The 144,179-nt window shown below is 37.2% G+C and overlaps 11 protein-coding genes across 15 annotated transcripts in view; 3 read left to right on the forward strand and 8 right to left on the reverse strand.

Moving 5' to 3' along the window:
- Positions 1-6,406: 6,406 nt before the first annotated feature.
- LOC126689875 (uncharacterized) lies at positions 6,407-7,321 on the reverse strand. The gene has a single exon (XM_050385041.1). The coding sequence runs from the start codon at positions 7,319-7,321 to the stop codon at positions 6,407-6,409; it is 915 nt and encodes a 304-aa protein (XP_050240998.1).
- Positions 7,322-11,212: 3,891 nt separating this feature from the next.
- LOC126732865 (subtilisin-like protease SBT1.7) lies at positions 11,213-14,088 on the reverse strand. Its single transcript, XM_050435911.1, has one exon. It carries the CDS (start codon positions 13,741-13,743, stop codon positions 11,437-11,439), a length of 2,307 nt encoding a protein of 768 aa, XP_050291868.1. The 5' UTR covers positions 13,744-14,088; the 3' UTR covers positions 11,213-11,436.
- An 8,492-nt stretch (positions 14,089-22,580) lies between these two features.
- On the reverse strand, positions 22,581-23,861 carry LOC126689876 (uncharacterized). The gene has a single exon (XM_050385042.1). It carries the CDS (start codon positions 23,859-23,861, stop codon positions 22,581-22,583), a length of 1,281 nt encoding a protein of 426 aa, XP_050240999.1.
- An 8,153-nt stretch (positions 23,862-32,014) lies between these two features.
- Positions 32,015-38,017, forward strand: LOC126732866 (uncharacterized). Its single transcript, XM_050435912.1, has 5 exons — positions 32,015-32,517; positions 33,581-34,480; positions 35,438-35,523; positions 36,296-36,436; positions 37,058-38,017. Exons 1-5 carry the CDS (start codon positions 32,203-32,205, stop codon positions 37,200-37,202), a joined length of 1,587 nt encoding a protein of 528 aa, XP_050291869.1. The 5' UTR covers positions 32,015-32,202; the 3' UTR covers positions 37,203-38,017.
- Positions 37,965-41,710, reverse strand: LOC126732867 (protein CONSERVED IN THE GREEN LINEAGE AND DIATOMS 27, chloroplastic). 3 transcript variants are annotated; one of them, XM_050435914.1, is made up of 7 exons: positions 41,339-41,709; positions 41,005-41,157; positions 40,737-40,814; positions 40,279-40,374; positions 38,863-38,898; positions 38,448-38,599; positions 37,965-38,355 (listed from the first exon to the last, which is right to left on the reverse strand). In XM_050435914.1, the coding sequence occupies exons 1-7, from the start codon at positions 41,561-41,563 to the stop codon at positions 38,193-38,195; spliced, it is 903 nt and encodes a 300-aa protein (XP_050291871.1). In that variant the 5' UTR covers positions 41,564-41,709; the 3' UTR covers positions 37,965-38,192. The 3 variants fall into 3 exon arrangements, with proteins under 3 accessions (XP_050291871.1, XP_050291870.1, XP_050291872.1); XM_050435913.1 differs by having other exon boundaries at positions 38,448-38,629; positions 41,339-41,707; XM_050435915.1 differs by having other exon boundaries at positions 38,240-38,374; positions 38,448-38,629; positions 41,339-41,710.
- Positions 41,711-60,297: 18,587 nt separating this feature from the next.
- Positions 60,298-65,478, forward strand: LOC126732870 (probable prolyl 4-hydroxylase 9). The gene is made up of 7 exons (XM_050435918.1): positions 60,298-60,862; positions 61,067-61,224; positions 61,781-61,877; positions 63,010-63,105; positions 64,005-64,070; positions 64,234-64,353; positions 65,237-65,478. Exons 1-7 carry the CDS (start codon positions 60,590-60,592, stop codon positions 65,321-65,323), a joined length of 897 nt encoding a protein of 298 aa, XP_050291875.1. The 5' UTR covers positions 60,298-60,589; the 3' UTR covers positions 65,324-65,478.
- Positions 65,479-66,173: 695 nt separating this feature from the next.
- Positions 66,174-71,566, reverse strand: LOC126732869 (uncharacterized). 2 transcript variants are annotated; one of them, XR_007659570.1, is made up of 10 exons: positions 71,098-71,566; positions 70,764-70,908; positions 70,059-70,227; positions 69,564-69,822; positions 68,799-68,887; positions 68,402-68,584; positions 68,215-68,300; positions 67,936-68,020; positions 66,656-67,344; positions 66,174-66,534 (listed from the first exon to the last, which is right to left on the reverse strand). XR_007659570.1 is itself a non-coding variant. In XM_050435916.1 (9 exons), the coding sequence occupies exons 1-9, from the start codon at positions 71,303-71,305 to the stop codon at positions 67,210-67,212; spliced, it is 1,359 nt and encodes a 452-aa protein (XP_050291873.1). In that variant the 5' UTR covers positions 71,306-71,566; the 3' UTR covers positions 66,174-67,209. The 2 variants fall into 2 exon arrangements, 1 of the variants encoding a protein (XP_050291873.1); XM_050435916.1 differs by having other exon boundaries at positions 66,174-67,344.
- Positions 71,567-73,581: 2,015 nt separating this feature from the next.
- Positions 73,582-77,066, reverse strand: LOC126732871 (acyl-CoA-binding domain-containing protein 3-like). The gene is made up of 5 exons (XM_050435919.1): positions 76,161-77,066; positions 75,258-75,363; positions 75,068-75,168; positions 74,895-74,966; positions 73,582-73,968 (listed from the first exon to the last, which is right to left on the reverse strand). The coding sequence occupies exons 1-4, from the start codon at positions 76,949-76,951 to the stop codon at positions 74,900-74,902; spliced, it is 1,065 nt and encodes a 354-aa protein (XP_050291876.1). The 5' UTR covers positions 76,952-77,066; the 3' UTR covers positions 73,582-73,968; positions 74,895-74,899.
- Positions 77,067-131,304: 54,238 nt separating this feature from the next.
- LOC126732872 (uncharacterized protein At2g23090) lies at positions 131,305-133,200 on the forward strand. Its single transcript, XM_050435920.1, has 3 exons — positions 131,305-131,472; positions 131,793-131,833; positions 132,795-133,200. The coding sequence occupies exons 1-3, from the start codon at positions 131,397-131,399 to the stop codon at positions 132,912-132,914; spliced, it is 237 nt and encodes a 78-aa protein (XP_050291877.1). The 5' UTR covers positions 131,305-131,396; the 3' UTR covers positions 132,915-133,200.
- Positions 133,201-135,821: 2,621 nt separating this feature from the next.
- LOC126732873 (casein kinase II subunit alpha-2) lies at positions 135,822-140,723 on the reverse strand. Its single transcript, XM_050435921.1, has 10 exons — positions 140,323-140,723; positions 139,524-139,653; positions 139,084-139,278; positions 138,734-138,891; positions 138,127-138,217; positions 137,914-137,979; positions 137,507-137,589; positions 137,263-137,326; positions 137,100-137,168; positions 135,822-136,071 (listed from the first exon to the last, which is right to left on the reverse strand). Exons 1-10 carry the CDS (start codon positions 140,649-140,651, stop codon positions 136,012-136,014), a joined length of 1,245 nt encoding a protein of 414 aa, XP_050291878.1. The 5' UTR covers positions 140,652-140,723; the 3' UTR covers positions 135,822-136,011.
- A 1,912-nt stretch (positions 140,724-142,635) lies between these two features.
- LOC126732874 (ribonuclease III domain-containing protein RNC1, chloroplastic) overlaps positions 142,636-144,179 on the reverse strand; it is a 5,133-nt gene continuing 3,589 nt past the window's right edge. The window contains exons 3-5 of one of the 2 annotated variants that reach the window (XM_050435922.1): positions 143,978-144,178; positions 143,286-143,372; positions 142,636-143,130 (exon numbers count right to left, since the gene is read on the reverse strand). In XM_050435922.1, the coding sequence (XP_050291879.1) occupies positions 142,810-143,130; positions 143,286-143,372; positions 143,978-144,178 (609 nt within the window). In that variant the 3' untranslated portion in view covers positions 142,636-142,809. The remainder of the gene's footprint in view (positions 143,131-143,285; positions 143,373-143,977; position 144,179) is intronic. The other variant, XM_050435923.1, reaches the window with a different exon arrangement.

The following is a 144,179-nucleotide window of genomic DNA, read 5'->3' on the forward strand; positions in this document are numbered from 1 at the left end:
TATTTGTGCACTTCGACGAATAGTTTTGGGCATCGCACCTTATCCTCAACTGCAATCCCGTTTATACTACTTGGTAGCCTTTCGAGCCAGCTTTTTTGGTGGATAGCCCGTTGTTGTCGTACATCGACGTTCGACATGCCAATTTTCTTCCGCTCTCCTTGATAGTTGGTGAAACTCAGGACCTCGGCCCCAGATATACTACAGCAGAAGATCTTGCACCGATGAGATACGAAACGGTTGAACATGTGTCTCAAAGTTGTAGAGTCCGCATACCCGTCAAGGAGCTTGAAGCTCCAACGCAAGTTACCGAGTCGACAACAGTCGAATTCGTACACTCCTTAGGAGCCAAATCCGATCTCGGCGAAAAAGAAATGGTGACAAGACGGACAATGACTATTGACCGATTTGTGCCTGGTGCTTGGTCAGTAGCTCAACAGCAAGAACCCTAGGGTAGGGACCTAACTCCCCCTCCTCCTCCTCCCCCCAGCCGCTCTCGGAAGAGACAACTCACAGCCGAGCAAATTGCTATAGGTTAAGGGAACACACCATCAAGGACTCCCCCCCGAGCATCTAGTGGGATCTCTATCCAAGAGCCTTGTGGTGATGCCAAGCCCACCACATAGGTCGGGTCTCATGTTGCCAACTCTTCGTGGCAGAAGCCAAGCTGGCAGACCACCTTCATGCTCGGTGACAAGCCATTGCCGGTAACAGCCGACATAAGGACATGGGCACAAGGAGAAGGGGGGAAAGTGGCCCAAAGTTTGACCCAAGGACTGCTGCTGCCCGAAGATGTCCATTTCTTCTCAGGCACGAATAATGAATCGTTAACCAAGCGTTTACAGTGGCATACTATAGCGGTAACACATTTTCCTACCCCTTTTCCATTTACTATGAAGCATATGTATTCTCCTTTTTCTTTACACTTGTGGTTTTTATGCAACCAGGCCGCGTAGTTGACCCACTTTATTGACGGGAAGTTGAGGGAGGCTGCCGAGGATGTTGAACGAAAAAAGGCTCTCAAGGATGTAGCGGTGGCCATGGCGAAGGATCAGATCAAAGCTGCTGAGGTTGCTGAGAAAAAGGCCTAAGCATCTGAGAAGGCCCAAGCGTTGGCAGAGAAAAGAAGGATGAAGATGGAGATGAAGCTCGGGGGGACAAAGCTTAAGCTGGCAGAGGTAGAGAGCCTAAACCTCGCATAAGCTAATGAGATTACTGTCCTAAAGGTAGCTCTGGAGGCTTGTGAGAACAAATGGTATAATGAAGGCTTTGCTGATGTGGAAAACTCTACGGAGCCTGTTATTCGCCAAGCTTAGAGGCACGAATTTGAGGAGGGGTGGTTGGCCGCCCTATAAGCTATGGCGGTTCCTAAAGATTCTCCATTAAAGAACCCCGACCAGATCCCTTCTCGAATCCCACTCCCCCTGTCCAGAATCCCCCAAATGCCAATGACGAAGAAGAAACTCCCAGCATGAGGGAGCTGGTGCAAGAAATTGACTCCTACGTGGAGTTAGTTGACCTAGAAGTCACCAGCAACTTTCGTGCTGACAACCAACCTGAGGGTGCTCAAATCCAGCCTTCCACAACAGTTCAGCCAACCAAGGACATAACTGGATAGCAAGCCGAGGACGTAGCCCTTCTCCGACCCACAGATTCTTCTGCTTAATATTTGGATTCAAAATCTGCCTTTTTTACTTTTCCTTAGCTAAATTTCATTGCTTTTGTTTGGTTTGCCCATAGTCGTCGGGATGTGGTGACAAAACAATGGTTTACTTTTATGTTTGTCTTATTTGATTAGTCTTCTGGGTGTGATGACTGAACATTTGTCTTAGCCATTTTATAAATAATTACTACATTGTTACTGCTATGCCTTGCCTTATTTACTTTTGTTTATTATTATTCCGAATGCCTAGGTAGTCTAATCAAGGCCTGCCCCTATTTGGTGGCCGGGATCGGGCCGAAAAAGGTTTTCTAGAGCTTTCCATGCCTAAGGAAAGTTAGTACTAAGACTGTGTCTACTCGGCAATTATGAATGACTTAGGTGTATGCCGGTGTACTTAATGAGAATGAATGCCAAACTTTCACATTTAAAAAGCCCTAGCATTAGGTTCCCAGTTGCTGTATAAAACATGAATAGGCTGGGCCTTCGTCGCTAGGAAAGCTTATTATGTGGTTCCCATCTTCTTGGTAATTAAAATTAAACCAGGTAACAGGTTTTAACCTAAGTAAACTGGTGAAAAGTTTCCACCTGCTTGGTTATTTGGATCAGACCAGGGAACGGGTTTGTATCCGTAAGCTCCTTAGAGTAACTTGATATAAATTTTCACTTGCTCAGTGATTAAGATCGAACTGAGAAGCAAGTTTCCAACCTTAGAGTAATTTGATATAAGGTTTCCGCCTGCCCGATGATTGAGATCGAACCGAGAAGCAGGTTTCTGTCCTTTGAGTAATTGGATATGAGGTTTCCGCCTACCTGGTGATTGAGATCGAACCGAGAATCAGGTTTTCGTCCTTAGAGTAATTTGATATGAAGTTTCCCCTTCCCGGTGATTGAGATCAAACTGAGAACCAGGTTTCCGTCCTTAGAGTAATTTAATATAAGGTTTCCACCTGCCCGGTGATTGAGATCGAGCCGAGAAGTAGGTTTCTGTCCTTAAAGTAATTTGATATGAGGTTTCTACTTGTCCGGTGATTGAGATCGAACCGAGAAGCAAGTTTTCGTCCTTAGAGTAATTTGCCTTAGTTCTCCTCGCGTTTTTTGATCGGGGTTAATGAGTTAACAACGATGGAATTATAAGTGTAAATACACCTACATGGATAAACATCACCTTCATATTAATTAATAATATGCACATATAACATTATACTCAATCTGTACCCCCTGTGTACTGATAATCAGTGGTAAAATTTCTTCAAATTATGGGCATTCCATGGCTAGAGAAGTGGTCATTTGTCCAAATCTTCCAAATAGTACGCTTTTGCGCCTGTAATGGCGGTGACTCTATAGGGCCCCTCCCAAGTCGGCGCTAACTTCCTTGCGTTGACATCTCGCATATTCCCTACTACCTTCCGAAGTACCAGACCTCCCGCTCCAAATTCCCTTCTCCTCACGTCACTATTGTATCTTCGGGCAAGTTTTTGTTGATATTCTACCAGCCGTAAATCGCCGATTCTCGGCGCTCTTTCAACAAGTTCAATTGTTTCAACATTAATTCCGAATTCTTGATGGGGTTGAATCCTGAAACCTGGGCGCTGCACAAGTTTACTTTTGCCGGTATAACTACTTCCACTCCGTATGTTAGAAAGAACGGAGTTTCTCTCGTGGACCTCCTCGGAGTTATTCGATATGCCCATAGAACATTAGGCAACTCCTCTGCCCATCTGCCCTTAGCATCTTCTAATCTCCTCTTCAACTCGTTCACAATGGCTTTGTTGGTAGCCTCGGCTTGGCCATTGCTTTGCAGATATGCTAGGGTAGAATACCAGTTTATGATGCTGAGATTGCCACAAAATTCGTGGAAAGCTCTTCTGTCAAATTGCAACCCGTTATCTAACACTAGGGACTCTGTTACCCCGAACCTCGTCACTATGTTTCTCCATACAAACTTCTTAACATCCACATCCCGGATGTTCGCCAACGCCTTTACCTCCGCCCACTTGATGAAATAATCTACAGCTACTAGAACAAGCCTTCCGTTTCCTGTAGCTCGAGGTAATGGACCGACGATATCTAGTGCCCACTAAGCAAAGGGCCAAGGGCTACTAAAGGGATTTAAACTCCTTGTCGGTTGGTGGATTATCGGGGTGTGCTTTTGACACTGCTCACATTTCCGTGCATATTCGGTAGCATCCCTTTGCATTCACGGCCACCAAAATCTCTGAGTCATTGTTCGGTGAGCTAATGAACGTCCCCCCACGTGACTGCTGCACATTCCCTCATGTAGCTTAGCCTGGAGTTCTTCAATCTTACTGGGGTGCAAACACTACAGGTAGAGCCCATCAAAAGATCTTCGATACAGCTTACGATCAACTAATAACCAATACTGAGTAGCTGTTTGGCGTACTTTTTCTACTTCCTTCTCATTAGTAGGCACTCGATCCTTGGTTAAAAAGTCGATGACCGGATCCATCCAACACAGTTCAATTGTTGTAGATCTAAAACGACCCTCAATTCGGCAAGCAAGGCCTCATACTCGGCTTCGTTATTAGAGGCCTTAAAGCCTAACCTAAAGGAATGCTCCAATTTTATTCCTCTGGGGTGATGAGTATGATTCCAACCCCGGCTCTTAATGCTTTGGATGCACCATCCACAAATACCTTCCACAGGATTACCTTTATAGGGCAAACCATCTCCTTCCCCCCCTCAGGGAAAACTCTGCAACGAAATCGACAAGGACCTGACTTTTCACCGAGCTTCTAGGCCTGTACCTAATGTCAAAAGAGCCAAGCCGAGTTTCCCACTTAACTATTCTTCTCGTGAAATCTGATATCTTCAATAACGACTGTAGAGGATACTCGGTCAATACATAAATAGTATGAGCCTGAAAGTAGTGGGGTAGCTTCCTCATGGCATGAACTAATGCCAACACCAACTTCGCCAAAGACAAATACCTTGTCTCAGCATCGACCAAAGTTTTGCTAATATAGTATATAGGCTGTTGCACACCCTGATCTCTCGAGCAGCACGACACTCACAGCATGTTCGGACATCGGGAGATACATGTATAAGTCCTCTCCAGGCTCTGGGGCTGTCAGCATAGGGGCCCATGTCAAATATTCCTTCAAACCCTGAATAGCCCTTTAACACTCTTCGTTCCATTGGAATCCCTTCCATTTTTTTAGAAGCTGGTAAAATGGACGGCACCAATCGGTAAATTTGGAAATAAACCGGTTAAGGGCAGCTAACATACCGGTCAGTACTTGAACTTCCTTTGGATTGCTCAGTGGTTTGAGGTGTTTTATTGCTTCAATCTGATCGGGGTTGACTTCTATTCCTTGGTTAGTGATTAAATACCCTAGGAACTTGCCAGCCCCCACTCCGAAAGCACAATTATCGGTATTGAGGTGCAACTTGTGTCGTCGAAGTACTTCAAATAGGTTTTTGAGATCGCCAATATGCTGCATCTCATGTTTGCTTTTTACCACCATATCATCAATGTAGACCTTAACTGTGCGCCCAATTTTATCTCTGAACATTCTCGTCATCATCCATTGATATGTAGCCCCAGCATTCTTTTACCCAAATGGCATTACGGTATAATGATAGTTAGCATCAGGGGAAATGAATATCGTCTTCTCTTGATCCTCGGCAGCCAAGGTGATCTGATGATAACCCTAAAAAGCGTCCAGAAAGCTCATCCTCAGGTGTCCATAGGTGGTGTCTACCAGCTAATCAATCTTCGGCGTGGGAAACGGATCCTTTGGACATGCTTGGTTCAGGTCAGTGAAGTCAACACAAACCCTCCACTTGCCATTCTTCTTTTTTACCATCACGGTATTTGCAAGCCACTCCAGAAAAAAATATCTCCTTCATAGCCTCGGTGCCCTTCAATCTCTTAACCTCTTGCCTAACAGCTTTGACGTGCTCCTTAGCTGATCTCCTTGGCTTCTACTTCTTGGAAGGGTACAAAGGGTCCACGTTGAGCTTGTGAACTATGAATTCGGGGTCCATCCCGGGCACCTCATACGGGCTCCAAGTGAACACATCTACATTTCGCATAAGAAACAACAGCATCTCTACCCTCTCTTTGTCCTCCACACTTGCTCTTATAAAAAAAGTCCTGTCATTATCCGGTAATATCCTTACTTTTACTAAGTCCTCGGCACAACTAGCCTCTGCTTCCTCTTAGGGTTCCTGTAATTGCTGTAAGGGAGTCTCCTCGATTGATTCCTTTTACTTGATTCCTCGGTCAACTGCGGCTATCAAACACTGTCTGGCTATTTGTTGATTACCCCTTACTATGCCAATACCTTGCTCGGTGTGGAACTTGACCTTCACATGCAGGATGGACAGTACTACTCTCATTGCATGAATCCACGGCCTTCCGAGGATCGTCGTGTATGGAGAAAATGAAGCGACCACAATGAATATTACCATCACCTCCTTACCCTCCATATTCACGGGAAGCAAAATCTGCCCTTTTGAGGCCACCATCTGGCCATCATACCCCATCAGGGGCGTATCGTACTTGGAGAGATCATCATTCTTCAGGCCAAACCCATGGAACAGGTCGATATACATCATCTCAGCACCACTCCCCTGATCTATCAATACTCTCTTTACTATGAAACAATTTATTCAAGCTGTAACTACCAAAGCATCGTCATGTGGTTGAATCGTGCCTTCCAGATCATCGTCATTGAAGGTAATGGGGTCCGAGTGTACTTCAACTTCTTCTCGGAGGGTTGCTCACTCGCACAGCTTTTCGTTGGTACCACGGCCAACACCCCCCTCCTCTTGGACACGTGAGTGGCCCTTGCAGCTGTGTGGATGACTTCTATTACTCCCAATGGGGGGTAGGAGATGATTCCCACGAGGCCGAGCACCCTGCCCGGCTTCCTGATTCCTAGGGTCTACCACGAACTCTTTCAAATACCCCGCCTTCACTAACTGCTCCAAATGATCTTTTAACACCCTACACTGTTCAGTGATATGCCCCTTATCCCTATGGTAAGTACAGTATAAGTTTTGATTCCTCCTTGAAGGGTCACCCCCCATCTTGTTTGGCGACCGAAAGTACGGCTCGATCTTGATTTGATCCACAATCCTGTGCACCGACCCCTTGAACGTTACATTCACTTCCCCAATTTGTGGCCCTGACTCTTGAATCCTCAAATCCTTCCAGGGCCTTGACTTGAAACCGTTTTGCCGAGGATGATTTATGACCGGGGCCTTACCTTTGCTCTGCAACCGGTCCTCCTCTAACCGTTTATATTCTTCAATACGCCTCATCAACTGCCTTATATCCTCGGGAGGCCTCTTTGTTAACGAGTCTCGCAATTCCAAATCCTCGAGCAATCCCAACCGAAAAGTACTCACTATGATTTTTTCATTGCCTTCGCCAATCTCGTTGTACAGCTCCCAGTATCGGTTAGCATAGCTGTGGAGGGTTTCCCCAGCCCTCATTTTCATTGATAACAATGCATCCACATGTTGTGGAACTCGGCTGCAGGTTATGAACCGGACACCAAACTCTTGAATCAACTCAGAAAAACAATGAATCGAGCCATTCCTTAATCCATTGAACCACCTCAAAGTAGTGGGACCAAGACTTGAAGGAAATACCTTACACATCAGTGCATCATTATGAGTGTACAAAGACATCATTTAAATATAATGGCTTATATGTTCTACTGGGTCCGTCTTTCCATCGTAAGAATTAAACGGCAGGCGTGTAAATCTACTCGGCATAAGGGCCCGTTCAATGTCCCTCGAGAATTGTGATTGGGCAGCTCGGTGTAATGCGCGGCTCATAACGTCCATGGCAGCATTTTGGGGTCGTCGCTCCTTCGGAAAAATCGAGACTTGGTCTGCATATTCCCGCGAGTGATCCAGGTGTCGATGAGATCCAGATTGGTGGGACCCTGCTCCATAGGACCCTTCTCCAACGCCTACCTCTTACTTCCAACTCCAAAACCCTCACCAACCTTCGTAAATGTTCAAGTTCCTCATCCCTTCACTCAAGCTCTTCATCCTTTCGCTCAAGCTCTTCATCCTTTCACTCAAGCTCTTCATCCTTTCTATCAAAACGATTGCGCCCTGAAGCAACGAACATTGTCTGGTATGTTTGAAACGACCCTCCTCCAAGGCCAAACTACCCTTCCTCCTCATACTCTCTATCTTCGCGTCCCTTTTGCCTTCTTTCCTGTGAGGTGGATCCCCGAGAAGACCTTCTAGAGCCACTTTCATCCTAACTCCCCGATTGACCTCCAGACATTTTCCTGTTCACGTCCTGGCAGAACCACAGTTTTGTAGGAGATCCCCATAGACGGCGCCAATTGTGCGTACCCAATGTAGGGTTAACGGGCTTTACCTATAATTGGGCTCACAATCTATTTGTATTGTGGGCTTTGGATTTCCTACTATAGGTGGTCCTTCGCCCTGAGACCCAGTCACTCATTCTTGTTTTTGCAAGCCCCTCTCTCTCCCACAAAGCCACTCCCCTTTATTTTGGAATAGTCCCTCTTCTCTCTGTGTGTTTTCCCCAGAATTGCCAACCCCCACTTATCAATCCATTCTCCTATTTATAGCCCGAAATGAGTGGAGGTGTCATGATTACTCCCTCATTCGTGTGAATGGGGGGTCTAACTCCATCGTTCCTAAGTGGGTGCTTCGTTGGGAAAGGTGGTAATGGCATTGGAACTGATTCCCACCTCCAAAAGCCCGCTCGGCAACGATATTCTCAAGGGCACTACCGGGCAGCGAAGTACAGGGTATCTTCGAGTAATGATACCCCCGACCAAGTTGAAGACGACCGGAAGGGGCTTGCTATGGGTGTTTAAGACAGTGTAATCTCGTCTTGACTCTTGGGCCCAGATTGGTCCCTGAAGTGCCTGGATCTAGGCTATAGGCCTAAAATGGGGATGGGGAGATGGGCTAGGCCACCAGGCCTGGGGCCCTGGTGCCCGTATAATAATCATCTACCATAATTTTGTATTTTAATATAATAAAACTTAAACACTCATATAATCTTGCATCAAACGAATATATATATATATATATATAGTTAATTTAAAATTTCAAGTGACTTACTAATTACTATGATAAATTCAATAATATTTATAATTTTTTTTTTTGTCTTTCACATAAAATTTTAATCAATTTGTGCATCACATGGTTATATTATATACTATTTACTAGTACTATATAATAAAATGTGAGTCCTAAAAGTTGTAATTGTGTTAAGTGACTATTTTCTCTCTACAAGGTAGTAATTAAAAATTTTTCTCAAAAAAAAAGAAAAAATGTAGTAACTAATTAACTCTCATTAATTACTAAGTTAGTTTACCTTAAATTGGACTCTATTGAAGTTTACCTTAAATTGGACTCTATTGAGGCCTGACGTTCTAATGAAAAAGAGAAGGATTTTTATTTTTTATTTTTTGAGGTGAGCAAGGTTGATTATAGTGGCGCCACCATGAAATTCCAACCATTTTCCATATTTTGTGGCTTTGGAATCATTGGAAAGTGAGGTAGAGTACATTGGCACCACCAAGAAATTCCAATATTGGTGCCACAAGAAATTCCAATATACATGAAGGATATGATTCGACTATCAAATTGAACCATATACCTCTTTGTTGGATGTATAGTGCTAATGTGCTATTCTCATGACATTTTTATTTTTATTTTTGTGTTAAGAATCAAAACTTAACTTGATTAAATTGAGATGAAATTGTCACAAACTAAATCTGTAATGATTTATGGAACATCTACCATCCAAACTAGTAAATTAGATGAGGTTAAAGCTCTCCTCGCTAAGGCATGAGCAACCTTAGTTCATTTTCTTCCTGTATATGAGCAACATAATAACACTCTATATGTTTGGTCATTAATTTAATTAGCTTCTTGTAGAATAAATCCAACAGGTGATAGAATCTCTCACAACTTTGATTTCCCAATTTTTCCCACAAACTTGTGTGACAAACTAACAATGTTTGAAAGAATTAAATTATATGGCATTATTTTTCCGGGATTTAATGGGATTACATACTTAGCACTCAAATATAGTTTGTCGTCACTTATGAGTTTAAGAGAAAACCTAAGGCAAAAATGACACAATAAGATAGCATTTATATCACATTCTTACTGGATCTACATTATAACAATAGATGAGGAAGATATAATGCAGATAAAGGGCAATACAATTATGTTATTTTCCCCTCAGTGATTCAATGGCATATTTTCATCAGAACAAGACAACGGTGTGGTATGCTTTTATCACTACTATAAACGTGGACTATAGCCACGTTTTTAAAACGCAGTTGTAGCTCCAAAAAATGCGACTATAGGTCCATTTGGTCTATAGCTATGTTTTTACATACGCGGCTAAAATAACACCTATAGCCGCGTTTGAAAAAACATGGCTATAGACCTGTTAGGCTATAGTCACGGTGTATTGGCGTTTGAAAAAAACGCGGCTATAGACTTGTCAGGCTATAGTCATGGTGTATTGGCTACGCTTAAAAACACGATTATAAACTAAATGGACCTATGACATCGTTTTTTGGAACTATAGCCACATTTTAAAAATGTGGCTGTAGGGGTTACAAGGGCTATGGATGATGCTTGAAATTTTGAGAATTGAGATCCTCGCATAATTTACATAAAATCAATTATTGTTTTAAAGATTATGGGCATTAAAGTGAGAGCCATGAAACACGCTAACAATTAAAGGGAAATAACTCTTACATATGTATACTAACACGCTGTATACATGTGCATGTTTTTAATGAAATTGTGATTTATAGTTACAATTTCAATTTAAAAATAAGTCACGATTTTAGTGTGTAACGGCCGTAGGGACCCTCTTTGTGTAAGTTGGCAACCTTCTTCCGAACCTTAAAGGGCCATTTAAGTATCACAAGATTCAGAACAAGCAATAGCTATTTTATGTTTGGATCACGAAAGCAAGAAATTAAGGTTGGGTTTGGATAGTGGCAGAAGTGCGTCTGCTTTTTTTTGTGTGGGTCTCGTGCATTATTTACAAGACCCGCAAATATAATGCACCCGCAAATACAGATTTCAGCAAAATCAACTTTAAAACTAGGTCCCACGATACTATTCACACATTTAAAAATTATTTTGTTACAGTATTTTCAATTTTCAACAATAAATGATATCCAAACAGATCTTAAGTTACACACTACTAGCTATTATCCATCTAGCATGCAATGAAATCTCACGGATACAATAATAATTACAAATCACAATAATTTGTCATTTTTTTTTTCCTTTTTCTTATTTCGTAGTAAGTGAAAGAAATTCTCAATAACACAGAATCCAAGCTGTTTTAAGTTAGACTTCTGTTACCCAACTGGTAGCAATGAAATCTCACCGATGCACATCACAATAATTTGTTTTCTTATCCTTTTTCTTAGTTCATGGTAAGTGAAAAGAAATTATCCATAACACTAAAAAGAATCCAAAATATGTTCGATAAATCAAATATATAGAATTTACTAATTTAGTGTTCATCAATTCCTTAGACATTCATACATATAAATTATCATAAATTATCATTAAGAACGTACGTACTGTACACCGAGAAAGAAAACATCCCCATTTCATAGGTTGTAATTTTCTCTCGCAGACAACAATATCAAACGCTAAATCGAAACAATAACATTACAATTTTTCAGAAATTTAAAAAGGCAAGCAATAATCACACACCCTTTGAATGTGTAACAAATTCAACCTCCTCCTCTTATACTTCCCCATTAAGTCCAGCTAAAAGCTATAGGACTTCCAACTGTGTGTTTCCCATCTGTCCATTCCAAACGAGCAAAGCTATTCGAATTCGATGGCAGCGAACCCGTTGTAGTGAATGTAACAGTGTAAGACTTCTTCTCATTGATTGCACTGAAACTCAACGATTCAGGCTCAACTCGAATCTTAACCAATGGACTCTCTGATGAGATTGAAACCTTGTACGTCCCAGGTGAACCCACATTAGTAACAGTTCGTGTGTACTTAGGCACACTAGACCCATTACCAACACCACCAGTACCAGTCAAAACCACAGAGAAAGAAGGATAATTAAGGTCAGTAACACTGTACGTTTTACTAGCATCGCACGTGAAATTTCTCCCAGCCAAACTGGTAATCTGTGCAGCACTGTATTTTAACGCGCAAGCGAAGTTTAAGTAATCAACGGCCGTCAAATCGTAGACTAGTCCTGGATCAAGGGCTGCTACGGGGTCCACGTGTCCAGACCCGTAATCCAAGGGTGTGGCTGGTTTCCCAGTAGAAACGTCTTGCAATTTTTGGCCACTCTTGTATACAGTGTACGCCGTGGTCATAAGGGCGGAGCGAATCGCCGCTGGGCTCCAATCTTGGTGCTCAGCCTTGACAAGCGCCGCGAGCCCACTCACGTGTGGGCAAGACATAGATGTTCCCGAAATTATATTAAACCCCACGCGTCTGTCATCAATGGATAACCCTGTAGGACCCACATTCCCTGACCATCCCGCTAAGATGTTGACACCTGGCGCTATAATGTCTGGCTTCAGTATCTCCGCCGTGATTGAATTTGGACCTCTCGAGCTGAACGCTGCGACCACCGGTGAAGGCTGAATCCCAACCTTAGTGCCTTCGAATAAAATCGTCACCGTTGGATTAGGATCAGTGAACAAATAACTCTTTATAATATCATCGTTTTTCTCGCCCACCGCCGTGGCTGGTAAGAGATGAGCATCAGCCACCAACTCTTCGCCGTTTGCGGCGGTGTTAGCCAAAATCATACCCAATGCACCAGCGTCTTTAGCTACAGATCCTTTCTGAACTCTGGAGTTCACGCCACGATCGCACAACACAATTTTTCCTGCAACTTTTTCTGGTATCAAAGTTCCGATCATGCACAAGTTCCCATTCGTGGCATTGCTTGCATTACCTGCATACACAAATGGCAATAACTTTCCGGGCAAAGAGCTTCCTTTGTAGAGTGAAACGCCGGAGAAGTTTTTGCCGTTGCCGAGGCTAACGTACGCTGGGAAATCACGATCTATTGTGCCTGCACCAACGGTAGTGATCCATGGTGCTTGGTTCGATAAACTGTATGAACTGGGACCCGCATTTCCAGCTGAGCACGAAACGAAAATTCCCTTCTCCATCGCCGAGAAAGCTCCAATTGCGACACTGTCTCTATAATAATCAGACATTCCACCGCCAAGGGACATGGAGATGACATCAACGTTGTCCTCAATGGCTTTTTCCATGGCCGCTAAAATATCGGAGCTAAAACAACCACCGAGCCAGCAGACTTTGTAGGCGGCGACACGGGCGCGCGTGGCCATCCCACGCGCCGTCCCTTTGGCGTAGTTGAAAAGGCTCGCGTCTTGCACTACCGATCCAGCTGCTGTGGTTGATGTGTGTGTGCCATGGCCGTCATCGTCTCGAGGCGATCTGGATTCTTTGCTTGTGTCGATTGGGCCTAATGTGCCTTCGTAACCTTTGGAGAAGAACCTAGCACCGATTAACTTGCGGTTGCAGTTTGAGGATGTGAAGTTGGTTCCTGATTCACACGCACCTTTCCAGCTACTGGGTATGGGTCCGAGCCCAGTATCGTCGAAGCTCTTGCTCTCCGGCCAAACTCCGGTGTCTAAAACTCCGACAATGACATCACTTTCCGAGTTAGACGCAGGGAGTAAAGCGGGGTTTTTGTCGAGGCCAAGAAACTGAGGGGTTCGAGTTGTGTGAAGCTCGTATTTCAGTTCAGGTAACACGAACAGAATCCCCGGTTGGCTTTCGAGCAATTGGGCTTGCTTGGCCGTTAATCTTGTGGAGAAGCCGTGGATGACATTCTCGTAGGTGTAAATCATTTCGGCCGAGTCTGACACCGATTTGAGAGACGAGTCGTACCAGTGTAAGTGGTGCTCGAAACTCGCCGGCATTTCGGATTTGGCCATGTGGACTATGTAAGTCCATCTTTGTTGCTCGTTGCTCTTCACCACCGCCGCCGTGGACACGTGGCAGAGACACAGCAGCAAGACATTAATAACCAAAATCTTTGACGTTGTTTTCATCATCTTTAGTGACGTGCTTCGCTCCCTGAGATCAAGGGAGAGAGATCCAGGTAATAGATAAAGAAGTTTTTCCCAATGGTGAACAGCTATGATAGATTTGATAGGTGTGAAAACAATTAGGATTATGCAAGAGAGAGAGAGAGTAAAGGAAGGTGGGTTTGCTTGTCTGATTCTTTGAATGATTAAGTTTAAGACAAAAATGGAAAGTGAAAACAGCTTAGCAAAAGAAAGCAAGAGATGAGAGTGGACTCTGGAGGATTAGCTTTCATCACGTGTGTTTCGGCTTTTTATTGATGTCCCTCTGTTTTTCTATCTTCGTCTGCCATGTTTTGTTAAGCTTTTGCAGACAAATTGATACGAACCTCACACTCTCTTATCAGACCAACAAGCTAATTAAGGCTATTTTTTCTAACTTTTTCGCTTTTTACTGAATCACAAGGCTGTCATATATTCACCTTACATATTTACATCTACACCTAGATCCCACCTCCCCATGGGCCCATGAATCCAAAATGGAGAATTTTTTTTTTTAATTGGTAGATGGAGAAAATGGAGAAATTATTAAATACTCTGAGTTTTTTTTTTTGGGGGACCCAGCCTGTTGTATAAGTGTTTAGATGCATGTAGGGTATAGTTACACGTAAGAATACAATATAACACCTTCTTTCACATGTGGCCTTTGTGTGGGGCTCGGTGTACGTCTGAGAATAATTGAAAACAAATAAATATTTTTGCTTTTTGTCCCAATTTTTTAATAGTAATGATTAGTAATTACCACCTCCTTTCACAAATAATTTTTTTTTATAAAACATAAGAATCATTTTTCTTCCCTGAATGCCTAGTATGCTGACACACGGCAAGAAATAGCCAATAGGTATTAGGTATAAAAAATTGGTAGCTTTTTTACCAAAAAAAAATAAAGAAGAAAATTTGTAGCTTGTAATGTCTGAAAGTATATATTGTAAGAGCAGATTTTGGAGCCCAAGCCCAGCAAGCAGGCTATTTTGGCCCAAAAGATCCTCAACAATGAATTTGTAAAGAGTGGGTCGAAGGATTAGGTCTAGACAGAGTAAACGTAATCGTTAGTAAGCCATGCAACCATTTAAACGTGGGGATACTTCGTTAAATTTTCTGGGATTACAGTTCGTGGGGATGTACCCCTAAGTTTCGTTTACAGAATTCCTTTCTTTCTCTCTCTTCCTTTCCTTACTTTTTTGCTCTCCAGTTTCCGATCCCCTGATCATGGGGGTTTTCTTCTCTTATATAGCATCCTTCGAATGATAGTGACTCTACACTTGTTGATCATCTGGGCCTCTACTTGAGTGCCTGTCTCATAGGACATCCTCCTCCTTTTCTGTGAGTTGCACTGGCCAAGATAATACTGTTCTCTTGTCCTCTCCACATTAATGCGACTGGAAAAGTAGCTTCCCTGCATTTAATGCGGCAGTTGTGGTTGCCCCCTGAACGTCTAGCATTTTCCTTTGATTTTGGATGACCTTTCACCATGTAAAGAGTGTGAATTGGACTCCCGTTTGGTGCATCCGAGGAGGCACTCCTCCTCGGACGCCCCTTAAATAAGCCCGGCCCAACATGGTTGGGCTGGGGGTCCTCTGTCTGTGTTTTCGTTTCCTATTATGATTGGGCTTTGCACGGGTACCATGGCCCACAGTTTATTGGCAAACTTTACCCCCACAATAGCCCCTCAAAATTCTGGCTCTCCCTTCTTGGTCCGAAGAGGAAAGGTGGGATTTTGATGTCCACTGGACAGTTCGTTGTGGATTCCTGCTTTACAAGTGCGGGGGCGTGTCCTTACGTGCCTCATTAATGCTGCAGGCATTTATTGACCAGGGGGGAAGTAATAGCAGCTTTTTGGAGTTTTACGCTCTTTCAATCCAACGGTTGGAGACCGGATCAACGGTGGACAACGTTTCATTTGCTCTAGGCGAGAGTGTGTCTATCCAACTCCCTCTGAGTATATAAGGTTTTGAAGGCGTTCACTCCCTGCTTTTGACGAACACTCCAGTATTCAGAACATCTCAGAACCTTCTCCTTCAAAACGTTCTTTCCTTCGCCGCCGTTCTCTTGAAGATTCCGTCGAGTTTCTTACCCGTAAGTGCGCGCCTCTTCTTCGTTACTCTTCATTAGACAAACTGCCTTCACGTTGTCTAGGATTAGAGGGGATGGGTAGGCTTGAAAAAATGGTAGACTCTCCGGCCGGTATGGCGGGCTTCAGGGCGAAGTATCGTATTCCACCGGAGGTAGGTTTAGAGTATTGCCACCAGGAGGAAATTTTGTTCAAGAGAAGAACGGGGGAAGTCGCAATTCCAATGATGGCCTTCGTGGAAGGAGGAATGACGAATCCAATGGGGAGAATAACTAGGGACTACCTACGTGGTCATAGATTGGCCCCCCACCAGTGCATCGCGAACCTGTTCCGGATCCTGGGGTGCGCCGACGCCTTAAACGACCAGATGAACCTCGGCCTTTCATGGCACGACGTGGTTCATCTTTATGAATGCCATAAGCTCGGCGACTCATACTACTTAAAGTCCAGGACTGACGAAGTGAGGTTGATATCTTGCCTTCCCAAGTCCAGCAAAGGCTTGAAGGACGACCATTTGATCGTCTCCGGACCATGGCATGACGGCATTCACTGTCCGACTAGGGCGGGAACGCCAGGTGGGGTGGCATAGAACTAGATTCCGTGGGGAGGACCTTAGTTTTGAGCTCTCCCCCCCCCCCCCCCTTTTTCTTTCTTTCTTTCTTTTTCTTTTATTTTAAATTTGTTGGTTTGGTTGTATGCCTCCTCGGACTAACATAAACCCTTTAACGGCCTTTGCAGACAAGGAGCGAACATCCCCTCGGCTGAGCTTGGTCAACGTCCCGGCTCTAAATTACCTCCTGAGATCTGAGATTTTCGTAAGCGAGGACGGACAATTACGGTCGGCCCCTTTGATTTTGGACTACGTTCCCCTCACTCGATCCTTGGTAGACCCCGGCCAAGCTATAAGGGCTGGCAGTCCAAGATTGGCACGTATTGACGTATCCATACCGGGGTTCCTTGCTCCAACAGACTTACCTCCTGTTCAGCTGCCTCCCCAACGCGCCTTTCCCGCAGTGGTTATCCTGGAGGAGGAGGCTGGTTCTTCGCATTCATTCTTAGAGGAACAAATAGACCAGTTCCAATTTACTGAGGAAGGAGAGGTGTCGGCCAGGGTAGTAGAGCTCTCGGACTCCGATGCCGATTTAGATCGTGCCTCAGCTGCTCCTGATACTGGTTTAGTGATCGCACGAGTTGATATCAGCGAAGAGACTGAGGAAGAAGGGATGGATTTGAAGCCAAGGACTGGCCTCAGGGGCCTTCTATCTAACAGGAGCAAGGGGCAGTCCTCTAAGGACGTCCCAAAGGAACAAACTGCCCCTAAGGCTCCTGCTCCTCCTCTCCCTCCCTCGTCGGACGCGGCACTGCAGCCTATGCCTAATTTAAGGCGAAAAAAGCCTGTTGAAGAAACGGAGGAGGGAGAGATTGGCCTTGAAAAGGCCAGGCCTCAGAAGAAAGGCAAGGAGACAAAAGAGCCCCGAGAGAAGAGGAATAGGTCCGTCGATAGCCGAGACGAGGCAGCCATTCGTAGGGAACAACGAACATGGTCTCCGCGGATCGAATTAGACGGCGCCCCGATCCCTTGGGATGCGACCCTATGGGAATCCCAACGAGGGCAGGCATCATTCTTGGCCGAAGCACTGCAGCAGCCTCTTCTCTTGCCCCATGACATGGAGGGTCTTAGAAAGACTCGTCAGCCAGACCTTTTCCTGTCATTGAAGAGGGACATGACCATGGTAAGTGGAATCTTCTATCTCATCTCTATATTGTGTACCCTCTTATCGTCATGTTTTAATAGGGTTTTTACTTCCTTTCAAGCACAGGTCACTCAACAAATTTTTGTTGCTGAGGAATGGGCCAAGAAGGCTCGCGAGGACTTGCATAGGGAGGCTCAGTCCTGCTCTGCCGCCGAGAAGGCCGCTGGCGATCTCAAACAGGATTTTGATCGTCAGAATAATGAAATAAAGGAGGTGAAGAAGGCCCATGTGAGTGCGGAGGCTGGCCTCAAGAATGCCGAAAAGCAAGCTGAGGATCTGCGCATATAGCTCCGCCAATCTGAGAAGAAACTTATGGCGGAGCAGCAGGCGGTTTCGACACTCAAGGCTGAGCTTGCAAGGATTAAGGAGGAGGCCCGCTTGGCCAGGGAAGCTGTCGAGAAGGCTGTGGCGGCCTCATATGAACGTGGAGCCCATGATACTGAGGTTAGGCTGGCCGAGGAAGTTGCCACCGTCTGCAGGGAGTACATCACCACGTCCTGGGGTGTAGCCCTGGATCGGGCAACTATCTCAGCAGATTCTAATCTCAGGAAGGCTGAGAACATCTTTTTCCCGGAGGATGTACGCGAGATTTCTGGCGAGGTTGCCTCCGAAGAGCCTTTTCCAACAGACTCCTCTATTCCCGAGGCTGGGGGCACTAAGCAGGCTGTGCAGGATAAGTTACCCGAAGACAGCCTTCGTATTAGCGAGATCGTTGCTCAGGCCAAGGAGGCTGCCTCGGGGAGCCAGGCAGCAAATGATCAGTCCGCTACTGCTCAGGGCTCTTAGGACAGTAGTGTAGTATTTTACTTGTCTTCTTGTTGTTTTTTTCTTTGTTTCGCCTTGTTAGCATTTGTAATCAGAACCGCTTTTGGATTTTAATGATAAAAGTTATTTTCTTTCAAATATTATTGCCTTCTTCTTTTCCCTTTCTTCCTTTTTTTTTTTTTTTTTTTTTTTGTTTCATCATGAATGGATGTCTATTCCGTCACTAACTGTTGATAACCGAGTGTAAGCGAATGAGTACGTGAAAAGAACGATAGTTAATAATTATGTAAACTGGTTGCGAACCTTATTTTTCCTAAGTCCCTGGTCCGAAGAGCCAGACAGGATTTAGGCCCTATTTAACACTCAGGGAGAATAGCTTGATGGTTGATTTCCCCCAAGTCTGTGGTCCAGAGAGCCATGCAGGACTTGGGTTCTGTTCAACACTTAGTGAGAATTGTACCGCGGTTAATTTCCCCCAAGTCTGTGGCCGAGGAGCCATGCAGGACTTGGGTTCTGTTTAACACTTAATAAGAATTGTATCGCGGTTAATTTCCCCCAAGTCTGTGGCCGAGGAGCTATGCAGGACTTGGGTTCTGTTTAACACTTAGTAAGAATTGCATCGCGGTTAATTTCCCCCAAGTTTGTGGCCGAGGAGCCATGCATGACTTGGGTTCTGTTTAACACTTAGTAAGAATTGCATCGCGGTTAATTTCCCCCAAGTCTGTGGCCGAGGAACCATGCATGACTTGGGTTCTGTTTAACACTTAGTAAGAATTGCATCGCGGTTAATTTCCCCCAAGTCTGTGGCCGAGGAGCCATGCAGGACTTGGGTTCTGTTTAACACTTGAATTAAGTAACTGTACAGCAATACGGAATCAAAGATCATATCTTTCATTAATAACAGTACATTTTCAAGTTGTTTACATTCCAAGGGCGTGGCACTACACGTTCATCCAAGTCTTCTAAAAAGTAGGCTCCTATGCCGGCTATGGAAGTGATACGGTACGGTCCCTCCCAGTTTTGTCCGAGCTTTCCCCATGCGGGGTTCCTCGCAGTGCCCAAGACTTTCCTTAGTACTAGATCCCCAAGCGCCAATGGCCTGGACTTCACCTTGGCGTCGTAACCTTGCTTGAGCTTCTGTTGATAGTTAGCTAGGTGGACCATCGCGCCTTCCCTTCTTTCGTCGATGAGGTCCAAGCTCTTTTCTAGAAGTTTGTCATTGGTAGCGGGGAAGAAAGTGGCAGTCCTCTGGGTTGGGAAGTTCACCTCCAGTGGGATGACAGCCTCAGCCCCATAAGTCATTGAAAAAGGGGTTTCCCCCATAGACCTACGAGGCGTGGTACGGTATGTCCACAAGACATGGGCTAACTCCTCAACCCATCTCCCTTTCGCGTCATCTAGTCTCCTTTTCAGTCCGTTCATTATGGTTTTGTTAACGGCTTCTACTTGTCCATTACTCTGGGGGTAAGCCGGCGTGGAGTACCGGTTAACAATTCCCAGCTCACTGCAGTACCTTCTGAAGGTTTTGCTGTCAAACTGGAGCCCGTTGTCCAACACCAGGGTGTGCGGGGTGCCGAACCTGGTGACTATATTTTTCCAAAGAAACTTCTTGACATCGACGTCCCTAATGTTTGCCAGCGCCTCAGCCTCCACCCATTTGGTGAAGTAGTCGGTGCCGACGAGAAGAAATTTCCTGTTCCCTGTTGCCTTGGGGAATGGACCGAGTATATCTAGGCCCCATTGCGCAAATGGCCAGGGACTGGACATTGGGTTTAGCTCACCACCAGGCTGGTGTATGCTTGGAGCGAATCTCTGGCATTGGTCGCACTTCTTCACATAATCTAGGGCATCTTTATGCATGCTCGGCCACCAATAACCCAGCGTTAAGGCTCTGTGAGACAAAGACCTACCCCCCGTGTGACTTCCGCAAATTCCTTCGTGTAACTCTTCCAAGATGAGTTCAGCAGCCCCTGGGTGCACACACAGCAAATATGGCCCCAAGAACGAGCGTCTGTAAAGCTTGGAGTCCTCCGACAACCAGAATCGAGTAGCTTTTCTCCTGATTTTGCCAGCCTCAACCTTATCATCTGGCAAGGTGTCGTGCTTTAAGTACAGAACGATAGGATCCATCCAGCTCGATCCTGCCCTGACGTTATGTATTCCCAACCCATTAGCCTTCTTTGTTAGTGGACGGAGGATCTCCTCTACCAAAATGACTCGAGGTAGGGGTTGAGCCGAGGAGGTAGCCAACGTTGCGAGAGAATCAGCATGAGTGTTCCCACTTCTGGGTACGTGCGTCAAGCGGAAGTGATGAAAATGGGTTTGTAGGTGCTTAACCCGAATTAGATACTCTTGCATTCTCTCTTCCTTTGCCTCCATGTCTCCATTTACCTGCCCCACAATAAGTCTTGAATCCGAGAACATGCCCACAGATTTCCCCCCCATTTTCCGGATCATTCTCATTCCCTCCAATAGCGCCTCATATTCGGCTTCGTTATTCGTGGCTGAAAAACCGAGTCTCAATGACTTTTCTATTGTTATCCCTTCGGGTGAGAGCAGGACAAGTCCTAACCCTGAGCCCCTTTGATTTGCCGCGCCATCGACGTGCACCTTCTACCGAGTGTTTTCATTCTGAGAGATAGTGCTGATCATCTTCTCATCAGCCCCTAGTGATCCCACCATGTTTTGTTCCTCTAGCGTGGGCTCCGCAAACTCTGCTATTAGGTCGGCAAGGACCTGGCCCTTTACAGCGGTACGAGGCATGTACCTAATATCGAAAGCGCCTAGGATCGTTCCCCACTTTGCAATTCTGCTTGTGTAATCGGCGCTGCGTAGGACAGACTTTATGGGGAATTGTGTTAGCACCACCACAGTGTGTGCTTGAAAGTAGTGGGGAAGCTTTCGCGTGGCCTGCACGATGGCCAAAATAGCCTTTTCGAGGGGAAGATAGCAAGTTTCTGCCTCCTGCAGTGATTTACTAACGTAATAGACTGGTCGCTGTGTGCCGTTGTCTTCTCGGATTAGCACCAAGCTTACTGCATGTGGGGCTACCGCGATGTAGGCAAACAAAACCTCGTCGGAATCTGGACTGGACATAATTGGTGGTCGGGCGAGGTACTCCTTTAACTGTTGGAAAGCTACAGCGCAATCTTCATTCCACTCAAATCCCTTCCACTTATGTAATAGGAGAAAAAATGGCCTGCATCTGTCCGCTGAACGTGAGATGAAACGGTTTAAAGCAGCTATCATGCCAGTAAGCTTTTGGACCTCTTTAGGGTTCCGAGGAGGCTGCAAGCTATGGATGGCTCTTATCTGGTCAGGGTTAACCTCTATGCCCCTGTGAGTCACCATATAACCTAGGAATTTTCCTGATCCCACTCCAAACGAACACTTGGCTGCGTTCAGTCGTAGCTTATACTTTCTCAGTATTTGAAAAACATTGCCGAGGTCTTCAAGATGGTCGGGAACTACTTTGCTTTTAACCACCATGTCGTCTATGTACACTTCAACGCTTTTACCCATCTGCTGTTCAAACATCTTGGTCATCATCCTTTGATAGGTTGACCCGGCATTTTTCAGACCAAAGGGCATCACCTTATAATGATAATTTCCAACTGGGGTGACAAAAGCCGTCTTCTCCTGGTCTCTGGCAGCCAAGGGTATCTGGTGGTAGCACTGAAAGGCGTCTAGAAAACTCATCCTTGGGTGTCCGACAGTTGAATCTACCAACCGGTCTATCCTGGGCATTAGGAAGGGATCCTTCGGACACGCCTTGTTTAGGTCTGTGAAGTCCACGCAGACCCGCCATTTCCCGCTTTTCTTCTTGACCACTACCGTGTTGGCTAACCACTCGGGATAGAAGACCTCTTTGATAGCCCCAGCTTTCTTTAATCTTGCGACCTCTTCTCTTATGGCGTCGGTATGTTCTTTCGACGGTCGTCGAGGAGCCTGCCTCTTAGGGGTTATAGCCGGGTTCACATTAAGGTGGTGGTAGATGAAATCTGGGTCAACCCCGGGAGCCTCGTAGGGATCCCAAGCAAACATACATTCTGTCGAAGGAAAGCAATAAGTGCTGACCTCTCCTCGGGCGGTAGTTCTGAACCAATTTGAAAAAACCTTTTAGGGTCTGATCCGACGAGTACTTTATCCAACTCCTCACAGTTCACCTCCATGGCTGGTCCTCCACTGCCCGCAGTTGGGACCGTAGTCATTAATTGCTATAAGCCGTTCTCGGCTGAAGCGGAAGTTATGCAATCCTGCTGCCGCAAGATTGCCGACACCATGCATTGCCTAGCTACTCCCTGGTTCCCTATTATCTCTTTGATCTGACCTCCTGACGGATATTTCACCTTTTGGTGCAAGGTTGACGACACAGCCCCTAGCGCATGAAGCCATGGCCGGGCCACGATGGCTGTGTAAGGGGAGTATGCATCTACGACGATGAAGTTCACTTCTACCACATCTAAGTTTGTTTGCACAGGCAACCTAATCATGCCTCTCGGGATGACGACCTTTCCTTCAAAGCTAACCAGGGGGGAATCGTATGGCGACAGGTTTTCCTGCTTTAAGTTCAGTCCCCTATACAAATCAGGGTACATTATCTCCACTGCGCTACCTTGATCACCTAACACCCTTTTTACGTCATAACCTCCTATTATGAGCGTAACAACTAAGGCATCATCGTGGGGTTGGATAGTTCCTTGTTTGTCTTCTTCCGTGAACCCGATTAATGGCGTGGCACTCATTCTAGCCCTTTTGGATTCCCTGTCGTCTGGCTTAGTCGGGAAACTGCTCACTAACATTACCCTGAAGGGGACAGAGCCTGTCTTTCCAGGTGCGGCGAGAATGACATTAATTGTGCCAATGGGTGGCCTCAACGTACTTTGTCTGGTTTCATTGTTTGATGGTTCTTGCCATCCTTCAGGGCAATGTAGCAGATGTCTCAGCTTCCCTTCTTGGTCGACCCGGTCTAAATAGTTCTTCAGGTTCCTGCAATCATCAGTAGTGTGACCTGGCTCCTGATGGTACACGCAATACAGGTTCTGATTACGCTTCGAAGGGTCGTCAGCCATCTTGTTCGGCCACTGAAAGAAAGGCTCATACTTCACCTTCTCTAGGATTTTGTGAAGAGGTTCTTGGAATACAGCATGGACTACCTGAGCCCCAGTAGATCCGGACTGCTCTATATAGTCCCTTCTCGGCCTGTTACTGTTGTTAAATCGTTTTGACCTGAAGTCTCTCCTCTCCTGAGGGACAACCTTCGCCTTACCCTTCCCCATCTGCTGGTCCTCCTTGACCCTTTTGTACTTGTCAATTCGGTCCATGAGTTGGCGCACGCTGGTGACTGGCTTTCCAGTGAGGGACTTTCTTAAGCCATGTTTTGTCGGCAAGCCCCTTTTGAACGTACTGATGGCGACGTCATCATATTTCCCTTCGATCTCGTTATACATTTCCCAGTATCTATCTGAGTAGGCCTTCAGCGTCTCTCCTTCCCGCATGGACAAGGATAGGAGGGAATCGAGGGGTCGAGGGACTCTAGTACTGGTGATGAAACGGGAACCAAAAGCCTGCGTCAGCTGTTTAAAGGAATCTATGGAATTCGACTGGAGGGAATCGAACCATCTCATCGCCATGGGTCCCAAGCTAGATGGGAATATCTTACACATTAACGCCTCATCCCTGGTGTGGACGGCCATCCTCTGATTGAATTGGCTTACATGCTCCACTGGGTCGGTCCAACCATTGTATATAGCAAACGTTGGTTGATAGAACCGCCGAGGAAGCACTGCCCTCTCTATTCTACGTGTAAACGGCGACTGGGAGATGCGATCCAGGGCCTTACTCATGGCATCGTTGGCTAGGCCTTGGTAAGATGGGCTTTTGTGGCTGCGTCTATGAGGCTTCTCTTCCTCATAGGAAAAGGTCTCGCTCGGAGGGGTTCTTGATCTTCGCCGGTATTCGTTATCTTCGTCACTACTAGAGCCCGAGCCGGGCAAAGGACGTTTCTTTTGTGCTCGGCGCAGCTTTTTCTTCAAATCATCGATCTCTTGTCGTAAAGCCTTTCGATCGTTTTGCTCATGGGATGCATGATCCTTCCCCTTTGAACGGCTTTAACTCGTGTAAGAGGTGTTCACGCTTCCCTCTCGCTGATTATCTTGGTCGTTCCTTCGTTCGACATTTAAAAAATTGTCCCGCCGTTGAGAATCTGCACGTTCAGTTTGGCGTGGGCCTGATCCTTCCATTTCTTACTGTTCACTTGTCGAGACACAAATTCTCCCCATAGACGGCGCCAATTGTAAGAGCGGATTTTGGAGCCCAGGCCCAGCAAGCAGGCTATTCTGGCCCAAAAGACCCTCAACAATGAATTTGTAGAAAGTGGGTCGAAGGATTAGGTCTAGACAGAGTAAACGTAATCGTTAGTAAGCCATGCAACCATTTGAACGTGGGGATACTTCATTAAATTTCCTGGGATTACAGTTCGTGGGGATGTACCCCTAAGTTTCGTTTACAGAATTCCTTTCTTTCTCTCTCTTCCTTTCCTTACTTTTTTGCTCTCCAGTTTCCGATCCCCTGATCATGGGGGTTTTCTTCTCTTATAGAGCATCCTTCGAATGATAGTGACCCTACACTTGTTGATCATCTGGGCCTCTACTTGAGTGCCTGTCCTATAGGACATCCTCCTCCTTTTCTGTGAGTTGCACTGGCCAAGATAATACTGTTCTCCTGTCCTCTCCACATTAATGCGGCTGGAAAAGTAGCTTCTCTGCATTTAATGCGGCAGTTGTGGTTGCCCCCTGAACGTCTAGCATTTTCCTTTGATTTTGGATGACCTTTCACCATGTAAAGAGTGTGAATTGGACTCCCGTTTGGTGCGTCCGAGGAGGCACTCCTTCTCGAACGTCCCTTAAATAAGCCCGACCCAACATGTTTGGGCTGGGGATCCTCTGTCCGTGTTTTCGCTTCCTATTATGATTGGGCTTTGCACGGGTACCATGGCCCACAGATTATTGGCAAACTTTACCCCCACATATATATATATATATATATATATATGGATCGTGTTAACGGATGTCAGTTAAATACACTTTTTTTAAAAAAAATTATGTTTTTTCTCAATTTATGTTAGTTTTTTAGTGCCCGTTAAGTACATCTTTTTTTGAAAAAAATTATGTTTTCTTTCTCAATTTATGTTACATTTTTTAATTTAAAGGTATTATTTTAAGATATTTTTTATTTTTGCTGACAAATATTTTTTGTTTTATACTGCCTTTAACCAACATCAAACGATACTGGTTAATATTCACCTCTATATATATATATATATATATATATATACACACACCAGTGAGAGTATAATAGTGCACTTTAACTTTTTCTTGCAGTCATGAACGTGGTAACTTTATTGTTTATCTACCACAGAAACCACACCGATGCCTTCTAGTCTAATAACCTTGAATTTTTGGTTACCCGACACGAAATCATGATGTCAGGAACAGTTGAATGGTGCAAAGATTGATGAACGTTGTCGAAATTTATGATTTTAATTATAGTTCACGGGTGTCTGTCCTTAGTGATTAAAATTCTAAAATATCGGTAGGTGGGTGAGATGTGGGGGTTCTACCCGCCAACTAACCTACCTGTCTTTATTAATCCCTCCCCAAAATATTGGCTGAAATAGTTGAAAAGTTCAGGTTAATTTATTCATCAGTGGCTGAGTTCCAACGTTAAACCATACAGAGTTCAAAAATTATCTTGCGGTGGGCCAGGGAATCACGTGCTTTCTTTGAACAGAGAGACTGGATTTAACTCTACGGGTATTTGATTACTCTCTTGTATGTATAGTTCTCTTGTCTTATACATGGAAATGGGGTAGGTCCAATGCGTCCAGTGAATTGGATTTAGTTATATGGTGATATTTGTCTAAAAGTAAATATATATCATCATCTTAATGGGTCAAGTACTGCTGAATATTGAACTTAATCCTAACCTCTTATACACTTCAAATTATTGCATGAAATAATTTTTTTTGAATATAATCTTTAAGATGCTAACAAAAATTTTTGAACCCAACATTTTATAGATATCATATTTTAGAAGCTATTACACGCGTTATTTTGCACACAATTATATGTACATAAAAAATAAATATAAAAATATAAAAAAAATTGAAGTTGTGACTTCGATGATGAAATCTTTGCTTCAAATTATAATTTCAGTTACTTTTTTATAGGTGTACGTAATAAACACTACCGGTATAAAACTGTACGTGGCGTTCAAGGATCCTCTAGCACTTCGCTCTCATCAATTGCCAATCTTCTGTTGTAGTAGATTGTGTTTGGTTTGCAGGTGTAATAAGCAAGAAAAAGAAAATGCTTTGCGATGGCGTGGTGGAATGTCCATTAAGAATGAGCATGCATCAATCACAATCTTTTACATCATATGATTTGGACCTCTAGCTACATATATATAAATGCCTGCGTACCTTAAATGAGTTTTGTATACTCTGGTTTTAGAAATTAGAATGATTCAGAAAACTTAACCAGAAAAAGTGACTCATAGAAATAATTAAAAAAAAAATTTTAATATTTTTTATTTAGAAAGAAAACTCAAAAACGTAACTTGCTCTTTGTTTTCAGAGTGGGAGATAGTTTCCACACATGACACGACTATGAGCAGGGACGGAGGGAGACTTGGACTAGGGCAATGCCCCCTTATTTTTTTTAAAATTAATATATTCCTATAAAATTAATTTTGTAATTTTAGCAATTTTATTCTATAAAATCACATTTTATCCTCTTAATATTATCATTGATTTTTTTAGGAATACTACTGTAGCTACAAAATTTTTTATAACATTTTTACAAATTGTTGTGGGAGTAAACTTTTATTAGTTTTCATCTAGACCCATCACTTACATCGCATTTTTAATTACTAATAAACACTTATCACATTAATAATTTGTAAATAAAGTTTGTAATTCTAGCATTTTTCTCCTTTTAAGGATCAGATCTAAAATCTAAAGTAAAATAAACAAGTCCAAAAAAATTATTCAACAACGAAAATTACCAATAGTAAAGTTAAAAACAATTAAACTCAATCAACCAATTTTATTTAAAATAAACAACCTGACCTTTAAAAAAAATTTAAACAAAATAATTTTCTCCATACCTGGATGCGCACATAAAAAAAAAAAATAATAATAATAAAAAAACTTATTAATTGTTAAATAACCAAACCGAAAGCTAGAACCACTTCATGCAACTAACAACAAAACTACCCTAACTTTAAATTCGGGCTCCCGTCCTGACTATGAGAGCACGCTAGTGGGGTGGAGTGGACGGTTCGGCAGTAACCGTTGTAATATCATAATTGAAGTTTGTTTTGATACTCAAGAGTCAAGTCTTGTGACTCTTGACTTGTCAGCCTGATATGTGCGTGATTGCGTGACTCAGAAGTCTTCTTTATAGTTTTAACTTTTAAGTAGCGAAACTATTGACCATTTCTGCCATTTACCTGATAAAACTAAGAACCCCAGGAAAATCAGTATAATGTAACCTGAAAATATGGTTGAAGCTAGTTTCTGAATGGTCCAAGATGGCACTGAATTCGTAATGCGACGAAATAGAGGAATTCTAATACCATTCAAAGAAACATTTGTATTAATAAATAATAAAAAGTCTAATTTTGAAGGGTACAATATAAAGTAATTATATGACAGCTAGCTCGCAAATCCTTTAATCCTACATGGATTAATGTTTGATTTCAACTTATGACTTAGTAAGCACAATAAATTTTATTCAAGTAAAGTTTAGGGTCAAAATTAGTTCGAGTCGTGGAATTAACAACATATATATATTTTAAATATCTTTAAAAAATTTAGTACAATATTGTTTTGACTTTTAAAAGAACTTTGAATTACTAATTATACATGTTTCATAAATTCATTTCGCAAATTAAAAATAAAACGCATGAATTATGATCAAACTAGCTTTCTATTAAATTTCTTAATTGTCTTGGGTAGGCTGAAGCTGAACAGAAAGATCCATGGTAGTCTTGGTTCCAACCTACTACATGTGAATATAATACTTGTCTTCCATTTCCTGCCAACTCCCTACTAGCTTGCCAATGTAGCACAATTTAGTAGAATTGTAACAAAAGAATCATGTCACACAATTATTTATATTAAACAACTTTATAATTAGTTCTCTTTTGTTAAGAATGATCATGCACACATTAGTATACTAGAAGAAACTTGTGAGAAGATTCCTTTCTAGAAGTTAAGAACATGTACCTGCTTGTGCCAAGAATTATTTGCATCTTTCTAGTTGAAATGTTTATTAGTACTTCATAAACTGTTATCGAACCTTAATAGATTAACCCTGGTTTTTGTTTATTTTTCCAGATAGGTACTTATCAGATCTATTAGGTTGTACTTAATTTCTTTTCAAATAGTGAACCAGAACAAATAAATTTTCTTGTCTTTGTCTGTACAAGTTGGCTTGTGTGGTCCATGTATATATAGAGTTGTTCTCCTTATCCTTGAAGTAGACAAATAATTGCAAGTTGGCATCAAAAAGCGTAAATAGGGACTGCCAATTATTGAACTAATAATAGAGACAGCTATACTTAAGTTTCCGTTTGGGATGAGCTGAATTTTTCAGCTTATCTATACTTTCAGTTTATTTTTGCTACTATTCATGAGTCTCACTGCATTTTTTGATATTATTCATAAGTTCCACTGCACTTTTTGATATTATTCATAGATCTTACTATACTATTCAGTTTATTTTTTAACATTTTTTCTACACTTTCAGTAAAAAGGTTTTAGTTTCAGCTAAACAAGTTATTCCAAACGGACACAAGTTTGCGATTAATTTCTTTTGCTGAAGCTACGGATGATAGTGGGACACTTGTCCAAATTAAGAAAACTTTGGAAAACCTATTTGCTACAATAGCTAAACCTTTACGATGCTTAAGTAAGAAATCTCTAAACTCAAATTTTGAAAAAATTATTCAAAAAAAAGAATCCGGAAAAGTAATCAAAATGATAGTGTTTTTCTCCCATACCTTTTCTCTCTTGTTCTTTATATCAAGGTAAGGTAATTTTAAGGCCATACTTCCTAGATTTTCTCCTGTTACTTAAGTGATGGTATGATTAATGGAAGTAATGCTGTTGTTGGAAGACAAAAATCTCAGGATTTGCACTCCTAATTAGGGATCTTCAATTGGTGAGCATAAACTAATAAACTTGTCATATTTGATGTCTTTATTATGGACTTATTGACCTCACATCATGTAACGGTAATGGATAATATCATGTATACCACTAGGGCCTTGATGAGACTATCATCATGGGCACATTACATTTATTAAAATGCAACTACTCGAACTGCTCGACTCCTGTCAAGTATCATATGAAACGATACTAGAACATCTATCACTAAGCCACACTCCGTAGTAATTGACTCCTTTCTGTGTTGAGAAACTTTCACCCTTTCCCTCACATCCATAATTGAACAAGTTGGGGTCATTCGGGCAATTCTACTTTGAGGATTGATACTAATTAACTTTCTATTTCGTTAATTTCCTCCTCTTCCAAAAAAAAAAAAAAGAGAAGGGAGCAGGAGAAGTGTGATTATTTTTATTTTCCACCGACGTTTCTTAAGTTGTATACTTGTAGTAACTAATTGCGCACATATATAACGTTTGTATATGTAGAAAATCGTTGCCTATCTTTAACTTAAGAAAATCCTGCTGTCTCTTTTGAAGTAATCATGAAAGAGTAATGGCCAAATATGCTTAATTATGTCCTCTCTTGATTTTTGAAAGAGCATATGGTTTACCAAATATAAAAGATGGTTCAACATGCATTGCAATTATTGAGAGTCATGTGGTTTTCTGATATTATCCAAATTTAGAATGAAAGGAGAATCTAAATTCGAATTCTTCATCTTCGTTTGTTGTAAGGGAAAATAACTCTAGTTAATCACAAGAAGTCAAGAACTACCAGTCTTTCCAATGGACATGTCACAGTAGGTTTAAGCCAATACAGAATACAGTATAAATTCCAGTTCAAGAACTCCAAGAGCAACTTGCTTTTGCGGGTAGTCTTTAAGCTAGCATAGGATAACTTGTTTCCACTAGTTTCAAAGCTTCTTTCATCCGAAATCTCAATGCGTATGATTAACATACCTACTGACTTATTATGAGTGTAATATTGGGACCCTATATTACTCAATTATTGAAACATTTTCTTGCTTGAAATCATTCCTACGTTAGTTGGTTCTATAATCCGTTTATTCTGTGCATATCATGGCTAATCATGTTTTTGACATGTTGGTCCAGTGAGCACTATTTATTGGCCATTTCTAACCACCTGTAAGTGGTTGATCTAGTGCTCAAAATTAAAAAAACAAGCAATAATAATAATAATAATAATTAATTTAGGCTATATGAAAATAAATAAATACAATTCTAAAGGAGTGGCATGTGGTTGAATCATTAAGCTCCTTTCAAGATCGAGCCCAGAAGCTTGGTGTTAAGATTTAGCCCATGATCAATTGGCGTCATCCTTTGTTGATATTTGGTCCTTCACAACCAGTTGCCATCATCGTCGAGAAGAGAAGCTTGAGATCGAGCTTTTCAGAGTGGTGGCCTCTAGCCAATAGAGAGAGAGAGCAGGACATGTGACAACAACAGGCTTAGTTTTGACAATCTATCAAGAGAGAATTTAGTTTACAAAAATTAATGTCTTGAACTATTATTGAAAATTAATTGTAAATAATGATTTAACATACTTATAAAAAATATAAAAAGAATTAATTTAGAGTTTCAATTTTGGTTGGTTTCTATTGACAAAATTTGTAAAGGCCTTCTTACAGGTGGGGGAAGAATACACAATTTATTAGTTTTTTTTTTTTTTTTTTTTGGGTGAAACTAGTTAGTAATTTAGTTACGTACACTGTCATGGAGGTTTTTTTTTTCCTTTGTAATGGACTAATTGGGGGCCTTAGGCATAGACCTAATTAGGCCCAAAGTTGGCCCAAGAGTTAATTATTTGGTCAGGTTGAGTGGATGGATAAAATTTTCACTAGATCATCTATCCACTTGACAATCTGAGTTTTAAAAAAAAAGATAAGCCCATTAATCACCCATCCAACCCATCAAAAATCACCTGTGACCCCTTGGGTTGACTAGTAAAAATATGAATTTTTTATGTATATATATTAAAAAAAAAGTAAAATATAATATGATTTTAAAAACAAAAAATCCACCTTCCCAACCCAATCCAACTCAATTCATTTTCTAAAAAAACCAACTCAATCCAACTTGACTTACTTAAATTGGGCCGAGTTAGTTTCTAGTTTCTACACGTGTAATTGGTTAGTTGGATAAGGTTGAAAATTTCTCAACACAACAATTTCAGATTGGGTAAATCTGAGGACACAAATTTTTTTACAATTTTGCTATGCTGGCGACTTATGAATAGTAAAATTATAAATTCATATAGGTTCATTATTTTATTTTCACTGCTTACAAATTGCCACATAACAAATTTGTAATAAAATTGTGAAAAAGTTTGTGTGACTCATCCTACTGCTTCATATTGGGTTGTAAAAATCTTTCAAAAGCTAGATTACAGTTCGCAAAAGAATATTAGGAAAAGCGCTGAGTTCCACGTGTCTCTGCTCATGGCGCGAAGCCTCCCAAATTCCGTGCACTCGTCGGTGATCGTACCACGAGCTCAACTCAATTCTTCCCCCACCCAACCTCAATTCTCAGCTCTGCATCATTTCTAAAATTTCCTTTTCCTTCTTTTGTTTTGGAAGATAAAAAGAAATGACTTCTCTTGTTGCACACTATCTCCGGCGGCAAATTTATCAAATTTCAGTTCAAATAAACCACAGCAAAGCTAAAAACTGCTTGTATCCGAGTCGTAGAACTCGGTGGTTCAGTAGCGGCACTGAGTCGGCTGGGACCGAGTTCCTCGGAGACAACGCGTACGACCTCTTAGGAGTTTCACAGACCAGCTCATTCGCCGAAATCAAAGCCTCGTTTCACAAACTCGCTAAACAAACTCACCCGGACCTCTCTGAGTCGAAGAACGATTTCTCTGCTTCTCAGCGATTTGTGGAAATTCTCGCGGCCTATGAGGTGCTGTGCTCACTGCTCTACTATTCTAATCGCATTATTCCTATTTTTAATGCACCGATCATATTTGTTTATTATTTGAGTTTCTCTGTTACATGTAGCTGAATTTGAATTTATCAGAGTAAAATTGAACTATTTGAATTGTTTAATTTCTTGGCTTATGAAGTTGAAAATTGATTGACAAAGAGTAGTGCCTTATAGGTATCAAGGATTTTAGGGGACTGAATGTTCAGCTTGAAATTGGTGAACTCTAACATACATGAATGTTGCAATTTAGATAGCTTGTCTAATACAAATGCACTAGGAAACTAAAGTCAAAATGCATGTTAAGATTATGATTTGTGAGGAAACTCAAGTATCTTAATGTATTACGCACACACGAATACGTAACTCCCAAATTCACTAGAAAACTAAAGTCAAAATGCTGGTCGTAATGCAGTAGTACTAAACGAGGAAAATATTGTTCGAATCAACTATTCTTCAGAAATCAATTATTTTACTTTATTTATCATTAGAGCTTGGCTGGGATTTCAATAAAACATCTAATGTTTGTGTTGTATTCAGTTATGACTTGATGCTAGATTGGTCTGTGAAACTTTGCCTTTTTTAAAATGCATTGTCATAACAGAATCGTGGTCTGGTGATTGATTTACATTACCTGCATCAATACAAGTACCTCAGTTCCAAGGATTCTGATTCTAATTCTTGGTGTGACACTGATATGTATTTATCTATTGTTTCATACAATGTGAGCCGGAATGAGATGCTGGATTTTTATTTTCCAAAGATTTTTATTATGTCTGGTTTTTTGTCCCCTATTGGCTTCTGTATTTTTTTATATAGTTGAATGAATCTTCTTGTGATGGAATTCATTTTCATGTCAGTAAGATGTACATTTCTGTGGGCAACGGTACTGTGCTTATGTAGGTCGATGAACCTCTAAGCTAAAATACCCTTTATGCTGTAATGTGCATTTATAGTGGGTGATGGTAATGTTCAGTTTAGTGATATTCTTTAACATTACAGGGTATTCTGACTTCACAGAATAATCGATAATGGATTGCAGATTCTTTCGGATTCTGAGAAGAGGACCCATTATGACAGGTATCTGTTATCTCAGAGAAGGCCTATGCAGAAACATTCACAACAAGGAACAAGAATATCCACATATAAGCCCCATGATGTGACGACATTTAAGCAAATGGAAGTTGTTGAATGGTTAAGGTGGTATAGATTTGCTATAAATGATATAGTGTCAAATAAGAAGGTGGTTGTTGGAACAGGCTATTTTGATGAGCTTGAAAGGGATTTTTATTCTGCCATAAATGCAGCGTACTATGGCCCTGTAATTGATTCAATGGATCTTCTTCCTGACCGCTTTGAAGCTGAGGAGAGATCTGTTTATGAAACTCCTGAGGTTCTGCACTTGGTTTCAGGGCGTGATCTTTTTGGGATGGTCTGCTTGGTCAATAAACTTCCCAAATTATCTTTTTCCAGCAATGAAAAATTAACTTCATTTGCATCTATGGGTTCAGGCATGCATCCTACATTTGAGGATATGAGCATCCACATGAAATCGGATAATGTGGATGATTTTGGAACTCCCTTGATGGAATCTCAGAATGTTACAGATCACACATCAGATGCATATAAAGATCTAGAATTACATATATTTGGGAGGCTGGTTGCTGTGGCTACTAGACTCCCTCCTAAAAGCTATTGCAATGGGGTACAGAATGAAGATGCTCAAGACCAGATACATGTATTTCTTAGTTCACATGAAGATCCATCCATGCATATTTGTGAAGGGTCCTCTATAGATCAGTTTTCTTGTGGTGCAGTTGGATCAAGGATTCCATTGGGAACCATAACTGGACTAGGGGCTGGCCCAGAAGAAGGGTCTTGCTTTGTCTATGATAGCAGTGGTACAAAAACCCATGTGCTTATGAAACATAGAACATTGCTGGTTTGTAAAACTGGTTCCCTTTGGTTCTTATGCTTTTAACTTTACATGCTTCTCAATTTTTAATTTTTGATTTGATTTTGCAATTTTCTCATTGTTGTTTCATATTTGATAAGAGCAAAGGGGATTTGGTCCCTGCATGAATGCTTTCTTGCATATGCTGTGCAGTGCCTATTGTGAATCATTTGCAGCTGATTGAACATGACTTTTTCTACAACTTTACTGGGTTTTGGCATCGTTGACAATAAGAACTATCTTTCGGTGCTCTGATAGCCTCTAGTGGAGACAAATTCTTGGGTTTCCAATGATCTTTTCTGCAGATAAATAGTGTTGAAAGTATTAATTTCGAGCTAGTTGCTCCTTACCTGTATTGATTCGTATCATTGCAGGATGCAACTTTTTCTTTTTGGGTAAATAGTTAATTGCTTCATGCAAATTGTGAAGAATCATTTGTGAACAATCAAAAAGGATTACTTGTACAAAAGCTTTTGTTATGTATGTGTGATTAAAAAAATTTATTTTTTGTTCATTTACAAGTTTTTGATTGAGAAAAATGCTTTGAACTTTGAGGACCATGCATAACATCTTTTTTGTTACACTTGTTTACAAATTTTTCCTGCAACATTGTTGATTTTGAGTGCCTTTTTCTTTTTCTCATTGACTTCTTTTATTCCAAGAGAATGTTTGGCATGAGTGTACAATTTATCCACCATTATCTTGCTGGCTAGTCTAGTGATCCCTCATACTAGGGACATCTCTTGTTCTCATTATGTTTAGATAAATTCATGCTTTAATAAAATTTTGGACTAACTTAATATCCACATTTGCTTTTATAATTGAAATTTGTAAATATACTGTGCCAGATGAGCACTATGTCAAATGAATTGGCAATCTATTGCCTATTTTATATCGTAATGTATTATTTATTTTGGTCCTCTAAAAAGAAAAAAAAAATTTCAGGTTAAGCACATGCACTGGTTTGGAGTGGGAGAAGAAGTTTCTGTGTGTGAATGTAGATGCAGTAGAGCCCGTTTACCCCCAAGCAAGTAAGCTGACATTTCTTAAATTCCTATCACTGGACACACTACTCAACCAAACTTATTTCTGATCCAATTTTTGGAGCTAGCTAAAAGATATATGCTTTACTCCCATTCCCCTATCATTTTTATGCTTGTGAGATTTTTTTGTCATAGGTTTCACTGAAGGACTTTCATAATCTTTAATAGTTTCTGTCTTCTGTGCAATATCATCTTATGATTTAGTTCATGCATAATTGTTCTTTGTTCCTTATTATTTCTTCATTTTCTTAAGGTTGATGTTACCAGCCAAAACTTACCATGTGTTTTAGTTTTAGTTTTCCAAATTTTATGATAACCAAGCAACATTATTGTTTCTGTTGTGATCATTAGCTCTGAGCGTTGTTAATATTACCTTGCTGTTGACAATGATTTTGGAGGCCAATATGGTGAATTTGGCTTGGACTGTGCTGAGTCTTTGTTTCTTCGTTTGGGCTGGTTTTGTTAGCAGCCACTTTAGATAAATAGTTAGATACACATCAAGTTTAGTTTCATTATACCTTCTTGAAATGGTATAATGCTTCCTTCTTCTGTAATTGAGAGTGCATGACATTAAGGACGAGGCCAAAATAAATCAAACTACTAATTGTTCTCAATTTGAGGTTCATATCTGTATGCTATCAGAAAAATAAATATTTTTGAATATCATGTGTTATTCTGATTCTTGCACTTACCAAATGAAATCTCTTCAAAGAAATCCTAAGTAATATCCTTGATCATTTAAACTTGCTTACTTCAACAGATTTTGGCTGTTCGAGCCTCGCAGTGCCATGCATGACATTGGTGGTTGGTATGTTGAAACATTCGGCAGAGATAAGAAAGGCCACACAGTCCTATCACAAAGGTATTGGGACGGATTTGATGCAGGTGAAGAGTTTGACAAGTAAGTTCATAACATGTAGCCTTAACAAAATCTTGAGTTTTTCTCTGTTTTGCGTGTTTTTGTTAACCATTTAATTGTCCAGGGCAGATGTTTTGCTTCTAAACTTGTTTGGAATCAATTTTGACTTTTATAGGATAACAACCAGACATATAGAGTGAGAATTAAGTATTGAAAAATATGGTAATAAATTTAATTTGGTTGTATTCAAGAGATTGGACCTTGGTGAGATGGCAAGTGCCCTCCGTCCAAGCAGTTGTCCTAGGTTCGAGTCTAACAATCAGCTTCTCTTGGGGTTTGGGGGATATTTCAGTGGTACATTGGGGTTTATACCAAACAAGGCCCCTCCCCATATTTACCTATCCAAAAAAAGAAAAAGAAAAAAGAAAGGAAAAAAGAATAAGCCTCTCAGAAATTGGGGGTAAGGCTATCTACTAACCACCTCTCCTAGACCCCACAGGAGTCTTATGTACTGGATATGATTTTTTTTTTTTTTTTTTGGGGGGGGATTCAATAAAGTTTCCATGGACATAGGCATTTATTGCCCCTGATTTATTATTGCCCTTGTCAAAGATACTTGAAATTTTGAAGTGTACTCACTGTAATTCATTTGTACATGTGCAGGAGGCTCCATCCAGCAATGTATTTGTTTTCTCTTGCATATAGAACTCTAGATCTTGAAGATGCCCAAAGAAGGAAATCAATGGTCAGGGATGCTGTTGAAGGGCAGCTGTATAGAATTCTCAGTTGGTGCAAGAAAATTGTTTAGGATGGATACCACATAGCCTTCTGATGCTATAAATGCTTCATTTCTGATCTGAGATGACTATCTGTTGATTAGCATTCATATTCAATTGCACAAGAGTTTCAGGAAGCAGAGTTGCACTGACTGCTATTTATGCAAAAGGAATAATTTTGTACCCTGCTATTGTTGTTAACAAAGGAGCCTTGGGAGATGAAATATAATTGAAGAACAACTTTCAGAATCTCCTGACATTACTAGAAGCAGCTTTCTGACACTATAAACAGTTCAGCTGTCTGCCATGGGAGAACGGTTCGTTTTGAGGTCAAAGAAAGCTTAAGTTTCACTGGTAGTGATTTCTGCACAGTTTATCATCCAGTATCTTGTGTTAGCACTCATGAAGATGATATTTGGGATATAAACGGGAAATTGTTATCTTTGTTTTTGCTGATAGGATTCCTTGGGTAAGGAATGTACCTGTTCAGGCATTGCAGTTTAGGCATCATAAGAGATCTAATTTCTTGGAAAATCAGCTCGGTTAATGTGGAGAATGAGAAGAGAATCAAACTTTTTTTCCTGGCAGGTCGTTATCTATCTGGTGGAGGCTAATATTTGAAGGATACAGTGATATTTAGCTAGAGCTCTGTTATATCTATTTAGGTTTGCCTAGCTATTTCCATGTCTATTTTGTATTTTTCTTTATCATAATAAGCTGAAATGCTTGTTTGAAAGCCTGGGTTATGTTGTCTTTTCTCCATTCATGAATTAAATGTATAGGCAAGTTGTATATTAGACAAATAACGATCAGTACTATTAATCATAACAGTGCTCATGTTTCAAAATCTTGTCCGCCATTTACTTCTTCAACCCTATGGTTATGCTTCTGATTTTTAAACAATGTAAATGTTTCCTTGAAATAATCGGATAAAATTTTAAAAATTAACATCCAGGAAATTGAAATTACAGGGCACAGTTATAATATGAGACTTTATATGATTTGTGCCTCCTTTCTTCTCATTATTTAAGTAGATCCTCCCATCTGCAGTACTGTCCACCTGCTAATGCACGATAAAACCTATCTCTGCAATAGACTGGTCTTCCATCAGCAGCCTCAGCAGCTGCTGCTGCTAGATCATCGTTAGCCACCACTTCGCCTGGCAATTTAAGCAACTCCTCTTTCCTACAAGATTTACAAGAAACTTTGTAAGGAATAATGGAAGTATGTTACTTCCATAATTAATGCCAATGTTGGAATGCCTATTGTGTTTATACCTTAAGTTGAACTTTGTGCTGATCTTTGAAGCTGGAATGTCTGATGGGTTTTGTTTTGTGCCAAAGGTGGTTTGAAGGAAATCCTCCACAGGTTTGGCGAAGGTGAAAAGCAATGCTGCTGTGACAAGTAATGCCCCTGTTCCGACTAGTGTCTGTTTCAGAAATTTGATGACTGGCTTAACCTAGAGGCATTAATTTTCCATATGAACTTCTTATTCCGTAAAAATAAAATAAAATCATATAACTGTAGTTCACACCACTGTGTTGCCTACCATACTTACATATATGTCCTTGAATTACACTGTGTGTGTGTGAATGTAGTGTTTCACTGCAAGTGGTCTAGTTTTGCACCGTGACTTGTTCAGGAATTATAGCAATAATTGCTTTCCAAAATAAAAATCCCAGGATTTAATACCTTGTAAGAGCCCAGCAGTCTATCACGAGCCAGGATCTGCATGGTAAGAAAAAACAAACTACTAGTTTTCAGTAGCAGGATATGACATATGATTTCTGAACTAGTTCTCTTTATGATTCTACTAAGCAGAATGAAAATGAATCCTATGACCTCTTTACCATACTCATTCCATCTTGCTATCAACCAGACTGCTCAATCAATAGGCATCTCTTGAATGATTATAGTTGAAACTTGAAAGACTTAAAATTGAATAAAAATCCAATTGTTTTTATTTTAGACATGGTTTAAGATTATACACTTGATTTAGACCATCCATTTTGATTCATTCCAGAGCTGTTTGTTGCCATCTGGATTGTACCAATTGAAACAAGTTGGTAAAATGGGATGTTCTAGTGCAAGTAACACCAATAGATGCACATATCTGGGTTTCCATGCATTAAATATTCCCTTTTACCTGGCCCTACATCATATTTCTACTTAAGAACTTTAAATTGCTTAATATGGTCTGTTGACACTTCTGTGGATTCCAACTATGGTTACTTGCTCGGGATGGGGATGTTCTGTAATCTAAATATTTTTGCTGTCTCTAATGATCCTGCTCATTAAGTAGGAAATTCCAGGCGTGCATGCACATAAACTTACATGGAAGAAATCTTATGAAATATTGAACTTTAATGTTAAGCAATGGAAATTCATCTTCAGCAATGCAAAATCAAAATCCTTAGAATTTCTCAATGTAGAAAGATCTTAAACACTTCTGTCACATCCTTGTGTGATTATTTGGCTCTTTTGTAATCATGTATCAAACCTATCTAGATTGTCTTTTGATAGGTCAAAAATGTTTTGACTCCTTGTGATAAATTAATCAATTAATTAGCTAAGTTAATTAATTGATTCAATTAACATGCAACAACGCGCGATAGCACAAACAAATCACCAAATAACTAAATGCAGCGGAAATTAAATTTGACATGGTGATTTGTTTATGAATGGAAAAAACCTCCAAGGCAAAAATCCCACTGGGTGAATTTAAGGTCCCACTGGCTTCGATACTTGAACTTGAACTCTTGTTCTTGAAATATTAAACATATCCTAGATTTACCCAATTACAAGTATAGTGCATTTTGTCAAAGGATTAACCAATTCTAAATAACATATGTTCTTGACATGATCCATATATGTCCTAACATCTTTTAGTCAAAAACTTATTTTTCAGTCAAAGGACTCTTAAGAGGTTGACTAATTCATTTTTTATCGTTTCCTGGCAATTAAATATTCTGTAGCAGAAACTCATCCTTGTTGCAGATGCCCAGAATCAAGGAACAGAAGTGGCATTATAGCATTCTCCTGTTTCTAATGATCTCTCTTTTCTCCTCACAAGAAAGAAAGAAAGAAAGAGACTCAGAAAGTTCTAACCTCGGGTGGCTTTACCCACATTTGTCCATCATACCATCCACTCTCTTCATAAGGTATCACTGCTGATAGAAGTCTGTCACCAACATAACTCCATCCCTGCAATATGCATTAAGAATATTATTGAATGAATTATGATTTATTTTATTTTATTTTAACTTGACAGCTATTAAGAAGTATTGTGAATGCTCAGTGTATGGATGTCTATAATCTGAATTGCCACAAGGTCCTCCTAATTGAGTAGTGCAGAGTACTGAATTCTTAGACTTCCCAGACCTACTTTTTATTGTTCTCAGAAACTCAGAATGCAACAGACAATTCTAATGTATTTATATCATCATTAATACATGGCATTTGTAACTGTCCTCTAAAAATAAGCTCTTTTAAGTGCTTGCTGCTAACTTTCACCCATACACACTAGAAACGAAATGACTGTAACATGAAAAAGAAGAAGAGGATACCAGGTATATTCTTAAGACAATCAATGACACAAGGAAAAGAGTTCCTGTTCCGGCAGCTAACACAAATCTTAGTGGATCCTGCATGGTTGGAATATTTAAATGTAAACATAGATTTTAGCAGAAATCTTTTTTCAACAATTAAAATATCTCTTGCTGGATTGTACAATTATTCCCATGGTGTGAAACTATGCTGTTATTTGTCTTTGTGCTTTCAAAATATAAGGTGCTTGGTTTTTGTGACAGTTTTCTTGTAGATATATAATCTTACTCTTGCAGGATTAAAGCTTGCAGCTGCAATTGGCACTCCTAGAACTGTGAAAGTTACTAACCAGAGGCCTCCAAGACGAAGGAAAAAGGGCCCAGGACCAAGTTCACCCCATGAATATAGGACTCCATCTTTTAGTGATGAGTACTCGTTCACCTATAATGGAAGCAAATTACTTTAAGTATACGAATTGATTATGATATATTGCATACAACTCATGAGGTATGCCTATTTTGTCTGTAACATGCAAGGACCATTGAGGAAATCACTTACTGTAACAGGCATATGCTCTTTTTTTTTCTGGTAACAAGTATGTAGTTTTACAGTGTAAACATACCGGCCTTTGTTCAAAAGGAACCTCGATTTCTGACCCAGGGTCCCAATTCCGACTAGGGAATCCGCTTCTTTCTCCACCTGTTTCATCTTTCAAGGCTTTAACAGAAATTCCCTGACATGGTTTCAATGACCTGTGATACTGAAGGATCAATGAACCATAGCTGCTCCCAAGCTTGACTTGGCTTGAACTGGGAATCAGAGAGCAATACACATTTAGCTTGAGCATTTATGCTCAGAATCTGAACTAAAGATAGGTGCAGCACAAATAATATTCTGAACTAATTTTCAATTCTTGGTTAAATTTGGAGGATGTAGAATCTTAGGCTCAACAGTTAGAGGCTAAGGGGTTGTTTATTTCAGGAACCAAGAATTATTTTACGTGGAGGGGAATAATGGATACAAAATGATTTTTGTTGCTTGATCAAGTGGACCACTCTTTGGGTCACGGTGACAAAACAAGTCACCAATCAGGGGTTGCCATTTCATCGTGGGGTCTATTTAGATGGTTATGTGTACAAGCTTAGAACTGTGCACGTGTTTTTGTTCTATACCATTCACTTGATGGGCTTAGATGATCCAAATGTTGTGGTCGTTGTGCATAATTTTGTGGTTTGAAAAAGAAAGGCGCGGGCTTGCTTTTGCAACGCGTCAGCTGTTCTCTTACACGCAAATTCGGGTATTGTCCTGGTGGTTTGCACGTGCTGGGAGCCTGAGAGTGAGTGACCAATGCCAATGGACTTTTCATTTTTTTTTTTTTGAGAATCCAATGGACTTTTCAAATGGATGGTAATTTTGTTAGTGTGATACCGACTAATATAATGAAATAGGTTTTTCACCAAAAAAAAAAAAAAAAAAAAGAGAAAGGATAAGGTTCTATTATATTTTGTTTAATTTTTTTCAATATTATACTATTTAATATTTTCATTTTGGCTGGTCCAGTGTTTACCTTAGGCACGATAACTACTAGAGAAATCCTTCCCAATCCTCTTGCGCAAAAAAAAAAAAAAAAATATATATATATATATAGATTTATATAGGTTTTTTTAGTTAGAATACAGAAACACTTCATTTGGGATGTTGTACAAGTGCCATATATGGGTCTTTTTTACCGTATTATATTATAATTTTTTAAAAATTACATGTATCAACATATCATACCTATACTCGTATCGGTGACTGTATTCTTATGTGTGCATCCTAGGTTTTTAATGAACTATTCTCAAATATCATTAACTCCTTATCACCATTTTATTTGTAATAAAATATTAAGATGACTAAAAAAAATTGTTTTGGACTAAATTTTTATATCCAACACAAACTTAAGACTAGACGAAACGGTATTGCCTCTCGCAGTCCCCGCTAGCACAAACGGGTGGGATTGTGGGTAAATAATTGGTCATGACCGAAATTAAATGTATAACTAAACAGAAAAGGCCTAATCAAGGCAGCCCGCTAGACTAAAATGAGGGTATATAAGCTTACATCATGTTGTTGATACAAATTCCCAAAGCCCAAAATTATTATTTGGGCTTAAGTCTCTTTCATGAAAACCCAAAGGAAAAATTGTGGAAGTTTTGACTTGGAGGGTATTTGAAGTTTTCATCACCTAGTTTGGCCCTTATGGGAGGTCTTGCAAACTGGCTTGTAGTCCTTATGGCTTATAAGCATGGATTTAGGAGGGACTCACTCCCAAAAACATGTTGCGCAGAGAATTTGAACATACAGGAGGGACTCACTCCCAAAAACTCAAATTCGCATTAATGTTTAATTACAATTAATACACACTAGCTTGTAACTTTATATACATGCATTGATATATTTTTAAAAAAATCATAAATATATGCATATTAAAATACCTGCTTAGGTTGAATGCTACTAATGATTATTTTCGTCTTTTGTCAACTTTTTAGAAAACCTTTGCAAAGATTTTATTTGATAGAATATGTTAATTGTCATCATTGATCATTTTATTTTTGAAAAATATAAAATATTCTTTCACTTCTTAACTTAATTTTTGTTATTGTAGTACAATAAAATTATTTCATGTTTACATATTTCAAATAGGATATGAACAACTAATTTTTTAGAACATAATAAAAGATTTTGTTGAAGTTTATATTTGACCTAATAATAAGTTTTTGTAAGAAAATTTGGATTATATTAAGTGGATCATAAATGGTTTCAAATGAGATTTAAATAGAATGGGCTTGAAGTAATTTTAAGGACTTAAAATAGTTTTAAATATGTTAGAAGTTTTACACATTCAAAGTGTTACATAGATCCCGTCTATACCAAAAAACCGTTTAGTATCTTAGTCTGATGAAAAAGAGGTATTATTAAGAATGGACGTCATAGGTTAAAACTAAAAAAAAAAAAAAAAAAAAAAAGTGTTACATTGATTTATAATAAATTTTAATTGAGCAATTTATAATTTTTTTACTTAAGATTCATGAATCTATATGTAAAGACATTTGACACGTAGTTAGGTATACAATGATTTGGCACAAAATTGAAACTAAATTTAAATCCAAAAACATATGGCATCAAATTAAAGGGAAATTGGAAGGATACTTGGCACAAAATCGGAATAAAATTAGAATTCAATTTGGATGTTTAATTGAACTTTATCTCAATTTTCACTTTAATAAATATAGTATAATATGAAGTGCAAGGGAGTTCTTTTTTATTTCCAAAGATAAGACAAACATATGCAAATTTGTGGAATTAAGATACACAAACTATTATCATTCAACTTAATCTAATTATGTGCTTAGATTGTTTTCTAGCATCATTTTCACAATAGTTGGTACAAGTAGTTATGAAGTTTAAAACTGAGCATTATCATATTCAATGGATGGAAGTATTATTTGCATGGTATGGCTCATTTTGATTAGTATCACCGTATTAGTTTGATTAGTATTCTTTGGTTGGATGGGTGATACATGGTTAATGAGTAAAAATTAAGAGTAATGCTATAGCCACGAACTATTTTATAACATTTTTACAAAATGTTGATGTGACTAACTTCTTATTGGTTTTCATCTAGGCTCACCATTATTATCACTTTTTTTATTTACTAATAATCACTCACCACATCAGCAATTTATAAAATATATTGTACAATAGTTTTGTATCTCTAGTGTAGGGATAAGGGGCCCAAGAATATATGTTGGACCTTGGGCCTTGTCCGAGGACACTTTGTAGTCTGAAGACAGATAAACAGTAATAAGGATGTAAGACTCAGAACTCCCTAAGCAAGCTACAAATGAGAAGTCAGGAGAGAGTAAGTCGAGGAGGAACATCTCCTTAACTAAATGAGGCAGAGGCCAGAAAGTGTGTTTTGTTATTCATTGTGACATTTCAAGAAATTCTATCGATAAAGATATGCATTATGGACGTATAGGACAAATGGGAGTTAGGAAATATCCAAGGGAAAGTTTCTACTACCATATTGAATACTCTGCAGCTAACTCTTTGACCACATTAATGAGGAAGTGATACTTGAACAGTAATTATCAGCCTTACATCTACTCCTGCTGATGTGACAGGAATCAAGACCAGCAATCTAACCTACACATGAAGGGCAGAGATGAAAGGGGAAAGATAGTATAAAATAGAAGGGAGGCACTGAGAGAAAGGAATCGAAAAATTGAGAAAGAAATACTAGAGCAATAAGAACTGTACTTATAATCAACTTCAAGAAATATATATAGAAACTGATCTCCTCGGACTGTACCGATGACTATTTTCTTTAGAGAAAACCAATATGTCTTTACCTTATTGTCATTTGGATCCATTATAATTGCTATCTAACTCATTATAGCCTAGTTTTCCAACCCTCTCTTTACAAATTCATTGTATTGGGTTCTTTGGGTCTAAATCCTTTTAACTTTTGGGCTTAGGACTCAAATCCTATCCATACATCTAGCATTATTCAAAAATTAATAATATGATTCAAAGGCTACATACAATTGCCATAAATAAATGTCTTTCAAAATTAATAAAACTATCAAATACCAAATCAATAGATGAATGAGTTATATTATTGTGGCCCTCGACTTTTGCAATGTGTAGTAAATACTTGAATCAAAATTAAGAAATTGAATTCACAAATGACACAAAATTAAACTGTAATTTGGAATCTAACTGGATTTTTTTTTTTTTTTTTGAGTTTTGGCTTTAAATATAGGGAAACGTTAATGGATACTCCAAGAGCATTGGTTTAAGAAAAATAAGTAGAAACTTTTCAAGAAAAAAATGTTGTGAAATAAGAGATTATATATTAAACTAAGTGAGAAGAAAACAAAAAATATATATTGATAAACTCTTGTATTCAACTCAAGTAGTCATCCACAATCTATCTTTTTTTTTTGGAATTACACTTTACTCACCTATAGTTTGTCCAAAATTTAATTTACCCACCCGTGGTTTCATTTTTGACACTTTACCCACCACTTCATTACCATTCCGTTACCCATCTCATATTTTGCCGTTACTCTAACAAGTTTCTTATCAAAAACACAACCCACGAAAGATCAAACACGCCTCTCTTAAAAAAAACACTCCCACGCCTACAGTGCTCATCAGACGATGATCTAGAGGCTACAGTTGTGCGTATATTATAAGGTCCAATTCAATTTGCTTTAGAGTTCAGATAACGAGGTTGAAGATGTACTTGGCTTAGACCTAAATGTTTTATATTTCTAGCAACCAATTGGGCAAGTATCATGTGGTCCACACAAACCACAACAAAGAAAAAGACAATATTCTTAAAAGCTTTTGTTCTGCTTTTTGGGAGATAAAACCATGGAAAGGGAATGTAGAAAAAGGCACAAAACAAATAATATTAGACAAACCCAAGTGCAGCCCTTTTGAACAAAGTAAAGAAAAAAACACAAAACCCGACACTGCAGAAAAAAAGTTTGTGCGTTACAAAAACTCAGATTCGAACAATTTTTTATTTATTTTAAAAACCCTATATTTCAAAAATCTACCTAGAATCAGATAAATAGAGCATATTAAAGTAAAAGAAAACCAAACTCGAAGCTCTCAAATGTCAGGAACTCACCAGAAATAAGGAGATGGGTCGATACCATCAAAAATACTATTTGATGGAGATGAACCCAGACTCTGCCTTGTTCTTCCTCAATGTAGTTGCATGATCAAACCCCAACTGGGTCTCGGTCTGTAAAGAAACAGAGAAACTAAATAGAATAGAGAGAATTTCATTGATTGAAGAATGAATTACAATGAAATGAATTGAATGAATAAACATCTACACATTACTCTGTTTATATACACAGAGAAATAACTAACTCAACTATTGGCGCCAAAATCAGTTATTTGAATTTTCTGGTGGCTGTACACGTGGCAAGCCTAAGTAACTAACTCCTAGATTTGTGGAACTAACTTCTTCAATGATCCTGGATGAAGAACTCATGATGTGGCATGGACTCAATCATTTCCAAGATTGCTGAGTTGATCTTGTCCTTTGATGCTAGCTTGGTAGTCTGATCAGTGCGTACCTCATCAGCAAATGCTGCACTGACTGCTGGTCTTGTGGCTGAGCTAGTGCTTCCTTCATCAGTCCCAGCTACACTACTAGCTAGCTGTGTGGCTTGAGATATGCAACACTTCTTTGCATTCTTAATACTCCCCCTCAAGAGTACAGCTCTTGCCTGTTGATCTTCCATACCAGTATGAGGATATTCCACATGAGAAGCAAAAATATTTATGACACTTAGTCTTCTAATTAGCCTTAAAAAACTCTCCACTCCCAAGGCCTTGGTAAACACATCTGCCAACTGATTCTTAGTCGAAACATGGAAGGTTTTGAGTGCACCCTCAAGGATCTTATTCCTTACAATATGGCAGTCAGCTTCTATGTGTTTTGACCTCTCATGGAACACTGGATTAGCTGCTATATGGATTGCTGCCTGGTTGTCACAGTACATCAACACAGGCTGATCATGTTTGACATGTAAATCTTGTAGCAGATGCAAAATCCAAGTCAATTCACATGTGGTGTTAGCCATAGCTCTATATTCAGCTTCTGCACTAGACCTAGAGACTATGCTTTGCTTCTTAGACCTCCAAGACACTAAGGCATCACCAAGGAACACACAATAGCCTGTTAGAGACTTTCTTGTGTCAGGACACCCTGCCCAATCAGCATCACAGTATGCTTTTAGGTGTAGATCAGATTTAGTGGGAAAGAAAACACCTTGACCAGGTGTTCCTTTTATGTATTGAAGTATTCTAGAGGCTGCTTTCATGTGTGGTGCTCTAGGCTGTGCTAAGAACTGGCTGAGTCTATGAACTGCATATGTGATATCCGGTCTGCTCAAGGTCAAGTACATAAGCTTCCCAATGAGCCTTCTATACTGTCCTGGATTGGTAAGTAAGTCTCCACTGCCTTTAGACAACTTCAGTTGCTGTTCCATTGGGGTTTGGACTGGTTTACACCCTGTCATACCAGTTTCTTCAAGCACTTCCAAGGCATACTTCCTCTGTGTTAAGCTGATCCCACTCTTGTTCCTTGCAATCTCTAAACCCAAGAAATACTTGAGTGATCCCAAGTCTTTAATACCAAACTTTTGATCAAGAATGGACTTGAGAGAGACAACACAGGCATGATCATTGCCAGTGATCACCATATCATCAACATAGACCAACAGAGCAGTGAACAAGGACCCTTTGCTGTGCACAAATAAGGAATGATCAGCCTGAGATTGAACAAAACCAAGCTCCTTTATTGTTGTTGATAGCTTAGTGTACCATTGCCTTGAAGCTTGTCTCAACCCATAAAGAGATTTAACCAATTTGCACACCTTAGGAGCAGTGGAAGAATCTGAAACACACTCCCCCTTACTGAGAAAACCAGGTGGCAATGACATATAAACCTCTTCATCCAAATCACCATGCAAAAAGGCATTGTTGATGTCCAATTGGTGCAAAGGCCATTGCTTGGCAGCAGCAAGAGCAATCAAGACCCTCACTGAAACTGTTTTAGCAACAGGAGAGAAGGTTTCAAGAAAATCAAGACCTTCCCTTTGAGTATACCCCTTTGCAACCAGCCTAGCTTTGAACCTTTCAACACTTCCATCAGGGTTAAGCTTGACTTTATAAACCCATTTGCAGCCAATGGGAAGCTTACCAGGAGGCAAGGTAGTCACAGTCCAAGTATGATTCTGTTCAAGGGCCTGGATTTCTTTGTCCATGGCAGCCCTCCAAAGTGGATCTTGAACAGCTTGGGAGAAATTTGAAGGCTCTTTAGGACTAGAAGTAACTGCCAGCAAATAAGAATGGTAGCATGGCTCCAAGTGAGAATATGTAAGACATTGATCAAGAGCATAAGGAGCACCAGGTGCAATGGCAGTACAAGCATAGTCCTGCAAATAAGCAGGAGGTCTGATATCCCTAGTGGACTTCCTTAGAGGCACTGGAGGCACTGAAGCAACTGGTGGTGATGAAGAAGGTACTGCATCAGAATGACACATCTGTATAGGACTAGAAGAAGAAATAGGATTAGAAGACAAGACAAGTGGAACATGTTGATGAGAAGAAGAAGGTGGATCAGTAAAATCCATGGAAGAGGGTTCAGAAATGCTGACAGGAGTAACAAAATCAGCAACACCAGCAGAACAAGAAGCTTCCACAGCAGATGATAGGAAAGGATCTGCATTATGAGGTGAAATAGAAGCAAAAGGGAAAGAATTTTCATGGAAAACCACATCTCTAGAAAGGAACACCTTGTTAGTAGACAAATCAAGAACCTTATATCCTTTAACCCCAAAAGGATATCCCAAGAAGACACACCTAACAGCTCTAGGGGCAAATTTAGACCTATGATTTGAAAGAGTGGAAGCAAAGCATAAGCAACCAAACACTTTAAGATGTGCATAGCTAGGTGGATGACCAAATAAAACTTCATAAGGAATCTGATTTGACAAAACAGATGAAGGGGTTCTGTTGATTAAGTACACAGCAGCTAGTATAGCATGACCCCACAAATGCAAAGGTAAATGGGATTGAAACATGAGAGCTCTTGCCACATTTAAGATGTGTTGGTGCTTCCTCTCAACAATAGCATTTTGTTGAGGGGTTTCAACACAACTCAAATGATGTAAGATGCCCCTTTTTGCAAAAAAATCTTTCATGATGAATTCAGTCCCATTGTCAGACCTTAGAGTTTTAATTTTCTTACAAAATTGAGTCTCCACCATAGTGCAAAATTGTTCTAAAACAGATTGTGTTTGAGACTTATGCTTTAACAGATAAACCCAAGTGGTTCTAGAATAGTCATCAACAATGGTTAAAAAATACTTGCAATGATCAATGGTAGAAACCGAGAAGGGTCCCCACAAATCACAATGAATCAACTCAAAGCAAGATTTAGACAAATGAGAGCTTTTATTAAAGGGTAAACGTTTTTGTTTTGCAAGGGGACAAATGTTACAATCAAGGGTCTCAATAGAAATGAAACTAGGTACATCACTAGATTTTATTGAAGCCAATTTGGCATTTGACAGGTGGCCCAATCTGGAGTGCCAGATGTGAACTTGAGGACTATGTACAGAAGCAGCAACAGATGGTGAAGAAATGTAGCTCTTGTCCAGCAAGTAAAGTCCATTGCTTTCTCTACCCAGACCAAGTGTGCTCCAATGAGCAAGGTCCTGGATAAAGCAACAATGTCCAAGGAAAATAAGGCAACAAGCAGTGGACTTAACTAACTGACTGACAGAGATGAGATTGAAACTAAAAGATGGGACACAAAGAACATTGTGAAGTATAAGGTGTTCTGATATCTTCACAATGCCAACATGAGTAACAGAAGCAACTTCACCATTAGGTAAATTGACAAAGGTGTTTAGGGTAGCAGTGATAGTGGTGAAACATGCAATAGAATGGACCATATGATCTGTAGCCCCTGTGTCTATGACCCAATCAGTGGCACAAAAGACATCCCTATCAGCTACTTTAGCAGAAAAGATTGAATGCTTCAAGGAAGGGGAAAAATGAAGCAAAGGATTGATACCTGACATGGTGTCAACAAAGGTAGATTGAGTATAGTCTGAAGATGTCATAGATGTGGAAGGCACACCAGTTGCAGCATGCGAACCAGTAGCTCCAGAAAGCATGCTAGAGACAGCAGCACTTGTACTAACACTTGCAACATGGTGATTAGCACCTTGACCAGTCCCAGAATTGAATAGAGCAAGTAATTGTTCACACTGTGCCTTAGAAATAGGACACTGAACAGATGCATTAGAAGGAACCTCAACAGCTTGACCTTGAGGATATGAAACTTGGTTAGCATTGGAATTAGGCTTCCCTTTGTGCTTGTAACCTGGTGGATACCCGTGGAGCTTGTAACACTTGTCCATAGTATGTCCAAGCATGTTACAATGGGTACACAAAGGTCTTTCCTTCTTGAAACCACCTTTATTGCCTGAATATCCCCTGGTATTGGCATACATTGCCACTGAATCAGGCTTAGGTGTGAAGGTAGAGCCATGGCCAATGCCTTTGTGAGATTCTTCTTGGAGAACCAGAGCATATACCTTGCTCATTGAAGGAAATGGTTCAAGCATGAGAATGTGACTCCTCACTGTCTCGAAATTCTCACTGAGTCCCATCAAGAACCTCATCACATAGGATTTCTCATGTGCAATGCTCAGAGTTTTCATTGCTCCACAAGAGCAGGCTGGTAAAGGTTCATAATGAATCAATTGATCCCAAAGCTTCTTGAATTTAGAATAGTACTCAGTCACTGATAATTGCCCCTGAGTTATCTGTGAAATCTCTTGCTGAAGATTATAAACCTTTGGTCCATTTCCTTGTGAAAACACACGCTGTAACTCCAGCCACATCTCCCTTGCAGTCTCACAGTACATGATGCCACTTGAAACATCATCATGCATAGAGTTGATCAACCAAGAAAGCACCATTGTGTTACAACTTTCCCAATCTTCATACAGAGGAGAATCATCTTCAGGCTTTACAATCTTGCCATTCACGAATCCTATCTTTTTCTTGGCAGTCAATGCTAGAACCATAGCCCTAGACCAAGATTGATAGTTCCTCATCCCCAAGAGTGGTTGAGTGACTAAGATATTTCCAGGATTCTCACTTGCACTAAGGAAAAACCGATTGGGAGAATTGATTTCTGTGTTAGACTGAGGAGCTTGGTGTGTGGATTGATTGTGCGTAGGATCAGAGTCACTTCCTTCAACAGAGGCCATTGATGATTTTCACGAAGCTTGAATGAAACTTCTAATGAAATTGGAAATGGAATCGAAAGACAAGATTCAATATCAACAGAGATGAATTAAGATCTTGCAAAATCAGAATTCAAGGAAAACTCTTGAAGTATTCTCTGTTTGGCAAACAAGAAAAGTTTGTAACAAGAAGCGAAGCTAGCACATGCTAGGGCTCTGATACCATGTAAAGAAACAGAGAAACTAAATAGAATAGAGAGAATTTCATTGATTGAAGAATGAATTACAATGAAATGAATTGAATGAATAAACATCTACACATTACTCTGTTTATATACACAGAGAAATAACTAACTCAACTATTGGCGCCAAAATCAGTTATTTGAATTTTCTGGTGGCTGTACACGTGGCAAGCCTAAGTAACTAACTCCTAGATTTGTGGAACTAACTTCTTCAATGATCCTGGATGAAGAACTCATGATGTGGCATGGACTCAATCATTTCCAAGATTGCTGAGTTGATCTTGTCCTTTGATGCTAGCTTGGTAGTCTGATCAGTGCGTACCTCATCAGCAAATGCTGCACTGACTGCTGGTCTTGTGGCTGAGCTAGTGCTTCCTTCATCAGTCCCAGCTACACTACTAGCTAGCTGTGTGGCTTGAGATATGCAACACTTCTTTGCATTCTTAATACGGTCCAATCTCTCAGGAAAGATACATTGTAGCCTTTAGATCATCGTATAGTGAGCACTGTAAGCATGGGAGTGTATTTTTTTGAGAGAGGCATGTTTGATCTTTAGTGGGTTGTCTTTTTGATAAGAAACTTACTAGAGTAACGGCAGAATACGAGGTGGGCACAGGTGACTAAAGTGTCAAAAATGAAACTACGGGTGAGTAAATTAAATTTGGGATAAACCACAGGTGAGTAAGGTCTAGTTTTCCCCCTTTTTTTTTATACAATCCACAATCTTTTTGATATCTCTCTTAAGCAATTCCCTGTGGGCATGGGAGTGTGTTTTTTTGAGAGAGGCGTGTTTGATCTTTAGTGGGTTGTGTTTTTGATAAGAAACTTATTAGAGTAACGGCATAATATGAGGGGGGCACAGGTGGTTAAAGTGTCAAAAATGAAACTACGGGTGAGTAAATTAAATTTAGGATAAACCACAAGTGAGTAAGGTGTAATTTCCCCTTTTTTTTTTATACAATCCACAATCTTTTTGATATCTCTCTTAAGCAATCCCCCCCCCCCCCCACACACACACACATAAATATTCGCTAAACACGCGTGCACACACACACACACATAAACCTTAGGACGCTTGTAGAGTTTATGTGATATGATTGCAATAATGTGTACAATTATGGGGATATATCCCTTATAGACTTTACATATCTCAAGTAATTATTTCATTGTCCAAACTTTACACATTCCAATCAGATTTTATTTCTAACAAAAAAAAACTTTTTTTTAATAACTTTTTTATATTTCTTATTAAAATGGTATCAAAATATCTTCAAAATGATTTATTAACGAATATCTTAAAGATACCATTGGTTAATTGAAACTTTTAATTATAAGCAATAAAACAAATCATCATCATCATCATCATCATTATTATTATTATTAAAGAAATGCTAACGAGTGCCCTTAGGGCACTAGTTAAGAATCTAGTTAAAAAAAGTTTTAACATCACTTTTATGGAAAATGAAAAAAGCTGTCAAAACATTAATTATTTTTTTTTCTTTTTCCATAAAAACTTTCTTTAACTAGATTCTTAACTAGTGCCCTAATAGAACTCGTTAGCATGACGGCATGACCCTTATTATTATTATTGCATTCATGCATCTTACGTTTATTAGTCTGTAATTATGATTGTGCACGTTCAAATTACACTCCCCCCCCCCACGAGTAATGAAAATAAAGGCAAGCTAAATTGAATCTGATTATATGATTAGGATAACCTGGCCCTCGTCAACGCTTGTCCACCATTCTCTAAGAGTAAATTATATCGGCACCCTACCAGACAAGCTCCTTTTTAAGCTGTGGATATTGCGTGTCCCCCATTAGTCATATGATGACAAATGTATACATTTCTAGCTTCTGGTGCGTGGTCACTAATCTCCCACTCGAGTTTCAACAGCGAAAGTAGCAACTTTTTGGGGATTTAGACCGTGGCTAGATCCGGAAGTAAAATTGAGCTTCTGAGCAAATTTGGCTCTGTTCTTCTTTTTCTGCCTTTTATGGTTTTATTTTATTTTTTCTTTTTTTGGACGAATTTATAGTTTTATTTTGATCATAAAGCCTAGGTGTGTAGGCATACACCCATGGTTTTAAAAACCAGATCGGGGTAAAACCGGAATAGCCTTCGGTTTTGTCTGATTTTGACAGATTTTGGGTATTTTTACCGGACCAGATTGGTATCTGATTCCTGGTTGAATTGGTCGGACCAGGTGGTCCGATTTTAAAACCATGCATATACCATAAGCTGGCATACAAGCTAATTCTATTGATTTATTACTTTGTACAAAGAACGATTGTCAAAGCTTATGTTAGATACATTACTTTGTAGGAAGAAGTTTGGATTTGAGGATTTAAAATCAAGAGATTTGAAAATATAGATTTAACATCACATGATGATGTTAATTTTGAAAATTTTGATCCACAATATTTTAGATTAATTTGAAATGATATCTTACACTTACTCATTTCAAATCCACGTATTAATAAAGCTCAAATCCTTTTACAAGTTTTACAATAACAATAAAAAAAAAATGTCATTTTATATCATTTTTTTTAGAGATGGGTTCAAGTTACACCTGGTTTAGAGTTATATATTTTCTAAACCATTGGATTTAAGTAGATCCAACGGTCAAAAAAATGCACTCATTAATGCTGATATTCTGGTAAGGATCTCATTTATTATCTTTATTTATAACATTTCATACATATCTCTAATCCCAAAAATAGGTATATTTTTCTCTCTGCTCTCTCATTCTCATCTACTACATGTTTTTCTCTCCTCCATTGCTCTTCCACCTCCACAGCCACATAGAATCTGATACAAAAAATCTGAGACAACAAAGTCTAGTGACAACTACTGATTCATTAGAACCGAAGCATGTAGCAATTATTTTGATACATTATCATGTGGAATAGTACGGAGGATATAGAAGCATCACTCCAGGCTATAGACATTTCTGTTATATGGTATTAGCTTAAATCTAGTACTACACTGGACAATCAATAGTCTAGAATGGAGCATCTCACAAAAACTTAAATAGAGAACTTAACACTACCAGCTAATGAAAAAACAGAAAATAACGTTGGGTAACCATAGGCAATCATATTCATGTCATGCCACACTAAATGATAAGCAAGCAACCATAATAATAATGGTAATGATTTGTATCTTCAAATGCACAATGCTTCACACACAATTGACTTTTGTAATTGAATAATTGTAATGTGTTTTTGAATGAACCAAGACAAATTAATATAACTGAATAATTATTCTGAGGCACATCTTTTTACAAGAAAGTTGCAAAAAGGAAAACTTGATAAGCTTTTTGATAACATAATAGAAAGGACTACCTACGGCCTACCACCTTCAAAAACAAGAAAAAAAAAAAAAAAAAAAGATATTCAGTGTGGTATATAGTCCAATAATATTACTATATATATAGTTCAGCAAATTGAGAAACACAAAATCCTAGTTACTAACAGGAAAACAATCAAGCTCATCAACCAAAAAGACAAAGAAAAAGAGCCTTAACAGTTGAATAATAGATTTGATACATCTCGATAAAAATCTGGTAACATTTTAAAATAAAATAAGTGTTACTGATTTCAGTCAAAGTTTATCAGATTATATATTTGTATTTGTATCCAACTTTTAAAGGAAAAATTGTTTATTTCATATTCAGATTCCCTATTTATGTTTGGATACGGTAGTTGTAATGTTAGGAATCAAAGATGTCTATTGTCAAGAACTAAAACCAAGAAGCTTCTAGGATGCTTCTTGTAAAATTATGATATAACCGCTATTATGATAGTGCTTCTTGTTAGGAATCAGAGATGCTTCTATATCCTTCGTACCATTCCACATGATAATGTATCAAAATAATTGCTACATGCTTCGGTTCTAATGAATCAGTAGTTGTCACTAGACTTTGTTGTCTTCTATGTGGCTGTGAAGGTGGAACCTTATGAATATGGAGGTAGAAGAGCAATGGAGGAGAGAGAAATGTGTAGTGGATGAGAAAGAGAGAGCAGAGAGAAAACTATACCTATTTTTGGGATTAGAGATAGGTATGGAATATTATAAATAAGGATAATAAATGAGAGATTCAGATCCTCTAGATTTCCTAGGGTACTCTACCAAATAGATTTCTTTAAATCTTAACCATTCTTTAATGATTTAATGGTTTAGATTCTGCCATGTCAGCATTCCACTAACAATAATCTTAATTGTTTTGTTTGCAATATTATTTTATTATTTTAAGAATATTGTTAGTGGAATGCTGACATGGCAGAATCTAGACTATTAAATCATTTAAAAGTAGTTAGGATTTAAGGAAATCTACTGGTAGAGTTCCCTAAGAAATCTAAAGGATCTGAATCTATAAATGAGATCCTTATCAGAATATCAGTAAAGAGTGCATTTTTTTGACCATTAGATCTACTTAAATCCAATGGTTTAGAAAATGTGTAACCCTAAAAGAATTACACCAGCTGTAACTTAAACCTATCTTTTTTTTTTTTTTTTTTTTTTTTTTTTTTTTTTTTTAAATATAAGATAGAAATTTTGCTCTAACCTAATTTAAGTGTATATGTGTGTAAAACTCCTTTCTAAAGACTTGAACTTCGGCCCTTGCCCCCCCACACCCCACAAATATTTATACTTATGAAGTAACCATCACACGAAGGGTACGTAGTGATATTTTATACCATATTAAAGTCAATTAAAATTTAAAATAAAAGATTGAAATCTAAATTCTTCTTTATAAATTTCTTTTTCTAAACCAATAATAAGTGACTTTTTTTATGGGCATAATAATAATAATGTGACTCTGTGTTGGAGGCTATTGATTTAACGGCATGTCGACATAGTTATAAAAATTGTATCAAAGATAGATCTGGCTGAAGAGTTGGTTCACTAGTTCATTGGTTCAACTAGTGATTCATTGGTTGAATTGTAGGTTTATTTATTAATTAAATAATATATTTTATTATTATAAAAAGAAACTAAAATAAAATAAAATAAAAATACTCCATTTAGATAAATTAATAAATTATAATAATAAATTATTAAATCATATGACATAAGTTAAAGAAAAAAAAACACATCATCCATATAAATCATCCAATAACTAAGTTATATAGTCTAAAAGTCTTGAAACAACATATTTCATAGAAATTCAAAATAAAATTTTAGTTTGATCATTAAATCCTAGAGATTACACATTTGTGAGATGTTGGAGTAGGCAGTAGGATTGCTTTTTAACTTTTAGACCGGAAAATTTTGACTATTTTAGTGTAGAAGTTCTTTCATTTTTTATTTTTTATAAGTTCATCTTTTTATTACTTGCTATAATTTTATCACTATCTCTTTATCTCCTTAGTCTCAACTCTCATCTCATGGCACAACTTTTACTTTATCTCTTTAATCTTTAATCTTTATTGCTTTATGTCTTTATGAGATTAATTTTTTCAATCTTTAGTAGTTTAGTAAATGCACACGGTAGTATTTTTTTTTTTTTTTGTTTTATTATTTATCCGCGAGTTAAAAAGATTAATTTGTGCAATCTGTCAGTTTAACTTGGTTTGATAATGAGTCATTGCATATTCAGTATTTTACATCAAACTATTCTAGAAAATGCTTTGGTTCACAATTTAACAAGTGGTTTGGTACGGTTTTTATAACTATGCTTAATGAGGCTTGTGAAAATATAAATAAATAGTGGGTTCCAATTTACTCAATTAGTAAAGTCTCTAATGATTAAATAAGAGATATGATGTTTAATTCTCACCTACACAAAAAACCGCTTGGTATCTTAATCTATTAATAAATAACATAATTATAAAAAATAGATGTCATAAGTTGAAACTCTATCTAATTTTATTTATTTATTTATTTATATAAGTAAATAAAAAGAACAAATGTACAATAGGAGAAATTATAAGATCCACATGGTGGACAAGTGATTTGGTCTACCATTTCACTAAAAAACTTCCACATGTTTAAAATTGTTAGAAAATTTTTTTAAACAAAAATTAATTACTGACTCAGCAATTTTAAACAAGTGGAAATTTTTTAGTGGAATAGTAGACAAATGACGTGGTCCACCAGAGAACTCTATAATTTCTCGTGCAATGGATAAACTTCGAGTTATTCCAGGTCTTATCCTGTGGGCAAGATTTCTTTGTTATAAATGTGCAAGTCATTAAGGTGACTTGAAATTTCTAAATTTGGTGATCCAACCAAAAGGATGCATCATTGACTCATTATACTCAGGTTACCCTATATATATATATATATATATATATATATTTTTTTTTTTACAAGATAGAATTCTACTCTAACATAATCTAAGTATATATGTATGTGAAATTCTCTCATGGAGACTTAAAACCGGCCCTTACTCCCTACACCCCATACCCCACAAGCACTTATATTTGTAGAGTAACCATCATACCAAGGGTGTGCGGTAGTTACATTATATCTAATATCTATACAACAGATACAAAATAAATAAACTACCAAATACTGCAAGGCCATTTACCAAAAAGAAACATATGCTGCAAGACAAATTATTCAGTGGGCGGGCTATGACTATATGATTCTGAGTGAATGAGCTAATGAGATTGGGTTTTTTCATAAAGAGGAAACTTAAATGTGCTTTCAATTTCATTTTCAAACTGCTTTGGTATTCATAATCTGTATATATTAAGAGGATTCAGAAAGTTAGTTATTGTTTTTTTTCCTGTCAAAAATACCCCTAAATTAATTAACCAACAACTTAAAAATGGAGTAAATTGGCAAAAGAAAGTTAATTATTGCTTTTTTTACTGTAAAAAATACATCTACCTAAAATTTAAAAATGAGGTTAAAATAGTAAATTGACAAAAATAATAAATTTCTATTTCTACGTTGAAACGTCTTCCTGTTTCTAATAAATTTCTACTTTTACGTTGATTTAAATTCCCACTTCTACTCTCTAACTCTTTATAAAATAGGATTACTCTTTTGTTAGTTTTAAAACTCCTCCAATCTACAAAACTCACCTCACATATTCTTTTTTTTTTTTTTTTTTTTGGTGATTAGAAAAAGTAGAAATCTCAAATTATTAATCTTTACCTAAAAAATAGAAGAGTTTCTGAGCATGCGTGTGAGGCTAGTCATACATTATAGCGTTGTGTTCATAATATTTTTATAAGTCTTTTTTAGTTGATGAATAAAAAGATTATGACTCTTATAAAAAAAAATTATATTTAAAATCTTACTTAATTACATAAAAAAAAAAAATCAATTGATATTTTGGATTGATGATAAAAAAATTCTTATAAAATGGAAGTGATAAATTTAAAATCTTATTGTATTTATTTAAAAAAAAAAAAAATTACTAGATCTGTGTCAACTGCCAAGTGAGTAGAACATTCATCTCTTTGATGAAATACAAGTAACTGATTATCTAAGGGAAAGACACATGGCCCGCATGCATGGCATAACCACTTGCATGTTAAGCTGCACTAGTCATTGACAAAATAAAACGCACTTGCATGTTAAGCACTTGTCGTTTATTACAAAATAAAACGGATAGTTCATACACAGAAGCAGCCGTTGGATTCGACTAGGATCGGGTACCTTTTAATGCTTAGTTTAACTGTTCCTAAAAAAAGAAGAAGAAGAAGAAAGGATGATAGAAATTTCTATTTAATTTTATTCAATAAGTAAACTTCCGGGTTACTCCGGTGGTGGCGGTGGACTGACTTATTGGTAAAATTTCTTTGGTAATAAAATGTGAAAGTAACTGGAAATTTCTAAATTTTGTGATCCCAACCAAAGGGACACGCCATTGACTCATTATACTCAGGGTAGACTCAATACAACAGATAAGAAATAAATAAACTACCAAATACTGCAACCCAAATTATTCTGTGGGCGGGCTATGACTATTATATGACTCTGTGAGCGGATGAGCCAATTAGCTTATCCGCGTTTTTTCAAAAAGAGGAGGAAACCAAACGGGTTTTCAATTTCATTTTCAAACTATTGTAGCTAGTAAATTATTATTCGGTTTAATTTAAACCTACTATTTAAATTAGTTTTAGCTCCTTAATAACCGTCAATAACAATTTGTTATTTAAAATTTGTTGTGAAAGTATCGTAAAAATATTATCCCAACAAATTTTAAATAGTAAGTTATTGAGCAAAAAAATAATTTAAATAGTAAGTTCAAATTTAAACCAATAACAACTAACTACCTATGATTTGTTATAAAAGTATTATGAAATGACTTCTCATAATAATACTCTCATGAATACATAAAAAATCTTATATCTACAATATTTTCATAACAAATTTTAAGTAGCAAATTATTTTATGTGATTAGTGAAAAAAAAAAAAGTACAGTTAAATAAAAATGTGCTGCGAAAATACTGTAGACTTATTATACATTTCACTCCTGTTTAAAATGGCAATGAAAATCCAACAAAGTTTGGTAATAGGCATAACTCATAAAAGAACGTTTACCAACAAAAAAAAAAAGTCATTAAAGAAAAGTCATTGAATCCCGTTGTCGAAGAAGATTCCCGCCGTGTTGTACAACAGTTGCCATGATGATCTCTTCTCTTTAATTCACTGTCTCTCTTTCTCTAACACTCAGAGTTGTGACCCACCAACCCCCAACGCCAAAACCAACATATATATATATATATATAAGTTAAAACGGTCTCAAAGAGAAAGAAAACAGAAACCAATACTAAAAATAAACAGAGCTTCGCGTTTTTGAATTAATCGTACTGGATATTAATATGAAAGGGAAAACCGGGAAAGGAAATTGGAACCTGAGCCTGATCCTGAAAGCGAACAAGCTAGGGTTACCGTCTGTCATTCTCTTATGCTCCTTCTTCTTCCTCGCTGGCTTCTACGCCTCCGCTTTCTTCTCTCTGGTCTCTGTGCCGGACATTTCTGGTGCTAGGCCAAGGTCGAGGCTACTCGATTCGGTCAACGAGGAGGAGAGCCACTACAATTTGTTGAACTCTGGAGAGACCGGTGACGATTCTATTACTTCAATTCCCTTTCAGGTACTCGATTTTATGCTCTTTCTATTTTAGTTTTAAAAGTAGTTCAGTTGGATTAGAATTTTTATCTGATTCTTTCTGTGATGCATTTTTATGGTTTTGAATGTGATCATAGAATTAAAATATAAAAAAATAAAACCAAAAATTAATTTGTACTTTTTTGGTTTTTTTATTTTTTTTAAATAATTTATTTGTAACTATGAATAGGTATTGAGCTGGAGACCAAGGGCTCTATATTTTCCAAATTTTGCAACAGCAGAACAGTGTGAAAGCATAATAAAATTGGCCGAGCCGCGACTTAGACCGTCGACAGTGGCTTTAAGACCAGGAGAAACTGCAGATAACACCCAGGGAATTAGAACAAGGTACCTTCTCTGTGTTCGTTTGTGTGCGTGTGAAGTCTGAGGCAGTTTTTTTATTATAATATATACTGTTACCATACTTTTATTTTTACATTAGATTATTAGGCATTTCAAGATGACCATTTTATTGATATTATAATTAAAGGGTGATTGAGATAATAAATATAGTAAATAAGTAGAGTCAGTGGTTTAATTTTATGTTTTTAACTTATCTCTCTTCTTGTTTCTCAAAAAAACTTATCTCTCTTCTTCTCAATGAATAAATTAATGAAATTTAAGTAATTATCTTGAAACTTCTGCTCTTTAATATTGAAGCACTGCTAATTGCAACTTTTTTCTTTTTCTTTTCCTTTTCCTTTTTAGTATTATTATTTATAATAATCATGAGATTATCATCATCATCATCATCGGCTGGTTTACTGTACAATTAAATATAATTTTTGTTGTACTGGTAATTAAATTAGTGTACATGGGCATTAGAAGTTTTATCAATTTTAAGAACACGAGTGATTATGTTGATGAGAAATTCTATTGATAGCTAATGCTTGCTTTCGAACAGTTCTGGCGTGTTTATTAGTGCTTCTGAAGACAAAACCTTGGACTTCATTGAGGGAAAAATTGCGAGGGCAACAATGCTTCCCAGGATCCATGGAGAGGTACTAGTCATTGTATTATCATCGTCATCATCATTACTCTCGTTCCATCTCTCTTGGTTAGAAGATAAAACTATTGTGTGTGGTTTTCAATTTGATTGGCCTGAGGTTTTTATATTTTATGATAACCAATTTTTGTTAATGTTTATCTATAAATTCAAAGTGAAATATTCATTTAATGAAACTTTTACTTATTAAAAAATTCGAAGTAAAAGATATGACAGTTTGTTGCAGGAATATCTTCTGATAATTGTGACTAACGAAGAATTTTTGAAGATGAAGACAAAAATGCTAACACAATGTATCCATGGAAGCATGGACAATGCTTTCTTTTCTTCTTTTCTCTATTCTTTTCCCTATTCTTTTCCTTGCCATGGAGAAGAAGATTTCTTGATGCTACCCTGCACTTTTTGGCAAATTTAGTTGCAGATATTGGTTCCTTATGCATCTCACATTGTACCTTTTAAGTTCTTTTTTTGAACCATCCAATTATATTGATTCTCAGCGAAACTTGCAGATATACAACTCATTACATCACTGTGTTGCCCCAATGATATTGATATCTCTGAGATCTCTCTCTCTCTTTCTTCCTGACCCCACCCCCCCAAACCACCCCTCTTTATTACCTCTCTCCCACTGAATTTATAGTAGAAATGAACTACCCAATTTTATAGTACCTGAAAAGAGTTTCTTATGTTGTCCTCGTATTTTCAGTTTCTACTCTACCCTCTCTCTCTCTCTCTCTCTCTCTCTTTTGGTAGCAAGAAAAAGATATGGCAGGTTTTTATGGTAAATGAAATTGACTTAGTTCATGAATAAGATTGGAACATATCTGAATCATTTAAATGAAAATCTCCTGACTTTCTTTTTTGTTTCCAATTTCATTAGTGTATTCTGATCCAATGCAAGCTATCACTAACTTGTTCAAAATCACCAGGGCTGGAATACTGATATTATCTTCTATGCTTTTGCTATTATCTTCTTTTATCTTATATACAAATGTATGAATGATCTAAATTTCCTTACCTAGGAAATTCTTATATTTAAATTCCGTGTTTCTCTTTTTTCGTTGAAGTAGTTAACCTTTTATTTCAGGGCAATTTTAAAATTGTCTGAGGATATCACCATGTTTCAGGCATTCAACATCTTGCGCTATGAGATTGGGCAGTTGTATAAATCTCATTATGATGCATTCAATCCTGCTGAGTATGGCCCACAGAAGAGCCAAAGGGTACATTCTAAGCAAAAAGCATAGGTTTTTGTTTGTCATTATTTGTTTCTAAAGCAAATTTCCGTGTTAGATTGAAAAAAATTATAAGCAAATTTCCATGTTATACTCTATAATATGTAAGTAGAAGGAAATTGCATTTCAGTTTTGGGCTGACAGCAAAGGTGGTGATGCTGCATCATTTTACATGATTGTCTTCTGAAAGAGAGTTTGAGGGGAAGAAAAAAATTATAGGATTTGCTCCATGTGACCTGCCTGCTGGACAATGAAACATCCATCCTCTAGGATTTACGTAACAAGGAACAGCTCTTCTCATTATTTTTCTAAAATTAACATATTTCTTTCTCAAACAGAATGTATGTTTTGTTTCTTTGGAAAGAAAGAAAATTGCAAGAATAGAATATTTTGCACTTTAATTTCCATAAAAATGGGAGAAACTTAAATTATAAAAATATTCAGATAGAACTTTAAATCACTAGGACGTTAAGTTTAGGTTTTACTGACAACAGAACTTTCATCTCCAATCACATGAATTAGCTGTGAGTTTATAAATCTTGGCTTCATACACTTGACAACCTTAATGATCTGCTTTATCAGTAAATTTTTATTTAATTAATAAAACTGTGTTTTACATGTTTAAACCAAATGAACATCATACACTCACAATTGTGTTTAGTTTCATATATTCAGTGTTTCTTCATTGCTTGTTACATTTGACATGCTTTGTTCCAGTTCTTCTTCTTCTTTTAAATTTACTTACCATAACTACAGAAACGTGTGTTTGGATAAAGTATGGTAAGTGTCGATCACATCTTGATCTTTTGAATATGAATTACTTGATATAAATATTAAGGTGTTTATGATTCTAAAGAATTGTAACATTTATCTTAACCCTCATACAGATGGCTTCTTTCTTGTTGTATTTATCTGATGTTGACAAGGGAGGGGAAACTATGTTCCCATTTGAGGTAAGATCAAGACCTCTGTTGTCTCTTTTTAGTTTTTTTTTTTAGAGTGGGGGTGGGGGGGAGGAATGAAATTTTGACCTTATTGTTAATTATTCTATGCATGATTTTTCGTATTTCTCCCCTTTTGGGGGTTAATGTATATATCCTGTGCTCTGACATGCAGAATGGCTTAAATATGGACGGAAGCTATGATTTCAAGGACTGTATTGGTTTGAAAGTGAAGCCACGGAAAGGGGATGGACTTCTATTTTATTCAATATTTCCAAATGCTACAATTGATCCGGTCAGTAACATCATTATCATTAGCACCATTATCATTAGACAGTCCATAGTTTCTTAATCAGGAAAATCATCCTTATCAATAGAGATTAGCCAAATTTTAAACTACTGAAAGTTTGTAGAATACCTCATTCTGCCAAATTGTGGCTACTTTCAAACTTTTCCTCTTATGTTGCTTTTACATACGTAGATTCTTGCAAATGTCTACAGTTAGAAACCTTCTCCAGATTCCCAAAACCTTTAATTAATTATTGGGTAAATTACATTTTAACTTATATTTTAGGGGTGGTTTCAAATTGAACCCTATAGTTTTAAATGTTTCAAATTAAACCCTAAGGTTTAAGACTATTACAATCTTATGATTTTACTAGTTTCAAATCGAACCCTAGACACTTATATTCATATCAATTTAAACCCTGGACACTTTCGTTTTGATGTGGGGGTTTGATTTTTGAATTTGATTGTGGGTTTAAATTAATACGATTTCAAAAGTGAGTGTTTGATTTGAAACTAAAGTTTGGTGTTTGATTTGAAACTAAGGAAACTATAATTTTGAATTTGTAACAGTTTTAAACCTCAGGATATAATTTATAACTTTTAAAACTATAGGGAGGGTGAGGTTGCGGGTTCAAAACCCACTAGGTGTAGCATCATCATTTGTGGGTTCAAATCTTACTTTTTCTTTTTTATGGTGAAGCATAATCAATTGTTGGACACATAGTAGCTTGATGGATATGAAAACCTTATATTAAAAGCGCTGTTAAATTTTGTAGCTATTAAAACCAATTACTAGGGCCTTAACACTATTGTTTACATTCATAATTGCATGAATTAGACCTGCTGTTTGTTGGCTTCTAGTAGAATTCATAAATTGAAAACTTTGGCAGATGTCACTTCATGGCAGCTGCCCTGTGATCAAAGGCGTAAAATGGGTGGCTACAAAGTGGATCAGGGATGAAGAACAAAATGATTAAATATTTGTACCTACAATCTGCTTGTATTTCTAAATTTTGTTTTGCCTGAGTATTTGGCAGCTCTCTTGTAGTATTATTAGAGGGATTAATTTGAAATTAATAATTTCTCATGTTACAGCAGCCAATTGGCCCTATAAGTAAATGATTATTTTATATAGGTAGTCTTCATTTAGAAGAAGTGCAAGCTTAACCCAAAACTGAGCTAGTTTGGGTTGGGACTTTGGGATTTTGAGCCTCGGTTGGGTCTAGGATCCTAGGTTGAAATTTCAAGCCTGATTTAGGATCGAGTTGGACTTGGTTTAAGTCTACAATTCAAGCCGCAATTGAAACTTGACGCGACCATGTATGTGCTATGCACATACCTATTTACCACCTCCTCCTTTCCTTTTTATTTTTTTGGTGCAGTCTCTTTGGTGTCTAAATTAACAGGCTTGATTGATCAACCGTAAGAATACAACATAAGCACGACGGCAAACACAAAAAAGCGACCGGGCCTATTACCATCTCCCTCTTCTGCTAATCGGATTGAGAATGGAAGGTCAGATATAGAAATAGGGCCCATCTTATTACACCTAAAAGCCCATTGGACTAAGGCTGTTGAATTAGCTTCTCTTAAATAAAGAAACACACCAAGTGGCAACAACTATGGTCTTCAGCATGTTACATTTTCCACAATGGGGAGCTAAGGTCCATTAGGGCTTCACTAAGTTAAGATGAATCCCCCTCCCACACCTAAATCAAGTAATCCATGGCTTGAATTACAGAATCTCTCTCTCTCTCAATTTTGAAAACTCGAGAGAACCCAAACCCTACCTACCACGTCCACCGTCACTTAGCAACACTTGCAAAATTCACTCATAATAAAGTAATAATTGATTCTCTCAATATATATACACACAATCGATCAATCCTACGAGAAGTAAACAAGAAGAGACTTTAAATAATCAATTTGGAACAGTAAAAAGGTATTATTATATCTATGATCTCAAAAACAGTTAACCTCATCATGACTTCCTTGCAAATCATTATTCATAAGCAATCACCTGTTTCAATAAATGCCCCCCAAAATGACACAAGCTCGTCTAGCAGTGAAAAATGAACTGCATTACGAAATTCTGGTCCAGTAATTGAAGAGATTTCTGGCCTATTGGCTGTGGCAGGTACCTCTTAATGCAAAAATATCATCCTTCTTGCAACTTCAACTCCATTTACTACGCAATGAGGGCAATATAAGTTCTCTCAGGACCATTATAGGAATTAAGTTCAACTCATTCATACACAGTAACCCAAAAAAATAAATAAATAAATAAATCACCAAAACAAAGCCTCCACCTCCTGAGTCACTCAAGGTCCACTGCCGGAGAATTGGAATAAATGCATGATGCAAATCTTCATATTGCTTGAGGCAGTGATAGTATGATTTTTACCATATAAGCAATTAGAACTGAAGGGGCAATGAGTCTCCCTCTAAGACCTGTACGGCGACGAGTCTCCTTCCAGAACAATACTGACCTAGTAATCACCATGTTAGTCTTTTTGTATACTCCTGACTAACCAGCTGGGGTAATGGCACTGCCTGGAAAATAGAATCTTAGAATTAAATTTTGAAAACGTTCAGGCTCAAAGAGACTTCAAATTGGTGCCAGTAGACAAGTAGCAATTTCCTTTTCAGACTCCTTTAGAGTTGAATGTTGGTTTTGTTTTTTATTTTTTTCTTCTCCTTTTTGTTTCCTTCTATATCGGTATACACCTCACTGAAGCATCAGCGGAATCCTGAACCCAAAAAATCTCTTTTCTTTTTACTTCTTCCTTGATATCTGGGACTGATGAAGACATACAGAACTCATCAACCATGCAGACAAGCCTGAGCTTCACTGGGTATGAAATCATGATTTGTGCCAGTTTTGATATGGTTGCTTCCCTAATCGCTTCAATACATGCATGCTACCAGCTGCTGAGAGTAGCCCCAGTGCAGCAAAAGCCATTACTGCTGCATTCCCAATGTTATGATAGTAGCCTCCCTGCAAAAATACCAAGTAGCAACTAAAGTAAATGACAATATCTAGGAATGAAAACAGATGTGAATTTCCTGAAAGCAAGTATTCCCAAGTCAGAATCCTCTATATGTTATTCTTTAAGAGGATAGCTTTGGGTATAATGTACACAGTTGTTCAGTAAAATTAATTTATATGTTATCCTTCAAGCATGCAATACTTCCCCCTCTCCCCAGCCCAAAAAATAAAATTAGAATAAGAGGAGCATTTTACATATGCCGCACTTCTAACATTCTCAGGTGGAAAACAATTATAGATAAGTAAGAAATTGAGTTTGGATCTTCTATTTCTACATATGCTATAAAGTTTCAGCCTAGTATAATTATATTGCCATCACTGTTGGGTAATGAGAAAAAGGTCACAAAGTTAAAAACCACCAGTTAACATAATTTGCCCTTCAAAATTGCTATCAGTCTACCAATGGTTTGCCACACCAATCAACCAGCAGAATACAAGATCCTGAGATTTTTAATGCCGTTCCCAAAGTTAGCAACGCCTTAAATAGAGAGATACACTTTAGGTTTTCAATTATTGAGAGAGAGAGAGAGAGGAACACACTTGGATCAGAAAAATCAGAATTGCTGCATTTGCAGGGGCTAGAGAAAGGCTTATCATTCCTCCACGCAGCTCATTTGGCACATACCTGTAAACACAATTAATAGCAGAGAACTTAAAAAACAGATCCACATAACTCTTTTTTTTTTTTTTTCTCTTTTTTTTTTCATAGGTAAAATAGTGGGGTTCAAACCACAGATAAAAGACACCACAAAGAATGCATAACAAAATTTACAGCCGACTCTTCTAAAGTTATGAGATAGAACACTTAGTTTAGCATACATGGTCCTCAATTTGGCAAGTGAAGGTAAAATCAGGCCAACGCAAGCATGGAACAAGCAAAATAGTGTGACCAAAACTCCAATTTCCTGCAGATCAGAAATGAACAGTGTAAATGTCCCAACATCTAACACCAGAGCCCCAACAGAAAAATATATTTCTCATAATTCCATAAATATAAGATGTGTACCTGATAATCATAAGCTACTATAGACAACACAAGTCCCATTATAATAAAGGAATATACTAGGAAATCCTCAGTGCGAAGTGATGATGGTCCACTAATAAGCCATGGGAATACTGTGCTTCCTAGCATTCTCGCACCTAGCAAACAAGGATATATCAACCCTAGATGCAGTTCTCGTCCATCAGCCTAAATTTACACAAGTTTCAAAGAGTTTCACAATTTAGTAGATAATTCGCTAGTCAGTATTCATGATCTAGTCAATGTTGAGAGATTAGAGTATAGAATCATTGAATTGAAAATAACCTAAAGAAGGTTAAAAAGAATAATAAAATAAAAGACCCATCCTGCAAAATAGTGTTTCGGATGTGATGATTTTGCATCAAAATTTTTTACACCATACCACTAATGTTGGGGCCCACAGAATCCAAAACACTGCAATGGAGAAGTGAAGGCAAGCTTGTGCCCATGCCAAAAGCCAAATTCTTTTATCTGCCAATCATAAAGAGTTCGTCAATAATAACCTCATGCAAAAGAGTGATTGGAAATCAGATGTTTAATTATTAAATATTAGTATAGCCAAGGAGACAATTAATCCTAAACTGCAAGGGAATGTCCACGTTGTGTAGGACTCATAATGCAGATCCACAAATATGAGAGATGCTACAAGTACTCATCTCCTCTCAGTAACACAGGAAAAATTCAAGGTAGATTAGTTCATATACACAATTTATTAAAGTGAAGAAAAAGACTTCATGAATCAAGGAATAGATGAATTGTGTGGACCTGGAAAATAACAAAGCAGAGCAGCTAAGTGATGAAGAAGAGCAAAAGGAGGAAGACAATGATGACAAGTAAAAAACTGGATCAAGTCCAAAGCAAATAAAAATAGACCATGACAAGTATCATTTGAAGGCAGCAAAGAATCTGTCAACAAGATGATAGCCGCATGAAACATTAAAAAAAAATTATAAAAGAATTTGAACAATTAGTTCAGTTATTTTTCTAACTTGAATGACTTCTAAGTGTCATGACACCTGTATCATTCCAGTCCCAATAGCGCTTAGTTAATAATAGATTTGACTGCCATTTTGAAATTGCCCAGAAATAGTTTGCTTAAGTAAAAGAAAAGACAAGATAGATTTAATTAAAAAGATGGGACTCTTACCACCAAAAATATATGCATTGAAAGACATTCTATACTCCGTAAATGCGGGTGTTTGTATAGTTCCTTTCAATCCTCTAGTAAAACAAATAATGCTTATCATTGCCAAGAAGATAGCTGCAGTGGAAGGAGATACTATGTTCTTTTCCAAATTATCACCAACCAGCCAATTTGCAAACACCTGGCTTCCAATGAAAGATGCAGACTCAAAATAAGTCATTAACCAAAATGTATCACTCATTGAATCTTGCCTGTGCCCTTGCTGCAAAGAAAGAGACACAAAAACCATAATCACTAGCAATTCAGCTATTCAACATATGCCTATGATGTCACACAGGAATTCAGTCCCAAAACATGAGACCAAATGAAACAGGAACTAATCACTTAATCAGGTAAACATACTTAGGCTAGGACTGGGTCACTTCCATGAGGGAAAATTATGGCACCTACATCAAGTACTGAAAAATAAAAAGTGAAGAATGATCTCTCTTAACAAACCTTTTCATGTTGAACAACCATCCACGTCTCAAAACTGAATGAAAATATTGAAGAGGTGAGAGACAAACAGATGCTTGCCACCAGAACACTTGGATGAGAAGTAACCCTCTTCCATATGCCAACAAAGAAGTGAAGGATGCAAAAAAACAGACAAAATTTTGCTTGACCTCTACACACAGGAATATAAACAATTTCGTAAGAGTTTACTACATATTCCATTCCACAAACTTGAAAAATTAATGCTCCAAAGATGTCACAGCATTGAAAAAGAAGACTCGGTTCTATCAAGTTCACACGTTATGTTTAAAAGCCTTACATAAAAAACATGAAAGCTAAACACCAGAAGTCCAATATCTAGGTCTGTATTCTGCACCGATATACAAAAACCTGGCAATGATTCCATATCAACTAAGATTACTGAAAATGAGAGCCTTTATCACCTGCAAACTCTTTCTTCTTCTATTTTTTTAGGTAAGTTCTCGACTTCAAATTTGTTCAAAAATTATTTCCAAAGTACCTATTTTTTCCCCAACTCCAAAATTTCAAACTATTCATCTGTTCAAGAATTCAGAATACATTAATTTATCACTATTCAATCTTATTTCATAACGAACATAAATTTATTTTTTCCTTTTTCTTCTTCAAATTAAATTATGAATAATCTAGACAAATAGCATCTAAATAAATGGCAAAAGGCGCACTTACATTAAATCGGAAAGCACGCCTAAGAAAGTGCCAACGAAAAGAGCAGCTGCAGAACCAACACAGAGATACAAAACCATTTGCTCTCTGCTAACACCATAATAAGCTAGCTCGAACTCTCCAAACACTGACCACAGTCCTTCCATTGCTGTGAGATTTGCAAAAAAACAACGAAAAATCAGATAACCGATCCGAAATCTAATCGGACAATAATTCACCAAATAGAAATCACTCAGTTTGTTTGTCGAGAAAATGCAAGAAAATCAAAATTGAAATTGGATTCCACATTGTAAAAGAAGAGTATGATTGAAGTGTTAATTATGATTTTGAGATTGACCTGAAGCGAGGGAATAGAGGAAGAGAAATTTCCGCTGGAAGCGAAGGAAGGAAGAGGGGATTCCATGGTCGAAGAGAGTGGAGGTTTTGTTGGAGCTGCTGTTAGAGGCATAAGGGAAGAGGAATATGGAGAAGAGGCAGGAGATGAAGATGAATATGAAGAGCGCGGGATTTGGTTCCCAAATGGAGCTCTCGATCACCACCCCCATTATGTGTTGCTGGAAATGAGTTTTTGAGTGTGATTTGTAATTGGTTCGGATCTCAGAGAAAACCTAGATCGTGAGCCATTGATAAAGTGAATGAAAGCAAGCGAGAGAAAGAGAGAGAGAGAGGGACAGGCTTGGTTGGGTTTAGATCTGAAAAGTGGACCGGAAAAGAGAGTGACTCGTTTGAAGCTGATGACGAGGGAGCGAATTTTGGCTCTCCAACTGCAAATGAAAACGCGCCGTTTTTAGCAACTTCCAGACTTCCAGTTGGCCGCAACGCACCGTTTCCTTTTATTTCTTTGATTGATTTATTTATTTTAAAGGGTCTATTCTTTTTCTTTCTTTTTTTTATTTTTATTTTTATTTTTCATGAATGAAGAATTTTATTCAAGAAGAAAAGAACTACAAAACAATAGGGCACCCAGCCTCCCTCCTGATAACATCAACAAAACTGGAGGGACTATTCTTTTATAAGTTATAAGTTATAACTAATAATTTTTTTTTTTAAAAATAGAAAAGTTAACTGATGCTCTAAAGACATTGTTTTAGAGAATTTTTTTTATATTTCTCATAAAGTGGTATCAAAATTTTTCTATAAAAAAAAAAAGAAAGAAAGATTGAGGGATAAGATAAACTTGCCAAAACTCAAAAGAGTAGTGGACCTTTAAAAATAGTTAAGGAACAATTATGAACCTATGTACATAGTTGCACCACATAAAGAAAAGATGTATATATCTATAGTAAAAAAGTCATATAGTATTTCTTCTTAAAAAAAAAAAAGTCATAATATTATGTGGTCACCTATTTAATAAAAATTTGTAAATAGTCATTTATTAGGGGAAACACATATTGTCCTATTGGTATAAAAATTGTAAGTATTATATGGTGGCTTATTCCTAACAGCCATGAGCCTGTTGGATCAAAATCCCCAATTAATTTGTATTCTGCTTTGGGCTTGGCCCACAATGGAAGGTCCCAGAAGAGGTTGGGCTAGTAGGTGATGGTTTGAAGCAGTGGCGTGGTGTTTATTCGTTTGAAAAGCAGTTGTCCAAAGTGAGTACTGACTAGCCAAGGTCCCCTTTTTGGGTGTCTGAACTAGATCACCTAACCCTAGTATCAAACTATAATTCCTCACTTTTCATTCATCTTTCTCTCCTCGTTTTTCTTCCAACCCCATCTTTGATTTTCCTTTCCCCTTTAATACCATTTTCTTAGTGGACCCATCATAATGAGGGAATATTCCACACGTGTGTGAGCTCCTCCACTTGTGAGGTCTAAATGGGTTCTTGAGTCTATGTCACTGTTTCTACGTATTTCATCGTGTACTAGAAGTGGACCCTACTACCCTGCTATTGAAATGATTTTCTGGTAACTTGTGTCTAATGCTGAATCTTACGTTCGGCAAGTGGATTTCCCAAAGGCACTGCTTTATGTTCTCGGCTGCAATGGATGTTTCTTGGAATGCAACTGCCGAGGAGGGTCCCTTGCTTAAAACACCTCAGCATTCATCTAGTTGGTGCGGGCCTATCTTGGGCCGAACTAACCCTGGATGAGCCTAGATTGGTCTGGGAATAGGCCAGCCTTTTTGCCCACTTAGATATTCGTTTATGATTTATTTTGTGATTTGTACCTATTGCATCCTCTTTTTCTGTAAAAGGGATGCAAGCCATCTGTATATTACAAATAATCGAAGAAGCTCTCTTTCATATTTCCATAATCTTCCATACTCTCTTTCTTTATGCCCCATGGGCAAGGGCACTGAACTTGGGCTTGGGATGACAAATCGAGTATTAATATTGATAATGATGGGTTGTGTTGTTAACTAACGTGAGTTTACTATCCTGAGTCACGACAATTCGTTAACATAGTTTTTGAGTTTGGCCCCCCAAAAAGGAGAAATCTTTAGTATGATGGGAGAGTTGTACCAAAAATTGGCCTAAGTAGGTCATCCTAATTTCAAACTTTAGTAGTTCTTTTTTTTTTCTTTTTCCTTCAAAACAAAGCATAGCAATTACAAGTTTCACACGTATTTATGAAAAGATATCTCATTGGAAGTAATGATTACAACTCATCTAATCAGGCTATTTCGATGCATCATTCGTCAACACAGGTGCATGCTTACGCATGCGGTTGGTAAAAAGTAGCATCAACTTAAGTTAAGCTTTAGTGCTTAATTTTCGCAGCATCTTTAAATACATGTTGGTTGAATGTAAATTTGAGGATCTGCTGTGTTCCTTATGCTGTAGAAAACGTGAAGAAGATTAGAAAGTCTCAAGCACTTAAAAAATTAAACAATGCAATGGAAATCTTATTGGCTTAGCTACCTGTACAAAATGAGTTTCCTAATTTAATGGAGGATTGAAAGATTCTAAATTTCCCTTTTCCTCATAATCAAGGAAACAGATCTACTAAAAGAATTCCTAGGCCTAAAATCATATATACTTTTACTGTAAACTCATTGAAACAGGCTGAAGCAGGAACTGAAAATACGTTATGCCATAAATACAAGTTCAGTTTTTTTATTGCCACAGAACATTGCAATATCTACTAGGTAAAAACCAGCCTAATGACTCCAATCCTCAAAGCGAACTCCTCATCCTTGCTGTGAGAATGTAGGAGACGCCACTCTGCTGATGAAGAGCAACTGGCAAGTGCATGTCCTTGTCCTGAAGAAGAAAACAAGCCTAGTTAGTGAAAAGCAATACATTTTATGTTGGAGCACTTAACTTGAAAACTATCCCTCAAATTGAATCATATCAACTACATAGCTTAACAAATGCTGACCATAAAGTAAAGGATTAAGGAAGGAGAAAAATGCCAGATGTGTCATTACCTTAATCTTTGAATCTGACACATTGTAGTTGTGCTTTGGTAGATACTAGATTTTACTATCCCACTAGTGGTTTCTTGATTCAATATATGTATACAGTCTCAAAATAGTTTTGGTAATGATATAATCATAATCTAATGCAAAAATATACATACACATATTGACATACATATATGTCGTTGTACATTTTAAGTGTGTGTGTGTCCCTTGCCAAAACTAAATTTATAGGTGAAAGCTGCAATACACTTTAATAGGGCATACAGAAAAGGAAAAATCACCAATTGATCCAATGGAATATTGAACGGCAGATATTTATGATAGACATGTATCTTCTTTCATACAAGTACTATGTTGTTAACCAGATCCCTGAAAAGCTCATAAGTGTTGCAATTTTAATTGAAATGCTATAGTTGCAAACTATTACTTATAGTGGAATATATATATATATATATATATATATTTCTCAATCCATTTTATTCCGCATTTTCAAAAGATGTTACAGCCAATCTCAGCCTTACAGACATCTCCTAAGTATTTTTCATCTGGAAAATGTTAATTTGCATGGACAATAAAGTTTTCCTTTTCTGATGTACATCATTGAAAATTGTAATACTCAATTTGCCTATGATTTGCAAGACATAATAATAGAAACATTCCATTTATGTTTGCCAAGTTTCTCCATTACACCATACACTGTCTGGCATGCAAGTCTATAAAAAAATTAAAGCAAGGAATATCCTAACCAAATGAGCATGTGCATACCAAAATTAAGTAGTTTGGACCCCAAATGCATTTACATCCAATCCCTCAAAACAAGGCTTTATCTCCATTTTCCTGCCAATAAAGAAAACAGTGAGAATAAAGTCGGCTCTTGCGGGAGAAGTGATAACTGACGAGACAAAAATACCATCCAATGATCCACTAATATCAAATACCTTTCATCTACAGCACCTGGTTTGATTGGTAGCAAACTCTTTAAATCAGAAGCTAGCTTCTTAAATACTTCAACCTCTGCTAAAACATGTTCATGATCTCCCTGTACCAATAAATACATGCCAGGACTATGAACCCCATTCCCCATCAAAGAAAATCACTAATAGGAAAAATCCAAAAGCAAAGCCTTACAACAAAATCATCTTGCATCCACCCAGGAATGCTTCCCGAGAGAAGGGAGATGTACAGCTCCATTGCCATTTCCGGACTCATGTTCCCAAGCTGTTGCCAAGCATTCCTGCATAACCTTCATCAATTAAATCACCCAATGAAGTATAGCCAAAAACCTATTAGGATGACTACTAATCAAGCTATACACTAGAAGGAAAGGTCTTAATTTGTTTACACATTAAGTCCATCTGTGTTGATACTTGTAGCTAAACTAGATTTCTGATCTATTTCAACATTGGCTGTCATAAATATACCAAACACAGGTATCATTTCAACATTTCAGTCCATCAGCCACAACCGACCACATTCTTTGATGTTGTTTTTTACTCAATTTTTGATTATCAGTATGCTTTTTTCCGAGACTCTTTATCTGCTATGCTTTTATGCCTAATGTTCAAGAGTAATTCTAGTATCACATAAAAAGTCACAACTTTTGCTACAACTTTCCTACATTGAAAATCTGTCACTTTCATATAGACCCACCACTCATAGTTTACCATGTGGACAATTACGGCAAAGGTTGTGGATTTTTTTTTTTTTTTTTTTGGTGGTCTTAAAATGTTTGTATGTTCACTCACCACAACACTATCTTTTGCATATGTAATCATGATTATAAATTGTACTATGAGCTTGGTAAATTAGATTTTTCTCAACCAACCCAATGCAGGTTACACACACCTCCATGCATTCGATTTGAGACAATTTTATCAATTTACACCAAAGATCTTGCTTCACCTATTAATTAAAGGCATCTCAAAAGTGGCAATCACATATAAGAAAACCAATACTACAAGACAAATTCGCAACCACAATATTTAAACAACCTAGCACTTGCTATAAAAAAATTATTGACTAGCTATTTACCATTTTGCGCGAGCAGAGAGCTTCAATGCCATTGGTTGGGGTTCATGGCAAGGCCCTTGTGTAGCAATCTTGTGAAGCCCATATAACTGCATCTTCAAATTGCTTCCAAGACTCGAAACTCGATCAGCATTTTCAACAGAACCGACAAACGCCACCGCGGCACCGAAAACCTTTTCCAATTCAGTCCTCTCGATCCCTTCCCATTCCCAATCATCCTCTAACTCAATTAACTTATCACCTCCATTCTTGTCAAACTCAATCTCACGAAGCTTTTCCTTTCTGGGACTTTTATCAAATACCGTGTCTCCTACGACAGGTCTCTCTCCCACTTCAACGATCTTAACTACCTCCCTACCGTTATCGTCCTCCTTCGGTGACTCACAGTCACACCCTTCAGATTCTTGAATTCCCAACTTTTCCTGAACCAGCACTTCGGTTTCGCTTAAGCTTTTATTGTCATCAATTTTCTCAACAAGCCCAACTCGAATTTTGGGTTCAACTTCGAGTTTAGGCACCGATTTTACGGAAACGTCATGAAGCTTGCGAAGGTCATTATTAACCCAGGTTATAATAACAGAAACGACAATGATCGTGAGGGTCAAGAGAGTAAAAAGAATTTCCATGGTTATTATCATTGTGTGTTTGCGTGTGAGAGAGAGAGAGAGAGAGAGAGGGGTGAAGAGGAGGAGAGATTGATATAGATTAAGAGACGGAAAAAGAGGAGAGGATTTTTTTTTTTTGTGCAGAACAGAGCAAAGTATATTCTGCTTATTGGCATCTGCAACTACCATGTAGGTGTCGGTCCCAATTGGATGGCATGCGTCTCTCAACTCAAAGAGACCCAATTTGAAAAGGACTGTTTCACTAATTTGTGTGTGACAGATAGAGACAGACAGGAGGCGGTGGTTATGGACCAATATGGGTGTTCTAGTAGAAGACCACTGGAGTAGTTAGTAGATTGATAATATCCCATTAAAAGAGGACCTCTAATTAAGCTTAACTGATTTTTTCTATAAAAAAATAAAACTTAACTGATAATTATTCCTTTTTCCATTGAAGTTCTAATTGGATATGAACACCAAAAAAAAAAAAAAAATCAATAACTGATGATAATAAAGCGTAATCATTATCAACCTGTAACTATAATTCAAACGATTTTTTTTTTTCTTCAGGAAGTTAACCCATAAGAATTATAAGCTCACTTCACCTGGTATGAAATAAAAAAATAAAAAATAAAAATCTTACCTTATATGTTTGAAATTTTTAAGGGCTTCTTTATATATAAAAAATATGCTTTAAGTATTGATGATTTTTCTGCTTAAGTTGAAGAGAATCGAAATCTTTACTTCTTTGAACAAACTCTTTCTCTAAGATATAATTATTGATTTTCAATCTGAATAAAATTCGTGGTGCTTTCATTAAAACTAATATATATATATATATATATATGTTCAAATCGTATTCTACCTTACTAACTATAGGGGGTAAAATCTCAGGCTTAACTCATTTAAAATGGGCTAAGATTGGAACCCAATACAATTAATTTGTAGAGATAGATATGCAGGTCAACACTTAGATTCCTCGGAAGTGTGGCTTAGTGATTAAAGAAGTAAGGTTGGCCACAGGAATGGCTTAACAATGACAGAAATTTAACAAGGAAGAGTGAAATTCTTATTTATCTCTCCTCTAACTGAGAATCTATTGTACTTGAAGAGAATTACAGTTTATAGTCTGGTTCCTATCTCTCTCTCTCTCTCATTTTTCGATCTCGTTCATGTAGGATCTTCCTTCCTTTTATAGCCACTTGAATCACATCTCAACCTTCCACTTTGAGGACTGCTAATCTTTCCCTTGATACTTGTCCCATCATTGTTTTGCTAACGGTGGTAGAGTAGGATATAGGCTATGAGTGCACTATTCAGAGATCATTTTGCCATAAAAACGGCCAATGGATTGTTGTAGTGCATTCAACGCGGAGATGATGGTTAATTTATAGGAAAATTTCTTTCTATCTTCACTTATATCTGTTATCTTTGCCCTCTTCGGCTGCCCAATTCTCAGTTGGGGTGGCTTCAACCTTGTTTGCCATGTGGCTACCCTGATGATACTTCCTCAAGTATTGGATGCCCCTCAAGGACATTTGCTCGTCGGATGTTTCAGCCATCTCAACTAGATTAGAATTGATTTGAAGGTAGGTTGCTCCCAATTGCTCCTCGAGTCCAATTTAACAAGAGTGCCACTCATAAACCTTCCCTCCCACACTAACCTTTTCTTAATTTTTTTTCCTTTTATAAAAAATATAAAATAAAATAAAAAATCTTATTCTACCTTTAAAAAAAAGTAGACCCAATAATTGGCTAGTGCTAAGCAAGATTAAATATTAAAGTAACCAAATTCCAAACCGATAGAAAACTTAGGTTGATGATAATAAAGAAAGATAACACACAGTATTAGGAGATAATTTGATGTGCAAGCAACATGGTGTCAATTCAAAGATGTCTATTTCATTTTTTAATAGGACGATAAAAACAAAAGCCCAACAGTAGCAAGCCAAAAATACTCACGAGAGTGGGATGTGTAAAGGTGAAAGGATGTCCATGTCAAAGGAAGGGCCTTTTATGGTCTATAATAATAGTCGGCGGTACTGTGCCAGGTGTGGTTCATGTTTTTCTTGTGGTTTTAATTGTCTTTATCACTCATTAACTTAAGGCCATGTCCACGTTTGGAAGTAAAAAAACAACAGTTACAAGAATTATATTAGATTAGATGTCTTATTATATTTTGTTTAGAGTCATAGAGTGCATCACTTGGACCGATAATCTCTATAGGATTCGTAGTGATTAATTAATTAATATGATGTGCTTGCTCTAAAGTCTAAAGTCTAAACTAAAAGCAATGACTAAAAATATACAATGAAATTGGATGAGCAACCAAGCATAAGAAAATTGCAGGTATGTGGTCCATTCGTGAACTAATGATAAAAGCTTCATACTTTTAGCTATGATCTGTAATTGCTTGCAATTGGGGTACATTCATGGAGCAAACATTGGGCATGGTGAATTTAATATAAGTTTGATGTCTCCTAGATCCAACGATTTTTATTATTATTTTGGACTGAATTCTTAGATGCAACAATTAAGAAACTAGTAATTTAGCAAATGATAAAACAATTAACAAACTAGTATTACTGAATTTTAATGGGTTGCAATTAGTTCAATTGATAAAGTCTTTAAGGGTTGAATAAGAGATTTAAGGTTCAATCCTTACTTATACCAAAAATCGATTGGTATTTTCGTCTAATAATTAAAAAAGTATAATCATTAAAAGCAGATGTTATAGGTTGAAATTAAAAAAAAAAAAAAATTTATATATATATATATATATATAAAATACTATCGCAAATGTCACATGCAATAGTTTAGTTGTTTTTGTAAAATATTTTTGCTTTGCATAAAAAAGTTGTCGGTTGGTGAACCACGATTGAGGAGGTTTTGCCGTATACAGGAATCGCAATTACATTTCCCACCTGATAAAAGTAAAACCATCCCAAATGAGACTCATTGGGTTTTTCAACTGAAATTCTCTTTAGATTCAACCTGGGATGGTGGGATATAAATAAACTCTCCTCTATATTTGATGACCCACAGTCAAATGTAGATTGTAGAATCAAAATTCCCCTCCTAGCCAATCCCTCACCTGATAGGCTCAGTTGGACACCAAACAAGCTTGGAAATTTCACTGTTAAATATGCTTACCTTTGGACCAATCACCTAGATTCCAGGATACAGGTCCATTAGACAAAATGGAATAGAAAGTAGAAACACCAATAAAAACTAAACATCCTCCTTAGTAAAACTGCTTTGATTCCTTTGAATAGCAGATGGCCCCAGCAAGACACAGCCCATGTTCCATGCGACAACCACAATCTCTAGAGCATATTCTCCTCGATTTCCCTTTCTCTGTGGTTTGCTGCTCTCACTCTTATTGGCCAATTAATCTGAGCAGGTTGGGAATTCTCTCTACTAGTGAACTAGTCAAGAAAGTAATTTTCCCCTCCAAATACCTTAGATTAAAGTGTGCTTTGGCATGAATTATTTTTACTAACTTATTTTACTATTTAGTTTATTTTTGTTACTATTTATGGGTCTCATTGTATTTTTTGGTACTATTCATGGGTCTTACTGTATTATTTCAATTAACTTTTACCTTTATTTACAGTACTTTCAGTAAAAAGTTTTCAGTTTTAGTAAAATAAGCAGATCTCAAACGGACACTAAGTAAGGATGATGGAGCACAATTCACTTTATTTACTGCAATGTCACCCGACAAGATATGATGGGTTAGAAATCTAGTTTTTTAAAGAGAAGAGCTTGTGTCTAGTGGTGGTTGAACCAAGAATTCACCATTCATACTTATCAAAATTTTTCTAACCCTCACTATAAAACACCAAGTCCTTGGATCCCTTCTTACTAGTTGAGATATTCTTATAGGATTTGATATCTTTCACCAGATAACCAACCTTAGATGGTCATCAAAAGGACTTTCACATAAACAACACCTCCTTACCTAGACGCAAGTTCCTCACTTATTTGTTGTTGATCCCTATGACTGCTTGAGATTCCAGATCATCAATGATTGTTTGGGGGGCCACACATAAAATTAGACAATGTATATATAAATTAAATCTATTTTTTTTTATATGGTCTCTTGATAAAATCAAGAAACAAAGATAAACATTAGGCACTGTCAAATTAATTACATCCATATTCCATACTATATATAAAATATGAATTAGTAATGCATATAATTTTAATAATCAATGTTTAGCAAAAAAAAAAAAAAAATTAATAATCAGTGATAAATAGTATTTCAGCAAAAAAAAAAAAAATGATAACAGTATTATATTTTATAGGTACAAATGTTATATGATACTAGCTTGTAACCCCATACATATGCATGGATACACTTAAAAATATACAATAAAATGCATAATATATATATATAATTTAAATACTATTGATAGTCATTTTTATATTTTGTTAACTCTTTAAAAAATTTTGTAAGGATATTATTAGGTATAAAATGTAAATTGTCCATTTAAAAAAAAAAATTTATTGTGAAGAACTTTTTTTTTTTTTTTTTACGATTCATTTATTCTAAACTCTTTGGTTTTTGTATTTATTAATTCACTTGGAGGAATATTTATGATATGACATCACATTTGATTCTAAAATTAAGAAATAAAACTCTTTAAGAATAAATAATTTATAATACATGGCACAAAATTAGAACTCTAATTGAGAGTTCTAATTTAAGTTTATCCCATGTTTACCTGTTAATATATATATATATATATATATATATAGATATAGATATATGGGTTATTTTAACTAGCCTCTGAGCACGCGCTCACGCGCGTGCTCAGAAGCTCTTCTATTTTTTGGGTAAGGATTAAATTAGAGCATTTATTATAATTTGGAATTATTATATTTTTCAATCACAAAAAAAACCTAGGGGTGTGATGAGTGTCATGTATGGAGAAATAATTTTTCAATCACACTCCTAGATTTTTTTGTGATGAAAATGCATAATTAGTATACATTGACATACAATTAACATGCCAGAGATTACGGATTTTATCAAAATAATAAGATTCCAATCAATGAAGAATGTTTAAACAGCTTAAACTATAATCTCACCACTGACTTCTTGCATAGCCCTATGCTCAACTGGCATATTGCGTGCCAAGTTACGGATATGGGTAAGCCGACGACTTCGTCCATCCTCGTGATTAGGTGGCATTAGTGATGGGTTTGTTGATGTTGAATTAGAATGTACAACATCTTCTTCATTTAAATTTGTTGGGCCTCCCACTAAAATGTGATCACCACCTAAAGTTTGTTGCCTTTGTCTTGAGTAATTAGCACGACGTCTTGCCAATCGAATATTTCTGCTTTCATTGTCTTCTCGTTGTCTTCTCAAGCGAGCATAATATCTCCATTGTTCTCGATGACGTTCTATGTCATCGGTATTCACCGCCGATGTATTTTGTGAACTCATTTCTACATAAAATTAAATTAAATTTATGGTGGTCGTTGCGCATACATACACAATAATCAATAGATTTTTCCTTGTCACAAACAGGGTGTTTTAAAACCTCATTAAAGTGAACTAATTTTGAACAAATTAATCACATGTAAGAATTGTAATAATATGTGTGATTGTAATAAATTTTTAGTAAAATAGGAGAAATAAGTTACACTTCTTAAAATTATTAAATTATTATTTTAGGTTATGATTTGTTAGATCAATATGATGAAAATATAATTCAGAAAATGTTTAATTTATTTCAAAAAATCATTTATTTATAGTTAAAATTAGATTAAATTTTTCGTACTCATTTCACACACTTTAAAAAAAAAATCATGCCATTTTGGTTAATTTGGATGAGAAAATAATGTCTGTTTGTAACTTTATGTGTCTGTGTGTAAGTGTAAGAGAGAGAAGAAGTGGCTTAGTGAATTTAGAAGTTGAGAGTTGTGGAGGTGATGATTTAAAGGATTTGAATGTACATTTAATTTCTTACTTTACCGGATATAAATATAATATCAAACAAATATACAAAGAGGCGTTGAAGTCTGAAAAGAAAAATATTGTTGTTTTACGTTAAAACTTTTTTAATCTCTTCTTTACTAAAGTTCCCTTAATTATCCGTAAAAAAAATACCCTTAATTACGTGGGACATACTGATAGATGGCTAACGTGTAAGAGTTAATTTAGAACATTTATTATAATTTTGGATTATTACATTTTCTAATCACAAAAAAAAAAAAAAAAAAAAAGTCTAGGGGTGTGATGAAAAATTATTTCACTACACATAATACTCATCAATGGCCTACATGTTCAATATTGCTTGATCATGCACTCCATTATTTAAATAGTACCTTTTCCATGTACTATTTAAAAAAATCGCACTTTAAATTTAGACCAAAGCATTAAACTAAGTATATTCTCCTCTCTTAACTTAATCTTTAATTTACTTTTTGAAGTAAATAATATGTTATTTGGTAATGAAAAATATAATCATTTTTACTGTTTTATCTTTTTGGAAAATTCAAAGTATTTACATCTTGTACTTTGTTTTTTTTTTTTTTTAATATATATATATATATATATATACATCTATCCATGAACTATTTTAAAAATCCTACTTTTTAGCATCTCACGTTTTCCTTTTTTTTTTTTTTTTTTTTTAATCTCTTCCATATTTTGGAAAAAAAAAGACTCCTACAATAAAACTACTACTATAATTTCGCCTTCCATATCCTTATATTTAGGCACTAACATAATTGATTTTGAAAGAAAATAAAATGCTAAATTTTAGGGAAAAAAATTTTAAATCTAATATTCCATTCTTGTAAAGTCTCTCACGTTCTCTCTCTCTATCTATGTACTACTTAAAAAATTTCCACTTTCTATCCTACGTTAAACATATGAAGTTTTCCTTTTTTTTTTAATACCTTTTTGGTGTTGTTGATGTTGTTTTTTTTTTTTTTTTTTTTTTTTTTTCAAATTTTATATATGACAGTTATCATTTTTTGTCATGTACTATTGCTCAAAATCGCACTTTAAATTTAGACCAAAGCATTAAACTAAGTATATACTCCTCTCTTAATTTAATCTTTAATTTACTTTTTGAAATAAATAATACATTTTTTTTAATGAAAAATGAAATCATTTTTATTGTTTTCTCATTTTCGAAAATTCAAAGTATTTACATCTTGTACTTTGTCTTTTTTTTTTTAATATATATAAACACACATCTATCCATTTACTATTTTAAAAATCCTACTTTTTAGCATCTCACGTTTTCCTTTTTTATTTTTTTAATCTCTTCCATATTTTGGAAAAAAAAAAAAAACTCCTACAATAAAACTACTACTATAATTTCTCCTTCCATATCCTTATATTTAGGCACTAACATAATTGATTTTGAAAGAAAATAAAATGCTAAATTTTAGGGAAAAAAATTTTAAATCTAATATTCCATTCTTGTAAAGTCTCTCACGTTCTCTCTCTCTCTCTATCTATGTACTATTTAAAAAATTTCCACTTTCTATCCCACGTTAAACATCTCAAGTTTTCATTTTTTTTTTTTTTTTTTTTCAAATTTTATGTATGACAGTTATCATTTTTTGTCTTTTCCTAAAATGTAGTTTTTTTAATCCTAAAATTTAGTCATTTACTACACATCCATAACATAAGTAAATAAAACTTAAATTGGAAATTTTATGTGAAGAGATACATGTTAATTGTATACAAAATAAATCTCACGTTTTCCTCTTTTTTTTTTTAATGTCGTCCATATTTTGGAAAAGAAAGACTCCTACAATAAAACTACTACTATAATTTCTCCATCCATATCCTTATATTTAGGCACTAACATATCTGATTTTGAAAAAAAATAAAATGCTAAATTTTAGGGAAAAAAAAAATTAAAAGTCTAATATTTCATTCTTGTAAAGTCTCTCACGTTCTTGGTGTTGTTGATGTGGGTTTTTTTTTTTTTTTTTTTTTTTTTCAAATTTTATGTATGACAGTTATCATTTTTTGTTTATTCGTAAAATGTAGTATTTTTAATCCTAAAATTTGGTCATTTACTACACATCCATAACATAAGTAAATAAAAGCTTAATTTGAAAATTTTATGGCAAGAGATACACGTTAATTGTATACAAAAGAAATATAGTTTCTATTACAAAAGAAATTTTTTTACAACAGTTTCTTAGATAACAACCACTTTATGTGAGGTTTAACACATATAATAATTCTTGTAAAGTCTCTCATCCAAACTTATCTAATATTCCATTCCAATGACTCCTCAATGCAATCCAAAAAGTTTGTGCATACGTGAACCTGAGAGTGTAAGGTTGAACTTATTCAACCATCTAATTGGCTTTATTCCGTGCCAAATTTGCTTGTAATTCAGCATTTAGTAACCCTGTATTTAGGTGGGTTTGTTGTAAGGGTAGTGAGTGAGATAGAGTGAAGTTTGCTCAAGAGTGTGCAAGAAAACAGAGACTCGCGGCTGGGACTCGCGGGTGGACTCGCGGCTGCAAGCCGCCAGAAGCTGCACACGTGCCAAGCATGCTGGAAGATGACCAATCATGCTAGCTGGAGCACTACAGGACAAAACAGGACAACTGGCCATACGATTAACTCGCGACTGGATCTCGCGACTTGGTCAAGTCGCGAGCCACCCCTGTTTTGTAAAACCTGACGTTTCACATTCCTCTCCCACTCCAGTATAAATACCCCTTTAACCCACGATTGAAAGAGAGCTTCCAGAGAGAATTTTGAGAGAGAAACCCTAAAGAAAAACCAGATTGCTACACCCACAATCTCTACCTTAGAGTCTCTTCAAATTCCTCAACTCTCTTCCTCTCCATTGTCAAATCCTTGAGAGGCATTGTACCAAACCTGGTTCTCACCATTATCATCGTTGTGAGACAGTTGTTTGGATTTCTGGGAAGCAGTTAGGAAGGAACCAATCTTCATTGGTTGATGCTATGGTCTAGTAGCGGAATCCGAGAAGCTAGAAAAGAAAAAGGTTCGACGCAACCTCGTTGGAGCAAGAAGCTTGGAGGGCTTAGATGCACTGGGTAGATTAGGCTTGGAGGGTCTATTGCTGTCCTTGTATCCCAACTGTATTTTCTAGTGGATTGATTACCGCTTGGAGGGCGGCGGAGAGGTTTTACGCCGAGGGCTTCGGTTTCGTCTTCGATAACACATCGTGTGTTGTCCTTGTGTTTGCATCTCTCTTCCCTTTATCTTTGCCTTTTATTTTCTGCTGTGGATGTGATTTATAATTGGCTTAGATTGATTTCCAATTCTGTTTATAGCTTATGTTCATTTTCCGCACACTAGTTGTTTGTCATAAAGCTTGAATTGGTTATTTTGTTTTTGGGGGTCTAAACGTTCAAGGGTGTTTATACACGTTTTTGAACTTTCATTTGGTATCAGAGCGGGTACACTTGTTGTGGTTTAAATACCTAAGTGTGATCCTTGACCCCTTGTGTTTATTTGCCATGGATTGTGCTTTGTATGACTCTTTGCATGATTTGGTTGGTAATGAATGTAACATGCCACGTGTTTGTGAAATTGCCTCTATGAGTGTTAATCCTCATAAATGTGATGACATGTTATTTGAATCTATGGGTGGTGTTGACAAACTCTTAAAGAAAAATGCTAAGAAGTTTCAAAAGAATTTGAGCAAGTTATTTTGTGAAAAGGATGATTTGATTGCTAAGCTTAATGAATCCAACAAATTGGTTGAGAAATATAAAAAACTTGCTGAAATTTCTCATGAAAAGCTGAAAGAGTTTGAATGTTTGAATATGGACTTGGATGCTAAACTTGTTTTGTCTAACAAACTTGTTGATGATCTTAAATGTGAAAATGAATCTCTTAAAATGCATGCCAAGTGTTTGATTGTTGAACCTATTGTTAAAAAGGATGAAAATATTTGTTGCAATCGTGTTATAGTACCCGATTTTGTGCCTAGTGTGTGTTCAACCTTAAAGGACAAATCGGTGTACATTCCTCCACATAAGAGAAATCAAAATGTGGAGAGAAAGGCTGTTAAGTCAAAGCCTCCGTTTAGGTCTCAACCTAAGGTTTTGAATGGATCTAAGTTTGTTCCAACTTGCCACCATTGCGGTGTGATCGGTCATATAAGACCTCAATGCTCCAAGTTGAAAAGGGAACAAAACAATGTTGCTAGATCTCTTTCTAAAAAGCCTAGTAGACCTAAACGCATTGTTTGCCACCATTGTGGTGCCTTTGGTCATCTAAGACCTCAATGCTCTAAGTTTCATGCTTTTAAAAGAATCAAAAGAAAAGAGAAACTTGAGCTTTTTGGAAGTGCTAAAAAGAGTAAACCGGTTTTGAGTGAAATAGCATGTTGTTAAAGAAAATGTTTAATGCTCGTAACTCCTTGACTATGTGCATCTCCGGTTCTCATTCTTCCAACCCTCGTCTCGCTTCTCTTGAGACACTCATTCCAAACAATCGTTCCTTTTGGATGAGGAAGGGTTCATATGGTTGAGCTTGTGCTCTTTTTGGTCCTTGATCTAATTCTTTCGATCTTTGTAGGACCCTTCTTGCATTAAATGTCATATCATCATGCATTTTGTACATGTTGCATTTATTTGTATGCATTGTTTTGTTTTTGATTTTACTTTTATATTTCAGTTTTGTGTGAGTAAAAAATCCAAAACCACATAAAAAGTGAAAAATTCAAAAAGTTTGATCATATATGTTTGAGCACATATCACATGTGAGTTTGGCCTTGTACCTTTGTACAAATGGCTTTGTGCATTTACGAGCTTAGCTTGTTAGTTTTTGCACTTATATCTTTGTGGGAAAAATCTTGACATCTTTGTGTGATTGTTGTAAATCGATCTTCAAGCTTGTCATGAATGATTTGTCAATAGTCATGTTGGTTTTGATACATGCGTAAACTTGTGCTTATATCTCTTCCCACTCTTTTATTTTTATTGCTTAAAGAGCTCAATAAATGTAAATCTCAAAATGAAAAGAGATAATGAGCTGCAAAAGCCGTCGCACATACTAGTATTCGACTAGCAAAAAGGGAAAGCGACTTAAATAAAATTGTATAATGCCCAAAAAGCCAAAGGCTTGTTCATCAAATTGAAATATCACAAATTTCAGGCATCGATCTCAAAATGAGATGTTTTGATTCAAAATGATCAAATGTTATGAATTGTAAAGAAGCCAAATGAAAAGCTTCATCATATGTAATCATTTTCTTGTGGGAGGTCATATATGCTCATTTCTATAATTGAGATAGACCACTTGACTTAGCACTTGTTGTGTATGACTTGATTGAATTGATCATTGAAGCTTCACTCTAGACTAAGGACTATTCCACATTTGATACACACACACAACACACATGCCTAATGTTCAATGAATGTCTTATTCATTTGTTAGATTGTACTTGTCTAAATGTGATGTGTGTGTGCTCAATCTTATATGGTTTAATCCAAAAAGATTTTTGATCATTTTATATATTTTTGGAAGTGATTTTTATCACTTTTTGTGTTTGTGTTTAGTGCTTACTTTGTTTTTCAATGTTTAAACATGTTCTGAATTGAAAAACAGGTGTCAGAGTTTTTCGCGGCTCAGCTGGCGACTCGCCAGTCGCGAAACCCCAGTCGCGAGTTCATCCAGAAGCTTTTGGCGGCTCACTCGCGACTCGCGAAAATTTTCGCGACTGAAACTCGCGGCTCGCGGCTGAAACTCGCGGCTCGCGGCTTGCTCGCAACTGAACCTCGCGACTCGCCCAGTCGCGAATTGCCCAGAAACAGCTTTTTAATGGGCTTTTTGTGGGAAACTTGTTTTAAACCTCTCCCATCCTCTCTAAAACCCCTCTTTCAATATTTTTACATCAAAATCCAACCAATTTGAATGGTTTTTCATTCCATTAACATTTCTAAGGTAATTATAAATTCTTTTCATTATTTTTGATCCTTGGATTATGTTTTGGAGAGTTTTGTGCTCTTGGTTGGGATTTTTATCATTGGGGTTGCGAAAACTTAATTTTTGTCAAATTTCTTTATGGGATTGGTTTCTTTTGTTGATATGCATTGGTTGTTGGCCCCTTGTGGCAGAAAGAACATGTATTAAGGGTGGATTTCATGATGTTCATGCATTGTTTCACATTAGTGTTTGTTGAGGTCTAAAAAATCACAGCAAAATAAGCCCAAGAAAGAATAAGCTAAGCCCAAGAAAGAGTGAGTTAAGCCCAGAAGAAAAAAAAAAGAGACCAAGTCCAAAGGGATTATACAAAAGGCCCTGAGGATCCCGAAGCCCAGAAAAGGAAAAGCAACCAAAAAAGAAAAAGAGAGAACATCATAGCAAAGTATAAGACGCAAGGATCCTCGGGCACCGTCAATGAGCGCAAAGAAAAAAGAAGACCAGAACAGATCGATAGAAAGAAAAACAAGGAAAAAACAAAAGGACGCAAGCGACCCTTCATGGCACAGACAGAAAAGGCGTCGGGGAACCAAAACAAGGAAGAAGAATGTTAACAAAACGATTTCAAAAGAGCAGAACAGGATTCCGCCCAAATAGGAAAGAAACGGAGAAGTAAAAGACACCAGAAGTGAGGATGCCGAGAAGGGCATACCTCAGCACATCCCAAAGAGGATGGCCAACCAGAAGCTTTCGAAGGAATCAGAACCAAGAGAAGGAAAGAATGAGAGAAAACGGAAAAGGGGACTTACCGAGATGATGAAGACAGAACGTACTCTGTTTGCAAAAGACCAAAACAGGGGAACCAACGGTTCCCCAAGACGCCCAGAAAACTCCACTATAAAAGGAGAGGATGGGTTGTGAAGAAAGCAGCGAGAAAAAAAGGAAAGAAACACAATAGAAAGGAGAGATTCTCTAAGAAAATCATCAGAAAGTTTAGGCAGAAAGAAAATACCAAGGGAAAACAAACATTGCTTCCCGACATCCTGTAAAAGCAACTATGGCACATACTCGGATCCAACGAGAATCAAACTTCGCAAGTTTTGAAGGCTGAAATAGCCATTCAAGGCTGCAATTTTTGAGCTTGATTGGACCTTGTATCACGTCCTAGTAAGCTTGCTGTGATCAAATAGATAATGCTTTAATAAAATATTGTTCCCAGGATCCCCACAGTATTTTTTTTTTTATTATTGTCTTGCTAATCCTGCTTAATCTTTCCTTCTGAACTTGCGTTGTTAATTTTGGCACTCCTCGATATCCTTGTTTGTCATCCTTTTGTATGATGTCAGGAACACTCTCTGCATTCACTTGATTCTTAAACAGCCATTTAGCTGCGGTGAGTCAAGGCCCAGTCCACCAAATCCCCTTTTTCTTTTTCACTCAGGCTCGGGATCCTTGGGCCTGAGTATCCCGAAAAAGACACTCTCACAGTGTTCATAGTGTGTATGCTAGGTGTTTGATAAAATGCCTCTTAGACATTTTCTCGCTTGTTTGGACTCCGATGAGTACCAAACTTTAGGGTTTCTCATGTTTCCTTATTAGGAACATGTTTGGTTCATTAGTTGTGTATTTTGCACACTTTACCCCACATGTGCATTTTTCATGCATTGGTCATGCATTGCACTTAGCCACCTCTTGCACACACCTTTGCTACCCTTGTCATGCATTGGTCTTTACTTTATTTCTTCATCCTAGCATGTCATGGTTACCTTATGCTTTGTAGCATGTTATTTTGTCTTAGGTTTGAGTTTCATTTTCTCATTCATCTTGTTCCCCTCATGCATCATTAGCATTGTTCATACCTTCATCTCTTGCCCTCATTTCTTCTTGACCCTTTGTCTATTTCTGACAAAAAGGGGGAGAGTATACTCTAGAAAGTATACCGGAGTTTTTTTTTTTTGTCATTTCTATATGACTCTTGTGCACATCCTTAGGGGGAGAAATTCTATTTCTCATGCACATGTGTAGGGGGAGAGATATTCCATAGGGGAGATGCATATACCAAGGGGGAGAAGACATTGTGTTAACTTGAAAACTTTGTTCTGTTTGTTTTCTTGTTGGCTTTATGGTGCTTTGAGTTATGCTTTGTTGTTCTCATTGCATCATGTTTGTGCTTTGGACATGCATATATCCCTATGCTATTATGCTTCATTGAATGCATGTTCGGATGATCAATTGCTTTGCTATGTGATCATTGTAGTCATTTCTATATGACTGTTTTGGTGTTTGATCAAGTTGCTCATATGTTTTACATCATGTTTACTTGATCGCAATTTGCTTGTTACATTATACTTGTCCTTTTATTACTTGTTTTACCTTGAGGGTCTAATGTGTTTTGTGCAAGTGTTTCAGGTTACAAGTATATATGTTCTAAGTGCATCACAACTTCTCATCATTTTGAAGGGAAGAAACTTTAAGCACTTTTAGTTTATATTGTTTAAGTTTTTATTCAATATAATGTGTTTTGTACCCATGTGCTTTTGTAAGCTTTTAGGGTTATTGTTTTGTGCATAGTTTGTAGGCTTTATGGTATGTACCTTGCTTAGTGCAGCCTTTATGCTATGTTGAAATCAGTACTTTAATCTAAATGTTCTGCATTTTGGTTTATGTACTGTCACTCTTGTGCCCTTGTAGGATTGTTCCTAGATGCATATGCCTTGTGTGTTATGCATTGGTTGAGTGTTGAGCATACAAGTGTCTTGCCTTGTGCTTGTTAACTTGTATGTCCTTGTGTTCATTCCAAGTGTGAATGAGCACTGTGATCACTACCTTGTGGTGTTCACTTGGTTGATCAAGCCATGGTTTGTTTATTAACTCCATCTTTGCTTGATCACATATTGTCTGTTTCATATGCATTTATAATTTTCTGCTTACAATGATCATGGTGTATTGTTGTGTTTCAGGAGTATTATGTTCATATGATTTAAGTGCTTCACAGCTTCTAGAGTTAGGTGTGAGTGAGTTTTGTTCAACTGTTCCCAACTCACATGTTAAGTCTAGAGTCTGTTTTAGGGTTTTGTCACGGAATAGCCAAAGGGGGAGATTGTAAGGTTGAACTTATTCAACCATCTAATTGGCTTTATTCCGTGCCAAATTTGCTTGTAATTCAGCATTTAGTAACTCTGTATTTAGGTGGGTTTGTTGTAAGGGTAGTGAGTGAGATAGAGTGAAGTTTGCTCAAGAGTGTGCAAGAAAACAGAGACTCGCGGCTGGGACTCGCGGGTGGACTCGCGGCTGCAAGCCGCCAGAAGCTGCACACGTGCCAAGCATGCTGGAAGATGAACAGTCATGCTAGCTGGAGCACTACAGGACAAAACAGGACAACTGGCCATACGGTTAACTCGCGACTGGATCTCGCGACTTGGTCAAGCCGCGAGCCACCCCTGTTTTGTAAAACCTGACGTTTCACATTCCTCTCCCACTCCAGTATAAATACCCCTTTAACCCACGATTGAAAGAGAGCTTCCAGAGAGAATTTTGAGAGAGAAACCCTAAAGAAAAACCAGATTGCTTCACCCACAATCTCTACCTTAGAGTCTCTTCAAATTCCTCAACTCTCTTCCTCTCCATTGTCAAATCCTTGAGAGGCATTGTACCAAACCTGGTTCTCACCATTATCATCGCTGTGAGACAGTTGTTTGGATTTCTGGGAAGCAGTTAGGAAGGAACCAATCTTCATTGGTTGATGCTATGGTCTAGTAGCGGAATCCGGGAAGCTAGAAAAGAAAAAGGTTCGGTGCAACCTCGTTGGAGCAAGAAGCTTGGAGGGCTTAGGTGCACTGGGTAGATTAGGCTTGGAGGGTCTATTGCTGTCCTTGTATCCCAACTGTATTTTCTAGTGGATTGATTACCGCTTGGAGGGCGGCGGAGAGGTTTTACGCCGAGGGCTTCGGTTTCGTCTTCGATAACACATCGTGTGTTGTCCTTGTGTTTGCATCTCTCTTCCCTTTATCTTTGCCTTTTATTTTCTGCTGTGGATGTGATTTATAATTGGCTTAGATTGATTTCCAATTCTGTTTATAGCTTATGTTCATTTTCCGCACACTAGTTGTTTGTCATAAAGCTTGAATTGGTTATTTTGTTTTTGGGGGTCTAAACGTTCAAGGGTGTTTATACACGTTTTTGAACTTTCAGAGAGAGATAAAAGAATTAGGGTTAAACCAAGTATTTGTTTTTTTTTTTTTAAAAAAAACTTTAATTAACCAACCAACGTTTGAAGGTATCTGTTGTTAAAGATAATAGCTTAAGTTTGTTAGAGTTTGTGTTTGAAATATTTGAATTTAAATAGAAATAGAAAATTCTTCTCCCAAAAAAAAAAAAAAAAAAGAATAAAGCAAACATTTGAATAAAATAGTAGTTAGCCGAAAATGTTGGTAATGATAATCATCAATACCACGTATGAGTCAATAATCATAAACGTTTTTTTTTTTTTTTATGGTTATAATTTTTTTTAAACAAAAAATTATCTACCACGCTTTTATTTTGAAAAAAAAAAAATCCCACTTTTGTAAAAAAAAAAAAAAAAAAAAAAAAAAAAAAAAAAAACTCTGGCCGACCCTTTTTTTTTCCAAATTAAAAAAAAAAAAAAATCCTTAACACGTTTGAATTCCACTCCCACATTTTACTCCTAACAAATTGTTTGCATTCCACTCTCCCATGTTTTACTCCTAAGAAACTGCTTTACTATCAAATTTAAAATTTTCAACTTCTCTTTAATAACATGCACGTTGGTATTGACGATTTTTTCTTTTTTCTTGAACCCACCTGATGACCAAATGCATGTGGGCCCATAAATTTGAGATGGATAACCCTTTTTTTTTTTTTTTTTTTGTTGAGATGTAGACAACTTTAATTGGATAATTTAGATATACATAAAAGTTACACAAATTAAAAAAAAAAATTCATTCTAAATAAAAAAATTTAGTAGCTGTTTAGTAGTGATAGACGTGTAGATGATTGTGATTAACGTTTTGATAAAGTTGGATGTATTTAGTGCAAATGTAGTTAGAAATAGATAATTGTGGTTAACCTTTTGATAAAATGAAAAACCTTTTTTTTTTTTTAAAGAAATAATAAAATTAAAAACCTAATAAGAGAGTGATGGACATTGTTGACCTTATTTTTTTTTAAAAAAACTCACTATCTATTCATGAGGTGATCATGGTTATAATTTCTTAAAATGTAAACAAAGGCTATTAAAAGAGGTAAGGGAAGTCATACTGTTTAACTGTTGGAGAATGATTTTGAATACTTCTTTTGTAGCATAAGACAGCCCTGTCTTTGGATCACAATACCTACAACATGAAATGACAATTCATTAAGAAGTACAATGGTGGAGTATATGAAGGAACCATTTATTTCAAAATTACATTTTAAAATAAAGAAGAAGGGGGAAAAAAAAAAAAGAGTTAACGTGATACATATAAGAAAAAAAAAAGTAGAACTTAAAGAAAGTGAATCATAAACAAAAGAAAAGAAAACAAAGAGGAACTTGCAAAAGATAGAACCTGAAAATTTGTTGAAGCCTCTGACAGTAAATATCTTTAATATGAAGAAAAAAAGAAGATGATGTAGAGCTAAACTAAATGTCTTTAATTTGAAGAAGAATGAGAGAGAGAAAGTGAGATAGAAACTGTAAAACGTACGTGAGTTTGTGGTTTTAAAGTGTAGGAGTTTTAATTTACATATCTATCCTCGGTGGTTGAAAACTTGTAAGTGGGTATGATGAGGGTATCTTAGGCATGAAAAATGTGGAATCCAAACAGGGGAAGCCCCTTAAATAGTAGTATAGATAAAAAGATGAAAGGAAAAGTTCCTGGGAAAATGGGATTGTGGGAATTCTACACAAGCTATACGGCTCCAAATTACAATCTACCCACTTGCTTTTGTAGATATTCTAGAGAAGGTTTTAACCACACACTGATAAACGTGGTTGTCTAGTCAACTGTCTATAATTACTAATTTACTATTCACACAAAAGCTTTGTTACATTGTAAACGACGGAAATTAGAGGCTAGAGGAAAGGAAAAGTGAAAAACAAAACATAAAAAAGAAAGGAGAGAGAGAGAGAGAGAGAGAGAGAGAGAGAGAGAGAGAGAGAGTCATCGGTGTCCAGTCCTGTGATGAGAAAAATATTTGCAACTATGTGCTGGTGCGGCAAATCAAAGCTTCCAATCTTCAATCTTTTTGCTATGTGTTGGTGTAAGTAAGTCCTAAAAGTGTCAGGATGAAAATTAGAATTTTTTTTTTCCCTTTATTATTTGGTGAGATATTTGTTAAAATAACTATGTGTTCATTTTAAGATGTTGAAAATATTGGAAAAACACAGGGAATAACAAATTTGTATCTCATACAAATACATGCAATGGAATATGAACAAATCTACTTCATTCATAATTAATAACATGCACTATGTAAATTTCAGAATTTAAGAACAAGAAAGCATACTTTGGTGTGGTGAAATTCAAAACAAAATATTAGAAGTACTTGGGAACACTTTTAATTTTCACTCCAATTTCACTTTATGCCCAAGAAGTGTGGCCTCTTAATCAGTTTTTAAGGGATAATAATCGAGTGGCTTCTACTCACACATACACACCATTTCACAATAATGTATCTTATTAAAATTCTGTATGTTTCTCCCTTTGTATCTAACTGATTATCTAATTGGGCTGATCTTTTGAGCTTTTCCAATTGGGTTTTAGTATGTGGCTTGGAATGGGACCAAAATGGAACAAATAAGACTCTAGCTTCAATGGGCCTTGGACTTTTCTATCAACTCTTGATAAGTCCAAAGTTACCATTAATTATATTTAATACCACTATATAAATATAATTACACTCTAGGCCTTATTAATAAATTATATCCCAAGACTTTATTATACATACAACCCCTTCATAAAATATTCGTAGTAATACAAAGACATGAATTGTAGACTGCCATTTTGAAGATTACTACATCTTAATCCTTGAGTACCCGGTTTAATCCATTAAGTTATTTATCATATATTTATAAAATCCAATTTCATAAATATATACTTTAGTAACTCCTTACTAAAGTGGTTAGGCCTAAAACTCTGAATAACCAAATCCATTAAACTTATCTCAAAGGAATATTTTATATCTCCATTAAGAGATTATGAATTCTATCTTGAGAATATATGTTCCATCAACACTAAATGTGACTACCCAACATACTGAAGTTTTGATTGTGACTTTAGATCTCACTCCTGATATATCAAAGCAACGTACACCTCATGATCAAGTCTATTATTCTCTCAGGATTAAGAGTTAATGCAAATAAAAGTCGTGAGATTTATTATTCATTTGACAGTCGTTAGAAGAATAATAAATCTCACAGCGGTCCAGTTCAATATGTCTTAACTCTAAAAAACATATCAACATATCAACTAGAAGTCTCCACTTCTATTATCAAGACAAATCATCTTAGTTGATATGTTATAGTCTTCGTAGATGAAATGCCAAATTTCATCACCGACTACAAACCAAAATTCTGAGTTTACAAAGAACTTGTGATCTATATCTTCTGTGACTAAATCACATAAATCACATACTATGCATCTCATGAACTATATGATAATGTCCAAATATTCATGTTACCATTATTTTAGATAATAAAACAACTTTATTAATCATAACATTAAATCATACATAATGTCATACATAGCATCATACAATAGAATTTAAGGGCACTAATCCTAACAGAAAAATGTTTGATTATTGTATTTTTTTTTCTCACTAATAATTAGCATTTTGTAAAAAATATTGTAAAAAAATTGGTTACTCTAGCATTTTTCCAATATTATCTAGGTAAGGGGGGGCCAAATGATAAGCTTTCTTTAAAAATTTTCAAATTGGCTAGGATAACTCCAGAATATATATATATACTAATTTTTTGCCAAAATTTTGGGGGGAAGGGGGGGGGGGGGCTAAGACCCTCTTGGGCCTTGGATATGTGTCCGTGTCCGAACATGTCTAGTGAAATTGGATATTGGACACAAGCCTTGTCCTTTTTGAAAAGTGTATACACTGGACCCTTTGAAAACAGCAATGGAAGTACACAAAAAAACTAGTAGAATCATTAAGGGCTTGTTTGGATCATTTTTTTTATTACTCAATTTTCATCACTCAATTTCCGTTACTCATCACTCATCACTTTAAACACCCCACCCCGTTTGGCACCATCACTCACTTCTTATCACTCAATATTTTTCACACTATTTGTGGGCCCCATACCTATCACTTAGTCAGAGCAAAACTATTTTGTAGGCCCTACCATTTTCTCTTTTCTCATTTCCCCTCCTTCACCCCTATTACTCTCCCAAAACACAAACCCGAACCCAGCTTCAACCACAATAACAAAAACAGCAACAACAACAACAACAAAATGCGGCCAATCAGACGGCTAATTCCACCTCCACCTCAGCCGGTGACGACGACAACGACGAGCCAAAACAAAACCGATATGACGATGGTCTTCGTCCACGGTCCACGGTCTTCGTCCACAGTCTTCATCCATCAACCGATACAAAACCGATGCGAGATCTTCGTCCACGGTCTCGATTGGGACACCACGCCGAAACCCCAATTGCCGTGTTCAAGGAATGGGTATTTTGAAACCCATTCATGTGGGTATTTTGAAACCCCAAATCCAAATCCAAACCCATCCTTACCCGGTCATGGAGTGCAGCTTCAGACCAAAAAATTTTGTGATGAAGAACAAAAAAAAAAAAAAAAAAAACCCAGAAACCTGAACCCAGTGAAAGAAGAAGGAAAAAAAAAAGGAAGAACAATGGAGACCGAACCCAGGAGAAGAAAGAAAGAGAAAAAGCAGGAGACAGTGTCAGGAGTTGAGTTGACAATACAATGTAATGGGTCTCACCATGTGTGTTTAATTACAAAAATGCCATTAAGTTATGAGTTATGGAAACTGAAAACAGCCAAAATGTGTTTCAGTTTCTATAACTCATAACTCAAAAATCAGAGAATTGAGTGATGGAAACAGAGTTATGGAAACAAAGTTATCGTGTAGCCAAACAGATATTGAGTTATGAGTCACACCATTTTTGAGTTATGAGTTATGGAAACTGAGAACTGAGTTACGGAAATAGGCCATCCAAACAGCCTCTAATCTGCTTGGCAATCTTTGCATTCCACTGAAGGCTTCAAAGAATCAAAGCTGGATTCCTCATCAGTCAGGTTGGTACAAGGCAAACTTTGATCATGTAGCCATTCGTCCTTAAAATTCCCTAGTTGTGGCAGTTTGCATAAATGACAAGGGGGATATCACTCTAAAGTGCTTCCTCCTTTAGAACCCCAATTACCTAATAGTAAGTGCTGCTTGTTTGGCTATTTCTATGGCAATAGAACACACAAGCTCAACTATGTTTGCTTTGAAGGAGATTCCAAGATGGTTATTGATGTACTTGTCAATCTTTCAGCTTCCACTCCAAATCTTAAGGAATTCATTGCAGAGATTAAGCCTTATTGAATTCGTTTTTGTGTTCGGAGTCTATCAATCAAACATATAGGCATGTAAACTTTTCAACTCATTTTCTATCTTGCCGTTGGGTCATTTTGTGTAATTGGGATGTCCCGTTTTCATCTCCTCTCTTTTTCTTTTCTCTATAATAAAATATCTTACTTATAAAAATAAAATAAAAAATTACATTTCCCACTAAGTTCTACTTTTAATTAAACTAGGTTGTAAGTTGTAAACTATGCTTATGTACGAAAAACATTCAACGATAAGTTTGTCTTATCTAGATGAGTGAAGTAATCATATCAATTTTTATGGTGAGTATTACGAATAGGTTATTTGGCACCAATATTATGAAAATTAGTCACAAACCCACGCGATGCGTGGGAATAGATAATCATTTTGTAATTGTAATATAATTTATAATTTGTTATCTAAAATTTGTTGAAGATAATTTTGTTCTCCCTAAAAATTGAAAAATTTGTAAAATTATTTTTCATCTTTTTATCTCTACTAATATATCATTCTATTATTTTGAGTATGTTTGATTGATATTATTCCTGTATAACAAATAAACATTTCAAGTTTCAAATAAATTATTCAAATTCTTCATTCTCTTAAAGGAGATTATCATGATAATAAAAAATCATAACAAACTTATACTAAATATGTATAATTTATTCTCTAAATTTTATTATAGATAATTCTTTCTAAAAATTAAACAATTTCAAACAGTAATTTCCATCACTCTATATTATTATTATACTATATTTTCCTAATTTCATTTGCAAACTAAAATTTTTAAGTTTTACTTTTATTATTCAAATTCTCATTATCTTAAGGAGGTTATTATAATAATCAAAACTTATCCTATAACTACAATTGATATTACTCAAATAATTGATAGTACTTATAAGGTCACAATTTGGGGCCCAAGCCCAAAATGTATGGAGCCTTGGTCCAATGAGCCCGATATAATGAATTTGTAGAGAATGGGTTGGAAAATCGGGCCTTAGCGAATCAGATGAGCGACCAACATGTCAAAATGATAAAGAAAGAAAGATAACATCAATTTACTAGGGAGAGTCATCCTCGGATTTTATCCGAGGAGGAGGTTGATTCTTAATATGTTGTTCGTCCTCCTTTGTTACCAGTCCGGTTTTTTTCTCCACTTGTTTTCGCCCTCTCCTCTATTTTATACTATCTTCCTCTCATCTCCACCGTTCATGTGTAGATTTAGATTTACGGTGCTGATACTTGTCCCATCAGCCCCTCCCCGAAGTCGTTGGGAATGATTGTAAAGGCTGAAAAGCAGGGTTTAGTTAGTTACAGAACACTTAACGCATTGGCAGCAGCTTTCTCTTAGATATTTCCATGCCTCTCTTTGTCCTATTCTTTCTTAATACTTATCCTTTTTCGTGGAGTGGTTCAATGCGTCACTTTCAGATGGTTGACCGTCCCCTTTTTCCTCGGCTTGGCCTGTCTGAGGAGGAGTTCTTCCTTGGGTTGGGCCCCTAACCTAACATATACATTAGTATGGGCTTCCCGGTTTATCACCCCCACATTAGCCCCTCGGGATTCCTCTTTTCTTCTTCCTGGGAGGAAATGAGGATCTCGATGTGATAAAAACTCCTTTGTGCCCATTTTACCCCATTTCTGATAACAAGATTATTTCTTAATTTACCCAGGTCACATTCTTGATGTTTCGGTACACGAGGCGCGCCTCCATTAAGGTCCTTATGAAGTGACGCAGATCCAACGATTTAAAGACTTCTTTGGAAATTGTGCAGGATTCATTTTCACCCATAACTTTCTCTTTGAAACTTGGCCGAATTAATTTCTACTAGATTTCGCCTTTTATATAAGCCACTTTTGGGGAAATCATTCTTCCTCATTCACAGATCCTTGAGTTCTACAGGAACCTTAAGTTCTTATTCCTTTAGGCACTTCCAGGGACCCCACCATGATGGTGATCAAAGTCTAGGGAATGAGGTGGCTAAGGATAAAGGTGGGGGCAAGGAAAACAAGCCCTTCTCGGAAATCAAGGATGCCGCCAAGATCCAGGATAACGTGGTTAGGGCAAGGGAAGCAGAGGCCAAGGGCGTTCCTTCCTCTCAACCAAGCAAGAAGGAAATCACTCCTCCTTCAGTTAAGACTCAAAGCAGGTGTAAATCGCATCAGATTTTTGGTGCGACAAGGTTTGAGTCCCACTCGTTTCTCAGCCTTAATAGTAGAACATCCTGTAACTAGGAGAAGAGGGGTCCATCAAGCATTCCCACCTCTTCTTCTTTCTCATCGTCGGTACCATCTACGCTTCCTCTTCTTTCTCATCGCCGGTACCATCCATGCTGGCTCGATTGCTGCTAGAACAAGATTGTGGATCTAGCGTCTCCGCTACTTCTTCTTTCACATCGCCGGTACCATCCATACTGGCTCGATTTCTGCTAGAACAAGATTGTGGACCTACCATTCCTATGAGCTTTTTTTTTTTTTTTTTTTTAGTTAGCTTTTGAAATAGGCTTGCCTAAGCCATTTTGTGTATGATGTACTTTCCCTTTATTTAATAAATGAGAACTGCATTTTTACTTTATGAGTCTTTCCTTTTTTGCAATAATCGTTTCTGATAGTTCCTTGGATATCAGTAGGTTGACGAGTCTCGAACGATGATGATCTTTGGGTTATATCCTGTAAAACAAGAACACTGAATCAGAGGAGACCGGTGGGGACCGGCCAAAAGTCCTTCGATGATGAAGTTAGTGACTTTGGAACTCTCTGTAAGGAAGGAGTATTTTCTTTAATAAAATTGTCTGAATGCCTTACCCTTCATCGAAGAATCCTTATATAGTATTTGTGGAACGGTTATCTGTTTAATAACCGTTCCTAATGTCGAGGAGTCTAGAGAATTGGGGGTAACTTCCATAACCGCTATGGAAGTTACCTAGGTTGGACGGCCCGTTCCATGGTGACCTCGTCCATCTTTTATTAAAGACGGACGAGACCATCTAGGACGGCTCGCCCACTGTCTAGGTGATGATGGGTAAGATTCCCACGGGATCTCGTCCATCCACAGACGGACGAGATTAGTGTGGACGGACGAGATTAGCTAGGACGCTTGGGAGATCATTTAGCTTGTTTGGTTTGTCCTAGCTTGTCTTTCGTTGGACGATACATATGGACGAGTTCAGGAGTTGATGTTTTTGTGACACCATCAGTTGCCCATTCGTCCATGTGGGTCGTCCAATGAGTGGGGTGAGCTGCCGACACGTCCTTGGATGCATATAATTGGTTAATAAATCATTGCGCCACGTGTCATTTTTTATTGGCGATTGGTCCCGTCAATTTAGTTTTCCGAGGTAGATACCACATGTCATTTTCGTATTGGTAGAGTCGTTTCAAATGCCCAGGTCAGCATCTTATAAACAGTGGAATGCCTCCCTTAACCCTTCTCATTTCAGAGATTTTCTTCCTTGACATCCATCGTCTAGAGCCTCGTCTAGGAGTTCCTCTACGTCTAGAGTCTTCTTCCATCTAGAGCCAGGTATTCTTCTTCTCTCCGTCTTTAGGTTCTAAGTTTCTTGTCAAAAATGTCTGTTGCTTCTTCGTCCACTAATAGCCTTGATAAGGCTATAGACGAGTATTATGAGGACAGTAGTGATAGATCTAGTTCTAGCAGTGCTAGTGACGATAGTGGAGGAAGTACAGACGAGAATTATTCTTCTGGGGCCCCTGGGCTCCCTATTGAAGTCGTCCAAGAACAACTTAGAAGAGCTTCTGGCTCTCAAGCTGGCTCTCCGTCCAGCGTGCCTCCGTCCAATCCGACGGACGAGGAAGAGACCGTCTTTAGTTGCACAGTAGGCGTCCATTCTAAGATGGATGAACAAAGATTAAATTGTCTTAAATCTTGGTATCAAATTCCGGATGAGTTTAACCCTAGGCTACCCGTCCGTGGAGAGTGGTGTTGTGACCCACGTTTTGGAATAGACGTCTATGAATCTTACTTCCTGGGTGGCCTTAGGTTTCCCTTAAATGCCTTTGCTAGAGAGTTGTTAGTCAAGTTAGGTTTAGGTGTCTGTCAATTTAATCCTAACGCGTGGAGATTAGTTAACTCCATGCAAATTTTGTGGAGGGAAGTTTTTGGTGGGGACCGTCCTCTTACTGTGGACAAGTTTCTTTATTGTTATAAACCTTCTGCAATAAGTCAGTTTGAGGGTTTTTACCAGTTCGCTGCTAGGGGGAATGATTGTAGGTTAATCAAGTCCCTAGCTTCGTCTGATAAAAAGTGGAAGACGGAATTCATCTTTGTCTCAGGCTTCTGGGCAGGGAACCCTGTGGACATTGGCAGGGATCCCTTTCCTCCTTACACTGGGGACTTAGGGAACCTTCGTCTAGAAGGTACGTCCCTTCCCCTTGTTTATTTTTATCCTTCTTTCTATTTGATCCATTTACAATTTCTAACCTTTATTTACTCATTGTGTTGTAGCTGCCAAACGTCCGTCTTTGAGCAAATTTCATCGTGACCGCGTCCACAGGGCTCGTCTTCATACAGACAGGAGCTTTTGTTCTCTTGTCACTCTTAGACGTCTAGCCAAGTGGGGTTTAGGTCCTGAGCCGTCAGACGAAGCTATTGCACACGAGGTTACTGTGTGCAAAAGTAAGTTTTCAGCTAAGTTTTTTTTTTTTTTTTTTAATTTTTTTATATATATATATATATATGTATACATTCCTGATCTGTTTATTATCTCGTTTTAGGAATGTCAACAATGAAAGAGAACGAAGGGAAAGAAGTTGCAGGTGAGGGGAAACGTCCTAAGGCTTAGACCCAGGATCGTCCTGAGGTTCAGGTACGTCCAACGGCTGGGGACAAAAGGAAGTTCTTGCCAAAGAACATTGATTTAGAAGGGCTCCCCAGTCGTTGAGACAAAAGAGTGAAGCAGGGCTCGTCCAAGGTGGTTAAGTCCAAACCTCCACAGTCTTAGCCTTCCATCCAGGTAGTTGATGTGGACTCGTCCACTCTGGTTGAGTCCACTCTGTCCAAGACTCCTCCGCCCAGAACTCCTTTGTCCAAGTCAATTGCGCCTGGCTCGTCCCAGCCTTCTACGAACATCATTGAAAATGAGGATCTGGCTTGGGAACGTTTTCAGTTGGCTGTCTTGGACGAGGACATAAACATGTGTTATAACATGGGCTTGAAGGATTTGAGCATTCTGGCGTCCATGACCTCTTTAAGGTATGTTAATATTCATTTCTTGTCCTTGTTCAGCTAACAACCTTTCTTCATTTAACCATCCTATGTTGTTTTATCTATTCATAGGCCATGTCAAAGCTAATGGCAGCGTCCAGACAGGCAACAGAACTGGACAAGACGAGGGTTTTGTTGGAGACGAGGATTCAACAGGTTAATGCTGACTGCAAAAAATGGGCTAGGGCTGCTACAAAAGCTAAGGAGGAAATCAATGAGCATAACAAGCTGATCGAGGAGCTAAAGACTGATGCACTAGAGAAGGATACCCGCATTGATCACTTGCAAATGATGAACGACGAGCTGAATGCTTGTCTCTCCAAGGTAAAAGAGGACGCTATGGCTGAATTCAAGTCGTCCAAAGTGTATATGGACACCCTAGATCCCAATTATGCAGCTGGTTTTGAGGATTTCAGATTGGATGCTATTGAGAACTTCCCTGAAGTTGACTTTAGCTCAATCAAACTTAACCTTGCTGCTGCCACAAGCTCTCTTATTCAGACCGGCTCTGAGGATGTCAATGTGGAAGACGATGCCAGCACTCAGCCACCCTAAGACGAGCCCAATGTCAGTGCTCCCTCTGCTTAAGGACGAGACCTTTACACTTAGAGCAATCTTTGTTTGTTTTCCTTTTGTTTGGTTTTTGTTTGGTCCTCTGTTTTAGGACCTCTTTATGTAACCAGAATACACTAACCTCGTCCATGGTTTTAGGACGAGGTTTTTAAACAATCATTTCAGTTTTTTTGAACTAAACAAGGGTTTTTTTTGGACGTAGAACGTCCACCCTTTGAATGAATGAAGTCTTATTTTCTTTGCATGGACGAGTGCTCTCATTTTCTTTACATGGACGAATGTTGTTATGCTATTTTAATTCAACTCCAGCTTTAGCTTGTCCATGGCGACAATATATGTTCTTCATATTGTTAGTCTAACTTGTCTTTGCAGGTAGTATTTTTATCCAGCTTGATTCGTCTTAAGACTTACAAGCTGATTTTACATACCATCCAATTTATTTTGCCCAACTTTTCTCTCGTCCAGAGTTTGGATTGTTTCAGTTGGCTTTTGATTCTCACCCTTAACTTAGACGAAGATGTTATGGCTTTTCCTCGTCCATGAGTCGGACGAGTGTATTTATGGTTTTTTCCTTGTTTTACTCAGGAAAATTTAGACGTTACATATCTGCGTCCAGAGATTTTATTCGTCTTGAATCTTTCAATCCTCTTGTGGATTGGCTTGGACGAAAATATCATGGAGATGTAAAATTCACACAACATTTTGTACATAACATAGATATTGTTTACAGATAATAAGACACATGCACACTGATGCCTTTTTATTTAATAAGTACATACTTCATAACTTCGTCCATAAACATGACACAACCATAATAAGTAATAAAGTAGTAGTTTCAAACTTCAAACACAAATAGCATCAAACATAAGTAGTATCAAACACAAACAGTATCAAACATAAGTAAAACGTAAGTAGGCAGACAAGGTCCAAGCTCGTCCATAGGTTCACTTTTACTGATAGTACCTCCTCAGGTGCTCCACATTCCAAGGATGTTCCAACTTTCTCCCGTCTAGGGCCTCCAAGTAGTAGGATCCTTGCCTTTTACAGTTGATAACTCTATAGGGTCCTTCCCAATTTGGGCCCAACTTCCCATGTGCTGGGTTTTTGGTTGACAAAGAGACCTTTTTCAGGACGAGATCTCCTATGTTGAAACGTCTTGGCTTCACCATCGCATCATACTGCCTAGCCATGAGGTTCTTGTACTTTGCTGCCCTGTGTTTTGCATTTGCCCTTACCTTGTCTACTAGATCGAGGTTCAGACGGAGTTGCTCCTCATTATCCTTGTTATGATACATCATCACCCTGTGATTGGCCATATGTACTTCTGCAGGTATGACTGCGTCGCTTCCATAGGCTAGCTTGAAAGGAGTCTCCCCTGTAGGGGTTCTCACTGTGGTCCTGTACGCTCATAAAACTCCTGGTAATTCATCTGGCCATATTCCCTTTGCCCCTCAAGCCGAGTCTTGATGATTTTCAACAAGGATCGGTTTGCAACTTCAGCTTGGCCATTGGCTTGGGGATGTGCAAGCGAGGAATAATGGTTTTGAATTCCAAAGTGTAAGCAAAAGTCCTTGAAGAGTGCATTGTCAAATTGTCATCCGTTGTTAGACACCAATACCTTCGGCACTCCAAATCTGCATACAATGTTCTTCCACACGAAATTTTTCACATTCTGTTGTGTGATATTTGCCAACGGTTCAGCTTCCACCCATTTGGTGAAATAATCGATGCCCACCACCAGAAACTTCATTTGCCTTGTGCTCAGAGGGAAGGGACCCAAAATGTTTAGTCCCCATTGTGCAAAGGGCCACGGTGCCACCATCGGGGTGAGGTATTCTGACGGTTGTTTGGGGACGTTACTAAACCGTTGGCATTGGTCGCAGACTTTAACGTATGCTTTAGCATCAGCTTGCATGTTTGGCCAGTAATACCCTGCACGGACGACCTTGTGGACAAGTGATCTGGCTCCTGAGTGATTGCCACATGCTCCTTCATGAACTTCTCTTAGTACATAGTTTGCTTCGTCCGGAGCTAAGCACCTAAGGTAAGGTTGAGAAAAGCCTCTCTTGTATAGCACTTCATTCATAAGGACGTATCTAGCCAATCTCACCCTCAACTTCCTGGCTTCGTCCTTCTCTTCTGGTAGTCGTCCGTCTTTCAAGTATGATATAATCGGGGTCATCCAATTTCCTTTGCTATCCACCTGTTGTACTTTCGGGACATCTATACTTGGCATATACTGAACTTCATCTGATTCATCCATTGATTCATTTGCTGAGGCTTCTTTTGCTATAGTATCAGCTTCCACGTTCTCCTCCCTTAGGATTTGAACGAAGTCAGCTTTTTCAAATCTTTTCACAAGGCGCATCACCCTACTAAGGTATTTCTTCATCCGTTTTTCCTTTGCTTCATACATCCCATTTACTTGCTCCATGATCAGTTGAGAATCCCCCAGGACACATATGGACTTGGCTTTCACAGACTTAGCCAATTCTAGCCCTTTGAGAAGGGCTTCATATTCGACTTCATTGTTAGTTGCTTGGTACTGTAGACGGACTTTATATTTCAGTTTATCTCCTTCTGGGAATTGTAGGACCACACCAATTCCACCTGCATGCCGTGTAGACGAACCATCCACGTGGACGACCCATCTCTTACTGTCTTCTGTCTCATCATGACTTGGGGTAAACTCCGCAATGAAATCTGCTAGTGCTTGAGCTTTTATGGCATGCCTTGGTTGATACCTAATGTCAAACTCACTGAGCTCTACAGCCCACTGGATTAATCGTCCTGCAATTTCCAGTCTATTCATTGCCTTTTTGAGCGGATGATCTGTCATGACATTAATGACATGTGCTTGGAAATAATGCCTTAGCTTCCTAGAAGCGGTGATCAGTGCGAAGGCTAATTTCTCCATTTGTGGATACCGTCCTTCCGCTCCCCTCAATGCCTTGCTTGTATAGTACACAGGTCTTTGCACTTTATCTTCTTCTCTTATCAATATTGAGCTCACGGCATGCGGGATTACCGCTAGGTATAAATATAACTCCTCTCCCACCACTGATAGACTCAGCAGCGGTGCCATGGTAAGGTATGCCTTCAAATCTTCGAAAGCTCTCTGACACTCGTCAGTCCATTCGAATGCTTTTTTGAGAACCTTAAAAAATGGCAAACATTTGTCAGTAGCTTTAGAGACAAACCTGTTAAGTGCGGCAACTCGTCTAGTAAGGGATTGGATTTCCTTGGTATTTTACGATGGCTTCATGTCCAATATTGCTTGAATTTTATCAGGATTTGCTTCAATTCCTCTGTGGGAGACCATAAAGCCAAGGAATTTCCCTGATGATACTCCAAAAGCACATTTGCTAGGATTCAACTTCATGTGATACTGTCTCAGTGTGTCAAATGTCTCCTGCAGGTCGTCTAGATGCCTTCCCTCGTCCTGACTCTTCACCAGCATGTCATCTACATAGACTTCCACATTCTGCCCAATCTGCGAACGAAACATGTGGTTGACCAACCTCTGATATGTCGCGCCTGCGTTCTTTAAGCCAAATGGCATCACCTTATAACAGAATAAGCCTTGACTGGTGACAAAGGATGTCTTCTCTTGGTCAGCCTTGTCCATCCTTATCTGATTGTATCCAGAAAAGGCATCCATGAAGCTAAGTAACTTATGGCCCGCAGTTGAGTCTACCAATTGGTCAATGCGTGGCAGCGGATAACTATCCTTGGGATAAGCCTTGTTCAGGTCAGTGAAATCTACGCACATTCTTCACTTGCCATTTGCCTTTTAGACCATTACTACATTGGCCAACCAATTCGGGTAGTACACTTCCCGAATAAACTTCGCCACCATCAGCTTTTGAACCTCGTCTTTGATAGCACCATCTCTCTCAGGGGCAAACACCCTCTTCTTTTACCGCACAGGCTTGGAGGAAGGACATACATTCAAACGGTGGGTAATGACACTAGGGTCTATACCCGGCATGTCCTCATGACTCCACGTAAACACATCAATATTTTTCTTCAAAAACTGGACGAGGTTCGTTTTAATCTTCTCTTCTAGATCTGCTCCAACCCTGGTACACCTCTCAGGGTTATCTTCATCCAAGGAAATATCTTCCAATGCTTCGGTAGGCTCTGCTACAACCTTCTTTTCTTCAATATTCATGGCTTGAACTTGTTCATCCATGGCCAACATGGCCAGGTAACATTCTCTTGCTGCTAGTTGGTCCCCTTGTACCTGCCCTACTCCGTGTTCTGTTGGAAACTTGACCGATAAGTGGTAAGTAGAGGTAACAGCTTTCCAACTATTTAAAGTTGGTCTTCCAATTATAGCGTTGTAGGAGGATGGACAATCTACCACAAGGAAGTTCACATCCTTGGTGATTTGTCGTGGGTATGCCCCCACTACCACGGATAAGGAAATAGTACCCACTGGTTGCACCTTCATCCCACCAAAGCCTACTAGGGGGGAGTTTACTGGACGGAGCTGGTCTCGTCCTAATCTCATCTGCTGAAAGACTGGATAATATAAAATGTCTATCGAGCTTCCATTGTCCACAAGCACTCTTCTAGTTGTGTAGTCAGCAATTAATAAGGAGATGACGAGAGCATCATCATGGGGGTGATGAATTCTCTCAACGTCTTCGTCCGTGAAGGTGATTGCTTGCTCGTCCATGGACCTTGCTCTCGGTGATCGTCCAGAAAGTTGGACGCTCTGTACTACCTTCAGGTATGCTTTCTTGGACTTGGACGACTGGCCAGTTGAACTTCCCCCTATAATGACTCTTATTTCTCCGAGTGGTGGTCGTGATAATTCTTCCATCTTCCCTTTCTGTTTCTTGTCCCTGTGGTCTCGTCCAAGGAAACTCCTCAACTTCCCTTGCCTTATAAGATTTTCAATTTGTTGCTTTAAATCGAAACACTCGTCTGTATCATGACCATGATCCCTATGGAAGCGACAATACTTGTTCCTATTGCGCTTGTTGGGATCCCCCTTCATTTTCTCCGGCCATTTCAAGGAAAGATCATCCTTGATTTGCATAAGGACCTGCTCAAGTGGGACGTTCAAAGGGGTATATTGCTGGTTCTGTGCTAAAGGGCCTGGCTTTTTACTATCTCGGTCTCTCCTTTCTTCCGTCCGTCCCTTCTTTGGACGAGTACCTTGCTCGGGATGGCGACTGGGATTTACGTCCACTTTTTCAGACCTCTTCCTCTTCTTAGCAATGATCGCGTCTTCTGCATTCATAAAATTTTGAGCCGAATGGACGAGTTCGGCCATGGACTGAGGCTCTTTTTCATAGAGTTTATGTATAAACAGATCCGAATTCACCCTATTATGGAAGGCCGTCAATAGGAGCTTATCATCTGCTTCATCCACACTTAGGGCTTCTCTGTTGAAACGGGTGATGAATGACCGAAGGCTCTCGTTCTCCCCCTGCTCTATTGTCAACAAACTGGACGAGGAACGCTTGTGCCTTTGTCCCCCAATGAAATTGTTAACAAACAACTTGCTCAACTCTTCAAAAGAACTTACCGAATTTGGGGGTATTTTGCTGAACCAAACTCGCGCCGGACCCTTAAGGGTGGTAGGGAAGGCTCTACACATTATCTCGTCAGACACCCCTTGAAGATGCATGGTGGTCTTGAAAGTGGCTATGTGATCAAACGGGTCACGTGTTCCATCATACGAATCCAGAGAAGGCAACTTGAACTTTGATGGTAGAGGGTGACCTTTGATGGAAGTCGTAAAGGGGGAATCAGTTCTGTGAACCAAATCTTCTATCGGATTTGCCCTCCTCATATTCTCTTTCATTTCCTCCATAACTCTCTTCATTTGGTCCATTTCTTCCTTCAAGTGTGGTACCGTTCGTGAAGTGGTGCCTCTGAACTGACTTCCAATTTCGGTATTCTCTCTACCGCCATGACTCTGTGTTTGTCCTCCTTCTTCACGTTCTTCACGTGTCTGCCTCCTCATATTAATCTCCATTCTTAACTTTTGGTTTTAGTGAGTCAACTCCGCCATAGCGTTCGCCATAGATTGCGCATGTTGGACAGATGATGTCTGCATGATCGGTGCAGACTGGCGATCGCGATGAGGGTTGCTGCTTCCCTGATGACCTGGGCTAGTAGCCCTCGATCTAGTCCGAACCATCAACCCTTTGTCACGGAGAAGTAAACTGTAAAACAATCTCTTCCCACAGACGACGCCAACTGATAGTTCCTTGGATATCAGTAGGTTGACGAGTCTCGAACGATGATGATCTTTGGGCTATATCCTGTAAAACAAGAACACTGAATCAGAGGAGACCGGTGGGGACCGGCCAAAAGTCCTCCTTCGATGAAGTTAGTGACTTTGGAACTCTCTGTAAGGAAGGAGTATTTTCTTTAATAAAATTGTCTGAATGCCTTACCCTTCATCGAAGAATCCTTATATAGTATTTGTGGAACGGTTATCTGTTTAATAACCGTTCCTAATGTCGAGGAGTTCGGAGAATTGGGGGTAACTTTCATAACCGCTATGGAAGTTACCTAGGTTGGACGGCCCGTTCCATGGTGACCTCGTCCATCTTTTATTAAAGACGGACGAGACCATCTAGGATGGCTCGCCCACTGTCTAGGTGATGATGGGTAAGATTCCCATGGGATCTCGTCCATCCACAGACGGACGAGATTAGCCAGGACGCTTGGGAGATCATTTAGCCTATTTGGTTTGTCCTAGCTTGTCTTTCGTTGGACGATACATATGGACGAGTTCAGGAGTTGATGTTTTTGTGACACCATCAGTTTCATGAATGGGTGTGTTGGTATTTTTCTTTCAAATAGGGCTTAGAATTGATGTTGTTGATTGTAATGAAAAGTTGTCACCCTGACTCTATCAAAATTGACAGTGGCACCCGACTGCTAACTTTGAATAAGTTAACTATGTAGGATTAATCAGGAAAATAATTGGGTGCTCTATACTGTGAACAGTGCAACCATTAAAGAGTGTAGAATTTGAAGTAAGTGATCTGAGGGGACCATCGTGTACTAGTTTCCCCTAAACCTGTGGTCCGAGGAGTCATCCGGGATTTAGGTTCTGTTTAAGCACTTTATAGATATGTCATAGTGTTAATTTCCTCTAAGCATCTGGTCCGAGGACTCAGGCATGCATTAGGTTCTGTTTAAGCACTTCATAGAGATGTCATAGTGTTAATTTCCCCCAAGCATCTGGTCTGAGGACTCAGGCATGCATTAGGTTCTGTTTAAGTACTTCATAGAGATGTCACAATGTTAATTTCCCCCAAGCATCTGGTCCAAGGACTCAAGCATGCGTTAGGTTCTGTTTAAGCATTTCATAGAGATGTCATAGTGTTAATTTCCCCCAAGCATCTGGTCCGAGGACTCAGGCATGCGTTAGGTTCTACTTAAGCACTTCATAGAGATGTCATAGTGTTAATTTCCCCCAAGCATCTGGTCCGAGGACTCAGGCATGCGTTAGGTTCTGTTTAAGGTGTTAGGCTCTGTTTAAGCACTTCATAGAGATGTCATAATGTTAATTTCCCCCAAGCATTTGGTCCGAGGACTCAGGCATGCGTTAGGTTCTGTTTAAGCACTTCATAGAGATGTCATAGCCAGCCCCACTTCGGATCATCTTTGATTTGTAGTGCCATCAATATGCACTATTCTGGACAAAGGACTCCATGCAACGGGACCGTACTAACTAATTTCCATATACATCTTGTGCTTCTGTCATTTCATCTGGCAAGGGTTTAGTGGTCTTAGCCGCCAGGTCCGTGAGAAATTGGCCCTTAACGGAGGCAAAGGACATGTATTTAATGTTGAAAGCCCCCAATATTGTTCTGCATGGAGCAATTCTCTGCGTAGCATGCACCACGGCCAAAATGGTCTCTTCCACCAATGGTCGATACATCGTTGCATTGCCTCGGTATGTTGAGCGTTCAACTCGCTAAAACACCGAGTTTCCCACAGACTTATCCTATAACTTATCCTATAACTACAATTGATATTACTCAAATAATTGATAGTACTTGTAAGGTCACAATTTGGGGCCCAAGCCCAAAATGTATGAAGTCTTAGTCCAATGTGCTCGATATAATGAATTTGTAGAGAATGGGTTAGAAACTCGGGCCTTAGCGAATTAGACGAGCGACCAACATGTCAAAATGATAAAGAAAGAAAGATAACATCATTTTACTAGGGAGAGTCATCCTCGGATTTTATCCGAGGAGGAGGTTGATTCTTAATATGTTGTTCGTCCTCCTTTGTTACCAGTCCAATTTTTTTCTCCACTTGTTTTCGCCATCTCCTCTATTTTATACTATCTTCCTTTTATCTCCACCGTTCACGTGTAGATTTAGATTTATGGTGCTGATACTTGTCCCATCAGCCCCTCCCCGAAGTCGTTGGGAGTGGTTGTAAAGGCTGGAAAGCATGGTTCAGTTAGTTGCAGAACACTTAATGCATTGGCAGCAGCTTTCTCTTAGATATTTCCATGCCTCTCTTTGTCCTTTTCTTTCTTAATACTTATCCTCTTCCATGGAGTGGTCCAATGCGTCACTTTCAGATGGCTGACCGTCCCCTTTCTCCTCGGCCTGGCCTGTTTGAGGAGGAGTTCTTCCTTGGGTTGGGCCAAGCCCCTGGCCCAACATATACATTGGTATGGGCTTCCCGGTTTATCACCCCCACAGTACTCTCAACCAAAACTTTTCTTTTTTCCATTCTTAAGTACACCAAATTGGATCAAAGTGAACTGAAATAGATTGAATTAGACCAAATGGACCGAAGTGGACAGAATGGACCAAATTGGACAGATGTGTACCAAATAGACCGAATAGACCAAAGTGGACCGAATTGAACCAGAATAGACCAAATTGCCCCATCATGGACCAAATAGGACCGAATTGAACAAAGTAGATCAGTGGACCAAATTGGACTGAATTAGACTGATGTAGACCATATGGACTGAAGTGGACCAAAGTGGACAGAATGGACCAAATTGGACGGAATAGACCGAATTGGACAAATGTGTACTAAATAGACCGAATAGATCAAAGTGGATCGAATTGGACTAAATTGGACTGAATTTGATAGATGTGGAGCAAATGGACCTAATAGACCAAAGTGGACTGACATGGACCAAATAGGACAGAATTGAATGAAGAAGATCGAATGGACCAAATTGGACTGAATTGGACCGAAGTAGACCGTATGGACTGAAGTGGACCGAATAGGACTGATAATAATCAAAACTCATTACAAAATTACACTTGATATTACTCAAATGATTGATAGGCACATTCAAATACATAGTCAAGATTGTGTTTTGATATATATTCAAATTCTCACTTCCAAAATGTCTAAGTATTAACTCAAACAAAAATTAAAGAAAACCTATAATAGGGAGAGAGAGGAGTTGTGATAGGGAACTCAAGATGCACAACACAAAAAAGTATTAACCCAAAATAGAATTATAAGAAACACAATAATTTGTCAACCTAAAGTTGGGTTGTAAGAAAGAATGAAAATATATATATATATATATATATATATTAATCAAGAACTTAAAAGGTGAAGCATGAAAATATGATTTCCTATATAATATTTATTGACAAAATTTTGTACATAAGCTATGCTAGAAATTTGACAAACTTTCTCAATATCCAAACTCTTTTCCTAATATTAAAAGCATAGAAAACATATATAAAAAATGAACAAGTCAAAGAAAAAAAGAAACAACTACTTTCAGAACCTAAAATACAACAAAGCCATATTTCGAGAAAAATAAAAAGGTTACCTTTAATACATTAAACATTTTCTAAAACTATTTCCTCTTTCTATCTTTACTAATATATCATGCTATTATTTTGGGAATCTTTGATTGATATTATTGCTTTATGAGGTGGTACATATTCTCAAAATTATGTTATTATATTTAAGTTTCAAATAAATTATTCAAATTCATCATCCTCTCAAAGGAGACTAACATGATAATAAAAGAAATCATCCCAAAATTGCACTTAGTATTACACAAATATAGGCACACTCAAATGCATAATCAATATTGTGTTTTGATATAAATTCAATTATTACTTCCAAATAAATCTAAAAAAAAAAAAAAATCAAACCAAAGCTATAAGAGAGAGAGAGAGAGACAGTACTTGTGATGGGGAACTCAAAAATACAACACCAATACCTTTTTCTTTTTTTTTTCTTTTTTTTGTTGATAACTACAACACCTTATTAACCCAAAATAGAGTTTTAAAAAATATAATGATTCATAACCTAAAGTAGAGTTGCAAGGAAGAATATAAAATCAAGAGAGAGAGAGAGTAGTCACTTTTTCAAGAGAGAATAACAAATTTATAGAAAATAAGATATGAAGAAAAATAGTAAAAATAAAAAGATATAGTAATAAACACCAAATTATCCAATTCATGCTATGTAATAGAATAACATTATATTTCTTATATACTATCTTTATAATTCAATAATATAACATCTATGAAATCAAAGGAAAAAAAAAAGATAACAACTTAAAAATACAAAACTAAATCATGTCAACCTAAAGTAGAGTTATAAAGAACACAAAAATTCATCAACCGAGAGTAGAGATGCAAGAAAAATAATAAAATCCACCAAAAAATGAGAGAAAGAGGGAGAGAAAAATAACATTTTGTTTGTGAGAAAACTATGCATAGAATGTGAGAGTGAATTGCATATTTATAGTAAGAGAATAGAAATAAAAATAGCCAAAACTAAAAGGAAGATAAAGGGATAGAGGAAGAGTGGTATTAAGGTAGTAGTAGTGGGGATATGAAAAGGTAAAATGGAGGGGAAAGGTTGAAGAATGTGTAAAAATAAGTTGGATAATTAATGATGAAAAGAAGATGAGTTGAGAGAGAGAAAAGATGATTGATTATAGAGAATGTGTGAAGTGGAAACCAAAATAATAATAAAAAAAAATTTGTGACATGACAATGATGTAGCTCAACTGGAGAGCGTAAAAACAATAAATTATGATTAGAAGCTAATTTGAATTATGATTGTGTTTCAAGTTTCAAATTTAACTCTTATCACAAGCAAGTTTTAGTTATGTCAAGGAGTGGGTTTGGAGGAAGTTGCGGGGTTGGGAAGGTAAACTCTTATCACAAGCGAGTTAGGAAGTGCTCATCAAAGCAATTATCCAAGCGATTCCAGCTTTTGCAATAGGGTGCTTTAAACTGCCTTTGGGTTTGTGCCATGAAGTAGAAGTGGTAATAAAAAAATTTTGGTGGGGTCAACGTGGAGAAAAAAGGAAAATTCATTGGTTAAATTGGGATAAGATGACCAAGAATAAGGCAGAGGGAGGAATGGGTTTTTGTGATCTTGCCTTATACAGTGATTCTCTCTTAGCCAAGCAAGCATGGCACCTAATGCAAGATAAAAGTTCCTTATTTTACAAAGTTTTCAAGGTGTGTTTCTTCCCAAATAGCTCATACGCTTGGAAAAGTATTCTTCATGGGCGTGATGTGCTTCATAGAGGAACTTGTTGGAGAATAGGTAATGGGCATTCAATTAAAATCTGGCAACACTCATGGCTCCCTATCAAACACCCAACCCGTGTACCATCCCATGCGGTTATTGGCTTGGAGGATGCTAAAGTGGAGCTACTAATTCATGCTGAACAACGTACCTAGAATACAAAATTGATTGATGGAATGTTTGCCCCACACGAAGTAGAGGTGATAAAGGCAATCCCACTAGCCCGAACCACCAGTGAGGACACCTTGTATTAGCCATGGACACAGAGTGGGAAATACTCCTGCAAGTCTGGTTATAGGTTCTTGAAGCATGAATATGGTCAAGTTGAAGAGGCTGAATCAACCACAGGTGAAAGGAGTTTTTGAAAGAAGGTTTGGGCACTACGAATTCCTCCCAAAACTAGGAATTTCATATGGAGAGCATGCCATAACTCGATCCCAACAAAGGAAAATTTTTTGCGTCACTGTGTCTTCGACAACGCATTCTGTGACCGATGCTCATGCAATGTGGAGTCCATGACCCATGCACTATGGACATGTAATGAACTCTCTTTAATTTGGTCTTCGGAGGAATGGAGTTTTCGCTCCAACACCAGCTTTATTTCTTTCAAAGAATTGCTGTCTAGGGTACATACGAACCATGAGAATCCCGAGCTCTTTACGATGACGGTGTGGGAAATTGGCATCAAAGGAACCAGGTGCGCCTTCACATCCAGTGGCGATGCCACATATAGGTCAGGGTGTTCCCAGGAACACCCTGACTTGAAAAAAAATTAAAAAAAAAATTATATTTAAGCTGTATTAGGAACACCCTCAATCAAAAAATTAGGAACACCCTAAAATTAAAAAAAAAAAAAAAAAATTATCTATTCAACTTTCAAGCAAAAAAAAAAAAAAAAAAAAAGCCCAAAAAAAAAAATTGAACGAAAATCTTTAAAAAAAAAAAAAATTGTAACAGAGCCAAGCTAAAATTTATCTGTTCAACTTTCAAGCAAAAAAAAAAAAAAAATTGTTACAGAGCCAAGCCCACGACGAGCCCAACAGAGCAAACCCACCCACAGATTCTCAAAAAAAAAAAAAAAAAAAAAAACCCAACACAAAGAATCAGAAATCAAACCCACCGTACCCATGGTCACATCGCTAGCAGAGAAAGCAGAGAAAACCAAACCCCAATACACTGATACAGTCTATACAGAGCAAAAGCAAAACAAACCAAAACCAATACTGTGTTTATCAAAAAAAAAAAAAACCCAATATAGAGCCTCTGTACCAAAACCAAACCAAAAAAACCCCAATACTCGCTCTTTGTCGCTGTAGCTCGCTCCTCGTCGTCGTCGCTCGCTCGCTCGCCCCTCATCGCAGATTGTAGACGGTAGATCGTAGATCGCTTTGCTCAGCTCTGGTGCTCAATGCTTGGTGCTTGCAGATCGCAGATCCCTCCCTGACCTCCCTCAAGGTATTTCTAATTTCTCTCTCTTTTTCACTCTGACTCTCTCTCAATCTCTCCCTCTTTATCTCATTGAAGTTTGAAATGAAAACTAAAATAATGAATGTCTCTCTCTCTTTAGTCTTTATTCTTTAAGACTAAATTAACTCAGTAACTCTCTCTCTCTCTCTCTCTCTCTCTCTTTCTCTCTCTCTCTCTCTCTGTGATTGGCTGGCCGAATGAATGGGGCTTTATTTATATTTTGCTTTTTCCTGTTTTTTTTTTCTTTTTGTATTTGGCTTTAGTGTTTATCTTATCCGTTGGTGTTGGTCAGTGTGTGTTCACTGTGTTGGTGAGATATTAATTGTCTTTTAGTGTGTATTGTGATTTGTGAATCTGTAATTGTAAAATTTTATGATTGGCAGGCTATTGTGATTGGGGCATCAGGCATGTGCTTGTGCTTATCCATTGAGTGGGGTGGGGGTAGATGGGCTGATGGGCACATGGGGACAGGAGGACAATAATTAAAGCAGTGTAATGTGCTGCACATTACACTGCTTTAATTATTGTGCTGCACATGGGATGTGTAATGTCAGGTTGTTTTAGTGTAATGTGTACAAGGGGCTAAACAATATAACAAATTAAAGCAGCATAATTAATGACAAACAAATTAAAACAATATAGTTTATTGTTACGCTAAACAACAATAATTAAAACTGTATAATTAACCAATACATTATAAAAGACAAATAAATTAAATTATGTTAGGCTAAATAATAATTAATAATTTTATAATTAATGAAATAACAATATAACAAATTATAGTTTATAAAAGACAAACAAATTAATGAAACAACTAAACAACAATAATTAATAATTTTATTAATATTTCAAATGAACTTATAGTTTATTGTTTATTCTTTTGCTAGAATTATGGACAAATATTTGATAAGAAAACCACGTACCCAAGATTCATCTCCTGTGCAAGATTCATCTCCTATGCAAGATTCATCTTCATCTTCTAAGCAAATTCGTGTTGACTTTAACTTAGAAAATCTTCCTTCAGATCCTGGGCTACGACAAAAGATATCATCTTATCATCCTAATAATCATGATGAAATAAAAAGACATTATTTAACAAAAGGCCCTTGTCAACCTGTTCTTCATGATTTCCCTGTATCATATTTTTCTGAAAAGCCCCGTCGATTTAGATCTGAATGGTATGTGGGTAGAAAGTGGTTGGAATATAGTATAGACAAGGATGCGGCATTTTGTTTTTATTGCTAGCTATTTGGGCGGCAGGATGTTGGTAAGCAAGAAGGAGGTGAGACTTTTGTAACGAAGGGATTTAAACTTTGGAATCAGCTTGTGAAGTTAGATTCCCATGTTGGAGGAGTTAATAGTGCTCATAACCAAGCTGTCAAGAAGAATGAAGATCTACTGAAGGAAAAGCAACACATTCAAAGTGTTTTGGTTAAGCAATCAAATAAAGATAAACATGATTATCGGGTTCAATTAAATGCAATAGTTTATTGCATAAGATTCCTTTTATGCTAGGGATTAGCTTTTTGTGGTCATGATGAATCTCAAGGTCTAAGTGATAAATGAAATTTTCTTGAGCTTGTACAATTTTTTGGGGATCACAATGAATCTATCAATGAAGTGTTGCAAACAACTCCGAAAAATTGCAAGCTTACCCACTCATATATTCAAAAAGACATTGTGAATGCAATTGCACGTGAAACATCCAAAGCCATCATCAAGGATCTTGACAATGGGTTCTTTTCAATATTAGCTGATGAGTCACGTGATATGTCAGTGAAAGAACAAATGTCCCTCGTTCTTCGTTATGTGAACAAAAAGGAATTATTATAGAGCGGTTCCTTGGTATTGTACATGTTGCAAATACCACCGCTTTGTCACTCAAATGTGCTATTGAATGTTTACTTTGTGAACATAATTTGAGTTTGTCAAACCTACGTGGGCAAGGTTATGACGGGGCTAGTAATATGCAAGGTGATATCAATGGTCTCAAAACTTTAATTTTGAAAGAGAATAAGTCAGCATTTTATGTCCATTGTTTTGCTCATCAACTTCAATTGACACTTGTTGTCATTGCTAAAAATCACATTAACATTACTAAATTTTTTTATGTGGTTAGTGATTTAGTAACTGTTGTTGGAGACTCTTGTAAGAGACGAGATGCTCTTCGAGATGCACAATTTGCCAAAATTAAAAAAAAAAAAAAATTTAGAGAATGGTGTATGTAGAAGTGGGCAAGGTTTGAATGAAGAGAAAAATCTTAAACGCCCTGGTGATACACGTTGGGGATCATATTATGGAACTATTCTCAACTTGATTTTGATGTTCTTTGCTGTTGTTAATGTACTTGAGATTATTGAAGAAGATGGCCTCTCCGACCAAAAAAGTTGAAGCTCGATCTATTATGAGGTCAATTCTATCTTTTGAATTTGTCTTTGCTCTACACTTGATGAAAAACATTTTAGGGATCACAAATGAGTTGTCGATAGCATTGCAAAAAAAAAAAAATCAGGATATAGTAAATGCTATGGATCTTGTTAAAGTGTCTAAGCAACGATTTTAAGTGATGAGAGAAGATGAATGGAAATCTTTATTGACTGAAGTATCTTCATTTTGTACCATGCATAATATGCAACTTCAAAAGCTTAACAACCGTTTTTCTGAGGCGAATACCAATTTGCTACTTTTGATGGCTTGCTTGAATCCAAGTAATTCATTTGTGGCTTTCGATAAGGAAAAGTTGATACGTCTAGCTAAGTTCTATCCCTCTGATTTTCTTGGGACATATATTTTGGCACTTGACTCTCAACTGCAAAATTACATTTTTGATATGCGCAACGACGACTTCTTTTTAGAGCTTCAAGGAATTAGTGAACTTGCTAAAAAGTTAGTGAGCACAAGGAAACATAAGATTTATCCCTTAGTCTATTTGCTCGTGAAGTTAGTTTTGATCTTTCCAGTTGCTACTGCAACAGTAGAAAGAAGTTTTTCAGCAATGAAATATATAAAGAATAAACTGTGGAATCGAATGGGAGATCAGTGGATGAACGATTGCTTGATTGTGTATATTGAAAAAGATGTAGCTTGTAGCATTGATAATGAGATTATCATGTAACAATTTCAAAATATGAAAGTTTGTAGAAAACAATTGTAAATTTTATGTATTTGCATGTTTTTTTATTGTTGTTGTTATCAATATATAAAATTGTCTTTTTATTAAATTGTGTAATTTATGCTTGTTGAGAAATACCCTAACAAAATTTCCTGGAGTCACCACTGTTCGCATCCCTTGCTACAACTCTGATCAGGTAGCCCCACAAGCCAAAGAAAAACTGGCCAAGTTCAACTTTGCTCTCCCACAGAAACCACCAAGGTTGCCGAGTCAAAAAGTAGCATGGAAGCCGCCGTCGGATCCAAGCATGTTTAAGATCAACTTCAATGGAGTTGTTTTCATAGAGGAAAAGAAGAGTGGAATTGGGGTAGTTATCCATGACTACCAAGGTCAGGTAATTGCCTCTCTAGCACAACAACTATCCTAGGCGTACTTGCCACTTGAAGTTGAAATACTTGCTGCCGCACATGCCCTCGAGTTTGGTTGGGAAATAGGTATTGGTGAAGCAGTGCTTGAAGGAGACTCAAAGCTAACTATATCAACGTTGAAGGAACATGGTCACTCTATAGCTGTGGTGGACCCTCTCATTCAGGGACGGAGCCAGAGCTTTGAATTAATAGAGGCAACTTTATTGTTGGCTTTGTGTAGCGGTTTCGACCTTTAACTTTGCTACTACTTAGAGGAATTTTTTTTTTTTTTTTTTTTTGTTGGTAAGAACAAAATTATTTTTGTTTATAATTTTTTAAATGACAGAGTTGTTTATTTTAAATAAAATTGGTTAATTGAGCTTAATTTTTTTAAAGTTTTACTATTGGTAATTTTTGTTGTTGAACTATTTTTTTTGAGCTTGTATATTTTGTTTTAGATTTTAAATCTATAAATTTTTTTATAGTCACTAAAATGAGGAAAATACTTGTGCTACAAACTTTTTTTTATAAATTATTGATGTAATAGGTGGTTACTAGTAAGTAAAAAAATGATATAAGTGGTGGGTTCATGTGCGAACCAATAAGAATTTGCTACTAAAATGATTTGTAAAAATGTTGTAAAAAAGTTTGTGAGTATAGCATTACTCTTAAAAGAATCAATGATATTGTTTAAAGGAAAAAAAATGTAATTTTATAGAACAAAATTGCTAAAATTAGTACACATATATATAATAATATTTTTTAAAAAAAATTTAGGGGGGGCTACATCCCTGCTCTCATTCAAGATGCTCTCACTTGGTCCGATAGGTATTCTAAATTGCTTTACTTTCATTGCAGAAGAGAAGGCAATAAACTAGCACATAGCTTAGCTAGACATTCCATTAATGTCTTAGACTATAGAGTGTGAATGAAGGATGTTCCTCCACTTTTGTTTTCGGTTTTCCAGTATGATGTAGCCAATCTGGCATTTCCAATTTAATAATATTTCATCTCCTTCTCAAAAAAAAAAAAAAAAAAAGTTTCAAATTTAACATATTATATATTACTCCTTGAATTATTTTATTACTTTTTTTTATTTTTTTATATAAGATAGAAATTATATTCTAACCTAATCTAAGTGTATATGTGTGAAGCTTACTCTTGGAAACTCGAACTCCGATCCTTGCCACCCATACTCCACAAGCACTTATATTTTTGAAGTTACCATCACGTCAAGATGGTGATTATCTCGTTACCTGATAAAACCAAAAATATGCCTCTTTAAATATGGGCACACATTTCCAAAACAGTGCCCGATTTTCGCCCAAGCGTGCTCATCCACAATCTCAATCACAGGATATGACAACCATCATGGGACAACGGACAAGTAATAATATATATTCCGTCATCCATGTACATGCCAAGGTATGAGGAATTCCTAATATACTGTTCATAAAGAATATCCATTATCCACCACTGTGAATGCTAACTTAAGCATTGGAGAAATTTTAATATGGCATCATATGATGCAAAAGTTCGATGTTTAAGAGTTGTGGAGGTGAATGGGCATTAATTTGACGTGTTTCTAAGGCTTTGGGAGCATAAAATTCCGTGGCTATTGAGATGAGAGGTTGTGGACTAGTGGTGACTTACAAATGGATCAATAACCACCTAATGTCTCTCTTTAAGAGCTCTTAGTGCTCTGCTTCGCTTTGGAATTGTGAACGACCTTTAATGGGGAAGAGCTTTTGTTGTCGTCTTTGGATTAAGTTATAGTTATATTTATGTCATATACTAATCAGGGAAAAAAAAAAAGAAAAGAAAAAACAAAAGAAGATTGAAGTTGAAAATATCAACAAAGTGTTGTTTTTGTGCAGAGTGCCGGACGACATTTAGTTACATGGTCCAAGTGTCTACACTTTGACTCAAAGACTCTAAACTTTTCCATTTGTTTCCCCCTTTCTTTCTTTCTTTTTTTTTTTTTTTTTTTTGAGTTTTGAGGTAAATCTAATTTTTGGGACATACTTTTTTTTTCTCTGTTTTAGGACAAGTTATGCTAGTGTCACATAACGTGGAACAACTTATGCCACAACTTGCCCACGTGGCGAGTTGTAAGTGGTAGAGAGGTGTCCTCATGTGGACCCACCATTATCCTTCTACCACTCACAACTCGCCACGTGGGTGAATTGTGACACAATTTGTACCACTTTTAGGGCTACTAGTGGATATTTAGCAAATTTTTTAATTTAATTAAAACTCTTATATATAAGATTATCAATTAAAAAAAAGTCCCCATTATCCAATATAATTAAACTATTTATATGCATACATCACTCTTGTCTGAAGCCTAAACCAATGGGATTATGGTATAAATCAACCACAACTAGAGAACTAATCACAATTAATTAATTATAATTAATCATGTTTAGCATCAATCACAAGAATATGTATTAACTATTAAATTTCGATAAGGCTATATCTTGTAATTTAGTGGTTTGATTTAAGCACATGATGTATTGTTTTTATTCTTATGACTTCTAGATCATCAATAGTCAAAAATACAATTTTGCTCTTAGGATGAGGTTAACCTAAGATTGTAAAACAAGCATATGTAACTATTAGTACTTTAATTTATGTTATTATGAAACAAAATTTTTGTTCAATTAATTTGTTTGTAATTATAATAATCTATTTATTTATAAAATATATATATAAAAAAAGTATTTTTGGACATGCCCTTTACGTGTGTTGAAATGAGTCATGTCTTCGTTAGTCTGGTACATCGATTGTGTTATGTGTGTGCCAACCCAACAAGAACAATTTAATAAGTATGTTACGTGCATTATGTCATATCATTCTATTTAATAAACAAGTAGTGTTAAAGTCAAGAATTTTTTATACGGTTATCAAATGGGTTAGCTTAGAGTTGATCCATATAATATAATACAAAATACTCATTAAATCAACACGATATGAAACAGACTTGTTAACACAAAATAAAAAGTGATACATGTACAATATTTTCATAACAAATTCATGAGGGTAAGTTGTTACTAATTTTAATTTGAATTCATCATTAAAATTACTTTTTTACTCACCAATAACATTCACTAATAATATGCCACTTAGAATTTGCTCCCAGGATCAAGCATACAATTTTGGTTAAGTGCACAAAGGGAATCTAGGAGTTTTGAAACACTTGGTAACTCTGTTCAAAATGATGATAAGGGCGAAGACCCTGTTGAAGCAAGCATGGAGCTTGAGGGACATAGGGGATAGATCTTCCCCTATTTGTTTTTATTCCACCACCGATCCTTTTGTTATAATGAATGTTCTTATTTGGAATTGTAGAGGTGCGCTTAAGCCCTCCTTCAAACAGAATGTTTTGGACCTTGTGAACTGGTATCACCCTATTATCATGGTAATTACGGAAACTCGCTTGAGTGGAGATAGAGCTAAAGGTATTATGGCCTCTCTTCCTTTTGATGGAGCCATGTGCTCTGATACCATTGGCTTCGCTGGAGGCATTTGGCTGCTTTGGTGGTCTGACCTAGTTTAAGCGGAAGTGTTGTCCTCCATCAAGAAAGAAATTCATGCTCTTATTTGGGTAAGTTCTCATTCTTTTTCTTGGATTCTTAGTGCTATCTATACTAGTCCTAGACTTTGTGAGAGACTTGTTTTATGGGATAATTTGAAACTCCTTGCGGGCCTACATAGCCTTCCATGAGCCTTAATGGGAGATTTTAACGAAGTAGTGAATGAACAGGAGAAGTATAAGGGTAATCCTGTTAGCCAAAGAAGAATTAGGCCATATGTGGTTTGTATGAATTTTTGTGGTATGCTTTATTTGGGGTTTTCTGGGCCCAGGTATACTTGGACTAATAAGAGAGGCTTGGCTGACTTAATCCAGCTTAGATTAGACAGATGTTGGGCTAAACCTAGTTGGAAATCTCTTTTCCCGAAGGCCAATGTTACTCACTTAGCTCGGGTAAACTCTGATCATTGTCCTCTTCTTTTGAATCTATCTCCTCCTCCTACCTTCAAGCTCTAATAGACCTTTCCGTTTCCAACCCATGTGGATGAGTCACCATGATTTTCCCCGAGTGGTAAATGAAGCTTGGGAGGGTAGGGATCACAATCTCTTGGTGGCAGTTGATGATTTTACTATTAAAGCTAAGGCTTGGAATAAGGAGATTTTTGGTCATGTCTTTACTAATAAGAGACGTACTCTTGCTCGAATTTTGGGTGTCCAGCGAGCTATTGTTAATCATCCTAATCCTTTTCTTTTAAATCTCCAAGCCCAAATTTCGGATGAGTTCAATCAAATCCTCCAATGGGAAAAGGATCTTTGGGCTATGAAGACAAGGTCTAATTGGATTGTTCAAGGGGAGAAAAATACTTCCTTTTTCCATCTGACTACTCTGATTAGAAGAAGTTTCAACAAGATCACGTGTATCGAAAATGAAAATGGTATCTTAACCCATGACATGGAGGAAGTTAAAAGTTTGTTTTTGGATGGGTTTAAGTCCTTATACCAAACTGAGATGGTTTCAAGCAATATGTCCTATCAAGTTGACATGGGGTGGTGTGTTCAAATAGCCCAGGAAAATGTTGAAGCTCTAAGTCTTCTTCCCTCTGACTTGGAAATATCTAATGCCCTGTTTGCCATGAAACCCTTCAAAGCTCCAAGGCCTGATGGTATTCATGTTGCCTTCTTCCAAAGGTTCTAGGGGAATGTTGGTGATTCTATTAAGCATGAAATCAAGCAGATTTTTCTTGAAAGGAAAATCCCCCCTTATCTTAATCAAACCTCGATAGCTCTCATCCCTAAGCAGGATGGCCTGACCTCTATTGGCCATTTTAGGCCTATTAGTCTTTGTAACTCTGTCTACAAGATTCTATCTAAAATTCTTGTTCATAGACTCAGACACCTTATTCCTACTCTTGTTTCCCCACTTCAATTTGCCTTTGTGGCAGGAAGAAGAAGTTTTGACAATGTCATTATAGCTCAAGAACTCATACATTCTCTAAAAAGGAGAAAAGAAAGGGAAGGATTTATGGTGATTAAAATTGACCTTGAGAAAGCTTATGATAGATTAGAGTGGAGCTTTGTTAGGATAGTCTTGGATCATAGTGGTTTTCCTAAGAATTTCTCAGAGCTTATTCTTAGTTGCATTTCTACAACCTCTACGTCCCTTCTGTTTAATGGTAGTAAACTAGAAGCTTTCACACCTTCAAGAGGTATTAGACAAGGAGACCCTATATCTCCTTATTTCTTCCTTCTTTGTAGGAAATACTTGAGCTCTCTTATCACCAAGAGCTATGATAGTAGAGATTAGACTATTGTTAAGGCTTCTCAGAGTGGCCCTAGGTTCTCTTATATATATATATATATATATATATATATATATTTTTTTTTTTTTTTTTTTTGCGGATGACTTGCTTTTACTTGCTAAGGCAAATACTAGAAATAGTGAGGCTATTTTAGGGGTCCTTGATAGTTTTTGTGGGATTTTTGGACAGAAAATCAGCAAAGGCAAGTTTCGTATTGTTTTTTCCCCTAATGTGGATGCCCAATCAAAAATTTCCATTTGTAACAAGTTGGGAATTCGAGCCACTTGCGAGATTGGGAGATATCTTGGGTTTCCTATTTTCCATAAGGGTCATAATTGTAACGCTTTCAACTTTGTTATTGATAAAGTCTAGTCTAAGTTGGCCAGGTGGAAGGCCAAAGTATTATCCCCTGCAAGTAGACTAGTGCTCATTAAATCTGCATCCACCCCTATAGTAGACTACTATATGCAATGCCATGCTCTCCCTATTAAGACTTGTTCTGCTATTGATAAGCTCAATAGAGATTTTCTTTGGGGCTCTATCCAAGAGAAGAGAAAGTTGCATCTTGTCAACTGGAATACTGTCACTCTCCCCAAACAGTATGGTGGCCTTGGTATGTTCCAAATGAGAACTAGAAATGAAGGTTTGCTTGCCAAGCTTTGTTGGAGAATTGCTAATAATCCTGAAGCTTTGTGGGCAAAAATCCTCATTAAGAAATACTTGTCAGGTTCTTTTGTTGGTAGGAAAAAGAATAGTTCGATTATTTGGGTAGCATGTAAGAAAGGAGGCCTAATTTTTTTGCAATGCCTTAAATGGATCATTTATAAATGACATTCTGTTAATTTTTGGAAAGACTTTTGGCTACCTTTGGGGCTTATTAGTAATTTGGTTGAAGGACCTTTGTCCCTTCAAGAGGAAGCTCTCTTTGTTTGGGATGTTAAAGAAAATGGGGTGGCTATCTTTCATTGCAACTTCCAGATTTTATCATTCAAGCCATATTTGCCACTCCTTTTGTGAATAATGCTGAGTTTCAAGATTCATCAACCTGGGCTTTTTCTAATAATGGTTCCTTCTCTCTTAATGCTGTATACATTTTGGCTAAAAGGTTAAATCCCTTGAACCTTTGTACTTCTCCAATATCTTGGGTCTAGAAAATCAAGTCGAATCCTTGAATTAGCTTCTTCTTTTGGCTGGTCGGCCACAACAGTATTCCCACTTGTGAAATCTTAGGTTCAAGAGGTTTCATTCTTGACACTTTTTGCCCGCTATGTATGGAGTGTTTTGAATCCATCATCCATATGTTACATGATTGTAAATATGCCAGGCTGTTTTGGACAAAGCTTGGTGTTCCCCATCCTCTTCTCAATTCCTTTTCTTTACCTCTTCTAGATTGGCTTAAGGCCAATGCTGTTAATACTTTTCCCTCCAATCACTGGGGTATACCTTGGGAGGTTCTTTTCCCTATGGGAATTTGGCATCTATGGCTGCAAAGAAATGCTTTTATTTTCAGATTAGGTGTGGTGGAGCCAAATTTAGTTGGTTCTTATGTGAAGAAAGGTGCTGAATTTTTTGCTATTGGTCTAGGCAGTAGATCAAACCCCTGTAAAGCTGTCATTCACGTGGCTTGGAAGAGACCTTCAGTGGGGTAGACTACCCTTAATACTGATGGGTCAGCAATGGGAAATCTTGGCAAAGCTGGTTGTGACGGCCTTCTCCATAACTGTGAAGGAAAATGGCTAGGGGGTTTTGCGAGGGGTGTGGGGTTCACTACTAGTTGTGTTGTGGAGCTTTGGGCACTCCGTGATGGATTGAATCTTGCCTTCTCTTTAGGAATTGAGAACCTCATTGTTGAATTAGATGCTTTAGCTATTGTGCATCTGTTGAGAAACTCTGCTGCTAACTTTGCTTTGGAACCACTTTTACCTGATTGTAGGAACCTATTGAGGACCTTTCCCAGGACTTGGATTGAGCATGTGTCACGACCCAAATCCATGGAACATGAATTTAGATGCATGACTAACTTGCTGAACTTATATAACTCAATAAACATAATTAATCCAAAATAAATTAACACTCCAAAGAAACGATACTCTTAAAAAGACTTCTTACAAAAACTTAAACTCCACAAATTGGAAATAATCTCCACTATGGGTCCGTTTGGATTGAACTTATTTTTGCTGAAACTGAAAATTGAAAACTGAAAATACTGTAGCAAAATAATTTTTAAATGTGTGAATAGTGTCATGGGACCCGTGAATAGTGCGCGAACAGTGTTTTTTGTCCCTTGCACAATAAAATCATGTGATATTACTGTTCACGCACAGGGGAAAAAAAAATCTGAAAACGCAAAACATAAACGCCACATTCAGTTGAATCCAAACAGGTACTATATAGAACATGAATTACAAAATAAAGGTAACTAAAATTCTATAAGTCTTCAAGTAATACTGAAATCACCTACAACTTCCACACTCTACCTTACACTTTACAAAGTGATTCAACTACACTTTAATTTGAAAATAGTAATTGATGGGGTGAGCCACACATCTAGTAAATAATTATACAGAATACACAACGGAATAGAGTCAAGCATAGCACGAGTATTTTGATTTTTCACAAATTCATTCAATGATATCAAAAATAATTATTCCAAAACATATAATGAATCACTTAATACATATGTAATCACATCTTAAAATCATTAGAAAACACATACATATAATTGATCAAAGCACAATGTCACATATACACATCACATATTCACACATACAATCCTGTGAGCGGATACCAACTTCTAACCCTTGCTGGTGAGGGATCAACACATATTCTCACATACAATCCTGTGAGCGGATTTACACATATCTGATCAATTCTAAAAACACTTATTTTGAGTCACATATCACAAAAGTAAAGTTTATACAAAATAGAATACTTTCTTAATATTAACAATTATTCCAAATAATAAAGGCATATTGAATATCTCAATATTAAATTGATACATAAATCAAAGGATGCTTGACTCTCTTAGGGAATGAATAAGAACTGAAGAGTTTATATAAATATTTTTACAATTCTTGAGTAAGTCTAAAAATTCAATTTGCTAAAAGAAACATTTTAAATGCAATTTGAAAAATAAGAATATAACTTTGAAATCACTTGGTTTTAAACAAACTTAAAGAAAAAGAACCTTTTTAGAAAACTTACTTTGAAACTCAATTATTTTCTAAAAATAGTTTAGTTTAGAAATCATCTTTTAAAGGAGATTTAGATGTTCAAAACTTTATTTAAAATCCAAAGTTTCTTTTTAAAACATTATTTAAAAGTCGAAATTTCTCTTTCAATAGTGTAAAAATGCTTTTTGATAAACTTTTAAAACGTAAGCTTAAAAATATAACTTTTGACAACCTTTGACTTCTAAGAACCTAAATAACAAAACTTGTGCATATTATGTATAATTACTTACAGCACTAGAATCACTCTGAAAGTCCAGCCGAAACAACCTCCAAAAAGTCTCAAAACACTCTTGAATAGGACCTATAATCAATCATAGAAATTACTTAATATCCTCCACAAAATATAAAACTTATCGAATTATAAAACTGACTCACTAGGAAAAATACTTTGCTAAACTAATAAAACTTTTAACACTAAATTAAAGTTTCTCTACTCAATGATATTCTAACCAATAATATTCCCTTGCATTAATCGAAACTCATCTTGCTATGAGGAAGGTAGTAGCCAAAATATCATCGACCTAGGATTTAATATAAAACCTCAAAGAAAACATTAAACCATCCTAATATATATAACCAAACAAAACGTGGCAAAACTAAAAGGACCTAATTGGTCCGTTTGGATTGAACTTATTGTTGTTGAAACTAAAAACTGAAAACACTGTAACAAAATAATTTTTAAATATGTGAATAGTGCTGTGGGACCCATTTTTAATATTTTTTAATGTATAAATAGTGCTGCTACAGTGATGAACAATATGTGAACAGTGATAGAATAGTGCGTGAACAGTGACATTTGTCTCATGAACAGTGAATTTTTTCTCTCCCTTAAAAGCGTGAAAGCCAAAAAAAAAAAAAAAAAAAAAAAAAAAAAAAAGAAAAAGAAAAAGAAAAAGAGAAAGAGGAAAACGTGACGCGGAATTCAGCGTTTCTGCTGAATCCAAACCCACACAATATATACAAATCCGAAAGAAGACCTGATGGCCAACTTTCACTTGTTCTAGGAACCCACAGAGGACAACGTGAGAGCCATACCCACAGAAGCCAATTCCAAGATTTAACGTATATTAATCTCAATGGGTTTAACAGCATAACCTCAATGAAAACGGTGGCAAAATCATTGACTTATTTTATATATATATATATATATATATATATATATTTATGTACATATTTGAAGGAAGATGTAAGCCATAATCATAGATTCTTGAAATTCCGTGGCTCCAATCTAGGATTATATATATGTATATATCCCAATGAAAATGTAACAGGCACACGAGTTCAGATTTGATCCATGACTTTGTTCATGGATACACATAGTGGGCAAATCATATCATAAAAGTATAATTAAAATTTTAGGACTAAATCTAACCTTTTGAACAATCTAACATTATCACAAACTGATTCCATGATAAAATTATGAACTTTTAATTCTATGTTTTTAATGGTGAGAAATCATACCTTGAACAATTTGATCGCCTCTTTAATTGAATGTACTCTAAACTCTAAGAGAAAAACACCTCTTAGCCTCTTTAGTGATGAAACCCTTCTTAATAAAACCCTAATTTATCTTCTCCTCCACCTTATATTTTAATGCATCAAAGATGTGGAAGTAGGCTGGAATTTAAAACTCACTTGAGCTTATCTCTTTAGTCTCCAAGAAGCCTATAAAACATCTTCCTCTTTTATTTATTTATTTATTATTTTAATTGCCACACTAAATTATATGCACTAAAACTTTAATTTTCTCACCTATTTGTAGCACCACAAAATTGTGTACTCCCCCATTTTACTGCGTACACACATATAGTACCTCAACTCTATATTAAAAAAATGACAAAATAGGGTGATAATCATACAAACAAAATTGGGGTATTACAGCATGTGTTCGGATAGGCCAATCAATGTGATGCACTAGCAAAATTAGGAGCTAAGTTTTCTGCTAGGTATGTTTTCTTTTGTTATCCCACTGGCTATGGTGGTGAATCTGCTGGCTCTTGATACAGCAGCAACATCTTGTAATAGACTGATTTGTGTTGTCGCTTAGTCAACAGTTTTATTTATTTTTGATAAACTTTAGTCAACAGTTTTATAAATGAAAAATAACCGTTCAATTTTATTGGTCGGTGACTTTCACATGGGTGAGTGAATCACTGTCCCTTTACCTATATAGTAATATAGTACTATATATACAGTTCCGCGGCGTATTACCACCGCTATTTCTCACAAATCTACTCTTTGCGAAAACTAGGGTTTTGAGGTTCTGATCCCCCTGATTTCCAGCCATGGGAGGAGGCAACGCCCAAAAGTCGAAGATGGCACGCGAGAAGAACTTGGAGAAGGCAAAGGCCGCTGGCAAGGGTAAATCTTCCTCCTCGCTTTTTCTCAAATTTCCGTTTGTGGTCTTAGAATATGATTCGGAAAATCAAAGAAAATTAGACTTCTTTTATGTCTGAATTCTCATCTTTTGAAACAAGTACCTTAAGTTTTCAGATCATAAACGAACCACACGGTTTTAATTGAGGTGGGTTTTTTCTGGGTAATCGAGATAATATCAAAAATTAGATAATCCGCAGCCAAACGGAGCTTTAACCAAAAAAAAAAAAAAATCTACTTGGGGTCTTTAAAAATTACATGTATCTTGTTGTGCTTAATTTGGATTATCTTACTGATTTTCTCAGGAAGCCAGCTAGAATCAAACAAGAAGGCGATGACAATCCAGGTATTCTTGAATTTTTCATACATTTGATATATCAAAATTTTGGTTGGTAACTGTGATGAGTTTGCTTTATTGTGTGCAAGTGTAACTATAGAAATTGAGATTTGTTGAAGTATTATTTTGAGAGAAGGGAATATGATTAGGAATAGGGTATCAGGGATTTTAAGATCGGTGTCTGCCAATATAGTTAGCTAATTTAGAACCCCATATAGTAGATGAGGGCTACATGATCCAGTACCGGATGGATGGCTGAGGCTCAGGTTGCTAATATGTATATGTTTGAATGAGAGGTTAACTCAAAGTCTTTTCGTTTATCTTTGCCTAAGTCCGAATAACAAACTGTCATGGATATGGTAGCTTGAATTTTATGACAAGATGGCCCAAGTTCCTTTGATGGAGGAGGGATTTCACTCTACTGCTATTGATATTGCAGTATCATTCAAACCATTTATAAATAGTAAATTATTTGTTTTATTTATTTTTTATGATCAATAAATAAGTATTAGCAGGATGTTAGGTTGTTTGCTTGAAAATTGAAGACTCATCTGGAATATGTAGTCAAAGCCAGAATCTTCTCTGATTAAATCCATACTATATTTGGAATGAGTGTTTCCTCGACTCAGAAGGCAGTTTTACTTTATGTAGGAATTAGGTCAATGCATTATTCGGTTTACATTTTAAATATCCAAACATTCTTTGTATCCAAATTCCAATGTTGGTCTCTGACATCTAGGGACTCTTCCTGGTTGCGTGTGTTACTCATGCTGATTTTGTTAAGCTAATGATTATTATGTAAGTGTTTAGGGTAGGGTATGTATTTCCTAAGAAACTGGGGGTCTCAGACCAATCAATCCAATTTTAGATCAAGATTTGTATCTTGGTTCATTTGAGTTAAGTTCTGCTTATTGTACTAATTTTTAATAGTTTGTTAGTTATAATATATTTTGGTGAATCTTGAATGCAGTGCAAGGTGTGCATGCAGACATTTATGTGCACTACATCAGAGGTGAAGTGCAGGGAACATGCAGGAGCAAAGCACCCCAAATCTGATGTTACTGCTTGCTTCCCCCATCTCAAAAATTGAATAAATTGATCAGAGAGAACATCCTAGAGACATGTCAAGAAAATCATCATCTCATATTAAAGCTTTCTACTTTAATTCCAATGAGTCCTAACAATCATGGTTGCTTTCTGCGTATTGTATAATTTGTGTGCTTGAGGTAGTGAGAATGGTTGATACTTGTTTCCTTTTGTTAAAGCGAAACTCAATGTTTTATTATATTATGAAGTATCAATGCCATTGGTCATGAAAGCTTGTTTAGTTATAATGCCCTTGATTATGAATATAAATGCCCTTGCTTATGTTGAAAGAGTTGTCTTACTTGGCCCATTGATCAAGTGCTTGCACTGGATCCAGATATTTTCCAATTGTGAATCTTACTTTGGAAGGTCTGTAGGAGTAAATGGGGTGATGTTATCGTAATGGCACATTTCCTGCCATTTCGATGGCTGCAGTAGTACATGAAGTAGTTTTCTCATGGGTCCTTGCTTCCCTTTGGATACAGCTTGAAACAATTGGGTATTCAGTTTTCTTTTCTCTAGCGTCTATCATGATCATGGATAATTGATTTTCTCCAGTCATCACTATAAGAAAATTGAAACCATTGCTTTCTAGTGTTCAATTATGATTCAAATTGTAACGGTTGTCAGGATATGACCTCAATTCACCAAGTCTTAGGCCATGTTTGGCTCAATTTTCATATCTCAACACTCAAATCTCATTCCTATTTATCCAATTCTCATATTTGTAACACAATTTTCCCATAACTCTACTTGCAATGTGTTTGGATGGAAGTTCTCAATGGATTTTTTAAATCAAAAACTCAACTTTAGGCAAAGTTGTGAGACCCACGAAAATTAGCACTTTGCAAAATGCACATAACATCTAAATAGACTAAATTGAGTACATGCATAGACATTGTCTCTCCACTTTACACCTATTCGCATATCTTTTTATGTTTTAGCAAAACCTACTATTTTCTTTTTCTCTGCCTCTCTTTCTTTGCCCCTCTCTACACTTCCTCTCACTTTGCCTTTGTGTCTCCTCTTTCTCTTATTATTTTTGAATCCGTTATCTAGTAGTGCACTGAAGGAGTTCTCCTCCATTTTCCTTTTGTCTTTGTGTTTGAAATCGAGAGTACAAACCCTCAAGAAGCTCGAGCCCAAATTCGAATACAACCCAGTATCTAGAACATGTATCCCTCCCTCTCTCTCTCTCTCTCTCTCCTTGTTTTTCTCAAAGCTGGCTAATAATGGATGATTTTTATATCATTCTTGGGTTTTGTAATTATGGGTTAGGTGATTTTTATTCTCCCATTGATCCGAATTGTAGATGAGGACCCATGGCTTCTTGCAACCAAAGGAGATGGGATACCACTACAAACTTCATAACACACACGGACACCCAAGAGCAGAGACTGAAGCTACAAATTTTGCAAGAGCTTTCAGAGATGTTGAACTTACTTTTTCGGAATCACAACAACTTACTTTTTCGGAATCACAACAAAATTGAAACCAAAACAAATGTTAAGGGAAAGTGAAAGTAAAGGAAAAGTAAGAGAAAAACAAAAGGTTGGTACATGCACGGTGAAAGAGTCGTTAGTCATCAATTAGTGCTCCGTACTTGATGGTGACAATACATATGGGTGGGATCCATTCATTTGAGCAAAAAATTACAAAATTGTCATAATAACTCTATTTTCATAATTCAGAAACAATAAAAAGATGTTCTCAGTTTCCACTTTCCACAATCCTAACTCAATTTTTTGAGTTATGAGTTATGAAAATTGAGAATGAAAATCAAGCCATACAGATGGAATGAATATGGGCCTCACAAAAAGTGAGTTTTGCTTTATGCAAATTGAGTGAAGAGGGATGAAAATCACTCTAAATTGACTCCTACTATACTGCCTTCAAGAAGCTACACTAGAACCAGTTGTGAATACCCCACCCAGCATGCCTGTGTATGTTACTTGTTAAGCATTTAGTCGTGGAAGATACAAGGTTGCCCATAAGGCCATAACCCTCTCTCTTGGATACTAGAAATAAACAAATTCACAAAAAGCTTGCAAGAATTTCTCAAGTATTATTACCTGCGTAAAGGCATCTGTTTGGTTAAGTGGTGGAGTGATTGCTTCATAAGGATTTAAATTTTCTCATACCTGTCTCTTCCTCTTTATGTTGTTTTTTTTTAATTACTTTACGGTGAGTGCAGATATGATTAACTGAATCAACTTGACACAGGTGGATTAACTGATTTAACTTCATGAATAAATGATATTTTTTAAACAAGAAGCAAACAAAATAAAAATGATCCTAATTATAGGTTGATAATGTATAATTATCCCTTCATTAAATTATAATTTATTAGAAACGATTCCTTATCTAAGTTATCTTATTTCTTAACGTCAACGATATTATCACCATTATTTTATTTTATTTTTTTTGGGTTGGGGGGGGTGGGGGGAATGGCTAGGAGGGATGTATATCCACTAAAAAATATGTTTATACGCAAGTGCACTCCATAGACCATAGTCCCTGCAATGCGATTGAAGATTTTTATTTTATTTTCTTTTTCTTTCTTAGGAACTGCAATGCGATTGATTTGGACCAACCAAAGATCACAATTTTAGTTAGAATAAAAGGTCAATTAATTCTGCTCCAACTCAGTAAAACAAAAATTATTCAAGAATTTCTCTGCTTGCTGCCCCAATGCATGAAGGTAATAAAGAAGGCCTCTCCTCTCCTTCCAAGCCAAGCTTGAAAACATACAGGGAAAGAAAAGGCTAGAATGAGGTCAGTAATGCTTAGTTTACCGCCGGCACCACGTACATACCTAGCAGTATTCACCGACTGAGGGGGGCTGCAAGTGTAGCACTGAAAGTGCTTCAAGAAAGACAGTAATAAAATTCTAAAATATCTGATGCAAAACTAGAAGTTTCAAAACATTATGTTTTATTCAAACGAAACAGGAGACTTAAATCATTTTAGTAACGAGCTCATAGCCAAACTTGGCTGCCTACATCCCGTGCGAGGTGGCCATAAAAGTTTTAAGGGTTTATATAATACAAATTCCAAATAACATGGACTCTAGTTTATACACAAGACTCCATTCAATCAGGCTATTGTGTCCGTATCCTGCTACTTTCTGCTGCCCTCACCTGTGAGAAATATGGATGTGCCTGCGGTACCAACACCAGTACAGCTACATGTTAGTATACCCAATGATGACAATTAGATTACCTACGTTATCAATCAATAACTTCTTTAATAATTAAACATAGAGATGAAGTTGAAGATGTGACTTCCATCAAGTGGAGAGAGAAACAAAGTTGAAGATGTGACTCCTATGAAGTCTACGGTTTTGTCTTGCAGAGAGATCTGCATGTCAGGCAAAGCTCAACTAAAGAGACAAATCTCATGAAAGCTTTATAAATTCCCTCCGACTCGTATCCCTATGCCTGAGTTGAAAGCTTTAAGTGCTCAACCAATGCTCTTGGATGATTGTCAGACAGTGTTGGCCAAACTAAGTTGAGTAGCTAATTAAAATCTAAGTACTAGAATACATTAATGCAACAACTGTTGAATCACCATACCATGAATTGCACCAAGTACTATCACACCCTCTAACCATCCATGCTGCACTAATCTCATAATATGTACTACCACTGAGTACCCTCTACCACCCAACCACTAGAAAGTTCCCAAGGCCTGTTTGGAGTGCAGAGTTCAGAACCATAGCTGGTTTGAATTTGGGGGGTGAATGATTATTATGATATGTAAAGCCCAAAAAAAAAAATGCTGCCCACCAGATATTGAGGCAAAACACTTCAAATATGGTTAAAATATTTGTAGCATGTAATGCAGCACTAAAATTAATTCGAAAAAGAACAATGTTTTGTGTTGATGGAAGGTTGGAGAGGGAAAGAGCGCCAGGGGGAGAGGGGGGGGCTTGACACATCAGAGGGAGAAGTTACAAAAAAATAACTACTCCTTTCTCACCCTAAGCAACACTCCTGCAAACATGTATACTTTCCTCTTGCATGGGGTTCAATGTTAAACATGAATAAATCCATGGGAGGCATAAGTTATGTAATCAATTTATATCAACAAAGAAAAATAAATTGAGAAAGAATGAGCATTGCCAAAGCCATTTTTTGGTTGAACTATAAGACAGATACAATTAGTGAATCAGCTCAATTAGGATTACCATGGCTTCCCTAGCAGTTAGCCTGTCCTGATGATCATACCGTAGGAGCTTATCAAGAAAATCAATCGCCTGCATCAAATACAAGTTAAAAAAACCAACCAATTACAGTACTACTAGTGATGAGCTAAAATTTAATACACCTAAAAGAACAGAAGATAAAAACCTCAGGAGAAACCAGATGCTGATTATCTGCATTAATAAATTTGGACCACGGCTTCCTGCTGTGCCTGCAGAAGAAGGTACCAACAGATTAAAAAGTGGGTGGTGTAACTACTTTAAGGTTGCATGAATTGATTAACTTAATAAAGGGACTTTTTTTGATAATTGGTAACTTATACATGCACCAATGGGACTTTTACACAATAACAGAGAATTGACTCCAGAAAGGTGAAATCATTCAAGCTTACCTCCCAACAAGTGCATCAAGTTGAGGATCAAGCTCTAAATGATACTTATTCAGATACGCATTTAACTCATCAGTCCCAAGTACCTGGAAAGCAAGCCACTAAAATTCATGCAGAAATTCTTCGGGGAAAGAAAAGTATTATACTAGAAAATATATTTTCTCATCAGTCCCAAGTACTGTAGGAGCTTTTCACAATAATTCTAATATATCCACAGAAAAGATAGTGAACAGTAGTAATAAACACAGTAGTTACTAATTTTTCTTATTAAAAATACATGTTATGTTTCCCATGTGACACAAATCTCTCTCTCTCAATGCGAGTGTGTAACAGAGATATCGCAGAATAATAAATTATTGTCTATATATATGATAAATTTAAGATTCCTGCCAAATTAGAATAAGCGCTACCTTTGCAATTTTGACAAGTTGATCATGGTTGTCATGACCATAAAAGAATGGCTCCTTGCGGAATATCTGCATAAGCAGAAAGAATAGTAAGCAAGCAACTATATAATCCTCTTCTCTAACAGCTATTGCACAAGCACCTAAACAACCACATGCAGTTTATATTGCATTTTACATGACTTAATACCAGAGGTATTCTAGATAAAATATTCTTACCATTCCAGCAAACATGCAGCCAAGGCTCCACATGTCTAAAGAATAGTCATAGTCTTGCAAATCAACAAGTAGTTCGGGCCCCTTAAAGTATCTGAAAAACAAGGAAAGTAAATGCTCAAATCCTTTCAGACAGATGAATTTTCAAAATTTGAAGGAAAACAGCTTAAAATGTAATATGCCTTAAAACAATTTTTTTTTTTTTTTTAAAGCATGTAAACCACCCTCTGATCTGTAGATGCAAACACAGCATCATGAACTGATGCTATTGTTGGTTATGGACAGTCAAACTTACACACTACAATTCTGTTTATGTGTGTCCACATAAGTAGGCTTTATAAAAGGATGTATGTTCAAGCATTTGTAAGTAACATCTACTAAATTCCAAAACTTTTGAAGTGGTTTGTAATAAGCATTCTATTCAAGATATTCTCCACATGTTCACGAGTAAAAAATAGGTTTGGACACAAGCAGACACCATATCCTGCAGCAAAATGTTATACAAAGCAATTTCTAATGAAAAATTATCACACATATCAGTAGATGTAACTTTTAGCAGACACATGTTTCGATTTATAAGACTTAGGTCCACATGTCTTCGGAGCATTACCTTGAAGCCACACGAACATTATATTCCTTGCCAGGATGGTAAAACTCAGCGAGACCCCAGTCTATCAAGCGAAGTTTCCGCAACTCATGGTCTATCATAACATTATGAGGCTTGACATCTCTGTGCATTATTCCTTGTGAATGGCAGTAATCTAATGCCTGCAGTTTAAAGTAAAGAGAACTAATTTGGCATTAAAAAAATGCATTTAAAACACCACATTACCTCAAGTAAACAATGGATTTACCAGCAAGAATCATAACTAAGATTTAAGTATAAAAAAGCATAATTGCATTGAAGGGAGAAAGATACAGCAGATATGAAATTTCTAATAGATTCAATGCATAAATCACCTTGAGAAGCTCATATATGTAGTAACGTATGTCATAATCAGTCAATGTGGGGTACAGAACTTTGAAATCTGTACTGTTCACATACTCAAATATCAAGCTAGGCGTTTTTGAGTGCTGATCTCTGACAATATCAAGAAGCTTGACAATATTTGGACCCCCACAAAGGTTCTGAAGTATTTTTATCTCTCTCTTTATCTGCACAAAGATCAATAGAAAGCTCACACTTAACCCTTAAATTATTATCCGATTAAATTACAGCAAAGACCCAAATGAACGACCAAAAAGACGGAGCAACTGAACAGAATATCAGAAGTAATAAAATTGATATTGTAAATCCAACATCATAACCAACTCAAACAGAGCACCACATATTGTCAAAGTAGTCCTCTGGAAAACAGCCAAGCTAACTCATCAAAAATAGAGTAACAATTAAAATCCACCTTCTTTTTCTTAACAGGCTTGAGGATCTTGATTATGCACCGCTCACTGCTATTGACATTTATGCCCTCGAAAACCTCACTGTATTTTCCCCTTCCAACTTTCCGAACAACCTCATAATCATCTTGATCACTGAAAAATACACAGAAAAATTTTCTCAAAAACCAGGAAATCACTAATCTCACAATACACACATCAAAAAATTAAAGCTGCTTCGGCATTAGCTCAAAGCCCCAAAAAACAAGTGAACAACGTTAAGTCAATAATCACTCCCTTCTCGAACCGAAAGACACTAATCCTACAACTAAAAACTTACTCTACTGCCAAAATTTTTAAATGGCTTTATTTTTATGAAAACAAAGCCAAAGTTTTGGTACTAAGGCTCAGTTGTATTATTAAAACAAGCACCAGTCTTTGAATTTTATCAACAAAAAATAATTGTATCCATTCCATACATATTCAATGTGATCCTTGATCAGGTATTCTCACTTTATATCACTAAAATCAAGGAATCCAATCGAGCTAAGTGACGCTACTTAATCAAAGAAACTAAAAACCTTACTTTCTGTTTGGTAGCTAAGAAAAGGGATGGAGATTAAAGAACAATAAAAAAGGGATCTTTACTACATAACTAATAAAAAATTAGATGCTGAACCTTACTAAAGCTAAAAAGCCATAAGATTTTTAAAATCTCAATATTTTTGGTCCCAAAATTATTCTCAGCTAACAAAATAAAGCAGCATGGGACAAATAATCCCCAATCAAATAAAATTTTAGGGTTAAGAAAATAAATTTAAATACCCCCATTGAACGGTGAGAGACTCGTAATCCCAGTACTCTTTGGGGCGAACGACATTGATATCGGCGTAAACCCGGGCTTTCGACATGGGTCGGCGATTCGAACCGGAGATCTCGATGAGTTTTGTGGTATTGGAGGTGAGAATGATGATGTGGCTGTGGCTGTGAGGGAGGAGGTGGGAGTGAGGGGTGCGCAGGATAGGAGGGTGCACGACCGGCGCACGGAAGGCAAGGAGGGCGCACAGTAATAGCAGGAGGCGAGAAAGGAGGAGCAGTAGTGCTGGATTGTTGGTGTTGGTGTTGGTGTTGGGGTGCTGCAGCGTATCTAGCATGTGACACTACACCACTCCATTTACTTACCACGTTGCGCAATGAGCTGCGTTCTTTTTATGTGCGAGTCTGGTTTTGTTTGTTTTGCTAATGGTAAGGGTAAAAAGTTGCTAATTACTCCAAAGTTGGAAAAAATGCATCATGTTTTGTGTTTTGGGTGTATGGTTCCTCCTGCTCACAGCTAGTGGATTTCACGGAAGGTCCCACCAGCTGTGAGTAGGAAGCAAGCATACACTCAAAACAGAATAAACTTTCTCCTAAAGTTGGTGAGTTTTTAGATTTTATATTATGAAATTTTAAAATTTGGATTTTATCTTTTAAAATTTATGTTTCAGAATTTAAATTTTATCCTATAAAATTTGAAAGTGTTTAGATTTTACATTTCAAAATTTGAAAATTTAGAGTGTAAAATCCAAATACTCCTAAAATTTATGAGATAAAATTCAAATTCTGAAATTTTATGATGTAAAATCCAAATACTCCTAAAATTTATGGGGTAAAATTCAAATTCTGAAACGTTAAGTTATAAAATCTAAACATTTCCAAATTTCATGAGGTAAAATCTAAATTTTAAAATTTTAATTTGTAAAATTCAAACTGCCTATACTTTATGGGTATAATTGCAATTTATCCACAGAGTAAATAGGGTTAAGTAATAACAATATTTATACGGGGTTGGGAATTCTTGGGGTATGGTGTTTGGTTCTAATGAGATTGAGAATCTGATGGCGTGGCAATTGGTTATTGGTTCAAAGAGTAGCTTTAGATACTCCAGATTGAAGGCAGGTCACTGTGAATATTCTTTTCATCACTCTCTTTCTTTCTTTCTTTCACTTAAGTCTTTAGCTGCTTTCAATTAAAAATGGTAGGCTAGTAGATAATTTTGTTTGGGCAAGCACTGAAAAGGGAAGACCCTAAGATATCGGTACTATTTTCATAACCATTTTGGATAATATTTATTTTACCCGTCAAAATGGGAATTATTTTTATTTTGAGAGGAAAAATTCCCAGTCAAAAGTCTTTCGGTCAATGAAGTCAGGTAGTGGATGAAACCGAGTAGCGTTAAGCACCTTAAATAAATTTCAAACAGGTCTGACTAATGCCATTAGTTAGTAGTTACTTCTTCTTCTTCTTCTTTTTATTTATTTATTTTTGTTAAGGTACCTTTAGAGTTTGAAAAATGCCACTGCTTCATCGCAACGATAGTTTTGGACGTTTCTAAAAAAAAAAAATTATGGACCGTTTGATTAAGAAAAAATCTAAGAAAATTACATTTTACCCTCCTAAATTATACTCTATAATACACTTTGTAACTCTAAATTTTTCAAATTCATTTTTTACACCCTAAACTATAATCTTTGTTACACTTTGCACTATAATATTAAGTTTTACGTTACCTTGGACGGAAATTCAAAGTCTAGAATGTAAAATATAATCAAGAGTATCATTTAGAGTGATAAAAAATAATTCTCTTTTGTTTTTAAGAGATTGAGGAGAATAGCAATTAAGTCTTTTTACATAAGGCTATATTTTTCCATCCAAGTTAATAACAAACTTGATGTCGAGGTGCAAAGTGTAACAAGGATCAAAGTTTAGGGGGTAAAAAATGTATTAAAAAAGTTTAAGCGGTGTTTGGTTAAAGAAAAAAAGTAGGTGTATTATGTATTCATTTTCAATTTTTTGTGACACCCACTCTTGAAATACTTGTTTGGTTTAAGGATTTGTATTCAATTTTCAGATTCAGTATCCTAAAATTTGGATTTTAATCCAAAAAATGAAAATACATTTGGTACAAAGTGTAATTGATGGTATTATTTAGAGTGGTAAAATGTAATTTTCCCAAAAAAAAAAAAAAAAAAAATCATAAGTTAACTTCATTTGTAAGTTAGAATGCAGATCAACCTTTTGACTTGATGCATTGGTTTATCAACAGCTTCACAGCCAGAAAAATTCCATTTCCCATAAGAAACAATCCTGGAAGTTCAATGAATGAAACCTTATCAACTAACATTATCAAAAAACTATAATTATATCACCCCGTTGAGATATATTCGAACTGGATCTTCTACAAAGTTGGTGGCAAGTCTATCTCTAATTTGTAAATAGGGTAAAGGCTGAAGAGAATTATTAAATTACTTTCACCCTTATGTTACATTGGATTCATACTACAGCTTTAGGTTGGATTTGCTCAAAATCAAATACCTCAAACATGAGGCGTCTTACATCAGGCTTCCCATAAACAGCATATGAAAGCCCATGAAGGGATTGTTGAACTGCAGTTGTAGCTGGATTCCTCATTTTTCGATTGTGTTCGTATTTCTCTTGAACGTCTTCAGCGTAGATGACAAAGCGATGGAGATGCTTGTCCCTCAAATACCTCCCGCAGAACTTGTTCATAAGAGTACGCCGGTGCCTCTCCTGTAGCCATAATCCAGGAGCATCTAAATGCTTCATCAACAGCCTCTCAGCCATCACAAGATCCTAAAGAAAGCAAAAACAGACAGTTATCAAAATGTCCTATTTCCACGCTAAGGGGAAATCAAAATTTGGATTGTGCTTTTAAATTGAGAAATAATGCATTTGTCTCTATCAAGAGGCCAGAGAACAGCTGCACCAATGCAGTAAAATTTTATTACCTGGATCTTTTGCCCAAGATATTCTAGGCGCTCATAGCAAAAGCGAGGATGCTCAAACTTGTGTTTTGATGGATGAAGAAAACAAAGCTGTTTTCCAGAGAGAAATTAAATGACATGTCAAGAGACAAGGGCTAGGCAAAATTTCACATATATCAGACAATTAATAAATATACATTTTATATAAGGATGTATATGAAAATTAAATGAAGGAGACTTCAAAACTGTATATATCAAAAGATACCAAGTAGCAATTCCAATTCATAAACAAATCTTGATAATTTGGGGTTCATGGTGTCTGGGAGCAGGTTGGTTAACTAAATGCTGCACCAAGTGTACCCTAGTGAACTTTACATGTGTAATAAAAAGTATGGTAATAATCATAAAAGAAGAAAACCAACATATAAGACACCAATCAAGTCAATTTCATCTACGAGCATGCTGGCTTACAAAATACTTTTTTCTTAATATGTGAATTTTGATCCTAAGAAGAGGGATAAGGGGAGATTCAAACTAATGACCTCCAGTTCATGAGATATGATCCCTATCCAATTGTGCTACCCCTTAGAGTTTACATAATTTTCTTTTCTAACTTTTCTTGATACTACAACATATGCTACAATCAATAGGTGATAACAATACGTGGTTTTGAGGAGGAAAAGGAAAAGTAGAATGATAGGCAGCAAAAGAGCTACCTGTAGCCCAAGTCCAAGTTCAATGTTCCTTGCTTTAGTAATGTCTGGGATTCTATCTTCCATTTTTAAGGGGTATCCCAATGCTCGCATGACTTGAGGTCTGCTCTCATAATCCCATATATTGCCTCTAAACCGATGCATGCCTGGTGGAACGCAAGCCCTGAAGAGCCTTGGGTGTGCAAAAAGAGCATCTTCTGGAGGC

This window comes from Quercus robur, chromosome 6 (assembly GCF_932294415.1).
Source record: "Quercus robur chromosome 6, dhQueRobu3.1, whole genome shotgun sequence".
NCBI classification, from domain to species: Eukaryota; Viridiplantae; Streptophyta; class Magnoliopsida; order Fagales; family Fagaceae; genus Quercus; species Quercus robur.

Coding starts and splice junctions, on each gene's coding strand:
- LOC126689875 (XM_050385041.1), bottom strand. CDS start 7,321: ATGTCTTTGTACACTCATAATGATGCACTGATGTGTAAGGTATTTCCT.
- LOC126732865 (XM_050435911.1), bottom strand. CDS start 13,743: ATGATGAAAACAACGTCAAAGATTTTGGTTATTAATGTCTTGCTGCTG.
- LOC126689876 (XM_050385042.1), bottom strand. CDS start 23,861: ATGCGGGAAGGAGAGACGCTGAAGGCCTACTCAGATAGATACTGGGAA.
- LOC126732866 (XM_050435912.1), top strand. CDS start 32,203: ATGACTTCTCTTGTTGCACACTATCTCCGGCGGCAAATTTATCAAATT. Junction 34,481..35,437: donor TGAAACATAGAACATTGCTG/GTTTGTAAAACT, acceptor AAAAAATTTCAG/GTTAAGCACATGCACTGGTT. Junction 36,437..37,057: donor GCAGGTGAAGAGTTTGACAA/GTAAGTTCATAA, acceptor GTACATGTGCAG/GAGGCTCCATCCAGCAATGT.
- LOC126732867 (XM_050435913.1), bottom strand. CDS start 41,563: ATGCTCAAGCTAAATGTGTATTGCTCTCTGATTCCCAGTTCAAGCCAA. Junction 41,158..41,338: donor TTCCTTTTGAACAAAGGCCG/GTATGTTTACAC, acceptor CTTCCATTATAG/GTGAACGAGTACTCATCACT. Junction 38,899..40,278: donor TGTGGGTAAAGCCACCCGAG/GTTAGAACTTTC, acceptor CTTACCATGCAG/ATCCTGGCTCGTGATAGACT.
- LOC126732870 (XM_050435918.1), top strand. CDS start 60,590: ATGAAAGGGAAAACCGGGAAAGGAAATTGGAACCTGAGCCTGATCCTG. Junction 60,863..61,066: donor TTACTTCAATTCCCTTTCAG/GTACTCGATTTT, acceptor AACTATGAATAG/GTATTGAGCTGGAGACCAAG. Junction 64,071..64,233: donor AAACTATGTTCCCATTTGAG/GTAAGATCAAGA, acceptor TCTGACATGCAG/AATGGCTTAAATATGGACGG.
- LOC126732869 (XM_050435916.1), bottom strand. CDS start 71,305: ATGGGGGTGGTGATCGAGAGCTCCATTTGGGAACCAAATCCCGCGCTC. Junction 68,888..69,563: donor CAATGCATATATTTTTGGTG/GTAAGAGTCCCA, acceptor TATGATTGGCAG/ATAAAAGAATTTGGCTTTTG. Junction 68,585..68,798: donor TGTGGGCCCCAACATTAGTG/GTATGGTGTAAA, acceptor GTGTAAATTTAG/GCTGATGGACGAGAACTGCA.
- LOC126732871 (XM_050435919.1), bottom strand. CDS start 76,951: ATGGTAGTTGCAGATGCCAATAAGCAGAATATACTTTGCTCTGTTCTG. Junction 75,169..75,257: donor GGATGCAAGATGATTTTGTT/GTAAGGCTTTGC, acceptor TTATTGGTACAG/GGAGATCATGAACATGTTTT. Junction 74,967..75,067: donor CCAGGTGCTGTAGATGAAAG/GTATTTGATATT, acceptor CTTTATTGGCAG/GAAAATGGAGATAAAGCCTT.
- LOC126732872 (XM_050435920.1), top strand. CDS start 131,397: ATGGGAGGAGGCAACGCCCAAAAGTCGAAGATGGCACGCGAGAAGAAC. Junction 131,473..131,792: donor GGCAAAGGCCGCTGGCAAGG/GTAAATCTTCCT, acceptor TGATTTTCTCAG/GAAGCCAGCTAGAATCAAAC. Junction 131,834..132,794: donor AGAAGGCGATGACAATCCAG/GTATTCTTGAAT, acceptor TCTTGAATGCAG/TGCAAGGTGTGCATGCAGAC.
- LOC126732873 (XM_050435921.1), bottom strand. CDS start 140,651: ATGCTAGATACGCTGCAGCACCCCAACACCAACACCAACACCAACAAT. Junction 138,892..139,083: donor ACATATATGAGCTTCTCAAG/GTGATTTATGCA, acceptor TTTAAACTGCAG/GCATTAGATTACTGCCATTC. Junction 136,072..137,099: donor TAACTGCTAGGGAAGCCATG/GTAATCCTAATT, acceptor TTGGTACCGCAG/GCACATCCATATTTCTCACA.